Here is a 116,993-nt window from a genome sequence, read left to right on the forward strand (position 1 = left end):
GAGTCAATGCAGAATGAGAAGAGAAGTGACAGAGTTTAGAGAATACAAGGATGGGACAAAGATACCCATGCTGATAAGGTCGTATGTAACTGAATAAGGGTTGAAACCCACTGCGTATAAAGTGGTCATAATGTACCAAAAGAGCAAGGATGAATTGTGAGAAACCGAGGAGTTTTCCCAATTGGAAGAATTCTTTTCACACTTTACAGTTCTAGTTTTCAATAAAAACATCAAATTCGTGATTCAAATTGGTTTCATAAAATGTTAGTGCTTTCATTGAGACTCGTGGAAGAGCACAACAAGAGAGCAAAGAAGCCATTATCAATCTACAAATGTTTCCAGGAGAAGTAATCAACATTTGGTTACTGAATAGCTATCGGAACTACATAGCAGTAAAAGTATAAACTAAATGGTGCAGGGGTAGCATCAATTTAGGAGTCCCTGAAGAATCTTTTAAAGACCTAAGCTAACAATGATAATCATTCAACAAGCAACAATTTTCATAACAGCAACTCAATATGACCATTCACTGTTGGGGAGGCAAACAAGAACAAAGGTTTGAGAATAATCCCCACAGTTAAGTAATTCTCCATTACAGCTAGCTATTTCACTCCTTTCCCTTCCATTATCTTTCATCCCAACCTAGTATGGTAAGTAATATAAATTTTACATGGACCATGACAACAACAACAAAAAATCACTTTTTTAGGCTAAATTGAAAGAAAAAAAAATCAATAAAACTCATTGATAAGTGTTTTCTGCACAAGAACCAAAGTTCTGAGGATGCAAATTCCATTAGAGCCAGCCCATCAACTGCAAATTCCATGATTGAAGAGTGAATATCAGGATAGAATCAACTTTTATCTGAAAAAATAGGCATGAATTAAAACTAGGGACTTGGCATCAGCTAATTAGACAAGCATCAAGTGCTATAAAATTACAACACAAAACCCAATCTTAAGTCTTAACCTAGCGCTTGCATATTTATTTGAAATGTGGAAAAGCAGTTAGCAATGGTTTATCTTCCTTTACCATTTACACAAGTTTCTATACTCATCTAATAGATCAAAACATCTGACAGAACGTCCACATCCACACATCATAAACTTACCACATTGCATCTAATCTCATTTGCTTAAAATTAAAACCATTATCCCCGGTGCACTAACTATTCTTTGTGTTGTTCTAAGTGGACCGTTATGTTGACCACCTAGGTCTCAAACATCCAGCCGGGTTTTAAGCGGATGACCAAGCACGTATCAACCTTAGTCAGCCACCCAAGAATAGAAGCATCCAAGTTCATCCTTCAGGCATGCCAGTAATTGTCATTAAGTATGATTGCCCAATTCCCTCTCCCCACTAATGTAATTCATAGGATCCCTTGATCCTCTCATTTTCCTTATGTATTTCCCCAATCACCTCCATGATTGTAATATTGATCGAAGTAGACTCGGACTATATAGGAGGCTCATCCATGCTTAATGAGATCATGTTCATTTGCTGAGAAATCCCAAGGCATAACCATGTGTTTTGACCTACCTATCTTACTCTTAAGGTTTTATCATGAACACTTAGCAACAATGAAAGGCTCAAACAATAACCGACCATAATGGAAGCATTCATTGCAGATGAATCAGCTCCTACGCCAAGCTAATGAAGTTGAAACAGAGTTCTGAGATTGTAATATATCTTATTGAATCCCTTGTGCATTAGAATCAGAACCAACAATTCAAAAACTTGCCTAAATCAAAATCACAGGAAAATATGGAAGAAGCAATCTAACCTAAATCAAGCAAATTCAAAGGTGGATAATTCACAAATCAAATCAATCAAAATAGAAATGATGCTAGCATACAGTTACATAAATACAATATAATTAATTAAGGAATATGTAGAATCACATGTTCATGACAGAGCTATGAAGAAATTGAAAATCGAAATCGGAGGAAAAGGGAAAAAGGTCTATACAGCGCATTGTTGACGACGTCGTGTTTATGTCAAACGGGGAGATTGGCGACGTCGTTTGTGGTGACGGAGGGGTTGTTGTCGTTGGTGGTGGTGGAGACGGAGTAATCGTCGTCATCTTCATCGTCGGGATCAGAGGTGGTGACGTTGACGCAAGAGAAGCGTTCCAAGGAGGAGAAGAAAGCAGAAGAGACGGTGGAGCCGAGCCACGTGGCCATCTGATCTATCTTCTCCCTCGAGATGATGCTGCCGTTGTTCTCCATCGCCGTCGTCGCCAACCGATTAGATCCGAAACGGTTATTCTCTTCTTCTTCTTCAAACGGTAAAAATGGTCTTGGTCTTTGTCTTTGTTTGGGAATTGAGGTTACGACAGGGAGGAGGAGGAGGAGAAATGAGTTGCAGAATTACCACCTTGCCCCCCTCTTTCTGTTTTTCTAATTTTAAATCATTGGCCCACGGCCCATAATTTCTGACTCTTCACCAAAAAATATTGTCATTGTAAGTTTGTGACTTTTCTTGAGAAAAAAGAGCTACAAGAGACAAAAAAAAAATTGACAAAAAAATAAAAAAAATCATTTCATGAATGCAATTTTTGGTTATTTTATTGTTTTTGCAATTTTGACATCATTTTGACTTATGAGCGATAAAGTTTTACCTATCAAGTATTTAGTGCAACTGTGTGCTTAAGTAAGAACTTGAATCCGAGACTTCTGCTTAAGCTAGAATAATCTTATATCTATTTGGTGGTTTGATGAATCTATTTGGTAAACATCCTTATCCATTTGCCTATTAATTTTTTTTACATAGAGCAATTTCATTTGACTATTTATTTTATGATAATTGGTAGATAGTAGAAGTTGAGGTCAAGCTCTTTTTTGTGGATCTATACCTAGCGAACCAATTGTCACTACACTATGATTATAAATTGGATTGATTAATGCTAGTGTAAATGAATATTTTAAGACAAAAAAAAATGAATGAATATTTCTTAGCGAAAGTTCGCTTATGTTGTCCAAACACTCATTATATCTTCCTTTACCATGCATGACATATCTAACACTCGAAGAACACCAACATCACCATTAGTTTCTCTCCTTTCCTATAAGCACAATCACTACTATAATGAATCATAATCAGAGCTCATCACTGATATTATCTTTTTCACTTTTTACTGCAAGTAGAATCATTTTTTTCTTGGAGGAAAGGGGGGTTGAAATTGAAATCCTAACATGATATTTATTTACTATGTACAAATGACATAATATTATGATACATGAAACCTTAGTATAAGACATCTTATTTAGACCTGTAATTTCTGTTCAACATGGCAATACAATCCTGAAAAACAGTTCAAAGAAGCCACAAATAAACCAGAGCTTCAGGCCTATGTCCAGATCACATCAAGCCATCATCACATTTTGTGCAATGTGCAGTAGTCCATCCAAAAATGGACTAGAGCCATTCACTGAATTACATTACAAATATACCTATATAATTGCATGTTTGAAAACCCTTTTATAATTAATTCTGAAGCCCTAATAAACTCTGGGGAGAAGCTTATTCAGTATTGATTCTAAGGAAAGAGAGGTTGATCCAAACATGCAGTAAATATCAAGAAGTCTATTTTGCAAGCTTATCAAGGTGTGAATCCATGATTTGGGAGATGGATTCAAGAAATGCTGATTCCTCCATGCCAGGAAGCAAGGAATCTTGAGCTTCACTAATGATCTCCTCAATTTCAGATTCCTTGTTCAAATTTTCGCGGCACATGATGGTTCCAATTGCATAAGGACTGAGACCTCTCGCCACCCCTTTCTTCAGCAACATTGTGGAAACACGGAGTGTTCGTGCACACTGAAGTGGAATATCCCATCCATAGTATTTCAAGAGTTCTATGTCTTTTTCAGCATCCAGAGAATTGATGTAATCAACCGTCTCAGGAGAGTAAGGCTCACATGCTTGTGGCCAGTAAAGCCAATCAAATGTGCAATCTTCAAACTGCAGAGAAGACAACGTATACTGATATGAGATGAATCTTTTAATTTTGAGCAGGACATATAAACTGATATGTATCAATTCAACACCCAAATTCCTAGTACCTATGAAGTCTATCTGCCAATATACATCAATTATCCACATACATTGTCTGCATAAGAAAATTAAGTTTCATCCATCTTTACCATTTTGCAAATTTGATCAGATCAGGAAATGCAAATAATTTCTCTGTAAAATGACTTAGGTTGCGTTCAGGTATCTTAAGTGTTTATCACATAAGTTTTTATTCATAAACTAATTTAGAAGTTCATTGAAATAAGCTCAACATAGCTTTATAGCTTATAGGTAGATAACGCTTATAATTAGCTAATATGAGTCATTTATGAAAATAAGCTCAAAATAGCTTATAGGTAGACCATAAGCTATTATCATAAACTTACCCAAACACACTACAAGGCCTAATGCTCAAATAATTACGCTTAAAAATGACTTAGGTTGCGTTTGGGTATCATAAGCGCTTAATCTCATAAATTAATTTAAGTTTATTGAAACAAGCTCTATAGTTAGCTATAAACGCCTATTCATAAGTTAATTTGACTCATTTAAGAAAATAAGCTCAGAACAACTTATAGGCTTATCCAAACATTGATATAGGCCCAGTTTGGAAGAGCTTATTTGAGCTTATCTGACAGCATAAGCTCTTATGCCAGTGTTTGGGAGAGCTTATGCAAACAGCTTATGACCCGTCATAAGCTATTTTCAGCTTATTTTCATAAGCTACTTAGGATAGCTTATGAAAAACAGCTTATGCTTATATACAGCTTATTTTTAATTTATTTCAATAAATTTTCAAAAATAGCTTATGAATAAGCGCTTATGTCATAAGCGCTTATGACCATAAGTGCTTAATTAAGCTGCTTTTCCAAACGGGGCCATAAGCGCTTAAGCTCAAATAAGCTCTTCCTACAGAGACCGTAATATAATTGAAAATAACTTACATAACCTAAACCAACCGACTAGAACAACACATTCTCGCGCTTATGACCATAAGTGCTTAATTAAGCTGCTTTTCCAAACGGGGCCATAAGCGCTTAAGCTCAAATAAGCTCTTCCTACAGAGACCGTAATATAATTGAAAATAACTTACATAACCTAAACCAACCGACTAGAACAACACATTCTCACATTCACTCTACTCTAAAGATACCAAACAATGAAAAAAAGATAATGCATAGAAAAAAAGGATGTAAGGAGAGAAGAATGGAAATGCTCACTTTAGTAGGGAGACAATAGCCATGATCAATAGGAATGAGCTTAATATTGCCATCTGCTTCCTTTCTAATCAATATATTTCCAGAATGTCTGTCAGCATTAGCCATTCTTATATCAAGCACAGTAATCTTATGCACCTCCTCCACTGGAAAGGCCCCGGGTCCAATGTCCTCGCAGTTGCCATCATTATTCATGAACTTCTGCAATGACCCTATCTTGACATGTTTTGATGAACCATTTGGGTGGTAAAACTCTTGGTGCAAGCACTGCACCATAACAGTAGGGGGAACACCAGAAAACCCCATTTCTTCACCCGAGACCAAACGTGGCCCATTCCTTGGATGATCTAACACATAAGCTGCAACTTCCCTCAAAGCTCCTTCTCCCACCCTTGTGCCTCTTTTCAAACCTTCGCCATCAGCTGAACTTGGCAAGCCTCGCGGGTTGTTCACAGCCATTGGTTCCTCATCCATGGGCTTAAAAACTGAAACATGCTCCTGACCTGTTGAATCCTGCATGAAGTAAGTCCCTCCTGTGCCTTCCGAGGACCTAATAGGACGATTTCCTCTCTTCAAACCCTCATATGTGGAGTTGATCATGTCCCTAAGGAAAGGAAAAAAATTGATCTTGGGATTCACTAAAATTGGTTCCAACCAGAAACCTACACCAGGTGGAATCACTATCTTTGAAACTATTTTAATTTGTTTGGTCCTATTCTCTCCCAGTTTCACTCTTTGATCAGTGCTCTCACTCTCACCTGGTATGCAAGGTGCCTCAACCGAAAGCTTCAAATCCCTGTGAATGGGTGTGGTCCTAACCTTAGCTGATTTTCTAATAATCAAATGAATCACACCATCATCACCCTTGCAAATGTCATGGAAGAGACTCTGGTCATCAAGCTTCTCATCATTGCAGAAAAGCTCTTGATCCTCAAGATCAATAAAACCTTCCCCTTTTTTTCGAATACGCTGCTTAAGATACCCCACATTTCTATGCCGATCAATGTGAAACTCAAATTCCTTACCGCAAACGGTCCTCACAACGATGGACAAAAGATCCGAGAGCCGGAGAACCAGATGAAGAACATTCCCATCAGTGACACCATAGTCTTTAATGAGTGTTCCATTGCGAGCAAGCTCTCTGCCACTAAAAACCAGCTTCTGCTTCTTCACCACAAAGCCTTTGCATTGCTGAATCCTCAGTTTCACAGAGGCAATGGAATCAGACTCCAACACACGCATTGGTGTCACAGCACCCCCCACAGTAAGGTAAATCAGGATTGGCTCATCAGAGCAATGCCCTGATTGACCTTCCCAACACACCGTCTCTTTGCAAACCGAACTCAAAGCATAATCAGCAACTGACATTTTTCAATGTTCAATCACCAATTTTCTTTTTCTTTTTCTTTAACAAAATCAAAATGGCCTACTTGAGATAAATAAACAATGGCTTTGAAACAAAGGGGTATTAGAAAAACACCCAAATAAATAAAAAGATATGATTTTTACAACAATCTGAGATACCCAGATGGAGATTTTTTTCGCAATTTGAATGAATCGATAATCTGGTGCGGAAATTTTTGGGTCTGAAATGATAATGTTGCAATTATGAATGTGTCTCTCGAAAGAATAGTAGAACGAATGGAAGCGAGCGAGAGCGGATTCTTACCGAAAGGAAAGAACCAAAGGGAAATGAGGGAGTGAGAAGAGGTTAAATTGCGATGAATTGATGTTGATGAGTTGAGATCGTAGCATTTTCCTCCGATATTGATGTCGTCATTACGCTACAGAGGGGGCGAAATTTTCTCAGAGAAGAGTGTGTTGTGTTGTGTCATGTGTGTGTGAAAGAAAGAGATCATTGAATTGAATGCAAAGAGTAAAGAAAAAGAGAGAGAGATAGAACGACATTGTAGCCGTTGCCTTTTGATAAAGTTTTGACACAACTCCTATAACGGGAACATTTTTTGGAATTTTATTTTTATAGATACAATTGATGATTTAATTACTAAACGTGTTCCGGTAGGAGTGGTAAAAAATAGTTATTTGAACTTTTAAGTCCAGAGGTCAATTTTAACACCTTAACTTTAAACTTATACTCATTGAAATATGATAAGATGGTAAACATGTATTTAGATGTTTGTGTAAAATCTATGTTAGTGTATAATTGTTAAGTTCTTCTGAAATATTTGTAATAAATTAATTTTAGAAAAATTAACAACAAATTACAATTTATATTTAAGGAAACTTTTAACCCGACCCTTGAGTTTTTTTTTTGGAATTGTAACTACATAAAACTAAAAATAAATCGACAAATACACTAAACTCTCAAATGAGTATCAACGACGACGACATAGTGAAGATGTCACAACGAATATGGTGGTGATTTGAATCGATGAGGATGATAGACTTAATCGTACTATATGCTCGGAGGTGGTGAAAGAAGCAAATGTTCGATTTTGGGGAAGAAATAAGAGAGGAAGAGGAAGGAGGAATGAGACTTGTGCATGGATTCTTTGAGGAACAGTTTTTTTAAGTTTGAAGAGGAAGCAAGGAGAGAAAGCGAGGAGGAAAGAAAGGGATTTGGGGTTCTTGGGAAGATGGGAGATGAAGAAGGAAGTAGACGACCCATTTTCCGGGTAGATTTAGGAATTTTTAATTTTAGAAATTAATTTAGTTAGTTTTAATTTTTTATTTTAGACTTAAAAATGCATGAAATTCCTGAGTTTGTAAGAAAAATTAAATTGAGTCTCTAATTTTTATTTTCCAAAATGTCATCTATGATAAGAGAGGGATCAGATATATAATATTAAGGAAAGAGATGAGATAAGAAATATAATTGTAATTAAAAAGAGAATTGAGTTCCATTTGGTAGGCGTCTTGGCCTTCTTGAGAGAGTTAGTCTCAAGAATTTTAAAATTAATTTAACTTTTTGCCATTTGCAAAAAAAAGAAAGAGAGATATAAATAAAAAGAAAATGAAAATAAAAAATAAATGTGAATAGACTGAATTATTTCTTAGTGGACTCTAACAACCAAATTATGGAGGAACATGGGGTTTTATGCCAAGGATTTACTATTTCCACAAAGCCATAATTAGAGATTACTTTTATGATCAAGAAAATTAATAATTAGAGACTAAAAAAATTTATTCAATAATGTATACTAAATAATTATTTTCTTATATATTGGTAAATTTGTTTTAAAACACATTATGCAGTTTCATTTATTATTTATTATTTTTATTCTTAAATTGTGATTGATAACTAATACTTAAAATAATTTTTATATTTAGTTTCTTTATTATTATTATTTTTGAAATGTAGTTTCTTTATCGATGTGTGACAAATTATTTAATTAATAGTTAATAGTTTTTTGGTACATATTAATGGGTTCATTTACCGTACACAATGATTTTTTTGTGTATGGTTGCACAAACCTAATTTGACATGTTATTGTAGGTTCAACAGGTCATTCTTATTTTTACACTTTTGGCCCAAATTTGATATAAATTCTACTTTGATCCATATCTATTATAATTTCTATAATAACCCGATAATCATTTTTCAACCGCAAATTCATCCCATCCCCAGAAGGATATTCATCCCTTCCCAAATTTTTTTCTCCAGAAAATCATTCAAACCTCAAAATCACATTTCAGCCAGAAATTCATCCCTTTTTTTTCAGAAATGTACTGCACCACTATACAACAAAAAGGAAAATTCTTCCAGCTATAATTACATTGCTAAACATATGCAGTCTTCTCTCTCAAATTAATGGTAGCATTTATTATTTATTGTATGGCCATTATGACTACAGAAACAGAACGAACAAAATGAAAAAATGAAAAAACTGAGGAAGTAGTCATCAACAGGCATATGATATCATTTAAAATTGCCCTCCCAATTACTTGATCTCTTTGAACTTATGCTTTTCGTGCCTTTCTAACATCTGTATCATTTGCATTTTTTGTCACAGCTGGTGCATAGGGCTTAAACCTTCATTTAGGAGCACCTCAAACAGGGTAAAAGTAGTTATCAACAGCTTCACCTTCCCCAGAAATGCATCCAAACTCAACCCCAACCCTAACCCAGAAATACTTCCATGAAATACCCATCATGCTCAATCACCAAATAGAATGAACGATTTTTGCTTGTGGTGCGAGGGAAGCCAAATCGAAAACTTAAAGAAGCCAAATCAGAAAAGATTTTTGCTTGATGATTCAGAAGCCGACCGAAAGAACGACATCGACAGCAAAGGACCAGAACCTCAAACCCATAGAACACCAGATCTGGTCGATTGTTGCTTGTGGAGCGAGGGAGATGGTGGCAGCCGATCCGGAGGATGAAGATGCAGCACTTATCCTTGCCGTGCGGGAAATTGACGAAGCAACAAGCTCCGAGAGATCCTCAGCCTCACGCGGTGGTGAGGGAAGCAACCCGAGAAGTAGAGGGGGGATTTGAGCTTACTCTTGAGAGAGTGTGGGGATCTGAGATTGAGTTTTTCTTCCACCATTATCGTAAATACAAGATGGTTTTGGAGAGAGGGAGAGAGAGAGGGGTAAATAGATGAAGATGAGAGGTAATGGGATGAAGGTTTGGATAATACCCAGATGATGTTTTAAAAGTTAAAGCTGGAAAACTTCAGGATCAACTTCAAATTATGTGAAATAATTATTGGGATCATACTAGAATTTATTGTAAATATGGGCCAAAAGTGTGAAAAAAGAATGACCTGCTGAAAACCTACACTAACAGGTAAAACTAGGTTTGTGCAACCTTACACAAGGAAATCCTTGTGTACAGTAAATGAACCCCATATTAATAGTTTTTTTTGTTTTTGTAGATAAGCATACATTGACAGTTAAAAAATAGTTAATATTTCCTCTTGTAACAAAAAAAAAAATAGTTAATATAGTTAAAAGAGACAAACATTTGGACATAAAACGACGATGTCAAAAAAAGAAAAGACATAAAACGACATAACTTTGACCGAAATCGCGTGGCGTGAAAAGTAAGCTACTCGTAGTACTATAAATCACTGTCTTGTTACATTTCCTACCAAAATCTCTTCCTCTGTTAACCAAACGCCTCACTGCTTCTCCGACGACCACCACCGTCGTCGAGAATGCTTCCGCCGGTGGTATCTCATCGTCTTTCTCACCTTGCGGGTTGATTGTTGATGATGCTTCCGCGTTCTTCTTGGTTCATTATCAATGCCGACGCTGCTTTTACTCACTCGTCTCTCCGTTGATAATGCCGGTGAAACCCTATCACCAGCGTTCTTGTTCTGCAACATGCAGTGATGGGTTTCTTGATTCAGTTCCAATGTGGGGTTTTGCAAGGGGTTTTCGTTCATCTTCTAGGAAAATATCTCACGGGTATGAAGATGGGTTTCTTGGTTAGTTCAGTTGGCCCTCACACACCCAGGTCAACAAAGTTCTGATTTTTCTTATTTTTACTCTCTGTCTTTATCATGTGGATGGTAAAAAATCAATCTTTGATTCTGGTATGTAGTTTTATATTCAAGTTTTTATGGTTTCTCTTACTTTGCATCTTTTCGTTCCAGAAAGGGTTCTGCTTGGACCAACACCGTCAGATTAGGGTTCTTGAACAGTTCTTGCAGGAAGGATAAAAATATTGCATTTTTCTTTCATCTCACAAGGGTATATATTCCACCTCTTCACTTTTTGACATTATTTATTTCATTACTTTAAGCTTCATCTCCTGTTTCTTGTCCCTCAAGGTATCCTGAGAGGGAATCTGAAAGTTGCAGAGGAGCAAGTGCCACGGTTGGAGCTCATAGTCAATTTGTCAAAAAGGTATTGTGTTTTTCATATTTGTTTTGCTTGCCTTGCCTTCATTTCTACTTGATTGTATGAGACATAGTAGATATTGGACCAGAAGTAAGATTTTAAAGTTAGCAGCAATTTCTTTCAAGTACTATGATTCACTGTTTCACAAATTTACTTTACATATTCATGGGTCGGTCTCTCAGATTCTGTCACCACTTGTCTTTTTATTCATTTGATTTGCCGATGTGTATGCCTGATATGTTGTCCATCATATTGTGTATAGTTCCTCTGCAGCTTTGTGTATTTTGGTCTCTAAATTGTGTATATTTCCATTAAGTTCTCTTGATTCGCTGTATTTTTGGCTTTTTTTTTCCTTAGCCAACTTTTTAGCCATTTTGTATGAAATGGAAGTATGTCCCACAGAGTGTTTTATAGTTTACCAGGTTTTAAATTTGAGGCTTTGTCCTCTTGCCATTTCACTAATCTTATTGGATAGTTCTCTGTTTATCAAATCACTTCACTTTAGTTTCATTAAGTTCCGATTGTATATTTTTTTCTCAGTATCTTCTGAATGAGGTGGCGGACAACTCTTTTCGGGTAGCCAAAGATAAGGCTGGATGTTGAGTGCTGCAGCAGTACATTATCCTTGCAATGGGAGAAACCAAAATGCGGTTGATTGCTGATATCACAGTAAATGCTGCCCTTCTAGCTGAGGATGCTACCAAAGGTCCTTAACTCTCTCAAATTACTAGAATATAGCTTACACCTTTCTTGTGCTTAGCTTATACCCTTTTCTTGTGCTGTCTAGGGATGCCTATATGTGAAGCATTAACTTAGATAGAGCAGCAGCTTATCATATTCGACGTGGTGCATGTGAAGTACTATGCCGAGGTTCGTAACATATGATTATGACTTCATTTCTTATCTCTTCTTTCGTCTATGCTCGTTAACTCACAAATACTGCTAGCTGTTTGTTCTATATAATTCTTGAGTTCACTGTTGTTTATTGAGAGATTGATTTATATTTACTCTATTTTCTTATAGCTTGTGCGTTTTCAAGAACCCCTGAAGCTGGATAATGGTATTAGCATTTCAGATCATGACTCGGCTTTCGTCTTCGTTTTGATCTGGTATCAGGTGGTGTCTTTTATTCTCCCCTCATTTTGCTGCCAGTAATGATATATTCTCCAGTGTGTATGTGTTTGTGCAAAGTACAAAGAAAGAAAGCATGATATTTTTATTATGTCTTAGATAGGAAGCAAAGCGTTTGATAATTATTTTATTGGTGCCATCTCTATTGCTTTGAATTACATCAATTTCTGCATGCTTAGCAGATTTGTATTCTGGAGCAGTTAAGACTCACCTAGATGTTTTTAGTTCAAAAACACTTAAAATAACAGTAGGATGAAGTCTGGGTTTGAAAATACAAGCTTTAGATCTGGGTACCATATCTTTTGTTGGCTGAATGTTAGACAAAGAAGGATGAGCAAAAAGTCTAGGTCGAACAAAATTAGAAAGTGAAATAGTATATAGAATAGATTAGATTAGATGGGGAGGAAGATGAAGATAGAGAAGTTGGTGTATGTGAATGAGGAGAAAGTGAAATATGGAATAGAGAAGGAAAGGGTGAATATTCAAGTGAACCATTAGGAATTGAAGGAGCGAGGATGAAGGGGTGATATAAGGAATTTTGGACTCATGAAACTTAACATCGCTAGAGAATTAGAAGGTAAAACAGGAGATGGATTAGATGGGGAGGAATAACAAGTTGGTGAAGGTTAATACGGAGAAAGAATTGAAACATGGGAATGAGAAGAAGATGGTGAAAGATAAGTATAAGGATGGTTAGTAGAAGGAAAGGAGGAATCACACCAAATTGAGTGATAGTTGGAGAATAAGTGATTTTTTGAGGAGGTGAAGTGGTGAAAGAAGGAAATTTGGACTCACGAACTTTCACATCTCTAGAGAATTAGAAAGTGGAATAAGAGATGTATTAGATTAGATGGGGAGGGAGAAGAAGGAGAAGTTGATGTAGGTGAATGAGTAGAAGAAAGTGATACATGGGAAGGAGGAGGAAAGGGTGAAGATTCAAGCGAACCATTAAGATTTGGTGAATCACTCCAAGGTGTGTAATAGTTGGAGAAGAAGAAGTGATTTTTGAAGGACATGAAGTGGTGAAAGAAGGAAATTTGGACTCAAGACTTTTAACATCTGTAGAGAATTAGAAAGTGAAATAAGATATGAATTAGAGATATGGAGGAAGAGGACGGAGAAGTTGATGAAGGTGAGTGAAGAGATGGAAGTGAAACATGAGAATGAGGAGGAGATGATTGGGATTCAAGTGGACCATTAAGAAATGAAGTAGCAGTATAAGGATGCACTGTAGGAGGACAGGAGGGTTCACTCTAAGGTGAATAATAGTTGGCGAAGAAGAAATGATTTTTGAACGAGGTGAAGTGGTGAAAGAAAATAATTTGGACTCATGAAATTTATTATTCTCTACGGATGGAATATGAGACAAATTAGATGGGGACAAAGAACAAGAAGGAGAAGTTGTGAAAGTGAATGGGTAGAAAGAAGTGAAACATGGAATGTGGAGGAGAAGTTATGATACATGAATGTGGAGAAGTGAAACATGGGAATGAGGAGGAGAAGTTATGAACGTGAATGTGTAGGAATGGTTGACAATTCAAGTGGACTGTTAAGAATTGATGAAGCAAAATATAAGGATGAAAAGTAGGAGAAGAAGAGGAATCACTCCAAGGTGAGTAATAGTTGGAGAAGAAGTTATTTTTTAAGGAGATGAGTTAGTGAAATAATGGAATATGGACTCATGAAATTGAACATCTCTAGAGAATTAGAAAGTAGAGTAGGAAATGAATTACATGGGGGGAGGAATAAGAAGAAAAAGAAGTTGGTGAAATTGAATGAGGCGAATGAAGTGAAACTTTGGATGGAGGAGGATAAGGTGAAGATTCAAGTTAACCATTAAGAATTAAAAGAGCATTATGAGGATGAGCGTTGTTAGAGTATATGCTAGGGTTATCCATTGCATGTGCTTTGCACATGCATCTCTGTTATTTCTGTTAACAGTTAGTTATAGTTCAGTTATGACTGTTAGTAGTTAGCTACAGTCAATTACATACTGACACATGAGTATAAATACTAAGTGTAAACAGAATCTCATTACCAAGAAATTTTATAACTGATTCTCTGTTTTCAATCTCTCTCTCTCTCTCTCTCTCTCTCTAGATTCTCAATAAGCGCGTAAGAGATGAGGAATCACTCCAAGGTAATTAATGGAGAAGTGATTTTTAAAGGACGTGAAGTGGTGTAACAAAATTTGGACGCATGAAATATAACATCTCTAGAAAATTAAATAGTGGAATAAGATATGAATTACATAAGGAGGATGAAAAATGAGGAGTTTGGTGAAGGTGAATGAGGACAAGGAAGTGAAACATGGGAAAGAGGAAGAGGTTGAAGATTCAAGTGAACCATTAAGAATTGTTGGAGCAGTATAAGAATGAGCAGTAGGAGGAGAGAAGGAATCACTCCAAAACGAGTCACATATTTGGGGAAGAAAAAATGATTTTTTAAGGAGATGTAGTGGTGAAAGAAGGAAATCTGGACTCATGAAACTTGACATCTGTAGGGAATTAGAAAGTGGAATAGTAGTTGGATTAGATTAGATGAGGAGGAAGAAGAGGATGGAGAAGGTGGTGTAGGTGAATGAGGAGAAGGAAGTGAAACATGAGAATGAGGAGGAATGAGTGAATATTCACGTGAACTATTAAGAGTTGAATGGGACGTATAAGGATGAATAGTAGGAGGAGAAGAGGAGTAACTTTGAATTATAGTGGAAAAAGTGATTTTTGAAGGAGGTGAAGTGATGAAAGAAGGAAATTTGGATTCATGAATTTTATGATCTCTACAGATGGAATAGGAGACAATTAAATGAAGACGAAGAAGAAGAAAGTGAAGTTGTGAAGGTGAATGGATTGTTTAGGTGATTGGGTAAAAAGATGTTAAACATGAGAAAGAAGAGAAGATGGCGAAGATTCAAGTGAACCATAAAGAATTGTTGGAGCAGTATAAGGATGAGCAGTGTGAGGAGAGCAGGAATCTCTCCAAGGCGAGTCATAATTGGAGAAGAAACAATATTTTAAGAAGGTAAAGTGGTGAAAGAATAAATTTGGACTCATGAAATTTAAAATCTCTAGAGAATTAGACGTGAAATAGGAGATCATTTGGATTAGATGCTTAGCAAAGACGAAGGGATATCTGAAGGGGGTGATATAGGGAAAGAAGTAAATTTAGACTCACTAAATTTAGCATATCTATAGAATTAGAAATTGGAACAGTAGTTGATTAGATCAGATGTGGAGGAAGGAGAAGAAAGAAAACTTGGTGTAGATGAATGAGGAGAATGAAGTGAAATATGGGAAGGAGGAGAGGATGAAGATTCAAGTGATCCATTAAGAATAGAAGGAGCAGTATAAGGATATGCAATTGACGGGAGGGTGGAATCACTCCAAAGTGAGTAATTGTTGGAAAATATGTGGTTTTTGAAGGAGTTGAAGTGGTGAAAGAAGATAACATGGACTCATAAAATTTAACATCTCTAAAGAGTTAGAAATTGGAATAAGGGATGGATTAGATGGAGAGGAAGAATGAGAAGGAGAAGTTGGTAAAGGAGGAAGAGTGGGTAATGATTCTAGTGAACCGTCAAGAACCGATGTAGCAGTATAAGTATGCGCAGTAGGAGGAGAGGAGGAATAAAGCCAAGGTGAGTTATTGCTGGAGAAGAAGAAGTGATTTTTGAAGGTCGTGAAGTGGTGAAAGAAGAAAATTTGGACTCATGAAATTTAACATCTCTAAAGAATTAGAAAGTGAAATAAGATATGGATTTGATTGGGAGTAAGAAGAAGAATGAGAAGTTGGTGAAGGTGAAATGAGGAGTAGAATGTGAAACATGGGAAGGAGGAGGAGAGGGTGGATGTTAAGCTCCATTAATATGAATTGAAGAGCTTGATAAGGCTTAGTAGTAGGAGTGGAGGAATCACTCCACGGTGAGTTATTGCTTAAGAAGAAAATGTGATTTTTAAAGGAGGTGAAGTGGAATGAAGGAAGTTTGGACTGATGAAATTTTACATCTCTAGAGAATTTGAAAGCTGAATAGAAGGTGAATTAGATTAGATAGGGAGGAAGAAGAAGGAGATGTTGGTGTATGTGAATGAGAAGAGTGAAGTGAAACATGGGAATGAGAAGGAAAAAGTGAAGATTCAAGTGAATCATTAACAATTGAAGGAGCGGTATAAGTATGAGCTGTAGGAGGAGAGAAGGAATCACTCCGAAGTTAGTAAAAGTTGGAGAAGAAGTGATTATTGAAGGAGTTGATGTGGTGAACATAAGGAATTTAGACTCATGAAGTTTAAAACCTCTAGAGTGTTATGGAATATGAGACATCATATCCTGAAAATTTCGATAATGATAGACATTTTTTTATTTTTGTTGCTGCATATGCACTGTTTAAGCCAATATATCCTGTAGTTTTCGGTGAGGATTAAGGCATTTACACTCTGTTCTACAGACTGCTGTCAAGATAGGGTAGGTATATCATATTGAAATTGGAAGTTCTTGAGTTTTCTATGTTAACTTTGTTACGTTTCATTATGAAAGTGAAATTGCTATTGTAGTGTATTGATAAAGATCACACCAGTTACGTGTCGTATTTCTCCATATGATATCCTCTGGTATGACGGTTTGTGTGTGGTCCTGGACCTGAATGGATGAGGCTTCGGCGCTTCTCGATTAGCTCCTGGAAGCACTTACATGGAAGAGGTTCATGTTAAGGTTTGGCTTCTTTGCTTTATTAATATGACATCTTTTGTTTATTTCTTTTTGGTGAAACTGTCTGTCCAGTTTGACTAGGTGGCTGAAACATTGGTGTCTTTTACAGTTCTTTCTCTGTTATATAGCTGGGGAAGAATTGTACTTTACAGTTGGCTCTCAGCACATACCTTTTGCTTCATCCCCTCGGGTAAGCTTTATGTTACATACACCATGAACTGTTTGAGCTATATGTTTAACAATTTATATTCTTGTTTTTTTGTTTTTTTCTTTGTCATCTTCTACTTGATTTTTATTCTTTATCTGAAGCAAAGTTTGTATCATGCTTCTTGTGTTTTGCAGGATGTGTGGACTGAGCTAGGACGTCCCTACAGTATTGAGTGATGGGTTTCTTGATTCTGTACCAATGTCGGGCTTTGCAGTGGGTTTTATTTCATCTTCTTGGCCTGCTCGGGTATGTATATATGCTGCCTCTTCACTTTTCAAACGTTCTTTGTTTCACTACTTTAAGCTTCATCTCTTGTTTCTTGTCCCTGACAGGAAATTATGGTATTTCGTTCTTTTTTATGGGTCTTGGCGCTGCTACGGCTTCCACCCTCAGCAAAGCTTCAATCTCAACCCTAGCATTAGTTTTCTTGGTCCCATTCCCACTTAATATTCAGTGATGGGTTTCTTGATTTGATACGGATGTCAGATTTTTCATGGAAGGATGAAAAGATTGTGAGCCGAACATTTTTCTTTCCTCTAGGAGCAGAACATGTCTCAGACCACACACGGGTATATATGCAGCCTCTTCACTTTTCGACATTCTTTATTTTATAACTTTAAGCTTCATCTCTTGTTTCTTGTCCCTGACAGGGAATCGGAAAGTTTCAGAGGAGCAAGTGCCACGGTTGGTGCTCATAGTCATAGGCAAACTAATTCTTGGGCTTTGGTTGATGTGTTGCATCAATTTGTCAAAAAGGTATTGTGTTTTTCATCTTTTCTTTGCTTGCCTTGCCTTCATTTCTGCTTGATTTTATGAAACATAGTAGATGTTGGACCAAGAGTATTATTTTAGAGTTGGCAGCAATTTCTTTCCAGTACTTGTCTCTTTCATTCACTTGCTAAGACTTAAGCGTCTCCGTCATTTGTATTCTTTCCAATGCAATTTCCAACACACTCTCTTGTTTAAAATTGACTTTTTCAGCCTGTCCTTATCTGTTAACAAAAAATGAGAACCTAATGTTGATTTAGTGAACCCACCTTCCTATTTTTCTCTTGAGTAACATCTTTTATTTGACCCAATAGATAGGGATCCAGAAAATTTTCCAGATTAACGATGACATGAAAAAGGGGAAGAAAAAATTATATGGGGGAAACATATGAAAGGTCTGATGTATGTAGCCTTATCCCGCTTGAGTTGATGAATTTGAAAACAGAGAAAGGGGACTCAGTATTTTAGAGTGATTTTTTTTTTTGCTTTTTAGTATTCATGATTTTCATGTTTTGTTCAAGCCACTCTGTAATTTACTATAAGGCCATACTTATTAATACTGTTTATGTGGAGAGTTGGAGAGCGCTTGGATCCTGGTTAACTTGGTCTATGCTTAATTTTATTCTTGGCTTTTTGTTTCCTTGGCCAACTTTTTAGCCATTTTGTATAAAATGGAAGTATGTCCCACACAGTGTTTTATAGTTTGCCAGGTTTTAAATTTGAGGCTTTGTCCTCTTGCCATTCACTAATCTTATTGGATAGTTCTCTGTTTATCAAATTAGTTTATGTTATAATCATTAAGTTCTGATTGTATGTTTCTTTCGCAGTATCTTCTGAATGGGGTGGCGGACAACTCTTTTGGGATGGCCAAGTATAAGACTGGATGTTGTGTACTGCAGCAGTGCATTATCCATGCTAAGGTAGAAACCAAAATGCGGTTGATTGCTGGTATCAAAGTAAATACTTCTCTCCTAGCAGAGGATGCTACCAAAGGTCCTTAACTCTCTCAAATGACTAGATACCTTTCCTTCTCAACCCTCATTCCTATATATAGCTTACACCTTTCTTGTGCTTAGCTTATACCCTTTTCTTGTGCTGTCTAGGGATGCCTATATGTGAAGCATTAACTCAGATAGATCAGCAACTTATCATATTTGACATGGTGCATCTGAAGTACTATGCTGAGGTTCGTAACATATGATTATGACTTCCTTTCTTATCTCTTCTTTCGTCTATGCTCGTTAACTCACAAATACTGCTAGCTGTTTGTTCTATATAATTATTGAGTTTCACTGTCTATTTTGTTTATTGAGAGATTGATTTATATTTACTTTATTTTCTTATAGCTTGTGCGTTTTCAAGAACCCCTGAAGTTGGATATTGATATTAGCTTTTCAGATCACGACTCGGCTTTCATCTTCGTTTTGACCTGGTATCAAGTTCGTGTCTTTTATTCTCCCCTCATTTTGCTGCCAGTAATGATATATTCTCAAGTGTGTATGTATTTGTGTAGAGTACAAAGCAAGAAAACATGAGATTTTTATTGTGACTTAGATAGAAAGCAAAGCGTTTGATAATTATTTTATTGGTGCCATTGATAATTATTTTATTGGTGCCATCTCTATTGCTTCGAAGTACATCAATTTCTGACTGCTTAGCTGGTTTCTATTCTGGAGCAGTCAAGGCTCACCTAGATGTTTTTAGTTCAAAAACACTTAACAAAACAGTAGGATGAAGTCTGGGTTTGAAAATACAAGCTTTAGATTTGGGTACCATATGTTGTGTAGGCTGAATGTCAGACAAAGAAGGATGATTACAAAGTCTAGGTCGAACGAAATTAACAAGTGAAATAGGATATAGATTAGATTAGATGGGGAGGAAGATGAAGAAAGAGAAGTTGGTGTATGTGAATGAGAAGAAAGTGAAATATGAAATAGAGGAAGAAACGGTGAAGATTCAAGTGGACCATTAGGAATTGAAGGAGCGAGGATGAAGTGGTGAAATAAGGAAATTTGGATTCATGAAATTTAACATTGCTAGAGAATTAGAAAGTAAAACAGAAGATGGATTAGATGGGGAGGAATAAGAAGTGGGTGAAGGTTAATAAGGAGAAAGAAGTGAAACATGGGAATGAGAGGAAGATGGTGAAAGATAAGTATAAGGATTGGTAGTAGAAGGAAAGGAGAAACCACACCAAATTGAGTGATAGTTGGAAAATAGGTGATTTTTTAAGGAGGTGAAGTGGGGAAAGAAGGAAATTTGGACTCACGAAATTTCACATCTCTAGAGAATTAGAAAGTGGAATAAGAGATGTATTAGATTAGATGGGGAGGGAGAAGAAGGAGAAGTTGATGTAGGTGAATGAGTAGAAGGGAGTGATACATGGGAAGGAGAAGGAAAGGGTGAAGATTCAAGCGAACCATTAAGATTTGGTGAATCACTCCAAGGTGTGTAATAGTTGGAGAAGAAGAAGTGATTTTTGAAGGACATGAAGTGGTGAAAGAAGGAAATTTGGACTCAAGACTTTTAACATCTGTAGAGAATTAGAAAGTGAAATAAGATATGAATTAGAGATATGGAGGAAGAGGACGGAGAAGTTGATGAAGGTGAGTGAAGAGATGGAAGTGAAACATGAGAATGAGGAGGAGATGATTGGGATTCAAGTGAACCATTAAGAAATGAAGTAGCAGTATAAGGATGCACTGTAGGAGGATAGGAGGGTTCACTCTAAGGTGAGTAATAGTTGGGGAAGAAGAAATGATTTTTGAACGAGGTGAAGTGGTGAAAGAAAATAATTTGGACTCATGAAATTTATTATTCTCTACGGATGGAATATGAGACAAATTAGATGGGGACAAAGAACAAGAAGGAGAAGTTGTGAAAGTGAATGGGTAGAAAGAAGTGAAACATGAGAATTGGGAGGAGCAGTTATAAGGATGAGCAAAAGGAGAAGACTAATCACGCCAAGGTGAGTAATAGTTGGAGAACAAGCGATTTTTGAAGGAGGTGAAGTGGTGAAAGAAGGAAATTTGGACTCATGAAATTTTACATCTCTAGAGAATTAGGAAGTGGAATTGGAGATGAATTAAACTAGGAGGAGAGAAAGAAAAAGAAGGAGAAGTTGATGAAGGTGAATGTGGAGAAGAAAGTGAAACATGGGAACGAGCAGGAGAGGTTAAATGTTAAGGTCCACTATTATGAATTGAAGGAGCATGATATGGTTGAGTAGTAGGAGGAGAGGGGCAATCACTTTACGGTGAGTTATTGTTGTAGAATAAAATGTGATTTCTAAAGGAGGTGAAGTGGTGAATGAAGGAAATTTGGACTTATGAAATTTTTCATCTATAGAGAATATGAAAACTGAATAGGAGAAGAGTTAGTTTAAATAGGGAGGAAGAAGAAGAAGAAGTTGGTGTATGTGAATGAGAAGAGTGAAGTGAAACTTGGGAATGAGAAGGAAAGAGTGAAGATTCAAGTGAATCATTAAGAATTGAAGGAGCAGTATAAGCAGGAGCAGTATAAGTGGGACCTGTAGGAGAGAGAAGAAATCCCTCCTAAGTGAGTAATAGATTGAGAAGAAGTGATTATTGAAGGTGGTGATGTGGTGACAGTAAGAAATTTGGACTCATGAAATTTATTACCTCCATATGGAATACAAGACGAATTAGATGGGGACGAAGAAAAGTGATACATGGGAAAGAGGAGGAATGGTTGACTATTCAAGTAGACTGTTAAGAATTGATGAAGCAAAATATAAGGATGAAAAGTAGAAGAGGAGGAATCACTACAAGGTGAGTAATAGTAGGAGAAGATGAAGTTATTTTTTAAGGAGATGAGGTGGTGAAATAATGGAATTTGGACTCATGAAATTGAACATCTCTAGAGAATTAGAAAGTAGAGTAGGAAATGAATTACATGGGGGAGGAATAAGAAGAAAAAGAAGTTGGTGAAATTGAATGAGGCGAATGAAGTGAAACTTTTGATGGAGGAGGATAAGGTGAAGATTCAAGTTAACCATTAAGAATTAAAAGAGCATTATGAGGATGAGCGTTGTTAGAGTATATGCTAGGGTTATCCAATGCATGTGCTGTGCACATGCATTTGTTATTTCTGTTAACAGTTAGTTATAGTTCTGCTATGACTGTTAGTAGTTAGTTACAGTCAGTTACATACTGACATATTAGTATAAATACTCAGTGTAAACAGATTCTCATTACACAGAAATATTACAACTGATTCTCTGTTTTCAATCTCTCTCTCTCTCTCTCTCTCTTCCCTCTCTCTCTCTCTAGATTCTCAAAAAGCGTAAGAGATGAGGAATCACTCCAAGGTAATTAATGGAGAAGTGATATTTAATGGACGTGAAGTGGTGAAAGAAAATTTGGAGACGCATGAAATATAACATCTCTAGAGAATTAAATAGTGGAGTAAGATATGAATTACATAAGGAGGATGAAAAATGAGATGTTGGTGAAGGTGAATTAGGACAAGGAAGTGAAACATGGGAAAGAGGAGGAGAGGGTGAAGATTGAAGTGAACCATTAAGAATTGTAGGTGTAGTATAAGGATGAACAGTAGGAGAGGAGGATTCACTCCATAATGAGTCACATATTTGGAAAAGGAAAAATGATTTTTGAAGGACATGTAGTGGTGAAAGAAGGAAATCTGGACTCGTGAAACTTGGCATCTGTAGAGAATTCGAAAGTGTAATAGGAGATGGATTAGATTAGATGAGGAGGAAGAAGAGGATGAAGAAGATGTTGTAGGTGAATGAGGAGAAGGAAGTGAAACATGAGAATGAGGAGGAATGAGTGAATATTCAAGTGAACTATTAAGTGTTGAATGGGAAGTGTAAGGGTGAAATAGTAGGAGGAGAAGAGAAGTAACTTTGAATTATAGTGGACGAAGTGATTTTTGAAGGAGGTGAAGTGATGCCAGAAGGAAATTTGGACTCATGAATTTTATGATCTCTACAGATGGAATAGGAGACAATTAAATGATGACAAAGGAAAAGAAAGTGAAGTTGTGAAGGTGAATGGGTTGTTTAGGTGAATGGGTAAAAAGATGTTAAACATGAGAAAGAAGAGAAGATGGCGGAGATTCAAGTGAACCATTAAGAGTTGTTGGAGCAGTATAAGGATGAGCAGTGTGAGGAGAGCAGGAATCTCTCCAAGGCGTGTAATAATAGGAGAAGAAGCAATATATTAAGGAGATAAAGTGGTGAAAGAAGAAATTTGAACTCATGAAATTTAAAATCTCTAGAGAAGTTGACGTGAAATAGGAGATGAATTAGATTAGATGGGGAGGAAGAAGAAGAAAGAGAAGTTGGTGTAAGGATGAGCAGTAGGAGTGGAGGATGAATCACTACAAAGTGAGTAATTGTTGGAGAAGACGTGAATTTGTAAGGAGGTCAAGTGATGAAAGAAGGATATATGGAATCATGAAATTTAAAATGTCTGGAGAATTAGAAAGTGGAATATGAGATGGATTAGACGGGGAGGACGAAAAAAGGAGAAGTTAGTGAAGGTGAATAAGGAGAATGATGGGAAACTTGGGAAGGAGGAGGAGAAGGTGAAGATTGAAGTGATCCATTAAGAATTGAAGGAGCAGTATAAGGATGAGTAGTAGGTGTTGGGGAATTACTCCAAGGCGATTAATGGTTTGCAAAGAAGAAGTGATTTCTGAAGCGGGCACGGAGAAAGAAGTAAATTTAGACTCACCAAATTTAGCATATCTATAGAATTAGAAATTGGAACAGGAGATTGATTAGATCAGATGGGGAGGAAGAAGAAAAAAGAAAAGTTGGTGTATATGAATGAGGAGAATTAAGTGGAATATGTGAAGGAGGAGGAGAGGATGAAGATTCAAATGATCCATTAAGAATAGAAGGAGCAGTATAAGGATAAGCAATTGGAGGAAAGGAGGAATCACTCCAAGGTGAGTTATTGTTGGTAAATAATTGCTTTTTGAAGGAGCTGAACTGCTGAAGTGGTGAAAGAAGATTACATGGACTCATCAAATTTAACATCTCTAAAGAGTTAGAAATTGGAATAAGGGATGGATTAGATGGAGAGGAAGAATAAGAAGTAGAAGTTGGTTAAGGAGGAGGAGAGGGTGATGATTCGAGTGAACTGTCAAGAACTGATGGAGCAGTATAAGTATGAGCAGTAGGAGGAAAGGAGGAATATATCCAAAGGTGAGTTATTGTTGGAGAAGAAGTGATTTTTGAAGGACGTGAAGTGGTGAAAGAAGAAAATTTGGACTAATGAAATTTAACATCTCTAAAGAATTAGAAATTTGAATAAGAGATGGATTAGATGTGGAATAAGAAGAAGAATGAGAAGTTGGTGAAGGTGAATGAGGAGTAGAAAGTGAAACATGGGAAGGAGGAGGAGAGGTTAAATGTTAAGCTCCACTTTTATGAATTGAAGGAGTTTGATAAGGCTGAGTAGTAAGAGGAGAGGAGGAATCTCTCCACGATGAATTATTGCTGAAGAAGAAAATGTGATTCTTTAAGTAGGTGAAGTGGTAAATGAAGGAAATTTGGATGGATGAAATTTTACATCTCTAGAGAATTTGAAAGCTGAAGAGAAGTTGAATTAGAATAAATAGGGAGGAAGAAGTAGGAGAAGTTGGTGTATGTGAATAAGAAGATTGAAGTGAAACATGGGAATGAGAAGGAAACCACCAAAGATTCAAGTGAATCATTAAGAATTTAAGGAGCAGGATAAGAATGAGCAGTAAGAGAAGTGAAGGAATCACTCCGAAATTAGTAATGGTTGGAGAAGAAGTGATTATTGAAGGATTTGATGTGGTGAAAATAAGAAATTTAGACTGATGAAGTTTAAAATCTCTAGAGAGTCGTGAAATATGAGACAACATATCTTGGAAATTCGATAATAGTAGGGGCATTTTTGGATTTTTGTTGTTTGAGCCAATATATCCTGGATTTTCGGTAAGGATAGAGGCATTTACACTCTGTTCTACAGACTGCTGTCAAGATAGGGTAGGTATATCATAATGAAATTGAAAGTTGTTGAGTTTTCTATGTTAACTTTGTTACTTCTCATTATGAAAGTGACATTGCCATTGTAGTGTCTTGATAAAGATCACACCAGTTACGTGTCGTATTTCTACATATGATATCCTCTGGTATGAAGGTTTGTGTGTGATCCTGGACCTGAATGGATGAGGCTTCGGCTCCTCGATTAGCTCCTGGAAGCATTTACAAGGAAGAGGTTCATGTTAAGGTTTGGCTTCTTTGCTTTATTAATATGACATCTTTTGTTCATTTCTTCTTGGTGAAACTGTCTGTCCAGTTTGACTAGGTGGCTTAAACATTGGTGCCTTATACAGTTCTTTCTCTGTTATGTAGCTGGGGAAGAATTGTACTTTACAGTTGGCTCTCAGCACATACCTTTTGCTTCATCCCCTCGGGTAAGCTTTATGTTACATACACCATGAACTGTTTGAGCTATATGTTTAACAATTTATATTCTTGTTTTTTTGTTTTTTTCTTTGTCATCTTCTACTTGATTTTTATTCTTTATCTGAAGCAAAGTTTGTATCATGCTTCTTGTGTTTTGCAGGATGTGTGGACTGAGCTAGGACGTCCCTACAGTATTGAGTGATGGGTTTCTTGATTCAGTATCAATGTCAGGTCTTGCAGGGGGTTTTGTTTCATCTTCTTGGCCTGCACGGGTATGTATATATGCTGCCTCTTCACTTTTCAAACGTTCTGTGTTTCAAGACTTTATGCTTCATCTCTTGTTTCTTGTCCCTGACAGGAAATTATGGGTCTTGGCGCCGCCACGGCTTCCACCCTCAACGAAGCAGTGAAGGGTTATATAGCTCTGTGTACCTAAGCTAATTAACTCTAACAACAACTGAATCTGTTAGAGCGATCTAACAGGTTCAGTTGTTACTAACTTGTAGGGTTATAAATCTTAGTAACTATTGTTTTCCTTATAACATGATATCTTATGATCCCTTCAATTAAAAACTTTTCACGTTTCCCTTCAAAATTTAACAAAATTCAACTATTTTATTATAACATGACTAGTATGTTTTACCCGTGCGTTGCACGGAGGGATTATTTTTAATTTTGTATTGTGTTTTTAAAGATTTTTTTAAAAATTATTTATTTGTATGAAAAATGAGTATAAACAATATTTTTTTGATAATTAGATGTTTTTTATCGAAGTGTTAATTTATGTTTTTGATTGTATATTTTTTGTCGTAGATTTTTTATGAGTGTATTTTTTTGTGCCATTTGTCCTTGTTTATATATATTTTTTTGATAAGCAATGTCCTTGTTTATATAATTGATGTTTTTGATTTATTCTTTTGATATAACAATTTATTGTACTTTATAGATAGAAGTGATTTTTTTTTAAAGATCTTATTTAATATTAAGTTTGTATTTTTAAGCTCCATAACTCATAAAATAAATAATATTAAATTTATTTAAAATAATGTTGTAGTTTTTTTTTTGAAATTAATGTTGTAGTTAATAGTATAAGTTCATATAGTGACATTGATGAAGGAAGATCAAGAGAAAGGGTTAGGGAGTTTTTTTGTTGAATGATATTTAACTTTTATGGTTTTTTTATTAATATTAATTATTAGTTGATTAATATTTCAACAAATCTAAATCAAAACTAATAAAATATGTCTTATGGAATTCATGACTAATATCATATTTAATATTAATTTTGACCTATGACATTCCATAACTCATATAAATTAAATAATAATAAATTCATTTAAAATAATTTTGAGCTTAATAGTAGAAAGTTATATACTAACATTGATGGATGAAGTTCAAGGGGAATATCGAACGATTGAGATTAAAAGTCTGATAATTATCGAACAGTTCTGAAAAAATCACATTTAAAATAATATGTATAATTACTTAAAAGTCCATAGGTAAGAAAAATATATATGAAACATTGTTTATTGATAGACTATTTTACTCTCGAGGTTGCTAAACTTTATATTTTATATAGATATAGATATACAGATAAATATAGATAAACATATAGATATTAGATAGATGGATAGATATAGATATATATTTTAAATAGGTTAGTTAATATTTATCTTGAAGACTTATTTTCGTAATATTATAATCAATTTTCCTTTTTTAATTTTAAAATTACATGCTTATTTTAAAATTGCATTTTTTTAATTTACAAAGAAAGTGAAGTACCAAGTTAAAAATGCATATTTTGTATCCTCTTATTCTCTTAAGCTTTGATCTCAAAGCTGTGATTAATACATTTTTTTCCTTTCTAAAAAATAAAAGGATAGTAATTTTATTTTATAACTTCTATATAATAGTAACCATGTCCACATCTGATTGAGATTGTAGAAATGAAAAGACTTTTGTCCCATAATTAGAAACTTTGAAGTGTGATTTAAATTAAATCTTTAAGGTTTTTAATATTTTAACTTATGTATAACTAATTAAAACGATTTCATGTATAATATATAAAAAATAATTTCATGTTTATATTTTTATTTTTAAATATGTTAATTAATGGATATATAGCTGATATGAAGTTTTAAAACTTATTTTATTTTATTTTCTATTTTATTTTTATTTTAATTTTAAATTTATATTCTTTATTTTTGGGTTAAATATGGGTTTTGTCCCTCTAAAATAGAGAATTATTAATTTTTGTCCCTTCATCCATTTTTTATACAAAAGTGCCTTCATGATATATAGGTCTCTCTTCTTCGCCCGTGACATTGTCGATCTTTGATCATGCTAGTGGAGGATGTTACTTCACGCGATCGAAAAAGACGTGGCTTGTTGGCAAAGTCTTGGGGTTAGAGTTTGAGGGAAATGATATTGATGCTATTCGGGGTTTGGAAAAGGTGTATGAGAAACATTTTAAGACTTGATTTTCTGTTTGTTTCTCTCGGGCTTTGTTTTTGCTTTTGTTCGGGTTGGGAATTTTTCGGTTTAGAGGGGTTTCTTTTGTTCGTCGGGTGCCTCTTTTTATTGGGGTCTCATGCGCCCCCTAAGAGCATGTCCTTAGGGGTTTTTTGTGGATAATAATATATAATCATTTATTTAAAAAAAAAGATATATAGGCCTAAAATCTATATGAATTTTTTTTTCCGAAAGCAAATACTTTCATTTATTTAGAAGAAATAAGTTGAGAAACAATCATTCTCAATTGGACAAAGAATGTCAAAAATTGACATAAAACATATGGATGACACCCAAGGTAACAAAAAATCTTCACAATTGAACAAAGAAAGCAAAAAAAAAAAAGAAATGTATGCCACCTTACAAAAGATACATGTTAGAAATTATCCAATGACAATTCAGATGTTAAATGATGATATGAATGAATAATTGGGCCGCTAGAAACCAATTTGTCAGGTGTGGCCAACCCCTTGAGAATGTTTACAAAAGCTTCTCTTAGCCATATACTGAATTCTTCAAGAAAAATTAAGAGGAAATGAATATATCCGCACTAATGCATTATAGAGTGGATCCGCAACAACAATTGACCTCAAGCAAAAAGATACAATTTAAAGAAAAGAAAGACTCAAAATTTGATCACCCAATACATACCTCTTGAATTGTTTTGAACCAAGAAGAACATATATAAAAAAGTAAATCATATAAAAATGTAATTGATAAACATGAGTTTTCCTTATTTATAGGCTCAAAACATTAAAAATATCAAGGTTTCAACCAAATTCAAGTCGTTGTTCATGAAATCCTGACATCTTACATCCTTAGAAAAAATCTAAAGAAAAAAATAAAGAACAAAACAGAACATGAACATTAAGTGAAAACCTCTTTGATGTTTTGTGCAGGGATTTACAAAACTTGAAACCTAGTAGTTGAGTTCTGATATGCAGTCATTGCTGGAAGCCATATATACTTTAAACAACTCTAAAGCTCAAAATGTGGATGAGGTTGAAAGGATGCAGACAAATCAAACATATGAAGAGTATTTATACATGGAGAATAAACCATGAAGAATGTGAAAAGTTTCAACAATTCTCTTCCTCAATCCAATTATTGAGTATTTTTCATTTTAGAATAAATTGAAATTATGAAGAGGAGTTTTGGAAAATGAAAAGTCATAAAATCATTAAATTAGAAAAGTTGTAACAATTAGAATAGTGAAAGATCAATACATTGTTAAGTCATAAAGTGTTCCCAAGGCATAGAAGAAACTGACGGACGATGAGTGGTTGCAATGGAATGGATGGCTGTGATTGTATCTTAGAAAATAATGTGTATTTTTACTTAAATACCCATGTAAGAAATTAGATTATAGTGTAATAATTATTGAATGACAAAGTTGCCCTCAAGATTGCAAAAACTCTCCCTTTATATATAGTATAGATAGATAGATAGATATAGATATAGATAGATAGATATCACAAAATCCCTTCCAAATAAAAGTCTGGAAGTAAAAATATGGAGTCAAAAGCATGTCAAAATAGTAATTGCATCTCATATTTAGATAACTCTTTATTATTTCAACATTAAACACGTTAGAATTAATTATGAAAAAAATAGTTTATAATATTTTTATCATATTTAAACTATCTTAGAATATTTTGATCTTATTTTATAATATTTTGATCTTATCAAATAGAAATTTAGATTATATATTGTTTAGATTGGTTGTTCTTTATTCACTTAACGTGATCTCAGAATTTTAGAGGATTAATCTCATGATTATCGGTTGTGGGATACATTTCCTTATTCAATTGAAATTATAAGTATTATTATTATTATCACACTTTCAAAACAGAAATTATAAGTATTAATTAATCTTGCTTATTTAAATACGGTCTTCCAGCAATCCATTATTTATCTCCTTCTGTTCACCTAATTGTTTTTTTTCTTTCTCTTTATCACATCTCTTATATAAATGGCATACTTCTCCCCCTTTATGTACCAAAATACTTCTCCCCCTTTCATTCTTATCTCGGTGAAGGTGCAATGGGGCTAAAGAGATTATTTTCCTCATGCTTCAACAACCAAGTAGAAAAATCATCAACCAGTTGCAACAAGCAAACGGAGGTTGCACTGAGAATCGCAAACCATTTATTCTCAAAAGAGGAATATCATGACAAGAATCTTGTGTTTTCCCCCTTGTCGCTATACATGGTGCTTAGCATCATCGCTGCTGGTTCAAAAGGTGCCACACTCGACGAGCTTCTCACCTTCCTCCAATCCGACTCGGTTGACCATCTTAACTCCTTGGCCTCGCAGCTGGTCTCCGCCTTGCTATCCGACGGTGCTGCTCCCTTGTATTTCGTCAATGGAGCATGGGCTGATCAATCCCTTTCCCTTTCCTCTTCTTTCAAACAAGTTGTTACCACTGATTATAAAGCCAATGTGGCTTTACGTGATTTCAATCAGGTAACCTTCCCTCTTAATGATTTATTTTTACTTAAGAAAATACTAAAATTTATGATAAGAAACAGAACTATCCATGATGTTCAATTTTCCGTTACTTGATTTCAATAAGGTAACCTTTACTCTTGTTTTATTTTATGAAATAGTCACATATTTACTATAAATAATTGTTTATTTCAAAAGCTACTAGAAGTTTTTCCGATGTACCAACAAAAAAGGTACTAGAAGTTTGTAAAGAAATAATTAAATTTCTTTTTTCTTTAATTCTGCTTTTTTCCAAATGCATATACAAACAACTTAGTAATTGCATAAGTGATTACTTTTTAGAAAATAAGTGGTTATATCAAGAGATAAGCAATGATAAACGAGCTCTATTTCTTTAAGTTATTTCTAGTAGCTTTTGAAATAATTAGATTATTAACTTTCTAAGGTGAAAAGCAATTTTATATTTGTACAGAAACATAAATTGATAATTATTTTTAAAAAAATCTCTTAATTTTTTGTTGTTGTAACATTTAGAAAAACCAAACAAACAAGAAGCAAACTAGACTAACACATCTTGATATAACAACGTGATCACATTAGAACTTAGAAGGTGGAAATCTCCAATTTCGGGGAGGAGACCTGTCATTGTTGATTTTTTTTTTTCAACTTTACATTACTTTTTAAGCCTTTTATCACATCATCCTTTCTTACATTTATTGTAATTTTCCTTCGTAAACTATAGCATTATAATTTTTTTAATTACAAAATTCATCCAACAAATTTTTTTGTTGGATGAATTTTGTAATTAAAAAAAAATTGAAATCATTGTGAAAAAATATTAATTTTGATGTGGTTTTACAGTATGCTGAAGTGGCCAATGAAGTGAATTCATGGGTTGAAAAAAAGACAAACGGCCTTATTAAACAGCTTCTTCCTGATGATTCAGTTGACAAATACAGTAAGCTCATCTTTGTAAATGCCTTGTACTTCAAAGGAGTGTGGAAAAACAAGTTTGATGTTTCAGAAACAAAGAAGCATGATTTCCACCTCCTTAATAGAACCTCAGTCAAGGTTCCGTTCATGGTTGGCAAAAACAAGGAGCATTTTATCAGCGCTTTTAATGGGTTTAAAGTCATTCATCTTCCTTATAAACAAGGTGAAAATAAACAGTTCTCCATGTACATTTTTCTTCCAGATAAAAAAAACGGTTTGTCATCTTTAATTAAAAAGATAGTTTCAGAATCTGGATTCCTTGAACACAACCTCCCTTGGCAAAGAGTGGAAGTGCGTCTCTTAATGATTCCAAAATTCAAGATTTCTTTCGGTCTGGAAACTTCTAAGGTGTTGAAGGAGTTGGGAGTGAGTTTGCCTTTCTCTAACCAAGCAGATTTGACAAATATGGTGGACTTTGATGAGGATGATTTATATGTTGAAGCCATATTTCATAAGGCTTCCGTCGAGGTAAATGAAGAAGGAACTGATGCTGCGGCGGCCACTGGCGCAATTCTTGCGAAGGGTGGTTCTATTCCATCTAAAATAACAGACTTTGTAGCCGACCACCCTTTCATCTTCTTGATTAGGCAAGATTTTACTGAAACAATCTTTTTTATTGGGCAAGTGCTCAATCCTCTTGCTGATGATGCTAGCAGCAACGTCATAGAATATCAACACTACTAGCGAATCAATATTTGATTGAATTTAGCATATTGTTATTCCTTTTATATTTCCTTTTATAATATTTGATTGAAATGATACCTTTTCAATTATGTACTCAATTATGCCATGAGGAAGAACCGTCGGACTCTCTTAATAATGCCAGTATCATCTCTCTACTTCACTGGGTTGTAGGTAGCTACATAAAAAACACCTCTGTAACTTAATGCATGTTTGGTTTTACGATTTGCACAAAATATCCAATGTAAATTTAAGTAAAAGCTAAGATTTGTTGCTTCTAATCGAAAGTGATTCTCTAGAGCAATTCAGCGTGGAACCAAAACACCATTATTAAACACGACTGCGAAGAGAATTGAAGTCAAAACCCCATTTGTTTACCTCGTCAAGTTCAATCAAGCCTCTTTCCCTTAAATCATAGAGTCGAAATGCAACTTGACATATCAGATATCAACAAGGTTTTGATACAAACTTGGGAAGAACATGCAGACATACACACATAGTCTCTTCAGAGGAACACTTACATGCTGCTTTTTGTTCCTGAGGAGTTGCTGGATGGAAGACGCTCAGAGCTCGAACAAACTCTCCAAATTCTATCATTTTTGTAGCCAAATAAATGGAAAACGTAACCTGCAGAAAAATTTAGACAACTATAACACTTGATAGTGTCATTACAAAAGGAATGATCAATACCAAAAAGTACATGAGTAATACTATCAGCCTAAACTCTAGAGCTTGCTTATTACCCCATCTTCAACCATGGAGCTGCTTAATCTCTTGAACAGATCATACTACAATGCTTCAATTTCAGAAACATTAACTGAAGGAACACAGTCAGAGAAAGAAATCATTAAAATCTAAACATATATAACATTGCCCCATCAATGAAATCACAATAATACAAACTCCAGGATCTGATAACAATAGGTTTGAGCAGCAAGAACTGCTGGATCTTCATGCTTAAGTAGCTGTTTGGTGCAAGAACACCCCATCAAAATGTTAATTTATTAGACACTGGAGGAGAGCTTTTACAACTACACATTACTTATATTGTGCATAGAAATCTAAGACTTGGTATCTAGTTTTAGTTCTAGTTCTTATGCGCACCAAAAAAATCATTCACTCTGCACATGCAAAGAAAATGAATGCTAGTTGCTCTGATCGGTAAGGGGTTTTGAGTTCTTTAAGCAGGATTTCAGATTTGACTACTCTTGTGAAATATAGGAATACACTTTCAAACGTTGCACATGAAGCTTAACTTTTAGTGAAGAAATTGATACTCAGAGAATTCTTGTTACGTATCTTTCCATTTCAGCACCAACTTCCAAACATATTTTTCCATTATTTATGCAGTTTTTTTAGCATGTTTGGATTAGTTTCTCTTTTATCAGAATCAGTTCTGACACCAAAAAACTACTCACATAAGCTTCTCCTTAGAATTGATTCTAGCCTATTGAATCAATTGTCGAAAGATTTCCAAACATGCACAAAATCATCCATCGGTGTATCTATATCCTTTAAGATGACATTAGATAAACAATTACTGAAGCTAAACTAAGTTCAGTACATGGCACACAGTAAGTTTATTCATTGAAGTTAGGCAGGCAACCTATATTTATAATTGCCGCAGGGAGCACTACAGTGGTTAATGGTTCTTTCAACACATTGTACAAGGTATTAAGGTAGTAACTCTATCAGATCTATAGCTGCAATCTTTGAGGTGCCTCGATCTCCAAGTACTTGTCGCTAGTCTTCCACCTCGGTGTGCAAAACAAAGCTGGGAAAGGCCATGGTTATATCCCTGTCAAATAGAATCATTGGAGTTTGATTTTGTAAGTAGACTGGGACAAAATAATGGAAAGTAAAGTCTCTTTGTGAGATGATCTAGTATAGGCAAGTGAAAGTTTCATTGACTAGAGTCGAGACCTACTTTAGATATGGTAGGGTCATGATCTTCAAAAGAGAAGGATTTTTTGTTGCATACAATTTCCACTCTTCCTCATCAATCTTCCCATCTCCTTTTGTGTCGACCTCCTTCATTGACTGGTAAACATTCAGCCAAGAAAGTAAGAAATATGAATTAGATTGAGACAATAGAGAAATTGAAGGAGGACATGTGTATGGTGGCATGGTGAAGTACCTTCTCCACAATGGATTCAACATCATCATCTGGAACTGTAACATCTGACTCAGTCAAAATAGCCAAGACCATCTCCTTTAACTTCAAGTGTACCATTACACACCAAAAGGATCATAAGATACATAAAAAGGATTGAAAAGTGCGGGTTAATGAATTGGAATTCATTTATCAAAAGATGTTTTTCTTCCATATGAACCCATTTCAGTAATTCTAAAGCTTGTTTATAGCATTTGGTTTCATGATTTGTACATAAGCCAATACCAGTTAACTCAGAAGTAAAGACCTGTAGCTAACCAGAATTGATTCTAGAGCATGTCACCATGAAACAAACATGATATTAATTGGTGCGGTTGTTGTAGCTCGCCACCATTAAGAAATCTCGAGATCTAGTAATAAAATCCAGATTCAATTTTCTCAAAATGCATAAGGTAACTCTAGCTAGAAGTTATAACTACTAAGATGCATACTAGGAAGCATTCACATGAAAATGATTGTGAGTGACTCTAAGTGAAAGCTACATTTCCAACAATCCTAAAGAGAAATGTATACTTAGTCACTCTAACAATATACACACCTCAAAGACACCTTGTTTTTCTCTCTACATATCTCTTATTATCACATCACAACCACTACTTTTCTATCTTCTCTTCCTTTTTCACTCTGAATGTTTGTCGAGTGTTTACGCTGTGCATTTGTCCACGAATTATATATTAAGAAAATGAAGGATAGTGGAAGAGGGTACTCACTTCACTATACTCTATGTATCCAGTCTGCCGAAGGTCAAACAATTTAAATGCAACTGTAAGAAAAAATTGGCAAGTCCTCATCAAGTGATAGGTAGAATATAGGGGGCAGAGCAGCCAAAAAATCACAGAAATAAAATTAAGAACATTTAATTTTTCTCGTACACACAAATAATTTCATACATTCAATTTTCTTCTCTTCAGGTGTGTTTGGATGAAAGACGCTCAGTGAGCGAACAAATTCTCCAAAGTCAATTACTCCATTACACTTAATATCAAACATATCAAATACCTGCAATATCATCATGCATAGTGAAAGAAGATATTAACACAAAATTTATTAGAAGTCCACAATAAATATCATAACATGTTTTATCATATACTATGCAACTTTGATGAATAAATTAACTTTTCAGAGTTTTATTGATCATTACAGAAACTTGTTGATCATTTTATCCATCATTAGATAAGTGTTCATCAGCTGATTACCAGAGAAAAATAAATAAACTTTAGTACTTGATTACGCACCCTGCTTGCAAATAGATTATGCTTGCAACCATTTCTGAAAAGAGCAAGTTGGAACTCCTCCTGCATACAAAAATATTGAAGAATTCAGCACTTACAATTTATGTTTTATCAAAAGGCTACTAAACTGTGATGACATTCAGTTATATAAAAACTCATGGAAATGTGAAAAAAGGTAAGATCAATTCATTTAATAAGGAAAAAAAATATGGGACCTGTAGTACTACGACTAACTTATATGGAAATACCTTGTGAATTAAGCCATCATCGACAATTGAACTGCTTAGCTTCTTAAACAAGCGAAATAGAGCTTCAACCTCATTCACAGTAACTGTAAAATGGTAAAGGACATTTCAGAGTTAAATTAAAACCACACGAAATCTCACATGTATCCATAGTGTTCTAATCAGAAAATTTCAAGCATGACTAGGGAGTGCTGAGTGCAGAACACATCTGAGTGGAGTTCTATGGTTGAGATTGAACGAGTGGCAATTTGAAAAGACAAGAAAACTAAAGACTAACATCTAATAGCATGTTTGGTTCCACAGTGGATTGCTCTAAGAAACTACAAATCTTAGCTTTTGAATAAACATGTCATGGATTCTTTGCAAATCATGAAACCAAACATGCACTAATATGAAATCCTATGCTTAAAGCATGAGGTAACAAGGTGGCTGCGATGCTAACAGCACTGTAACTAACAACAAAGACCACTTTAGCATAGAGTGGCTAGTTAGGCAGGATAAATCTTGGATAGTTGAGCCACTTTGATTGACATGATGGGCTAATATCCCAAAGAGATCAGGATAATATTGAGGAACACAGCATAGAAGCTGGTGGAAGATAGAACTGGAAGCCCGATCTAGCCCGAGCCGGCGAGCCCCCAGGGAAATAAATGTACAACATGTTTGGTTTCACCATAAAATCCTCTGGAGTCACTTTTGGTTATAAGTGACAAGTCTTATAGCTTCTAACATTTGGCCCGGGCTGATTATGAAATTTCCAGTTCCTACAAATCACATGTGGTGTGCCAAAAACTACAAAACATTCAGGCAATAGCATGATTAATGATGACAAGAAAGTCAATGGTGCATATCATCAAACACTACGAAGTCAGATTTAAAACCAGTTCAAAATAACCAATAAGGTAGATCATAGATGTTGACTTATCTACACTTACAAGTTGTCTCCAGAGCAAGAAGAGCGGATTTTTCTGGTTTAGTCTTTGGTCTGAAGCAAAACCAATTCATTGAAATGGACGTGGTAAAGACTACAACCTAAAATAAACAATACTATGAAACAGTGGTTAGGTAATTTTTTTATACCAAATTCAGAAAGTGAAAAGAAAAAGAAAAGGAAAATTTGGCAGTTTTTGACTATTTGTCACAAAGTAATGATACAAAAAGCAATGAGTAACTAGAATCCCGTAGAAGAATGCTATATATGAATGCAGAGGATTGAAGATTGAATGGTAAAATAGCAGGGGGAAAAGTCAACTCATAGTCTCATAAAATTGAAACTTTGATATGATAAGGGAAGATTAAGATTATAAGATGAAACCGGTATTAGTTATAACTGTTTTCAGATTTGAAGAATAAATTGGGTAAACATGTTATTGTTAGTTAATAAAACATGGGTGTAAAACTAAAAGCTACTTACAGAAACCAGAAGAAGATGGTAGTGTTTCCTTCAAAGGTGCAGATCTATTCACAGAGAATTGTTCAGCTTCAATGTGTCATCATTATTCATTGAATGTACATTGGATTCAGACAGTCTTGGATTCATGTATTTTATGTCCTTTTATTTGTGACAATATTTTATGTTCCTAGATAGCTGCTCTAAGGAAACAAAATTTTCAATACAATGAAGTCACGTAAAATTTGAATGTCAGAAAGTAATCATTTTTTTAATAAAGCTGACCAAGGAAAACAGATTGGCCACGACATTGTAGCAAAAACTTTTTGTTCTTGTCTTTTTCCGTTTCGGGAGAACCTAATATGGACCATTTTTAGGTGGTGTAATTTTACACCACCTACTTTGACTGGGTATAGTAAGTCAACACATTATTTTTTTTAAGAAAAAATATCATTAAAAATTTGTCATATATTAAATTTCTTTAAAAAAATATATGTTGACCTGTTATAACAAGTTAAAAAAAGTGGTCTAAAATTAGGCCACTTTAAAAGTGGTCCACATTAGGGGTCACCGTCTTTTTCACTGAAAATTTTATCATTTTTATTGGTTGGACACTGATGACCAAAACCATCTTAAGTGGGAAAAAATTAAAAAATTGTGAAAGTAAAAGGCTTGCTCACCATCTCATTCTATTATAAGCGATACTAGCTTTAATCAAATAATATATGGCCCTTTTGACACTACTAAAATGGAGATCGGACAATAATGTTAGATTTTTTTATATGCAATTTGTGCGGGTTGAGTTGAAAACAATGATCTTACTAGTTTTGGGGCGCTAAAGTGACCCATAAAACTTGAGGATTTTACTAGTGGAGATTTAAAAAATTTGCTAAAAGATTTATTTTTTATATATTTTTATTTCGTGTTTAGGGGATATGTAAGTGTCACTTGTTGGAAAATCACGATAGAGAAAAATAATTAGAAACACAATCATAACGTAAGAGTATAATATGAAAATTTCAGAATCCAACAAAAACGTACGACCATTGTCCAAACTGACAATCAGATAATAAATACTATGTCAAAATTGTTATAACACATATTTCTCCACACACCTCACATCACAACCTACGCTACTATCTGAATTCTAAACAATACATTATAACAAAAGTATAAGAAGAAAATCAGATAGAAGGTTAAAGTGTTTTATGGAATTCATTTCAATTGCTTAGATGCATAAATGGTTGAACTGATGGCTATTTATTGGGAGGGTTTAGAGCTCTTGAATTAATTCCATGGTAGATTTGGTTGAGCTCCCAACCAATTAGGGGTGGAAATAAGCCAAGCCAAGCCAAGCTTTGCGTGGCTCAAGCCTGGCCTGCATTGTGTTTTCATGGCCTAAGTCTGGTTTGACTTATCATAAAGTCTGACTTGGCCTACAAGCCTACTTAAAAGCCTATTTATCTAAAACAGTGGTGGTCGTGACTCACGGTTGTGGAGAACAGGCGGACTTTGGGCGCCACAATGGTGGCTAATTGAGGTCGTCGGTATGGGTGCTTGCCTGCTGTTGTTGTGCATCATGTGCTATGCTAAAATTCTAAAAGGCTTCTAATCTAGGTTAGAGTTTTTCGTTTTATACAAAGTAAAGTAAACATCAGTTAAAAAAAACAATATACTATATTATTAATATTATATTTATTTATAATATTAATAAAAATAATAGATAAACAAGCCGCCCTATCAAGCTAAATAGGCTTTTATGATAGCTTGGACTTGACCTTTTTAGTTAATTAAACCTTTTAAAAAGCCTAAGCCCATCTTTTTTAATAAACGAGTCAAGTCAAGGCAAGTCTCTGACGAGCTAAACCACAAGCCTATGTTGGGCCGCTTGGCTTATTTCCACCCGTACAACCAATGCAACAAATGAGTGTGTAAATATTTAAAAAATGTCATTTCAAAAATATATATATATATGTATAAATGCAAAAAACAATTTCTATAAAAAAAATAGTTGCACCTGGAAAAATAAATCTGCATCACTATCAATTAGGCCTAATTGTTGAGTGGCCCAAAAATAGAAACCAGACCCATTACGTTTTTTTTGTTTTAAATCACAGGTAGGTAATTAATTGCTTAATTAATCAGTTAATAACTTAATTAGTAAATTGAAAACATTGCTAATATATGATTATCCTCATCATCATCATCATGATGTTCCTTTTCTTCTTAACCCTTCCCATTTCTTCCCGGTTTCATCAAAATTCTGTCACAGTTTTCACCAATTGAATTAGGATCGGTTCCAGAACTCGAATCGAAGCGTTGCTCGCAATTTCCCAAATTCGAATTTGCTTCTTCTTCTCCTTCTCAATGGAAGCTGATTTCTCGATGAATGATGAAACGGTTACACTCACACATGATCCATTTGATGCCAACCACGATAATGTAAGCTCATCACTCTCTCTGTTGCAACCCTACTATTATTATTGCTCATGGAATTCGCAGTTTTCACTTTTCATGTGGAATGAATGAATGAATGCTACTTAAACCCTCACTTATGCTTCTTCTTGCTCACTTTGTGTAAATTATCAGGTTAATGTAGATGTCGAAGCGGAACGATGTGGAATTTGCATGGACACTGTTGTTGACAGGGGAGTTCTCGATTGCTGTCAGCACTGGTATTCATTTTCTTCCTTTCTTCTTCAAGGCTTCAGATATCATGTTTCCAATGAATATGAGTTCAATTATTGATGAAATGAGCTGGAATCATCTAGTTGTCACATTGTAAAAGGCAATTGCAAGTCATTGTTGGACTTTGTTTTGATTAAATTGCGAAGCCGAAGTGAAATTTTATGTTACAACAACTACAACAGAAGTGGGTAGATTTGTATATTAAGAAAGAAAACAGGAAAGAATATTGATTATGAAGTGTGATGAAAGTAAAATGATGGGATATGAACTATGAAGGCACATCGAACTTGAACTTGTTGGATGTGTATGTGTGTGTTTTGGGGGATTTCGTTCATGCCTGTGTAAAAGAAGTTTGCATAGAGTTTGTTATATTGTTTTTTCGTTATTTACTCATACCTGTTTCTATTAAATATTGATATTTCTCCTTCATTTTTCTGTATGTATGTTGAAATATAATTCTGATATTCTGGAATTGGCTCATTTGTTTAACAGGTTCTGCTTTGTGTGCATTGACAACTGGGCTACCATCACTAATCTCTGCCCACTTTGCCAGAATGAGTTTCAGTTGATCACTTGTGTACCAGTGAGTGATATAAATTTGCGGAATGCTGCTTTATCTTCATTGATTTAGTTTAAATCTACAGGTTACAACTTACAATTAAATTTGCTCACCTTATTTATTCTATTTTGGACAATGCAATTTGTTGTTTTGATTAATATTATTTATGAAAAAAATTATGTGATTATGCAATTGATATCTTGAAAATACTATTCAAGTTTGGTGCATGACCTAGCATATGAAACTCATGATTGTGAAGGTATATGATACCATTGGAAGCAATAAAGTTGAAGATGACTCGCTCTACGGGTAAGTTTCCTTCCATTTTCTTTATATGATTGGAAACCTTATTTTCTGCGTTTATTTATATCCTGATACATTAAACTCTGGGTTTTCAGAATCAGTATTTAATTTGAAAGTCACGACTTTAAGAATTTTGTATAGTTCTTTTAGCCATGTACTTGCTCAATTTGAAGTATATAATTTAGAGTTTTATCACTCAACTTTGCGCGAATAATTTACAGTTTTCTTGCTAAGTTTTGAGTGAATACTTTACAGTTCTATCATTTTTCTTCTGTAAAATGAATTATTTAATCTTTTATCTGTTTCCTTCTTGATTGCAGAGAGGATGACTGGTCCATTGAAGGGACGAATAACACTCTGTCTTTCCCCTCCTACTACATTGATGAAAATGTAATTGTTTTCCATATAATAAGCTTTTAGCATTGCAGGCCAAAAATATTGACCTTTGGTTTGTTAGATTGATTTGATGGTAACCTTGCTTCTGGCATGTGTTGTGTTTATGAGCATGTAACTTGTATGCAAAAATTCATGATTCTTGTCATAAGTTGATCTATACTCTGTAGTCTTTCCTAAATGTCTGTTAGACCTGGTAATGTTAGGAAAGTAACTATTTGGGAAAATCTAGTCCTTGATTAATGGGCCAGATCAAAGGCCAGGATTTCGTGGAAGTTATATACCAAATGGTAAAAAACGGGGAGAGTCTAGAAAGACTTGCTGATCTGACAAGTTGGTTATGCTTATAGTGGTTGTCATATTTTGGGAGGACGGTTTTAGGATAAAGTGGTGGATGAAAATAATAGTTCTTGTGGAATCAGTTTTCAACTGTAAGCTTGGGTGAGACTTTTATCTTTGTGGAGTTATAGGCTCTGGGTAGTGAAGGAGAGCAGGAGGACCATATCTTTCTATAGTCCTTTCCTTTTTCTGGTTAATATTCAATATATTTTCATTGGTGTGGCTTTTTGGTTTCTACTCCGGAGTCATATACTGCACACACGCTCTGGCATTTAGATCCTTACTACTTATCACTGTTACCTGGTTGGTCACACATGTGGAGGAAGTCTATAGTTATGTGCAATATATACACTGTTGTCATAATTGATATGGTTTTATTTATGTTCATATATTTATTGTCCTTGTTCATTTGCATGGTTAGAGATAATGGGTAGACTGAAAGGGTTAAAGGTTGATAGAAAAGTAAAGAACACAAATATGCTAACTGAGTATGTTTAATTTTATAGTAAGGAACTGATGTTCCCGAAACCATTAATTGTATTGATATTATATACTACTTATTGATATGTACCCTTTACTTTGCCCGCACTACCAGCAACTATTGTCCAAATTCTATAACACAGTTACTTAATACTTTTCTAAATTCGCAGCACTTGACTTTGTTGAGGGGTTGATATAATCCTCAACATTCTTAATTGTCCTTTCGAAAATTAATGCTTAACGCTAATCCTAATGAAGTTCATCATTTTGTAGGCAGTTATTTGCTTGGATGGTGATGGCTGCAAAATTCGAAATGAGTTGTCAACTATTGAAGGAGATTCTGATCTTGATACATCAATCGCTTGTGATTTATGTGATAGATGGTAAGCTCAAATCAATGGATTAGGTTAATAAATTTCAGATACGCAGATTGAATTTTTTTTTCTTTTAAATTTCATTGACTGAGTATATTTCTGTAGTTACTTCTTTTCCTAGACTTAGAGCTCATATGCAAGAGCATTTTTGCAGAAAAGTTTTGCATTTCCCAGCATGTCCCAAAATTTGCAGATTACCTAGCTCATAAGTTTGCAACAAACACTAATAGACTGATAGTTAAGTCTAAATGGTGGATTAGTAGTATGATGGGAATTAAGGATACGGTCAGGCACTTACATGCTTTCAGAACTGTGGATTGCTTGTCTTACTATATTTACATGATTAAGCTGACCCTGTTAAAGCATGGTCTTCAATGATCAACCATTCTAAATGCATGGTAGATCTGAGGGTGTTAATTAATAAAATAGTATAAAAGAGTTTGTCCAATTATTTTTTTCACCCATGTTACGCGTGGCTAGGGAAATTAGCTAATGACTTTATCACTGTAAGGATTTTTTAAGAAGTACCTGCGATTGTTACTGGAATTGCACTCTGACAGGTATCATGCCTTTTGCGTGGGATTTGATACTGAAGGTACATCTGAGAGTACATGGTTATGCCCAAGGTAAATTGAATTGGTTATATTTTTAGCTTCCAATCACTTCTTTTTACTATTTATCTCTAATGTCAGAGCTCTATTTGCATCCTATCACCTATGCGTCAACTTGCATATTACATAGACTAGCATACAAAATGGAAATATAGCACCTGATAACTTCTAGCTGTTATTTGAAGTATTTTTCAGTTGGATTCCCTATGATCGATGACTTGGTTAGATAATTAATATTCTTAACAAGAAATTGGAAGCTATTTAAGATGTGGTTCACCATCAGAAGTAAACATTTGTTCTAAGTTCTAACACATAATATAACTATCAAAAGGATTTAGTCAATTTACAGAATCCTAGTTTTACTTATGTTTTTTATGTTATCTGAACTGTCATGCTAAACATATAGCTGAGCTTGTATCTAATTATTGTCTCTTAAAAATCCTGTGGTAATCTTGATTGTGCTTGAGCATAATGCTTGAAGCATAAGCATATGAATTATAAAATTGTCTGCTGACAGTATTTATTCTATTCCTTCCATCCTATATTGTTTTCTAAACTAGGGTTTTGTTTTAGATGTACGGCTGATGAAGTTTCTAAAGGAACAGATACCAATTCAACAGAGAGGGCAACCGTGGAATTTAATCCAGATAATAGCAAGGGAGAGTGTCATGCCGAGGATTCCTTTTCAGGAAAAGTGTCAGTGACTATTGCTGATACTGGAGACACAGATGTTGTTGTCTCAATGATTGGCGGAAATAAATGGGTTTCGGCATCAAGCGAGAAAGATATATTGCCTCTTGAAGTTGATGGGGATCCACTGCCTGAGTCATGTAATTTGATGTCTAACACAAACAATCAAAATCAGGGGACAGAGAAGACAACTATGTCACCAATTAGGGAGGGAGAAGAACTGGAGCTATCATTATCACACAATATGTCCTGCAACCAAACTTCTAAATCCTTGGTGCATGATGATTTAAAGGAAAACGTCAATGGAGCAAGGAGTAAACTGAGTAGCTTTGATGGAACCGAGATACTGGATGTGTCCCATGTTAAAACTAGTCCATCTAGAACTGAATCTGATATGGGTCTTCATCTTGGTTTGTCTGTGGGCTCTATTTTATCTGGTAAACTACAAATAACTTATTGCTAACTTTTGTTTGCACAAAAAATATATCATAAGATTTTGTTCATGTGCTCCCCAATTGGAAGGTAGCCTGAATGTCAGTCATTATCTTAAAGTACTTCTAATTGATAACGCCAACAAGTATGAAAAAAATGATCAAGTAACTGATGTTTTGCACTTCAATCCAGAAATTTATTTAGAAATGTATAAAGTATGATTCATCTTGCTTTCTAGATTTTACGCCACTTTTTACACTGTGGGAAACCACTTGTGTAAGTTATGCTTCATATTGGTGGCTTGAAAGCATCTGGACAAATTTTTAAACCATATAATGTCTTTTGATAAAATGTTCTCAGGAGATGAAACTGAAAACAATGCTTGTAAGGACAATGTCAGAGTCACTGGCGGAAAGAGGAAGCATGTTGATTACAGGTAATAGTTCATTTAAATCTATTTCATTCAAGATGAACAGTACTCCTTATCCTTGATTGTTGTGAATGTTGAAAGGGGAGAGAGAAAGAGAAATTGATAGGAACTGGGTATTTTATTACATGAAGTAAGGACAAACCCCAGTTACAGAAACCAAATCAGATCCTGACTTTCTTTTAATTGTCTTTTGCCTCAATTTCTTACTTGATTTTACAGTTATGAGCAAGTTCATAAAAAAGTTGATGATGGAGATGGCAAGCCTGAACTTTCAGTTGAAGTTTCTCAAAAGAAAATTAGAGTAACTGATGGTCAAATGACTAGTGCTAATGACTCAGCTGATGCTCTTCTTTCTGACAATGCAAGAAAAAAACCTTCTTTAAAACATCCTCCAACCCAGGAGGTTGTGACATCGGATATCATGAATATAGTTAAAGGGACAAACCGGAGGCTTTCCAAGGAACTAACTGGCACTTATGCTTGTGACAAGCTAGCTGAAAAGAAGGAAAGTATGGCTGGATTGAGGGTTAAAAAAATTATGAAGAGAGTTTCTGATGATGGAGAATCATCTTTGATGGTTCAAAATCTACGGAAGGAAATTAGAGAAGCTGTTCGTAACAAATCCTCTATAAAATTTGAGGAAAACCATTTTGATCCAAAGCTTCTTGAAGCATTTAGGGCTGCTATAACGGGGCCAAAAACTGAACTTGTAAATAAGTTATCCCCTTCAGCTCTAAAGGCAAAGAAGTCAATGTTGCAGAAAGGAAAAGTACGTGAAAATCTAACAAAGAAAATTTTTGGGACTTCCAATGGAAGAAGAAAGCGGGCATGGGATAGGGACTGTGAAATTGAGTTTTGGAAATATCGTTGCACGAGAGCTTCGAAGCCTGAAAAGATCGAAACTTTGAAGTCAGTTCTTGATCTACTAAGAGGAAGTTCAGAGAACCTAGAATCAAAGCAAACTTCTGAATTTGAGGCCAAGAATTCTATCCTTTCTAGATTGTATCTGGCAGATACATCTGTTTTCCCACGGAAAGAGGATGTGAAACCTCTCTCTGTGCATACAACTATTGCTAGTTCTGATCAGACTAAACAAAATAACCCACCAGGAAAAGGATCAAATCTATCTCTTGATAACAATTCTGTTAAAACAACAGAAGTAAATAATCTTGTATTGAAGGCCAAAGTCTGTTCATCTGGAAAAAAAGTGGATAAGAAGATTTTACATGGTCTAGTTGGTGATAAGTTAGCTTCTGGCAAAGTAAGTCGCTCTGAAGGGACATTGATTTCTTCTTCAACTGGTGCCAAAGTAGACACAAAGGAGTCAGGGCTTAAGTCTGATTCTATGAAGGGTGATAAAAGAAAATGGGCATTGGAGGTTCTTGCGAGGAAAACAGCTGCTGCAAGCAGGAACACAGCAAATGAAAGTCAGGAAGACAATGCAATGTTTAAAGGATATCCTTTGCTTGTATGTAATCAATCTGATTATATATTTTCACAATTGTTTTATTACCTTTGATGATGGTGTCACAAATCGTTTGACTGTTCACTGTTACTTCTTTCTGTTGTTGTGAGTAGGCCCAATTACCAGCTGATATGAGACCAGTGCTGGAAGCTTGTCGCCACAATAAAATCCCTATATCAGTGAGGCAGGTATGCTGTACCTTGGTTTCCACATTTTAAGTTACATTGTTAGCTTGCAGAAGAAAACTCTGCAGATGAAAAAAAAATAATGCACTTTAGTTTTGTACACTGGATGTATCTAATCAAGGCACCTGTGATGAACTATCGCTAAAGCATCATCTATTTGGTGTAGAGACATGAATGATTTTAAGTAATAGCCTTGAGGCGTGGATATTGTAAAGCCCCCCATACCTTGTGATGAATATCAACATTTTTATTATAATGTGAGGGTGTCAATGATCGATCTATAGATAAACCAAATATCCCAAAAGTTAAGTATTCGGTAAAGAGACATGAGTAGATTAACAATGATACAGTTTGATAAATATGTCTCAGTTTCTTACACTGGATCCGTAGGTCACATATCCCTTTCTGCTTGCTTTAGAACTAATTTAGCAATTATATTTCTGTTGTTTTCAAATGTTCAACAAATATCTGATTGCCACCAGATGTCCCATTCCAGTCATCATTCCAATTCCATCGTCAGTATCACGGTATCACCTGATGAGTGATGCTGGCTGAAGTTTTGCATGAAAAAAAGTGATGATCTTTCTGAAAAATTGGAATCCACCATAGGTGGATGTCATGTATTCACTAGTTCCAGATTTTAGCAATTGGATTTAATACTGGCCATGCAAATTTAGAATAAATTTAATTTGTTCTTTTTTCGACATGTGTTATCTCTAAGTTACTGATCAGTCAGACCGAGCAAATAATTGATTGAAGACACTTTCTTTCTCTATCAGTGATTGTATTTATTAGATTTCTACTTTCTTATAGATTGCTACTTCTAATATGTTATACAGACACAGCTTTACCGCCTGACAGAGCGCTTATTGAGGAACACAAACCTGCCAGTCATGTGCAGATCTGCAGATACAGAATTGGCTGTTGCAGATGCTATTAATATTGAAAAAGGGGTTGCTGACAGATCAAACAGCAAGCTCGTGTATCTGAACCTTTGCTCACAAGAACTCTTGCATTGCAAAAACAACACAAAATTGACTGCAACTACAGATGCAAATCCACCAGCCTCATCACCAGTGCATACTGATCAATCAGAACCGAGTACTGATGATCTTTTGACTGACCCAGAAGTTCAAATAGCCTTGAAAAATGCCGGTCTATTGGGTGATTCACCTCCTGGCAGTCCATGTAAGGACAAAGAAACGTGTAATGAAGATGGTGTGTCAGGGCCCGAAAATATACTTGAACTGGATTCTCATCCTGAGCTGGACATTTATGGTGATTTTGAGTATGACTTGGAGGATGAAGATTTCATCGGTTCTAGTGTCTCAAAGGTCTCCAACCTAAAGCAAGAGCAAAGTGAGTCAAAAGTGAAACTTGTTTTCTCCACCATGAACTTCAAAAACACAGATAATGTTTTGGATTGTACAGACTGTGAGAGGTCTGAAAACAAGGAAGTGCCAGGAGATGCTCCCTGCTCACCAAAATGTAGCAATGATGCAGTCCATAGCGAGTCTACAAATGAGGCGGGTATTGGCCAGCGTTCTGTTTCTTCTGAGCAACTACTATGTAAGGGTGATGTTGAGCCAGCTGATTCAGAATTCGAAGAGTTATATGGCCCCGACAAAGAACCACTTATAAAAAAATTCCCAGATGTTGAATCAAGATCCTTATGTGGAGAAGGAAAGACAGATACTTTGACTGAGGCCAATTATTGCCATAATGATGAAAAACATGTCTTAGACAAAACAGTTAATGCTTCCAAACTCAGCAATGACAAATCTGCTACTGTATCTGAGACTGGTGAAAAAATCCGAAAGGAGGAAGAGAAATCTGACATTGCTGCTAAGCAGTCTGATTCTGTAAATCATGTAGCAAGGAAGGTATTAGAGAATTTATTTTTTCTTGTCACTCATTTTTTCAATGTGCATTAGTTTACACTACCATTTTGTTCTTAATTCTATAGTTTCTTGTATAAATCCCGTATTCTTTAATGCTTTTCGATATTGTTACAGGTAGAAGCATACATCAAAGAGCATATTAGGCCACTGTGCAAGAGTGGTGTGATCACGGCTGAACAATACCGGTGGGCTGTTGCAAAAACAACTGAAAAGGTTATGAAGTATCATTCCAAATCAAAGAATGCTAATTTCCTCATTAAGGAAGGGGAGAAAGTAAAGAAACTTGCCGAGGAGTATGTTGAAGCAGCCCAACAGAAATAGAAAGAATTGATTCCGATAGCTCCTTACTCACCTTTTCTTGAGGATAAGTAGACATTGATTGATAATTGATATCAATTACAAAATCCAGTATGTCACTCTGTTATTTTATATTTTTTAGCTAGTTCTTAACACCTCTCAGTTGGTGACGCGGTGGGTGTCGGGCGATAGCAACAATGGAGTGCGCTGCGTGGCAGTGGTGGTATGGTTAACGGCGTCATTTGATATCACTGGTAGTGCTGGAGGTACATGGATAGCGTTGAACATGGTTGCCAATGCCATGGTGGGAAGTAGAAAGAAGAGACGTAAGAAAAGAGTGGGAATGAATATGTGACGAATTTCAAAAACTGAAAACTATAATGTAAAAAACCTCTTTTTTATTTGAAATTGGTCTAAAATCGTTTTAAATTTGAATTGAAGTTTATTTTAGTTTCATTTTTGTCAAACAATTTGTTTTGTCATCTGTATTTGAAACAAAAAAAAAACTCGCAGCCACTCTAAGGTTATGCTTGGACTAGTGAAACATAATGGAATTGTAATCCAATAGAGTTGAATGGAATGTAATTACATTTTAACCGATGGCTGTCTCTACCTGGTTCGCTGCTCGTCGGGGGTTTTGGGTTGGAAGGTTGAGGTGGCGATGGCCACACGATGCTGGTTGTGATGGTTCATGGTGTGGCTGTCCTGAGGTCTCCGGTGTGGAAAAGAGGTTGGGTACTCCGGTGTGGAAAAGAGGTTGGGTACCTGCTTTGGTTGGTTGAGATGGCTAGGAGAGAAGGGATGGGATGGAGGTGGTCGTTGTCGTGAAATGTGGTTACTACGACTAAATACATGCTTCTAGTGTTTTAGAAGAGAGGATGATGTTTACGTTTTTACCCTTTTATGACTAAATGAATTCTAATCACTCATCTTAAAGAATACTCTTAGATTCAAGATCCAATAATGTTTAAACCTGGGGATATCGATAGACTAAAATATATCAAATTATAAATGGTCAACCCTAGTGGGCACCATAACTAAATGACATTATTAACTGTGTGAAAATGTACGGACGTACGATAACTCTTCTTCTACCCAGTTTAATTGAAAAATGAGTTATGGATAATTTGAAAACATCAATATCAATGATTTTTGGCTATTTAGATAGGCAAAGCTGAAAGCATAAATTTAATGCTAAACTAACCGTGCGTATCCATTAAACTCATACCTAAAATATTTTAAAAAAATTAACAAAATTAAATATATTGATTATTTCAAAAAAAAAAAAGATTATTTAGAAGAGAATGCACTTGGAGTAAATTTTATGAAAAGAAAAACATTTTAAAAAATATTAAAAGTGGATAAATATAATATGAGTTCCCGCACCCGACCCGGGTAGAAAGACGATGCAAGCTTTATCGGATTGGATGGAAATGGATGCAGTTGCAGATTAGCATCTTCAATTCCATTTTCTACTCTCCCCTGCATTTGCTTAAACCCTAATGCCATAAACCCTCTCTGTGCCAAATCTTCTTTCATCCACTTATGAATTTTGCACAACAATGAACATTCTCTCTTCGCCGCAGTTTCACCACATCACCAAGTCCTTCCACACCCACCGCCGTGAGCAACCGCATTCCAATCGGAACAGAAACTCTCCGGCGCAAGTTCTTCTTCTCCGGAGGCCATTCACAGTGTTCTGCAAATCCTCTTCCTCGAGTAGTGACCCCACCTCTGATGATTATGTGAGCCGGGTTTTGGAGGAGAATCCAAGCCAAGTGCAACCCAAGTTTCTAATCGGCGAAAAGTTCTATAATTTGAAAGAAAAACAGAATTTGGGTCAAAAATCAAATGTGGGTATTTTTGATGCGTTGACGAAGCGGTTGAGCTTGAAGAAGAACCAGAGTAAGAGTGAGGATGAGGTTTCGGCTGAGAGAGATTCTGTGTACTTGAAGGACTTGCTTAAGGAGTACAAAGGGAAGCTTTATGTTCCTGAGCAAATTTTTGGTAGAGAATTGTCGGAAGAGGAAGAGTTCGATAGGGACTTGAAATCGTTACCGAAAATGAGCATTGAGGAGTTCAGGAAAGCTATGAGTAAAGACAAGATCAAGCTGATAACTTCAAAGGGGGATGGAGGTCTTTTTAATGGCAGTGGTTATCGGGATTTTATCGTCGAGTTGAAGGATATCCCTGGTGATAAAAGCTTGCACACAACCAAATGGTAACAAAAGAATGAAATTCAAGTTCAGTTATCTGGTTTTCTACACCTTGTTTTCGGTGCATTGCGGTCTCGTGATAGATTATGTATGTAATTTTGTAGGGCTCTTAGAGTGGATAATAGTGAAGCTCAAGAAATTTTGGAGGGCTATACTGGACTACGATATGAGATAGAGAGAGGACATACTATGGTAGTTAATCTTTATCTCTGTTATACTTGAATAATTTTAGTTAAATACTTATAACTTATAATAGGCATTTTTAGAGCTACTAGGGGAAAATCAATTAGCTTTGCTCTTTTAAAGTTTGTTTTCTCTTTTTAAGTAATGAGATTGAAACTCTCTTATATGGTTTGTTGTTAGAGACTATGAGTTTAAGTCATTCAGCATATTGAATGGATGAGATGATTGAGATGCTTATGTGGATGATCATAATGTCAATGTTCTTTTAACTCTGAACTTATTATGTTGCAGTCTTGGGTAGGAAAAATGCCAGAGTACCCTCATCCAGTTGCATCTTCCATTTCTAGCAGAGTGATGGTTGAGCTTGGGGTGGTGACAGCATTTGTGGGTTTAGCAGCACTTCTAGTTGGTGGCTTCCTTGCAGCAGCAGTATTTGCTGCCACAAGTTTTATATTTGTGACAACTGTCTATGTTGCGTGGCCTATAGTCAAACCATTCCTCAAGCTTTCTCTTGGAATTGTTTTAGCGATTCTGGAGAGGGTTTGGGATAATATTGTTGATATTTTCAGTGATGGTGGCATTTTCTCCAAGCTTTATGAGTTTTACACTTTTGGTGGTGTGTCATCCAGCATTGAGGCATTGAAACCTATTATGCTTGTAGTTTTAACTATGGTCCTTCTTGTTCGCTTCACTCTTTCGAGAAGACCTAAAAACTTCAGGAAGTGGGTAAGTGACCCGGTGATTCAGTCATTGGGTATCATGATTTATTAAGCCAGTTATGTTCTATGGATCTGCATAAGATTTATACTCTAAGAGATGTTTCTTTAATGTGCAGGATCTTTGGCAGGGAATAGACTTCTCACGATCCAAAGCTGAAGCTCGAGTTGATGTGTGTTAACACCTATCTTTACATTAGATTCTATTCTTCAATTTTTGTAGTGTTATTCTTCGTTTTCTATTCTTAAAATCTTTTAATATTATCCTTAGTTTTTATTTTTTATTTTTTTTTGGAATAACTTTCTTTCAGGGTTCAACTGGAGTTATGTTTTCTGATGTGGCTGGAATCGACCAGGCAGTTGAGGAACTTCAAGAGGTAATTCTTTTATACATCGCTTATTCTAATTATGAGTGTGCCATCTGCCTACTAGTTTCATGTCTTCTGGTGTCATATGCCCCTTTAAAAAAGGGCAGAACGTGAGGCCATATGCTGTGACTCAACAACAGAAGAGGAAAAAAAATTGAGGAAACTTTTGTAGCCCCCCCCCCCCCCTGATATCTCTGTGATAAACACCTTTTATCACTCTCGGCACTTGTTTTGAGTTGAAGCCATTTTCCATGAAATAAACGATTTTCAACCTCTTGACCTTCATCACTTGTAGGCTGCGTCTTTTTGTCAAACTTTTCTGGACATTCTTCAGTTAAAGTATTCCAAAAATTTTGAACACTTTTATTGACAATGTCTAGTACCTTTGTTCTTTTAAGGGAGTGATTCTTGAAAGTTGTTGCTTACTCAGTGTGCATGCTACTCTCTTCTGCTCAAATTACTTCCTTTGCCAGATGGATACATGGGGAGGTCCACGGGGCTCTGGTCTCCCCTCATTTAAAATACTTTTCTATGCTTTTATGTATTGCTTCATTCCCAATGTTTGAAAGCTATTTTAATGATTTAATGTATACGACCACATCTGCTTTCAACTCGGGGTTCACTATTTTATTTTGGGCTCAATCATGTAGAGGCTTGAACAGCAGGCCATTCCCCTTCTACTCCCACCCCATTAACTCATTTAACTCTTCTAGACCTATGAAACATCTCATTTTACCTTTCCGGCTGCCAGCAGCCAATAAATCTGAAGATGATAGAACCCTTAGTGAAAGTTGGGCCTAGACTCATGAGCTGCAGCCCAACTTTCACTAAGGGATTTGATGAGAACCAGAATACAGAAATAGAGTACAAGGTATGAGAATAAGAAAAATACTTTGATTAATACTGAAATAGAAGAAACAGAAATACAATAGCTACTGCTATTGTCCCAGAGTAAGACTCCTGTAGAAGAAGAGACTCTCTTCACTCTACTCTTAACAACCTATTTCTCATCATACCCCAACCCTCATCCTAACAGAAACTTATATAGGAAACCTTCTCTCACTCTTTTGCACCTTCCTACCCGCAAAAGGCGTAACTAACTGTGCCAGCTCACTCCTCAAAAGATTCCCCTCCTCTCTTATTCTTTCTAACATAAACTTTCCATATTTTGGGCCTAGACTCATGAGCTGCAGCCCAACTTTCACTAAGGGTTCTATCAATGCCACCCGCTGGAGAAGCAACCTTGTCCTCAAGGTTGAAAGCGGGAAATTGATTTAAAATGGTTGACTCCTCTTCCCAAGTGGCTTCATCTGCTGACTTGTCAGTCCACTGAATAAGAAATTGTTTCACGGGTGCTCCGTGTTGGTGGATCATGCGAGTAGCTAACACTGTACTTGGTTGTACTGATGGAGGAAGCTCCCCTGCAAGTCCCTCTGGCAATTCCTTCTCTACTTGGTAATTCCCGACTGCCTTCTTCAAGAGTGAAACATGGAAGACGGGATGGATGCGAGAAGTGTCGGGAAGACGAAGTTTATACGCCACTGCGCCTATACGTTCCAGCACTTCAAAAGGACCATAAAATCGTGGAGAAAGCTTTGGGTTGATCCTTTGTGCCACTGATTGCTGGCGGTGGGGACGGAGTTTCACAAAAACCCATTCACCTACCTCAAAATGCTTATCCTTGCGCTTCTTATCTGCCTGCGATTTCATGTAACCCTGAGCACGAAGGAGATGGCTTCGTAGCTGTCGCAACGCTTCATCTCTGTCTATCAACTCACGAGCTACAGCTTCAACCTTTGTCTCTCCAACAGTGAAACGAAGCAAGGTAGGAGGAACGCGACCGTAGACCACCTCAAAAGGCGTGACTCCTGTGGAAGAGTGATAGGTAGTGTTGTACCAGTACTCCGCCCAAGGAAGCCAATGGAGCCATGTGCGTGGCTGGTCCGCGATAAAACAACGCAGATATGTTTCCAAACATCGATTAATGACTTCAGTTTGGCCATCCGTTTCAGGATGATATGCCGTGCTCATGGTCAGATGTGTCCCTTGGAGCTTAAAGAGTTCCACCCAGAAATTGCTCACAAATATAGGATCTCGATCACTGACTATGGAGCGTGGAACTCCATGCAAACGCACTATTTCTTTAGCAAAAGCTTCAGCTACTCCTCTGGCAGAGAAAGGATGACGTAAGGGAATGAAATGCGCGTATTTGGACAACCGATCCACCACCACAAAAACAGTATCAGTGCCTTTTACCTTGGGCAACCCAGTTATGAAATCCATGGAAAGCTCATCCCAAATTTTGTCTGGAATTGGCAATGGTTGGAGCAAGCCCCCTGGCGACGTTGCCAAGTATTTCTGCCTTTGACACACATCACAGGATTGCACGAATTGTTGAACCCGTCCCTTCATTCCGATCCAGTACACGTTCGCAGCAAGTCTTCGATATGTGCGATAAAATCCCGAGTGTCCACCCTGTGGGGTTGCATGAAACTCCTTGAGGAGCTGAGGAATCCAGCGAGATGAAGCAGAAATCACTATACGTTGTGCATAGTACAACACACCTTGTTCATAGGTGAACCCTGGTTTACTGGATGGATCTTTTTGTAGTGCTGCAATAATTGCAGCCAGCTTCTCATCCTGATGAGCTTCTTGAACCAACTCTTTCCCTTCCGACCAATGAGGATAAGAAATTATGGATTGGAACTCACCCTCCTCAAATCGCCGAGACAAGGCATCAGCCCCTTTGTTAGTTGGGCCAGGCTTGTATATGATATCAAAGCGATATCCCAGGAGTTTGGCAGCCCAATTTTGCTGGTCCACCGTTGTAATGCGTTGATGGAGTAATTGACGCAAACTTTTCTGGTCAGTATACACAGTAAATTCCCTTCCGAGCAAGTAAGGGCGCCAATGTTGCACAGCCAACACTATGGCCATTAGTTCCTTCTCATATGCAGACTTAGACAAATTCCTGGGACTCAAAGCTTTACTGAAATAAGCTATGGGTCTGCCCTGCTGGAGTAATATGGCTCCAACTCCATTTCCAGAAGCATCACTTTCTATGGAGAAAGGTTTAGAAAAGTCAGGCAACGCGAGCACTGGTTCTGTTACCATGTATGCTTTGAGGGTCTCGAAGGCTTGCTGGGCTTGGGGAGTCCATTTGAAACCCTCTTTCTTGGTAAGGTCAGTCAAAGGACGAGCAATCTTGCCATAGTCCTGTACAAATTTGCGATAGTACCCAGTTAATCCAAGAAAACCACGAACTCCCTTAGTGTTCTTCGGTACAGGCCATGAAGTAATGCTCTGAATTTTGCTTGGATCCATGGCTACCCCCTTCTGTGAAACTACATGACCCAAATACTCCACAGAATTCTGAGCAAAATTACACTTCTTACGGTTGGCAACCAAGCTTTGTGCTCGCAATCTCTCAAAAACTGTGGTCAGATGCTGCAAATGCAATTCCCAATTTGAGCTGTACACCAAGATGTCGTCGAAGAAAACTAGCACACTTCGACGCAAGAGATCTCGGAAAACTTCATTCATTAAGGCCTGGAAAGTGGAGGGAGCATTCATCAAACTGAAAGGCATTACGAGGTATTCATAATGCCCCTCATGAGTGCGAAATGCAGTTTTATGCACATCTTCCTCTTTCACCAATACTTGATGATATCCCGATTTGAGATCGAGTTTGGAGAAATATCTAGCTCCATGTAACTCATCCAATAGCTCATCAATCACTGGAATTGGGAACTTGTCGGGAATCGTCGCCTTGTTAAGTTCACGATAATCCACACACATCCGCCATGTCCCATCCTTCTTTTTCACCAGGATCACGGGACTGGAAAAAGCGCTTTGACTATGTCGAATAATCCCTGATTTCAACATTTCCATAACTTGCTTCTCGATCTCATCCTTGTGGTGATGAGAGTACCTGTAAGGTCTCACATTCACCGGTCCTTGACCTGCTATGAGATTAATTTGATGGTCTTTCTGTCTCTTTGGAGGTAACCCGCTCTTTTCAGTGAAAATGTCTCCAAATTGCTTGAGGAGAGATTCCAATTGATGTTGCTGTCCCATTGAGAGCTCTGAGACTTCATGGGGTTTCTGTGTAGAATATTCTTCCAGTGATCCTCTACACCCCCCTTCATGTTCCTCGTTCAGATCAACCAACCTCTGCAAAGCCCACTGGTCAAGCTGCATTCCCTTCTGTCCCTGCAAGAAGAAACTCTTGTCTGCGAGTTGGAACCGCATAGTTTGTTTTTCCCAATTGACTAACATATCTCCCAGAGTCATTAACCAGGCTATGCCCAGAACCAGATCAATTCCATCCAAATCAAACAGGATTGTATCCACAGAAGCAGTATAATCACCAATTTCAATTCCAACCTGTTCCACCTTACCCATGGCCATCACCTTGCTCCCATCTCCCAAGAGGATTCGCATTTCTGGGGTGTTCTGTACCTCCCATCCCATAGCTGTCGCCACACGTTTGGACAAGAAGTTATGCGTAGCCCCGCTATCGACTAGAATCAAGATCGGCACGCCCTGAATTTTCCCTTGTAGCTTCATCGTGTGGGCTTGGATGGGCTCAACTCCTAGTTTCATAATACTTAATTCTCCATCAATTTCGGCTGCTTCTTCTTCTCCAACTTCCAGTAGAGAACTTCCTTCCTCGCCGTCGCCGCCCTCGTCAATCAACATGAAGCGGAGCTGTCTATCGGGACATTGGTGGAGGGGGTGGTATTTGCCACCACACTTGAAACAGAGCCCCTTCTGCCGCCGGTCAAGGAGCTCTTGGTAGGGCAAGTGTCTGATTCCTCTATCGCGATGGTTGGAACGCGTAGGGCCTGTGTCGTCGCGTTTTTCCTTTTTGTCATCGCCGTTTTTCACCATGACCCAGCCTTGGGTGGACTCACGACCCGTTGGGACTGGGACAGGAGCCGTTTGGTGGGCGGGTCGGGTAAAGGACCCGGTTCCTGGCCCAAATCGATTTCCGCCGGTTTTTTACCCGAAAGAGCGTCGACCCGGCCCATGAAGCTCCGTCTCTATTGCCCGAGCCAGAGGAATCAATCGCGAACGTGGTAGTGTTGTCAACGCTCGCATACTGCGAACGCGTGCTCGTATATCTTCACGCAATCCATGGATGAAGTATCCAAAGAATTGCTCATCAGGCAGATTCGGAGCCTGTGATAACAATCGTTCGAATTCCACCACGTATTCGTCAATGGTTCCCTGTTGCTGTAGATCTGAAAGCTGTTCGAAAACATCCCCTTTGCTAGCGGTACCGTACCGTTCCAGAAGCTCGTTGGTGAGGCGTTCCCAGGTTAAACCTGGATCCAGATGCAGAAGTGAGTTGAAGTAGTGGATCGTTGATCCCTCCATGCATAGGTGAGCCAAGTTAACCTTGACCTCTGGGCTTGTACCCATGACATGGAAATAGACCTCTGCGCGAGCTATCCATCCCGCTGGGTCTTCTCCATTGAAAAGTGGCAGCTCCACCTTCTTGGCAGATTTTCGAAACTCATCCAGGTGGCCTCCATCGAGTCTTGTCCAGCCAGAAGCTCCGGATGTAACTCCTCTCTCTGCTCCAGAAGTACCAGGTGTACCTCCTTTCTCTGCTTCAGATCGTGCAGGTGTACTCTGATGAAGAGCACTTCCCGAATCATCTGCTTCCTGGGTCGGCTTGGATAATTTCTGGGTTAGAAGGTCAATCAAGCGTGCCTGATTGCTTTCTGCTTGTTCTTGCATCGTGACAAGCGTTGATCGGAGATTCGCGACTTCCGTTTCCAGTGCTGCTACCTTCGCTTCCATCTTCTTCTTCGGTGGCATACGTTGTCAAAGCAAACGATTATGAACGCTGGTTTCCGTCACGCGAGTATCCGGCAGGTCGGACCAATTTGATGAGAACCAGAATACAGAAATAGAGTACAAGGTATGAGAATAAGAAAAATACTTTGATTAATACTGAAATAGAAGAAACAGAAATACAATAGCTACTGCTATTGTCCCAGAGTAAGACTCCTGTAGAAGAAGAGACTCTCTTCACTCTACTCTTAACAACCTATTTCTCATCATACCCCAACCCTCATCCTAACAGAAACTTATATAGGAAACCTTCTCTCACTCTTTTGCACCTTCCTACCCGCAAAAGGCGTAACTAACTGTGCCAGCTCACTCCTCAAAAGATTCCCCTCCTCTCTTATTCTTTCTAACATAAACTTTCCATATTTTGGGCCTAGACTCATGAGCTGCAGCCCAACTTTCACTAAGGGTTCTATCAGAAGATTTCAACATGATATGTGGCTGTGCACAATTAGAAACAGTCCATAACACATTAATACATAAGCAACTGTCGTAAAGAGGACAAAGGAGAACCAATTAGATCTGTAATTCTTATTAACATCTAAACAATTTCAATTTCATCATTTTGAATGTTAATACTTTGGCTCCATCAGAAGTGAGTTCCTGGATTTTTCCGTGCCATTGTTTGCTCTTTTATTTCTCCATTATTGATTTTTTAATTTTTTTCTATGTTCTGTTTTTATGGCTTGCTTCAGTTGTCTCTGCTTATTGTTTATTGTAATGGATGAAACTTATGAAGGTTATTTATGATTCTGTTTAGTTGGTGAAGTACCTAAAAAATCCCGAGCTATTTGATAAAATGGGGATCAAACCTCCGCATGGTGTTCTTTTGGAGGGCCCTCCTGGATGTGGCAAGGTCAGTTAACTGTTCTCCAGTTATGCTATACGTGAAAATCTATAATGTCTAGTGCATGTTTAAGTTTAGTCATGCCTTTGCAGACCTTGGTAGCCAAGGCTATAGCTGGTGAAGCTGGTGTTCCATTTTACCAAATGGCTGGATCAGAATTTGTGGAAGTTTTAGTTGGAGTTGGTTCTGCACGTATTAGAGATCTATTTAAAAGAGCCAAGGTGATTCTACTTCTATTCTTTCTGGTTTTGTTGGCTGCTAAAGTGCCAATGTGACCAGGTTCTTGAATCTTACATTCATATTCCTCTACTTGATGTACAGCTAACATAGAAAGCATTGCATGATACTGATTGTTCTGATCACATAGTCCTTCAGTTTCTATTAAGGGTGAGAGTGACCACTTAAGGGTATTGATCACTGAAGTTAGTGTATATCTAAGCTTTTTCCATTGTTTAGTCCAATTTATTCAACATTTTTAATAGAAGTTAGTCCGCTTTTATGCATCTCAGTTCCTCACTCTCTAGATGTAGAAATGATGTAAAGAAGGATTGTCATTAAGTTTGCTTGTTGTTGTAATATTAGGATATTCTTTGTTTTTAGGAGATTTGTTTATTATTAGGAGATTAGGAGAGAGATATTGTTAAGATTACTTATTTCCTTAATTAGGTAGTGTAGCCTCAATAAATTGTAATTACCTAGTGTATTTCTATTCAAGCAATAATATTATAACTTTTCCTACTTTCAAGTCTTTCTCCCTCTCCCTCCTCGTCCTCCTCCTCCCCCTCCTCTTCTTCTTTTTAATAAATTAAATACCTCTTCTTTGGTTTGTGTCGTGAGGAAGCAAGGTATTTTTCAATACGATATATCCTAGGGTGTATAGATTATTCTCCCATTAGAATTTTTTTTAAATGGTCTAGATCGTTGTAAAGTTCCAGATTTTTATGCCTTGAAGAGCCAGTGATCGGTGGGTAATCAAATATTCAAATGTTTGTTTCTCTTTGCAGGTGAACAGACCATCAGTTATATTCATAGATGAAATTGATGCATTGGCAACGAGGTATGCATGTATGAGTCTATGTTATGACTTATGACGGATGGTGAGAAGTTGTGACTTATTTTTGTGTCCATGGCATGTTGACATTTTAATATAGAGAAAAATTTATTATGTCCACATTATTCAACCTTCAGCCTAATGAAGTGACTATGAGTAATTTAGCGAGCCTGCAATCTTTTTTTTTTGGTTGCACGAGCCTACAATCTTAGTGGAAGATCTAACTTTATGTTAACCCACTAGTCATAAAAAGCTTCCTGAATCCTGATATGTATGCTTATAAAGTACTGTAAATGCCACTGCATTGCTTGCATTCTTGATCAATTGATTGGTCTAATCTTAGTTTTCTTTCTCCCATATGCTGTTTTTTACCAATGAGAATTGATAAAGCTATGTGACATTAAGTTTGTTTTGTAGAAATATTTTTGTCCAACCTTACAGACATAACCACATTTCACATTGATAAGCATAGGATACTTTTGGGTGGTTTGCTTAAATGGAATCTCATTATGTCGAATTAAAATGATAAGAATTATTGCCAAGCTAGTGATGTTGCATACTTGCATGGTTGTTAGATCTGCTGTCAATTGACTTGCTAAGCCCCTAAGCATTCACACTGCCTGATTGTGAACTTTGTGGGTGATCAGGCGTCAAGGTATTTTCAAGGAGTCCACAGATGACCTGTATAACGCAGCCACCCAGGAAAGAGAAACTACATTGAATCAATTGTTGATAGAGCTTGATGGTTTTGATACTGGAAAGGGTGTTATATTTCTAGCTGCCACAAATCGTAGGGATTTGTTGGATCCTGCACTTCTTCGTCCAGGTCGTTTTGATCGAAAGGTTTCTTTCTGTGGCTGAGTTAGTGAATTTCTTTCTCACTTTTGTTTTTGTTATGGTAAAGTATTTTTTTGTTAATATCATAATGACAAATGAACATAGAAAAATCTGTTCTTTGGTTTTCCTAATAAATGCAAACAGTGTCTTACCTATCCACCATAGCCATTAGTTTGCTTGATAAGTTCGATGTATTTTATGTAGTTTTTCTTTTACTTATTTAATGGTATGCCTTTAGTTGTCATTAAATTTTTCTCCTGTAGATCAGGATTCTCCCTCCAAATGCTAAAGGAAGACTTGATATTTTGAAAATTCATGCTGGCACAGTAAAAATGTCAGACTCTGTTGATTTATCCAGCTATGCACAGAACCTACCTGGTATGGGCTCCTTTTTTTGCTTATAAATTTTTTCAGTTTAATCACTGAACAAACATCTTACTTTCAGGATGGAGTGGAGCAAGATTGGCACAATTGGTCCAAGAGGCTGCGCTTGTGGCTGTCAGAAAACAACATAACTCAATTCTTCAGTCAGATATGGATGACGCAGTTGACAGACTTACCGTAGGACCTAAACGTATTGGAACAGAATTAGGTTATCAGGGACAGTGTCGTAGAGCTACTACTGAAGTGGGGGTTGCATTAACTTCTCATCTGCTCCAGCGATATGAGAATGCAATAGTTGAATGCTGTGATCGCATCTCAATCGTACCTCGTGGTCAGGTCCTTGTTCAGCCTCCTTCACTATATTACTATCTTCTAGAAGTATTTCTGAATTAGAAAAGGAGATAAAAAGGCTATGTGTTTGTTTCTATACCTATAACTTTTACTCACTAAAAACACTTCCATCTGGCAGACATTGTCTCAATTGGTATTCCATCGACTTGATGATGAATCATATATGTTCGAACGTCGGCCTCAGTTGCTGCATCGCCTTCAGGCATGTAAATTCACTCTTGAAAAATGCAGTTGTTCCTTTTTTTTCTGGTTAAATTATTTGTTTCAGTATGAGACTGTCTGGCTATACAGGTTCTGCTCGGAGGTAGAGCTGCTGAGGAAGTTATCTATGGACGTGACACATCAAAAGCCTCAGTTGACTACCTTGCAGATGCATCCTGGCTTGCTCGCAAAATATTAACCATGTTGGCATAATGATTTGCATTTTTGTGTTTGAGCTTCTGCTTTATTTTCTTGTGCCGTATAAGCTCATTTTCCCCTTCTACTTGCAGATGGAATTTGGAGAATCCGATGGTCATACATGGAGAACCACCACCTTGGAGGAAGTCGGTTAAATTTGTGGGACCAAGGCTGGATTTCGAAGGATCTCTTTATGATGACTACAACTTGATTGAGCCACCATTAAATTTTAAGCTAGATGATCAAGTTGCACAAAGAACTGAAGAGTTGATTTGCGACATGTATGGAAAGACGGTGTCTCTCCTTAGGAGGCACCATGCAGCTTTGCTCAAAGCTGTAAAGGTAATTTAAAATGAATTCTGAGCATGAAAGTTACATTAAATTGTTATGAATTATTAATACTTATAAGTGAGTTCTCTAACCAATATGTCTTCAGTATAACATCTTCAAGCATTTCAGTGATAGCAGAGATTATGCAAACTTAACACCATTACAATTAGAAATCTGTGCTCCTTTTTTTCTTTTATAAGTTCTGTGGTGAGTGATCACTTTAACAGCTTATAAATTGGCAATGCAGGTTCTTCTCAATCAGAAGGAAATCAGTGGTGAAGAACTAGAGTTCATTTTGAACAAATACCCTCCGCAAACACCTTTGCATCTTTTGGAGGAGGAAGAAGATCCTGGCAATCTTCTTTTTAGCGAAGAACAAGAGCGCGATTTGGTGTATGCATTAGAAACTCACTCAAAGGAAGAAGAAACCATATGAGTTCTTTCTCAGTCCTTCTTTGAAACCAAGTATTTGTTACTGGATTCCTGGCCAGTCAGTGTTTCAGATTTGGAAATTGCACTTGGGACAGACTCCTCAGAGGACATGTCTGCACGAAGGGCTACATTCGAAGCTTCTATTTTCAGATAGATATATGTATTTTATTAGAGCTAGAAATTTTGTTCATGCAATTTGTATTGAGTGTGTTGTTTAGTAACATGTTTATCGGCATAGGAGTGCTTTATTTTAAGCAAATTAGCATAGTTTACCATATGCTTTCAAGGTGTGTTTGCTTAGAGGAGTGTCTGTGTGGAGGTAAGTGAAGGATTAAATTTTCATTTTTAAATTTAAAAATAGCCAGGGCCAAATTGTTTTTCAAATAATTTAAGTCTGAAAAGAATGTTTTTAAAAGTTTGTAATATATATATATAATTTTGTGAAGAACAAAAACTAGTTTAAAAAAAGCTTTTACGCTTTTTTGCATCAATTAACCTTTAAATTTGTTATTTTATTAAAGTAAATATTATTCATTTCCTTGTTTCGTGCAATTAATTTTAAAAATTTCCAATCAATCCATACTAAAATTGAATTTTAAAAATATGGTGAAATTAAAGTACCAATATTTGTGTATTGCATATGACATTTTTTTAGTACTAATATTTTTTGAGATCACCTTTTTCTTGAAGCAAATGTTTCAAACGGCAGCATCAGCTAAATTTCAAAGATATAAAGGAATCATTTATGACATTGTACGAGGAAGAAGTGACAATAATGAAAAATTGAAAATAACTACTTTGCCAAACGCCTCCTCTGATACTAAAGAGGACCCAATTCAAGGACAAAGTTCTCATGATCAATACGGATGTGCATGTGCTAATAAATCAATATCTTTTTTAAGGTTAAATTGCATTAAAGAAGAAGCATGCCAAAGAGGCTAATACATCATGGTACAGAAGAAAATCAAACCCTGTAGAGAGGAACCTTTCAATCCAGACTAAGTTCTAAAAAAAAATGCTTTTTTAGCCAATAAATTTGAAGCGCTATTGTTGCTTTTAGGAACAAAAGAAAGCTCTATAGAATCAAATTACAAGCAATCAAACAAACAATCATAGATATAATTCAATATCACATACTTACATCTTACTACATTATAATGTAGTACTATGCAATAAATAAAGTTATCATGCAAACTTTATAATCTTACTAAGTAAGCACGGTCAAATATAATTTTGTATCATCATTTTGCAATATTAAATTAAATAATGATTTAATTTTTTGGTGTTTCAGAGTATCTCTCTTCCGATATGTAAAAGACTAATTTCTCGGAATACTGTTAGACACAAAGTGTGAACCATTCCTAACCATTCTTTTTTTATACACATAAATCCAAAGATCGAACACAAGATCACATCCTTAAGAGACTTGAATTTCTTTCGCTCGAACCACACTACATTATTGATAATAATGAATTAATTTAATGGATTATTTAATCTCATTATTTTATTTTAATTTAATGAAAATTCATTTTCGAGTGACAAGTGACAACCATTTAATGCGTGTGTAATTTTTTTACACACTCAACTTAATAAATAATTAGTAAACCAATAGAATATTCGTGTCGAAATTGAGAATATTATACCATGCTAATATTTGACCCACTAGGCACTAGGCCTAGGGAGTAGGGAGAGAGCACAGCACAGGTTTTTCAGTGAGTGAGCAAAACCACGCTCCTCACTCACGTTTTTCATTTCTTCAACTTCCAAATTCATTCATTCAACCCTTTTCTTTTTCTTTTTCTTTTTCTTTTTCTTTTCCCCTTTCAAATCCTCTTCACAAAAATACAAAAATTAAATTAGGGTTTCTAATTGGGAGCAAAAGTGTTGAACTCACTCACTCACTTCGCGGGAACAAGGTCAAGAAGAAGAAGAAACTGCATTGAATTAGGGTTTTTCATGTTCTGCGAATGCCGAGTTTTGATGTCTGATGAATGGAGATTTTCTCTGCCTTATCGGAACCCTTCCTCGTCGCCGTTATCGTAACCGCTCTCTGCTTCTTCCTCGCACTCTTCTCTCTTCTCCGCCCATTCTCCTTCCCCTCTTCTCTCAGGAAGAAATCCACTCCGCCCAGAAAACACTGCGATTGCGCCCTTTCCGATTCCGCTGCTGCCGTGCCCTACTTGAACGGCGGTTCCGCTGAAATGCTGGAGGCGAGCCACGCTCCGGTGGCGCCTGTCGTGTTGGCTGAGCGACGGACGGGGTCGTCGATGATGGAGGAATTGGTTCCGGAGATTACGACGCATGCGTTGAGTTACTTGGATTATCCCAGCTTGTGTCGGCTTTCGATGACCAATTCGTTGATGCGGAAGGCTGCTAATGATGATAATGCCTGGAAGGCCCTTTATCACAAGGTGAATTCAATTCTCATGCCCTTTTTCTTTCTTCTTTTGAATTGATTCAAAGGTTTATTATCATGCTAGGTTTTTCCAATTTTTTATGCCCTCTTTGTAGACTAGTTATAGTGCTACTGAGTTTCCACCATGGATGTTGATTACCTACTGTCTGGCCATGACTGCATGTTTTCTGTTTGTATCATATAGCATGTTTAGAGACAAGTTTGAATCATTTAGTGAGTTTTCTTTTCAATGACATTTAATTCAAAACTTCGCATGCAATTTTTCTTTTTATTGTTTGGATTTTGGAATTTGGCTGGTTTTACTATGCCACCCTAGGGCTTTGAATTAGAAAGCAAGAAACAGTATTAAGGTTCCGCTAGTCACTTCTATTTGGAACAATTGCTGGACAGTATGTTCGAAAGTATGAAGAAATAGAGGCATTACCTGTATTGGCAAACACCTTATATGAGGGGGTGAAGGGGATTGGCTCGTTGAGGCTTCAACTTACGTCGCTTCTCCTCATATGTTGTTAATTTTTTTTTTTTTTGCAAGTATGCCATTTGTACAAGTAATAAACTGTGAGTGAGAGTATCGTCCAACTAGGAATTCTGAACCAATTAGCGAATCATATAGGGAAAATTATTGGCACAAGTCAAATGTTGAACATTACAACCTGCTAAAAATATGGATTGAGTTGTGGCTGCTTACTGAGCAAAGCCTGTTTTGATGTTACGCCTTTCTCTGTGTAAACTCCTTCAAACATCCTGTTTCTTCTCTTCATTGATCTACAAGTTTAAAAGTGTAGTAGTAGACTGATAAAATTATATAGGGGAAGTCATTATGTAGCATGATAAAAGCATAAAGCAAATTGACATGAGCCTTATATATACTCTTGAGAATGTGGGTGATTACAGATTAACTACATTGGATTCTTTAGATGAGTTTTATCATTCTCATTTTGCCCTATGTATCTTCAGTAATAATGCTTTGAAATTCTGTTTTTAGGACTTCACCTGGGAACAAGATAGTATTACTCCAGTGAATGGGTGGAAGGCATACTATGCTGCAACAAGAGCAATTGTGAATATTAATACAGAATTCTTCAACATCATCAGAGATAAGTCTATTCCAGCAATGAGTCGTTTTTGGCTAAATGCGGATTACGTAAAGTGCATTCATGCCTCGGGAGAACTCTTTTCAGGGTATGAGTTTGTATCTTGAGTAATTGGTCTACTTTTCTGTCATAAATTGTCCATTTTGCATAGAAAGGACCTGCGTGATATATGCTGTGTGATAGGCACCGGAGGAGATTGAGCGAAAGAGAGATAGAAGAACTGAGTAGGTAAACTGTATTATTGTGTAACTGAGACTTTACAAGGTAACACTGGCTTTCCAGAGGCCAGACTCCAACAATAGTGATTCTACCGAATGTCCAATTAACTAACCTCCCTTCCCCTTTTAAGGGAAGATCTGGTATTGATAGCTAACCACCGAGAATATCTCTAACTAACTCTATATCCCACATGACCTATAGGTCAATACACAAGAGTTCTAAGCTCTCCCCCTCCTCTGATATACTTTCCTAATAATAGGCCTAGCCCTATCTTTATCACTGTGGTACTTGAAGAGATTATTTATTAGGTTCCGGACATATCGAATTGGGAAAAGTTCTTGGATGCATTTAGGTGACTTAGGTCAGTGATTTTTTTTTTTTTTGCATTAGTAAAATAGACCTGGACTGGTCTCCTATTTAAATCAGAAAGAAGAGGATGCTTTGATACCTTAGTAAAGTTTCAGTCCTTATTGCAGATGTTTTTGACTTTTTGGAGATAAGAAACCATCTCATCATTTGGTTCCCAGTAGGTATCTGCTCCCTCTTTTCCTCCCCTTTTTATACTATTAAGGTAGGGTGTGTTCTTGTTCTTCCTAGTGATGTAGCAATCTCATATGGTGTTCAAAACTCCTATTCTTTTAGCATAGATATTTTGACTGAACCCTCTAGTATACTAGTTTAAGGTTCATATTACTTCTTTTTGGTTGTTTTCGAGCTTGATACTCCCGAGATGCAAGCCGTTTGAACATAGGATATAATGTATATTTCTTTCCTGGAAAAAGATCCTATGTTTTGAAATTCTTGCAAGCTTGTGAAATTATATAGAATTATAGGCATATTTTAATTTTATTTTACTTTAATACAATTTCTGCCATACTTGTGAGTAAAAATAGTGCTGTAATCTGATCATCCTTGTTACAGGTATAACGCGGTAATGCAGAGTTGGCAGCTTGTATTCAACTGGGAGCAAGGATTGAACTTTCAGGTTCGGGATGTACGTGCTCGAGTGTTGACTGACATGGCTTGGGTTACTATGAAAACATTTGTTGACATGGACACAGGGCCATTCAACGTAACCAATGTCTTTGAGTTCCATAATGGACGGTGGTATATGGTTCATCATCACAGCTCTGTGATGAATGGGGAGGTGGATCAATAATAGATTGTGCATGGATAATAGTGAGAGATGATACATTGTTATGTCTGATACTGGTTTCAAAAAGGTGGTTTTATTTGCAGATGCAAGATGCTTGAAATTTTAGTAATTACTTTAGAAGATCCTTTTTCTTTTGTTTCCAATCTCAGTTTCTTTTTTACTGTATATAAGACAGGAAGTGGCAAGAGCGCCAGAAAAGAGTTATTTAGTACAGTAATTGGATTAAGGTAAACACAAGATTGGTGGAAAGGATTGCCATGAATCGTTGGGTCCAGACTTGTGAAAACCAAGGCTGAGCAGTCCCGGGAGCAGATGCACAAGCATTCTCCGTTTTTGTAGTGCATCCTAGTAGGGTGCATTTTTTACTGAGTTGAACTTTGAAACTTTGCTAACCAATGATGATTTTATTGTAAAGCATGATTCCTTTAGGGGTTTAAAATTCGTGATCTGAGAAGCTTTGCTTTTACATAATCCTCCAACAAGGCGATGAAAATCACGTGATATCAGAGATTGGATATGAAGTGGACAATGGAAAACCACGATGTGTTAAAATTCATGATGAATAAAAACAACTTCCACTAGCTTTTGTGGTCGTCCACCCACTGTAATCTTTGCCTTCAATGTGGTTTTTAATCGTATAACCAAACATGCACGAAAATGGGGAGGAAATCATGTATTGTTTGAGAATGCACCAAAACTTTCCAAAGCAATTTTATCAAATTGTTCACACCAAACCGAAGCAATATAATCCTAGGTAGATATAGAAACATTGATGGAATGCTAATTAGTCAAATGCATCATCTAATTCTTGGTCTTGTTAGAAGAATAATCAATGGGCAATTCAATTACCTAATTAAATTAACTATAAATCTTGATGAAGATCCATGTTTTTCCAAAATAAAATTATTTCTGTGACTTCCAAAATATAGACTTTCCTGCCAAACAGTGCTTAGTGAGTGCAGCCTCATATTCCGATAGAAGGCTTTGTAGAGGAGGTTAAATAAAAAGAGTGGTGGACGTTATCCATTCCTGGGGAGGGGATAGCTCAAGCTCAAGGGGTAGGGAGGAGAGAGAAAGAATGTCAATAGCTTTCCTCTCTGTTCCGACGCCTCATCAGGCTCACTTGTTCAAGTTCAAAAACTCATCTCCAACTTCCCCTTACCCTTCAAAGTTACTTCTTCCTCTGTGCTCTCCTTCTTCTACCTCAACTCCTGTCATAGAAGAGGACCCTTCTTCTTCTTCAGCTGATGAACTTCCTATTCCTGATCAATCAAGTTACACAACCAAACAGAGGTACCATCATTAAAATTCCATTAATACTGAACTTGTTCAATTATTAACTTCCTCTTCTGATAAGCATGTTTTGTTTGGCAGCAGTGGTTGTAAGGCGTGTGGAAGAGAAGAAATTGAGAGAGGATGCAATGGTGAAGGAAGGATACAGGGTGGGATTGCAACTGTGCCTGGATTTGGCTGGTGGCCTATAAAGGCTTACAGGCCCTGCCCTGAGTTTCTGGCGTCTGGTGGAAGGTATAGGAGACAGGGTCAGAGCATGGACGAGGTTGCCTTCGGTCGTGGCCCAACATCCTCTGTTGCCGGTGATTCGAAGAAGCCGAGGTACATGTCATGTTCTTCTTCTCATAAGCTTCTTATTGCCTATTGTGTGATGCATGTTTGCAAACACGGTCAATCTTAGATTCTCTCTTAGTAGTGGTTTTTTAATATTCCTTCATATTTGATGGACTGTTTCCTTATGTAATCAGAATTAGGACTCTTGTAACTAGTATTAGTATGAATAAGGGTTGGTTCTTAGTCTTTCAAAACAAAGCCATAATCACAAATACATTGCAAACCATCTTAGGCATAACTCTGCAATTATTTACTCTATTGATGTTGATGCCACTCACTTTTTCTCAAATACATTCATTCTTGATCTTTACATTTTGAGGTGTGAACACTCACTCATCCATGACCAAAACATTTTTATCTTTGAAACCTGTACCTTATGCTCCCTTTGGCCTTTATCACCTAATGTTCGGTACCATAAGTCATGTTTGTATGATAGATCCAATATATCTAAACTGTGGGTGACTTATGGTATGATCTCTAATTTTCATCTCCAAATCGGTTCTAGCGCACATATTACTGGACTTGAATTCCAATTTCCATTTTACTTAAATGCAAATTAAGTTATTTCAAAGCTTTTCACCAAACTTTTCACAATATCTCTAGTTTATGATTCCATGTCTTGACTTCTGCACTAGAATTGTATCATCTACAAAAAAATACATACATGCATTGAAGAACTAGCTCCTAGATACATTGAGTGTGAATGTCCAGTTTCTAGGTAAAAGCAAGGATGACCCTTTTGAGAAGTATCTGTTGAAGAAAACACAAGCAAGTTTTGATGCAGGCTTGATTCTTAGTTCAACTATTGAACGCCTTAATGCATGTGTGTTAGACCTTTATACTGGTTTGATTTTGGGGAAAAGCACATAATCTAAATCCGTGCCCGTTTAAAACTTAAGTAAAACCATAATTTTCTGGTTGATTTCACATTCTTTGAAGCTTATGCAGATAACTAAAAAGCTTGCATAAATGAACTATTTCTGAGTGTCCTTGCTTTGTTTCCATTTTCTGGACCAAGATACTTTTCAAACTCATTGTGTATTAATCTTTATAAAGTTTAGTTGAGGTGACATTCTGCTTGTCTGAGCATCTGAGTTCTATTTATCACAATTTACTGATCTCTCATGTGCCCTCATTTAGCTTCTAAAGTATATCATGGTGCCAAATTTTGCAGTAAGAAAAAGGAAGGATCAAAGAAATAAGAGGTAATGTTTGGAAAGTATATCGGTCATTGCTTTGTTTTGAGGACTTGAGGTGGCATAAAACCAAGGCCATTGTGGAGTAAGGAAAATGTGGTTGATTTCTGGTCTATATTCTGTGAGGATTCTGGACATATCTACATCCTATCAGTTCTTTTGGAAATAGGGCGATGTAATGTAATCATGTAAACGAAAGTATTCGAATCTCAACACCTCTTTTTTTATATATGAAAATATAATCACCAGTTCCTAGCCATCAGTACTTCATATGCAGATCGCGTTCTTCATTTGCAGTTATAATATATCAGGGAAAACAGCTCTTTAATAAGCATATGCAATGTCTACACAAGTTGATTTAATAAGCCTGTTGAACTAAGTTCAACGTAGGTGATAAATTATTTATGATGTTTCATTAAACACTTGTTTTTAAGTGTTAGTGTTGTGGAATAAAGTCAAATAAGCGTTAGAAAATCTCTTGCAACAAGTTATACATTGTTATTTTTAGGATAAGGGAATTCTTATGTTATTGATAAAATATTACTAGGGCTAGAAATACCAATGTACTGTAATTTTGAAGTTAAAGCTATCAGACGATTGTGGTATGATTTGATTTTTACACTTGTATGGTGAAATTGTTGATTTTGTTCTGGTCGGCCCAAATGGTCATCAGATTTAATATAGTTTTAGATGGCCTAAAGGACTCTCAACTAAGTGAATGTCGTGTTAGCCGGTTCACAATGACCAAAAGTGAGATTTATCTCAACCAACATTTAGCCGACCGAAAAAAAACTGACACAATCATTAAGTATTGAAAGATTGCTCGAGCGTAGCTTTCATCTTAAAAGTCTTCCTCAAAGGCTTCACCAAGATTAAGTGTCTCGTGCTCTATAAATACATTTTTGGTCGTTTGATTACACAAGCATTGCTCATTTTATTAACTCGTCATTCTTTTAAGACTAAGTTTTTCTCTTTTTGCTTAAACACCAATTTGATCAGCGGAATACCTTGTGATATCTCAGTCGTCGTGTCTTACATTGCTCCACCAAGCATCACTATCAAAAATTGAGAGAATTCTCCTACTCGAATTGGGGAAAAATGGATTCCAAGTTACTATAAACTAGGTTTTTTTTATACGCTAATGTTAATGTTAGTAAAAATATAAAATATTTTCACAAGAAAACATTGAACATTGCTTGGTCTATTAACCTAACCTAGGCCTGGGAAATCGCATTATTTATTACATACTACACGCTTCTTTTGGTTCCTCTTCTTCTGCTCTGCATTATTCACAGTCACTGTCTGAAATCTCTATTAAGCCAAACAAGACATTCCCACCCATAGATTGTGTTTGAGAAATCGGTGCGAGCGAAAATGGAGAATGATCCCGAAACCAAAGCAAGAATCGAGGAAGCTGTTCGGAAGATTCTCGAAGAATCAAACATGGACGAGGTCACCGAGTCCAAGATTCGCAAGCAAGCCTCCACTGAACTCGGCCTCGACCTCTCTGTTCCACCCTTCAAAGCCTTCGTCAAGCAGGTCGTGCAAGCTTTTCTCGAAGAGAAGCAACAGCAGCTGGAAGAACAACAACAAGAGGAAGGAGGAGGAGTTACCCAGGACAAGGAGTTCGATGATGATGGCGATCTCATCATCTGCAAGGTCTGTTTCATCTTTTGCTCATGCTTCCCTTTACCCACTTCACTCACTGGTTATTATTGAAGCAATGGTTGCTTAGGTTGATTTTTTTTGTGGGGTGTTTCAGCTTTCGGAGAAGAGGAAGGTGACGATTCAGGATTTCAGAGGGAAAACACTGGTCTCCATTCGGGAGTATTACAGAAAGGATGGGAAGGACTTACCTACTTCAAAAGGTGCTTGTCTTATGCTTTTTTTCCTTTAAGTTTTTTTGTCAATTCTGCTCTTTGCATGTGTAGAGGAAAATCAGTTTTGGATTGTGGGGGTGTGAAACTTTCAATCTTTTCTTTCTTTGTTGAAATAGGGGTAGGTTGGGAGTTTGTGTTAAGTTTTAGAGATATGCTGATCCTTGTCATTAAATTTGAACTGATTGGAGGAATGGGGGACAAGAAAAAATGTTACTCCCTCCGGTCCTATTTATAAGCATCAAAAAAAAAATTCACATAGTTTAAGAAATGTAGTTAAACTAGATAAAATGCATTAAATATGTCTTGAATCAAAATAAACTTCCAAAATTACCCTTTATTATTAGTGTTGGAAAGTGAAAAAGAGAGAGAATAATTAATGAGACACATTTTACAAGTTAGAATTAATAAGGGCATCATTGGAAAAAAATCATTAATATAGCTCAAACTTTCATTTGGTTCTTATAAAAAGGACCAAGATTTTTCTTCTCTTTCATGCTTATAAATAGGACCGGAGGGAGTACTTTCTGATGTTGAGTGTTTTCTGAACTCATTCTTTCAGTGAGGATCAAGGTGTTGGTATTTAGAAAACTGCTGACATTTTAATTTTGTGATATGTCAATGCATTTCATGGGACTGTTTATATTATGTTGATTTTTTGTTCTGTAATGTTTTATCCATGCCTTTGGTAAACATAATGCATTCAAAATCAATGCTATTAGCCAGGGCTATTGCTGCATTTCTGTTTCAAATGCTTTAAGTTTCACTTCAAATTCAACATTTCTCATGGATGGTCTTGTTGAACACATCAAAATCACACAAGTTTTGAGATTTAATGATGGATTGAGCTTGGCTACTTTAGTATAGCACTTGTCTAGTTTCGAGATTTAGTTATGGATTGAGGTTAGCTACTTTAGTTTGCACTTGTCGAGTTTGGAGATTTAGTTATGGAGATTGAGCTTAGCTACTTTAGTATATAGCACTTGTCCTGAGCTTAGTTACTTTAGTATAGCACTTGTCCTGCTCCATTTGGTATCTTAGAAACAGTTGGATTTCTTGGTTATATATGTCAGTAGCACTGATCCATGCCGTGTTGTCAATTTGACTAGCTAGAAACCCTCGCTGTTGGCATTGCAAACTCCCAGTTGAGAACTTCCTTTGTAGCTTGGCATGAAAATGTTTGTGCACCTTTGAGCGTATCTAGGGTTGTATTCCTGTGTAATTTGAAGCCTTTCCCCTATAATAGTGTTATCAATACTGTTGTGCAATCTGCATATTTTTGTCAAATTCATGCTCACTGGTTGTCTTGCTCATATGTGATTCAATAGCAGGTCTTTTCACTAAGAAACACAGAAGCTTCTCTTTTATAAAGGGAATAATATATCTGTCTATGTGCTTGCATGAGCATATGCTCTTTGGTACTATGAAGTATTTATTTCTTATCTAATCTAGTACTAGAACTATAAAAGAAAATAGTTTGCTGTTACTGCTCTAGACAAGTGAGGCTGATGATGGCTGTTTGACCTTGTGTGCATCTCAACTGAATCTATTTTTTAATATTTTTGTTTCCTTATGCAACATATGATGCTGTTTGATAATTGAGGATTATCTCCCAATTCTAACTTTGTTGTGTTTCAGGAATAAGTTTGACAGAGGAGCAGTGGTCTACATTCAAGAAAAATGTGCCTGCCGTAGAAAAAGCCATTGAGAAAATGGAGTCACGCATATAAGGACGTGAGGATGTTCATCTGAAGATTAAAGTATTAACATCTTTCTCTAATGATCAGTCAAAACAAACTTCTCTAGTTCTTTTGGAGATGCCAAGTTGATGTTTAAACTCTCAAGTGATATGGCTGTGCTGTTTTTGATGTGAATATCCGACTAGACCATTTTGTTGAGAACTTGAAAACTGGATCCGGATCCTTTACTGTGTTAAGTTCTTATAATCGGTGAATGTAAAAAAGCTATTTTGTGAAAACTTTGGAGCTAGGAATGAATGCTAGTGACTTAAAACTGAATTTAGTAATCTGTCATTTCCTTCATATCTTTCTATGCTTCTCTTCTTAACTCAGGGTTTGTTTGCTGTGGTTTTGTGTTTATTTTGATAATATATTAATGATGGCTGCTTAAGCTTAGAACTAAGAAGTAAAAGGATCAATTTTTATTCTCCCGAATGTTAACAACTTAAAATATCCCAGAATTATAGGAATTCTCTGATGCCCTGTACTGTTCTTAGTTGAAGTATTGGGTTTCTACCGCGTTTGCTCCGTTGAAATTTGTGTTTTTTCATTGAAGTTGTCTTGTAATGCATGTGAAAAGATAATCAAACACATTTTTACTTTCAAAAAAACATACGTTTATGGCTATTGCAATGTAAACAAAAACAGGAACTAGGTGGATCAGATGGTTCATAGCATGTTTGTATTCTCGTTGCAATCAATCTAAGGAATGTCTAGCTAAAAGAAAAAAAGTTTTTACTTTGGGAGAATGAAACTTGTCCATTTTCTTATGACACTACATTATTACTGCGTAGGTCTTTGTTTTATTGGCATAGATTGTTCATAGCATGTTTGTATTCTCGTTGCACCTTTACCCTAATCATCAACTTTAGATCGACTCAGTCTCACACAATCAAAGCCTGAATTCATTTCTCTTGTAAACTTTCAAAGTGTTGATAATTAGTCATTATAGTTTATTCTTATGAACTCTTCCTATGGCAAATAAGAAACAGAAAATAAAATCTAGAAATACCACCAACACTTGAAAAGTGTTTACTAATCCTTACATTACATCCAGAGCATATATTGATATTTAGACTAGTCGTCCAAACATATTCACAGATGAAAGCCTAAAGTAGTAGCAGTTAGCTTAGATGTATCTAGAATTCCTAAACAATATTTGATAACAGTCAAGTTCATACACCATGTTGCTAGGGAAACCTAACATACTCATGGTCATCGAGTCATTCTCCATAGGTAGAAACACTCTCCTTAACAAGAACCCAAATCCAAATTTGATCCTGCAGCAGTAATGCTCTTACAAGATTTTCCATTGAAGAGTGTTGGCTTCCACCCCACTTTCCAAATGCTCATGGTTCTGCTGCTCCTGGCAGGGCTAGTAGCAGAGCATGTAGTTGCAGCCATTCTCATCTTCTCAATCAAAGCTTCAGTATTCACCTGCTCTGACAAAATCTCCTCAAGTTGCCTTGTATCAATCACCAACTTCACTCTCCACACCCCATTCTGAGCTGATGGAAGCACTTCAAGAGCTGAACCATTTGACAAATTCTCAACATAATCAGACACTGAAACTCCATCACTGCAGCTACTTTTTTGTTCCACCTGCACCTTCTTCAGTGGAAGAAGATAGTAGAGAAGACCATAGCTTAAGCTCTCATGCTCCAGCAAAGGTGATGAGGCATGACCCTGGAGGAAAACACCATAACCAGGGTACTGTTGGAGCACTTGGCCAACTGTTTTAGGATCTTTGAATTGTAGAATGACACCACTGTCACTGAGAACTCGGATAGAGTGGTGACATTCTCCAGTGGTACCACCCTTGATAGAGCAATTCCCCATTTTTCAATGATGGTTCACTTCACTTCAATGTTTTCAATTGAGAGCTCTGGTTCCAAGCTTTATATATTTGATATTTCAAGTTTGAAATCCCTTGTGCTTACCAAAAATTTGTCCTCATTGTGTGTCATGGCACGTTACTGTCTCCTACTTGGACTAGTTTGTTTATTTGTATCCATGTTTTTTATCCTAGCGGCGCCCATGTGAAATTGGACCGTTGGGGAATTGTTTTGTTGGAACTGTGAGGAGGAGTGATCCTGAGTGAAAACAACAGAATAAAACAGAATAAGAGGTAGATTCTCAGATTTAATATTCAGAAACAAACATTGTAGAAGCAGGCAGGGTTTCAAATATCCGTGTCAATTATCTTCACGGGAGACAATATTGTTCGAGTCACTGAACACTTATATCCAAGTATGAGTCTCCGAACAAGAATTTTTTTCCCAGACTCGAACCGTAAATTTTTTTAAAGATATACATGTACCACTTGAATTAACCTTTCATTAGTTTCATGTGAGGTAAACTACTTCCACCTACTCTCAGTTGGTCGTTGTACATATTTCAAATAAAAGCATCTAATCCGTGACTCTCCCAATCTCTCTCCATGTCCAATATGCATGAATTTTCAACCATGTTAATGGCAGTGGGGTCATAACACTTTGAAACGAAAGGGGAAAATGCAAGCATGGACCCCTGAGCTAAAGGATAGTGTTTAGGGATGATAATAGGTATTGGAATCAATGGTTTATCCGAAAATTCCATATATGGAGATGGTACCTCTTAAATTTATGGGTGTGATAAATGCATGTGAGTACAAGAAGATTAATTCAACCATAGCTTTCATTTATTGAAACAAATATGTCACGGGACGAAAGTGCCAAAATAAAATCACGATAAGTAATTTCAAGTGCATTTTTATATCTATGGGTTTTTTTTGTCAGAATATCTATGGGTTTTGAGTTGGGTTGCAAGCAGAGTCATGTGTATATATGGATGTGGGCCGTGACTGGCCCATTTAACCCGGGAGTCGTTCAAGTGAGGACCAACTCAATGGTTGAAGAGGTAATGACCAAAAAAAAAAGGAGGCTGAAATAATATTGACCAAAAAAAAGAGGCTGAGATAATGAGGTAGACATCTTTCAAATTACCCATAGAGGTTGAACCTACAAGGTTCAAATTAGAAACATTATTAGAAGGTCCTCCGACCTAAGAAAATATCACATATACCTTTTACAAAAATCTTCAGTCTCTATCCAAACGTCTTCGGACAAGTTCTGTAGAGAATCAAACTTGGAAAAAATAAATGGAAGGTTTTCTACAATTTAAAGAGAAGAATGATAGATATTTATAGCCTGCTCGGAATTCCTATGATGATTAGGCCATGATGATGGAGATGTACGGAAAGGATTTTCACCGAACCATCATTATCATTGCTTTCACTAAACGAGAAACTTAAGAAACTCTAAATAATTGGAGTGAATAGAGATATAAAAGTCTCAATAAACGAGAAACTTAAGAAATAAAAAACTCAATATTGTCACCTATTGTGTAAAAAATGATGAGATATGAGTAACTCTATTTATAAAATGTGTTTGGGAAAGCAATAAGGTTCTAGAAGGAGGGTCGGCCCGGCATGTCATTGTAGTTCGATAGTAGTTCCTGCCCCAACTTAACCAATGGAGTCCGGTAGTTAGGGGTAAGAATGAACAGAATGTGACTCAGCGTCTCAGCTATAACTATTGCTGCTTGAATAAAAGAAGATATACTGTTTTTTTCAACTCCTTTGAAGGCAGAACATGTGCTATCTAAGGCCTACTGTCGCTACTCCTTCTCCGCCGTTGACTGATTTGATGATTGCTACTTTTAGAAAGACTGATAGAATCATTCCCACTGTCCTTCTTCCTATTTCTTTAGGGGATTACTCTTTTCTTCTGCTTATTTAGTAAGTATTTTTGACAATCCAAAAAACGAATCTCTAACTGCCTAGGTCCGATTGAGAAAGATACTTTTTAATTTTAGAATTCTTTGGTAAAAAACATGTTTGCAAACGGTTAACCGCTTATACCATTGATCAAATGAGCAACTTATACAAGTTTGATCACATTGTAAGTTAGCCACAACTCATTTTACTCTCTTACTGCTCTTTTAGATTGAAACTCTCTCTAATTTTGAACAAACTTAATTATTAGAGTGTCTTTTACATATATTTTCCCCTAATGTAGTTATTTCTTCCTACACCAATGAGCTCATCTGGAAGAACAGTGTTCATATTCTAACTTGATCTCCTAGTATTTGCGTAAAGAAAAACAAATATAGATATATTGGGATATATTTAAAAATGAGAGACTCGAGTGAACCTAAATGTCTTGGCCCAAAATGACAAGCATCCAAAGGTTCCCGCATAACCACGAATGTCACTAGCAGTAGCAGAGGCAGACAACCATTTCCAAGAACACAAGAATAAGAATTGACACACTGTCTGTGTCTGTGTAGGACCTAACTTAACAAAATTTCATTCACTAATCACTCGAGGTGGCAAAGCCTTGCTGGTCCACGTAAACAACACAAGCGCCAGCCATTCATTTTAAGGCCTCCACCTCTCCCACCCTCACTCCAATACAAATTAATCCAGATGGATAATCTAATCCCTTTACCAATGCCACATAAATATTCTCTATCAAACAAGCACCACGCATTCTTACGTATTGCATTAGAACTATCATCATCATTAAATTACCTTGCCAACAAGTCAAACTACATTTAGTAGATATAACTCAGTTATTTAAGTATTTAATTGAAAATGTAATCTCTTTTTTTAATCTCTGAATAGTATGGAACTATGGATAGAAAATGATTTATTGAGATAAACAAATTGATTTAATGTAATTTCGAAATCTCAAGCGAATTAATGTTATGATTGCCGACTATGAAATGCTTAGTGCGCACACACAAAAATCATCAAATTAGCTTGCTTGCTCCTATCCTACCACATGCACATGCATGGTTGTCCCTGGATTACATCTTTAACTAACTAGTATGCTAAATATGTCTAAAATTAAACATAGCATGATAAATATCAGTGACTAGACAAATGTTCCCTGGCCACAACAATTAGTTATATCTACACATCATTCTTAATTTCTAATCTTATTTTCAGCCCATATAATAGAACAAACATGCATGCATTTCTTCAAACTGTTCTATAAGATAAGATAAGCAACTAACCTTAGCATTCGAAAAATGGGGTGTGCCTCCTCCAAGGGTATCGACGCCACAGCAGCGGTGTACCGCCCACCTCCGACGAGCTTCGCGGTGTTCGACATCAACTCCATCGAGGAGCCATGGCTGAAACACCTCAACAACACCGCCACCGACCCACTTCACACCCAAGACACAAAACAACCCTCACTCCCTGCCCCTATCCTCCACCTCCTGGAAAAAGCCACCGAAGCCCCTCAATCCTGGGACGAAGTTAGCAAGGTCCTCCATGACCTCAAACCCATCGTTGAACAACCACCACAACCACCGCAATCGCAACCACAACCACCCTCCACACCACCACCACAGAACCAATCTCAACCCTTACGCAAGAATGCCTCCTTCCACACACTGGAAGAGTTAGACGCGAAATCAACCCCGAACGCTAAACCAGAGTTGAAGAAATCACCAATTGAGACAAGCAAGAAGAACAGTGAGGTTGAAGAAGAGAATCGAATCAAATTGATCAAAACCTCGAGCAAATTGAAGGACAACATCTTCATAAAGAGAGACATGGAAGAGCGGAAGAAGGAAGAGAGCGAATCGGTTTACGAGAGGCTTCGGCGGGACCCGCTGAGCCAGTTCCCGGAGAAATCCCCGCCGGGAGGCGCCGACGCGGTGGTGATTTACACGACGTCGTTGCGTGGAGTGAGGAAGACGTTCGAGGATTGCAACCGGGCGAGGGAGGTGCTGGAGGGGCATAGAGTGGTGGTGGACGAGCGTGACGTGGCGCTCCACTCCGGGTTTCTGAAAGAGGTGAAGGAGCTGCTGGCGGAGGAGGTGGTGGTGGCGGTGGCGCCGCTGCCGAGGGTGTTTGTGAAGGGGAGGTATTTGGGCGGGTTGGAGGAGTTGGTGGAGCTGAATGAGTCGGGTCGGTTGGGTCGGATCTTGAATGCGACACGTGTGGAGAGAGGGGTAGGGAGATATGGTTGTGATGGGTGTGGTGGGGCCAGGTTTGTGCCTTGTTTGGATTGTGGTGGAAGTTGCAAGTTGGTGTTGAGTGATGTGAATCAGATTGAGAGGTGTCCTAAGTGTAATGAGAATGGGTTAGTGCATTGCCCTGCTTGTGCTTAAGTTTGATATTTCAATCAATCAAATTGTGTGTTACATCTCCATAGACCATAGTATAGTGCTTTTTTGTTAAAAAAATTGTAATATGAACTCATAGTTGTTTATTATCTACTTCTGTATAATAAGGTCCTGAAATTGTATTTAATTAAGGATTATGGATTATTCACTCATCACTCTTGCCTCCATCATAGTCTTCCCTTATCTCCAATACCTTGGTTGATGTAGAAATTAAGTGTGAGAATCATATTCGTATACTTGTGAGTATAAGGCTAATAGAAGAGTGATTAGTGATGTGGTGAGAAAAAATGGAAAATATGAATAGATTTGGTTCAACATAAGATTGAATAGAAAGTGATTTTTTTCCCCGAGTGTAGAAAGTGAATATGAAATATAGTATCACTTTTGTTAATTGTGAATCACTTGTGCATATCGTTAGGTTAGGAATTTGATTTATAGTACTTTTTTTCATTTAAAGATTAACAAGGGTAAGTACGTGGGAAATTGATTTCATTTTGGAGGAAAAACAAACAAAAAGAGCATTAAAATAGAGGGCCCAACCGGGTTCGAACCGGTGACCTCTTGATCTGCAGTCAAATGCTCTACCACTGAGCTATGGACCCAATTGATGACACTGTCGCGTTAATATTATACTTACTAGTTTAAACAAGTCAATAGTATTAATCATTGAATAACACTTTCATCAAAATGCATTCCAACTCTGTTCAAATTATAATCTTCTCATTCTTTTATTTTTGTATCATTATATTGCTCTTTACTATGACAGTAGGTTTCAATACTTCCACTATCAAATTCCTAATCAATATCTTCCATCTCTAAAAAATCACAATTAAATAAAATTCTAAATAGTTACCCATTCTTATGTTAACTTACATTTATACATTTATTTTATAAAAGGTGAAGAAAAATACACGAAGAGATAAGAATTTGATTGTGCAATTTATTAAGTTGGAAGCTAACATATTAGTACTAATTCTTTTAAGAAAGTATTTGGAAATTTTTTCAATTCTAACTAAATGATGGATTTTTTTTGGAATGGACTGAGGAAGTATTTTTAGTTGACTATGTACATGCACAATATATATGTGGCAAAGTAATAGCTGTGGCCAGCTAATCTTGTGAGTTGTGACATTCCAATTTACCAGCTTATAAAATGACGAATAAATCAAATATAAGCCAAAGAAAAACATAAATGTCAATTAATGGAAAGAATGCTTCTCGTTTTGACTCAGTCCATTTAATTTATCACAACTTTGGTCCATTAGTATGATCATTGAAGTTTCTGGCCTTCCACTAGAATTTTGGTACAATGTGGATATGGTAGTAAGGAAAAAAAGGTCCAAAATTGAATTGGAAGAATCAACTACTTTACTCTATTATTTATGGATCGTACCTTCTAAGTTTATCAACATCTACAATCAATCACCAACCACACAAACAAGTAGTTACTTTTTTATATTCATGCTGGTTGGGAATTCGGGTTACCAAACCCTTGAAACAATGGTACTCCTCAAGTCCATGACATGCTGAAAATGTGTTAAGAATGAAGAACTGAAGCGTACAGTCATTCATATATACTCATAAGTCATAATGTCCCAACTTATTCTTGAAATAGATGACTTAATTCTCTTATTACAACGATTCACTTACATTATTCCTGCTTGAGTTTCCGTCAGTAATACTTAAAATTACTTATTAGTTATTACCAAACTCGCACAACATGTTTGGTTGTTAAAAACCACATTTTGTGCATTAAAATTTAAAAATGCGCATTTTATAATACGTGAAAGAAACATTTGACCTCTTTAAGGATTTAACGTAAAACTAAATATGCATGAAAGTCTCCTAGCTAGGTTTAAGAGAGCTCCTCACTTTTACAATCTAGAATTGAATTAGAGAAACTTAAACCTAACTTAGTCTCCTAGGTTAACTAAGTGCAGAGAGCTCCGCACTTTCATTAGAGGACACTTTAACCTAGCTTAGTATCCTAGGTTCACAAGGTGAACAGAGCTCGACCACGCTATCCTAGTAGATTGTTCTTCTTTTTTTCCAAAGATTGTTCTACTTGTTTCTAGAATTGGCTTCCCAGTGTGAATCCAATGATAATAGATGGGGGGAAAAATACTAGTGAGCTAGTATATACGAACTATGTATTATGAGTTGAGATAAGATTTCCCAAGAAGTTGAAAGCATTTTAACTCTTCATTTACTGAACCATCATGGTCACTGCTTCACCCTCTTCCAATACTCATACTTGAGTTCCTCCTCAACATAAACACTAGCTATACTAACCTGCAAGTTGCAGTACATTCCATTCAACCTCAATTGCTAGTTTTGTACAAAAAACCATAACCATAATAATATTTATTCTTTCTTATTGTGTTTTTCTTGATGTATATGATGATAGTATATACCAATACAAGAAAAGACAACCATTAATGGCAAAGTCTATACAAAAACAATAGAACACATATAGGCTCAATATCCAAGCGTCCTAAGCTATACATATCCATTGTGTTATGTTATATCTTGGGACTCTCTTAATTTGCAAGGTCCATAACCATAACATTCAAACCAAACCAACTCTATATTTATGTATTTGCCTCTGTGAGTGCTGTTCTTGTAATTCTGCTACTTCTATCCTTTTATGCTGTAAATTCCTTGAAAGTGTCATTGAAAGTATCTTGTTCTGCAAAAATGTCCAGAAGAGACAATGCCTACAAACAAAGAATGGGACAGAGTTTAGATGAACAGCAATAAAAACTGAATCAATATTCAACAAAGTTAAGGTTAAGTGCATATATTGGAAATCTTTCTATGAAAGAGTGAAAGAAATTTTTGTGTAGCTTTTGAGTTTCAGAATTGATAATGAAGAAAAAGAAATTGATCCAAACAGGCTATAAGTACCTCGGGCACGTTCAGCTCAAGACGGAACTTGGGGCCATCATAGTGGTGAAGGATGGGCCTGAAGGAATCCTCCTCAAGTGGCTCACAAACTTTCCTAGTAAGCACTTGTACCTGTAATCATCATTTAAGAATTATGAACTGTTGTAACTTGTAATCTTCAATAAAGCCAGAGTCAATTCTGAATGAAGCTATTCAAAATTAATTCTGATGAAATAGAATCTGATACAAAGTACAAAAATGCTAGTAGTTGGATTTGAGATGTTACCTGAGCAGGGAAACGAGATTCACCAGGGCACTTCTTGTCTTCCCAGGCAGATGGATCAATGTTAGTTCCTCCAAAACTTGCAGCCTGCATAAATTAAAGGTTAATTTGATGGCCTAATCCATAATTTAAAGCCAATTGGGCTACAAAAAAATATTTACACACCTCAAAGATTCCATGGAGTTGGTGAGTGGAATAGTTGTAAAGAAATAGGGGCAACCCTGGAGTAATGGCCCGAACTGAATCCCTGTACCTTGGAGGAAGACCTGAAGAAACACAAATTTACAGAGAAAACGAATTCAATAAGCATGTCGCTAATAGACAAGTGTGCAATTGGTTACATATACCACAGGGATAAAATGATGAGTTTGAGATTATTGATACTGATGTTGTTGATAATTCAACCCCTTAAGGGTTCAGAAAACTATGTTAGTCCCTCACAACAGAACAGATGATTTTATAGTCCCTTATAGTCCCTCTTTCACATGATTTTCTTGAAATTCGAACTTATACTATCACCCTTACGAGGATCTAGCTTACCTACACCAATAACTTTTTTCCCTTATATGACTATGGCAATCAAACACCCAAAACTATGATAAAATTGTTAAGCAACATGGCTGAGACTACAATTAATGCAAAATCTCAGCGTCTTCATAAATATATAACTAAAAACAAGCTACCTAAGCAGTAATTGAAATCACCCAAACATGGTAATCCAAATAAAGCTAAAGATAAAGAGAATCAGGGAACATACAATTATAAAGTAAAAAAAAGTATGATAATAATAACAATTGCATATATAATTGAGAAACAGGGTGTGCCTCTTTTGTTTCTTGCTTTGCCTTTGTTTCTTTTGTACTGACAATCTCTTGTTTTTTATATATGTTATTCTATTGTTTCGAAAAAAATAATTGAGAAACAGGGAAGGGATAGATGAAATGAAGAAACATACCAAATAGTTGCCTTTTGAGGTTCTCTGCCATGGTATCATTGTTGCAAACAAAGATGTAGCCTCCAATTGTTTCATTCCTAGGCAGAGACTCTGATGCTGGCAGGGTTTTAAACTTCTTGGCATCCTTGCTCTTGTTGTTGCTATCATTGTTGTTGTTGTTGTTGTTGCTTTCCCCTTGCTTCTTGTTAGGGTTGGTGTTCTTCTTGAAATTTTTATGTGGGTGAGAAAACAGAAACTCATCTTCACCACCAACCTTGTTGTTCCCTTTGAGATTGATGTTGTTCAAGTTGTTGTTGTTAGCAATAGCATACATAGGCTTGGAATCATAAATCCCCTTGTTGAACCCTCCATTAAGACCTGCTCCACCACCACCAATTAGAGGGTTGTAATTGTAGAGAGAACCATTAGGGGTGCTATTCATCATTTGCTTCCAGCCATCATTGAAATCAGAAGCAGGCTCTTTTGAATTGATATCACCACCGACCCTGATGTCAAAGTTCCTCCTTTCACTCTTGGTGGGCATGAAATTGTTGTTCATGTTGCTGCTGCTGTTGCTCCAAATGGAATCATTCAGAGAAAGGTTGGCCAGATTGGAAGTTTGTTGCACACGGAGCTGATCACTGAATTGCCAAAAGGATTGCTGATTGTTGTTCTCCATCTTGTTCACACAAAAACAGATTCTTCTTCTATGATCTTCACAAAAAACCAAACACTTGAAAGCTAAAAAAATATCTAATATCTATGATATGACTATGACTATGTTTGTGTATGTGAATGTGTTTATATAATGAAATGAAAAGTTGTGTTGGCAATGAACAAGAAAAAGCAGAGAGATGCAGAGTAATATATTATAGAGAGGAAAGTGTGGATTTGACAAGGAGGAAGACAAGTGTTGAGATATATAAGATGGGAAAAGGGTGGATTTTGTTTCTATTTTAGCGAAAAATAAGGACTAAAATATAGTATTTTCAGTCGGTAAAGGTGATTAATAAAGATATTTTATTTAAAAATGAGATAAAATGAAGTTACGTGGAAGGTTGAGATGAGGGGTTTGCGTGTGTGTGTAATTGTCAAATGTTGAAATGAAAATTATATATTTTTGGAATTAAATGAAATTAGGTGGGGTGGAGATGAGTGATGATGATGATGATGCAAAAACCGCGTAGAAGTGATGATGTGTCGTGGCGGAGAGTGGAAGGGAGCAGTTTGATTTCGTGTACTGCTTTCTAGAACCTCCTTCCTGACTCAGTTGTCACTCCACTGTTGAATGATAGATTGAGTTCACACACACACACACACACGAAGAGTTGTTTTTTAACTTTATATACATATAGTTATAATTATAATGTATATAGAGAGAATAATGTTACGAATATTCATTGAATTGAAGTTCCTTAGTTGGTAAGGTATGGAAATTTGGACGCGTAAACAGAGTGAAAGTGATGCTCGCGTGTGTGACACTACACTACAGTAACAGAGTTACAGTATGTGTGTGGTTTAAGAGTTTGGATAAATGAATGTGGTCCGTGAGCAACGGGCACGTTGGTTTATGTTTAATTAACTTTCCCGTGATTAGTGCCTTAATTACCCTCCCCTATAAGTTAATCTATCATCACCTTCCCCAGTTACTCCACTAATAATATCTCAAAACGAGGTAAAATCTTTCTTTTTGTCACTCAGCTATGTCCGCAAGCTTTACCTAGAATTAGGGCTTTCAAATGGATAGATTGGATGGACTTGATATGTCATGAATGATGAATGGTTCCAAAGAACAATTCAAAATTTTTTTTATTGGGAGAAAAATTCATCAATGTCCACCCATTAATTTAATTTTTTTTTATAGATGGTAGTTTTTGTATTTCATCTATCTTAGGAAAATCGTAGCTTGGTATTTGCTTAGATTATGGATGATAACGGGTCGGGTCGGACCGGGCTTTGCCTTTCTCATACCTAAATTCGTCGGTTTCGGGTTACTCAAATCCGTTGTAACCTCAAACCTAAATTCTAACTTAATTTTATGCGTAGACTTTTTTGCAAAACAAAACGCAATTTATATTATTTTGTTGTGAAAAGAACATTTTATATATTTTTGTAAAAAATATGGTATCTTGTTGTTTAAATATGACCAAATTTTTAATAGATGAAGTTGTTAACTTGGTATATTTAAGAGTAGTTTATACATTGTTTGTGTTCGGGTGCGGCTTTCACAAATACCAAACCTAAATCAATCATATCGCGTTTCGCCCCTGTCAAATTGAGTCGGGTTCGGGTTCTATTGTCATCCCTAGCTTAGATGAAGATCTAATTGGGACAAGTGGTTCGAGCTTTTTTTTTTGGTACACGGTTCGAGCTTTGAAAAATGATACTTTAGTGTTTTTAATTATAAAATCTTATTGAAATAATTACATTTATTAAGAAAATATGTAATTATATTAATTAATGTATTGATTTTAAAAAAGAATATATGCAATATTCCACATCTATTTTTAATTAGTGTAGATAGTGTTTAAGAGATAATCATAATTTTAAAATTACAAAAGTTTAATAAATGTAAGGTATATATGAATAGATGAATAAATATTTTTAAAATATAATATGGGGTCTTATATAAGTTAATTCGAGAAATTTATCAGGGTAGAATACATTACAAAATTTATAATTGAGTTAAATAAAGTTTTGGTGCTTATATAACATGCTTAGTTTGAAAATATTTCTTTTCGGAGTAAAGTTTGAATATGGTCCCAACTCCTATGTCTCCAAGCCTTGCCATTGAAATTCTGACTCACTATATATAGCAAATGGGTCACGAAGGGAATGTAGCAACACATTTCTTTTGAGTGATCCTGGCCATAGGATTGTGGACGTTTCTCTCCCGGAATTAGAGGTCCTCTTGTTGAGGGATCCTTCCGGGTTGGGTGGTGTGATTTTCTTTATGTTTATTGTCCGATTTATCAAAAAATAATTCCAACTAAGCTTCATTAAATACCGGTGAAGACATGTGGCAAGGTCACCAGACACCACCCTGATAGTGACAAAAACCAAGTAGTTTCTGGAATAATAGAGACTATCTTCAAACTTTGTTAGGGGAAGGAAACATTTTCAAACTAAGTGTATTATACAATAATCAAAACCTTTATATAAACACCTATTAAGCTTAACCAACACACATTTGTTCACTCGGTATTTGTTAAAAATGAATCACTTCATCTTAAAAAAATTGTGTATGAATTCGTTGCTGATGTTAGAGTCTGTTGGCGAGTGACTTATGACCTCAAATACATATCTGCAGTGTCGGTCTTGGGCCTGTGCAGGCAGGCCCACAACCCAGGGCCTCCAAAAAGAAGGGACCCAAAAAAAATTTTCGTTATTTGATAACTTATATTTTTTTCATTGCAATGGGTCATTTATTGAGCCTGTTTTTTTTTGCTGGTGAGACTTGAACACATAACTTCATGGAACCAGACAACAAGCTTTACCACTGAACCACCAGTTGGTTTGGTTATTAGAACCGTTTTTTAATTATTATATGTTAACTTTATATAGCATTTAATTTTAATTACAATTTAAATAGATAATGTTCTTTAAGAAAAAATTATTAGGGGTCCATTTTTATTATTTGCCCATGGCCTCCAAAATGTCGGGACCGGCCCCGCATATCTGACTCATGGTGGTAACCGAAGTCGGATTCATCTCAACTTTTTCTTCATAAAAAAATCAAACACCTATTAAGTGTTTCTTGCAAGAGAGTGTCTTATTCAAAGAAACTAAGGTAGCGTTTGGTAGACAGGTAAGAAGGGAACTGAACGGGACACATGAGTTCCGTTCTGTGTTTGTCATGTTTTTAAGATGGAACGGAACGGGACAAAAGACTCCAAGAACGGGACACTTTGGTTCCCTGGAAAAGGGTGGAACGGAAGGGAACGCAACAGAACACTCTCCTAAAACTTTTGCAAGTTCAAAAATACCCCTAATTTATATTTGAAATTTTATGTATCTAAACAGTTTAAAATCACTTCTAAAATTGAAAACACTTATTATATTTGTAGACAAAGTTAAATGAAAATCTACTTTCTCAAAAAAAATCACTTTAAAATAAAATCAATTATTTTTTCAAAAGTGAAATCACTTTTTGTAAGCAATGATAAACGAGCCAATTAGAGTGCGTTTGATTCAACTAATTTTGAAAAAAAATCACTTTTTAATCAAAAAGCACTTTTAAAATTAAAAAATCACTTTTTAAATCAAAATATCATTTTTTGTGTTTGTTTTAGCTGAAGTTGAAAACAGATTATTTGAAACAGTTACTTTACCTCATCATGAAAATCTATGATGATAGATGAGAGGAGATATAAAAAAAAGTGATTTTAATTAGAATAGTCAAACACGAAGCAACTTAATTAAAATAAAATCAATTATTTTTTCAAAAGCAAAATCAGTTTTTGTAAGTAATTATAAACGAGCCAATTAGAGTGCGTTTGATTCAACTTATTTTGAAAAAATCAAATAAAAAATCAAACACGAATTAACTTATGCTTTTCTCAAAATCTCTAAAAAAAAATTATAGTAAAAATTAATATTTTTTAATCTAAACAAACACACTTAAAATAGCTTAAATAAATAATTAGGTTTCTACTTTTTTCAATAGCATACTGAAACAACTTAAATAATATATAGGTGATTATTTTAAAGAAATAAGTGATTATTTCATGAAGTAAGCAATAACAAACAGTTTCTATGCAAAATGTTCAATTAAGTTCAATTTGTTTTCATCAATCAAATATTAAACATGCAGGGTTATATATGTAATTAAAATCATGGTTCTGTTCTATTGACTTCAAGTTACCAAACACAACACACAGAACATTATTGTCCTGTTCCATCTTGTTCTGTCCCGTTCCGTTTTGTTCTGTCATGTTCCGTTCAGAGATATGTTGGATTTATCAAAAAAAAAAAAAAAAAAAAGGAGTATAATGTTAGGGTTGAACCAAACCGGAGCCGCATGAGTAGTTTGGAGTTTGGACAATAATCAATTCATGATCCAACAACAAATGTGCCATCGACCACGACTCTTCTTTATTGCAGGTTGGCATGGGTTGTTTAGGTAGTTCAGCGATTAAGAGAAGAAACCCAAATGCAAATGCAAAGTTTGACCAAAAAAAAAAAACCAGAACTAACTGTGTTTTCTTCGCCAAAAAAACAGTGACGGACATTCCAATCTAAACAAACCTTGTTCTCTTGCATTGTTTTGTTCTTTCTCTTCCATTTCCTCATTCTCTTCCACTGACAATCCAAAGTTCCTTCCTCTGCTTTAAAATCAGCATCGAATCAGAGTGCCACAGACACATTGAACAATGGCAAGCATTGCTGGTTCATGTTCTTTAGGAGCATTGCTCGCACATAAAGTCTCAGAAGGCAATAATGGGGTGTCCCTGGTTCAGTATGATGGGCTTAGATTGGCGCAGAGGATGCAAATGCCTTCAGCTGCAAGCATGCCAAAAGGGTGCTTGTTGTCTTCAGGTAACAAAGAGAGCCCTGAAATCGAGACCCTGATGATTATTAGTTGCTGATGTATTTGAGCATGAATTATATTTACAAACTTAGATCACGAATCAGTTTCTTAACAAAATATACCCGTTTTCCCATTTTTTGGTTGCTGGATATGTTGACATAGTGGATCTTTGGTCATGGTTAATACTACCATCTAAGCTTGTATATAAGGTTTAGTGGTTTACCATTACTTTTATACTGATATTCTGTTTTGAATTTGAGATAGTCAAATCCTCTCATAAATCTCATCCTGCTACTAATAGGATTTAAATCTGAAATTTCTTGAAAAGTACTAGGTAATAAGCTGTAGTGACATCCCAGGTTATGTTAGCTTCCATGTTGTCAGTACATGTTCTGTCTCTGTATATACTTGGTCATGGTTGTTATATCAGTACCTGAAACATGTGGTATCTGATTTTTTTTGGATACTTCAAACATACTTTTAATGTTGAAGTTTTTTATTTTTCTTGTACCGATACAAGTAGCATAATTAGGTCAAATGATACTATTGTAAGTTTGTAACTCTTAGAACTAATTAACTTATAATATTATTAATGCCATTGATTTTATTTCAGTATCTTGTATTTTGAATCTTCTGACTTGCATTGCAGCCCCGAAATGCAGAACTATTAAGGCCACAGCTTCTCCAACTGCAGCAGCAGCTCCTAAAAGAGAACAAGATCCCAAAAAGCGAGTAGTAATAACAGGAATGGGGCTTGTTTCCGTCTTTGGCAGTGACATTGATACATTTTACAACAAGCTTCTTGCGGGAGAAAGTGGGATAAGTGTAATAGATAGGTTTGACCCCTCAAAATTCTCTGTCCGTTTTGGTGGCCAGATACGTGATTTCTCTTCAGAAGGTTACATTGATGGCAAGAATGACCGGCGCCTCGATGATTGCTGGAGGTATTGCTTAGTTGCAGGCAAGAGGGCTCTTGATGATGCCAACCTTGGACAGGAAGCGCTTAAGAATGTAAGTTTCAGTGTTTTTTTGAAATTACATTGCAATGACTAGTTGCCTAACTTATGAGTTATGATTGATACCAAGCCCTACAAATTTCATGAATCAACTATCCCAAAAGTTTAAACTGTTGGATGAAGGCACATGAATGATTCTATATTATACTTCTAACAGCCACTTGGGCAAGATCCCATTGAGCATGAAGCGTAGACACTGCCAATGCATAAGCTCACTTACCATGTGCTGAAATTTAACTTTTTATGAGAATGACAGGGGTATCAAACTATAGACTATGCAGTCATAAGTCATAACTTTGATATCATGTCATTAACCAATTTTCCTAAAAGCTTAAGTTATTGGGAGAAGATAGATGAATGATTTTATATTATAGTTCTAACAATAGATGCATTGTCTTTCTAACAGTTGGACAAAACAAGAATAGGATCTCTAGTTGGAACAGGAATGGGAGGTTTAACAGCTTTCAGCACTGGTGTGGGAGCTCTTATAGAGAAGGGATATAAGAAAATGTCTCCATTTTTCATTCCCTACTCCATCACCAACATGGGTTCTGCTTTGTTGGCTATAGACACTGGCCTAATGGGTCCCAATTATTCCATTTCCACTGCTTGTGCAACAGCAAATTACTGCTTTTATGCAGCTGCTAATCATATCAGAAGAGGTGAAGCAGATATCATGGTGGTTGGTGGGACTGAAGCTGCAATAATGCCTACTGGTGTTGGAGGCTTCATTGCTTGCAGGGCTTTGTCTCAGAGGAATGAGGACCCCAAGAAGGCTTCAAGACCATGGGACAAAGATCGTGATGGTTTTGTCATGGGTGAAGGCTCTGGCGTGCTGGTAGAACCTGAAACTGAAAATTTTCTTTATCTTTGATTTACCTAATGAATTTCCAATGCTGAGAACTTAATTTTCTTTCACTGAGTAAAGATAATGGAGAGCTTGGAGAGTGCAACAAAAAGGGGAGCCACGATAATAGCAGAATATCTGGGGGGTGCCATAACTTGTGATGCTCATCACATGACTGATCCAAGGTCGGATGGACTTGGAGTTTCATCTTGCATAAGGAAGAGTTTACAAGATGCTGGGGTTTCCCCTGAAGAGGTAAGAAATAGAGAGTAGTAGTACCATGTATCAGTATCAAAATTTCCAGTCCTCTAAAATCACTTCAGATTCGGATTTAGATTCCATGCAGCCAGGGGAATCCGCATTCCCGCAGTCAAACATTTTGAGTCATCGGAGGCTCACATTCCGAGTTACTATTTCACGTTATTTATTATAATTAAAACTGTGAAAAGCTGATTAATATCAAATGACTTCAGATATTTGACTGCGTGAATGTGGGATTTCCGTGAGAGGGAATCCAAATCCTTTAGATTCTCATGTTTTTGGCTAATTTCTTAATTGTATTTTGTACAGGTGAACTATATCAATGCTCATGCCACTTCAACACTGGCAGGTGACTTGGCTGAGGTTAATGCAATCAAACAAGTTTTTAAGGACACATCAGAATTGAAAATGAATGGCACTAAGGTAAGAAATTGATTTACTTTTGAATATTTCAGAACTTGACCTTGAAAATTGAATCTTGTTGTTACATTTTTGTCCTGATTTCAGTCAATGATTGGTCATGGTCTTGGGGCTTCTGGTGGTTTGGAAGCTATAGCAACTATCAAAGCGATAACAACTGGCTGGTTGCATCCAACCATTAACCAAGATGTACTTTCCTCAGCTATACATTCATCGTATTAATCAATTATGTTTTATTTTATTGATTCCTATTGTAACTCTAATTTTCTCATTTTTTCCTCAGAACATTGAGGAGGATGTTACAATTGACACTGTCCCTAATGTCAAGAAGCAGCATGAAGTTAATGTTGGTATGTACTATCTCTTTGAAGTTTGTGCAAATTGTGAGAACAATGTAAAAGCCCATGTTTCTGATCTTCACTTTCCTTTCTGCAGCTATCTCCAACTCATTTGGGTTCGGTGGACACAATTCAGTAGTTGTCTTTGCTCCATTCAGGCCCTAACTAGAATTCAAGCTGAAGCCATTTTTCTTTTTCTTTTTTGTCAATTTTCACATTCATTGATTTCGGGACATTAATTCATGTGGATTATATGCTGAAAATAGTTGTCTCATGTATTTGAAATGATAATAGAGGTAAATTATCATGTGCTCTAATGTAATGTACTCTGAAGTGAATAAAATACACATCTGATCTGCTTCTGTGTTTGGAATTGCCTTTGCCTAGTAGGCAGCTTAGTGTCAATGAAGTAAAAAAACACATTACTTTCAGCATATGAGCAGTAGTTTCTTTTCTTCAATTCTTCTTTTCTCATAATCAATTTTGTCACGCAGAAGCTAGCTACCCACATATGCTTTTTCACCTTAATTGATTTTAACTTTAAATTCACTTGTAGATGGATTTTGAAACATGTAAAAAATTATGTTAAGAATGAGTAGTGGACCAAATTAAAGACTTAAAATGAATTGAGTTTTGTCCAAAAAGTTTATGGCCTCACCCTCACTTAGTACCATTGGCCATGTGCAAGTGTAGCGATCCTGAAGCCCAGATGTCTGATATCTGATAATATCGCACAATGGCCAACCTCAATTCTGCAATTGGAGGCAGCTAATACTACTACAGTACTACTAGTTATTGACGGAGACAAGAAATTCTGAGGGCTATAAAAGTATAAATTACATACAAATGCAGGTAGACTATAAGTCTATAACCTACTTCAGTTATCTCATTGTTGCTGTGAGCCAATATTATCATTTATCAAGTGAGGGAGTTTATAAACATATTTGGATAAACAGCCTGTAATTAATTTTTTGTTCCTAAGACAAATATCATGCACAAGAGACAATCATGTTCGAACCGAAAACATTCACACCCTGATAGGGCTAGCTCTCCTATAAGTGTTTTATTTCATACACAAGGTTCAAACCCGGTCTGCCTTCATGTTTGTACAGATTGAACCCTCATGGTTGGAAGCTTGTTGTATGGTGGGCCACAAATGACATTTTTCCTTATTAATGAGGAATGAGTTTTTTTTTTATAAGCTATTAATGAGGAATGAGTAATTTTCAAAAAAAGAGTACCAAACCCGAAATCTTGCTTTAAGGGAAAAACTTATGTCACTAGCTTCCGCGCGTGCCAGAATTAATTTTAAGTAAGAAAAGTCAATCCAAACATGCTAATAAGAGGAAAGTGACTACTACCCATTTGCTGAAAGTAACAAGTTCTTTACTTCATTGATACTTAGCTGTCTACTAGACAAAGGCAATTCCAAACACAAATCGATAACATGTGAATTTTATTCACTTCAGGGTTCATTACATCAGGGCACCGAGTCTGGGTACTTGATCATTAACCTCGGTTATCATTTCAAACACATATAAAGCAGCTTGTGCTTGAATTCTAGTTAGGGCCTGAATGGAGCAAAGACAACAACTGAATTGTGTCCACCGAACCCAAATGAGTTGGAGATAGCTGCAGAAAGTGCACCAAAGATCAGAAACATTAATTGGTTTTTACATTGTTACCAGAATTTGCACAGAGATATAGTACATACCAACATTAACTTCATGCTGCTTCTTGACGTTAGGGACGGTGTCAATTGTAACATAATCCTCCAAGTTCTGAGGAAAAATGAGTAAATCAAGTGATAAAGGGAATCAATAAATAAAACGTAGTATTTGATTAATAGGATGAGTTTCTGGCTGAGGAAAGTACATCTTGGTTAATGGTTGGGTGCAACCAGCCAGTTGTTATTGCTTTGATAGTTGCTATAGCTTCCAAGCCACCAGAAGCCCCAAGACCATGACCAATCATTGACTGAAACAGGAAGAAAATGTCATGAAAAGATTCAAGGTAAAAAAGAGGATGCTGTTGAGGTTCTGAAATATTTAAAAAGTAAACAAATTTCTTACCTTAGTGGCATTCATTTTCAATTCTGATGTGTCCTTAAAAACTTGTTTGATTGCATTAACCTCAGCCAGGTCACCTGCTAGTGTTGATGTGGCATGAGCATTGATATAGGTCACCTGTACAAAGCAGGATTCATCAGCTTTACATGAACATGAGAATCTGAACTCGCTTTAGAGGAATGTGCCAATTTTGATCCTGGTTGCTTGTTATTACTTCCTCTGTTCTTATTTATAAGTTACATGTAACTAATTCGTACACATTTGTTAGTCTTAAATAAGAAAATGATATTTTTTTTAACTCTCTCCTATAAGAAAACTAAAAGAATTTAGTGATAAGCATTAGATTATTGAGTATGGAGCGTTAAATATTAAGGGTAAACTTAGAAAAAAGTGATTAATGCTACATAGATATTTTAAAGTGACCTATGCTAAGAGACGTGAAAAACTACAGAATTCTATTTCTTACCTCTTCAGGGGAAACCCCAGCATTTTCTAAACTCTTCCATATGCAAATTGAAACTCCTAGTCCATCAGGCCCTGGGTTTGTCATGTGATGAGCATCACATGTTATGGCACCCCCCAGATATTCTGCTATTATTGTGGCTCCTCTTTTTGTTGCACTCTCCAAGCTCTCCATTACCTTTTCTCAGTGATAGAGAATCCAGTTGTTACCATTGGAATTTCATTAGGTCAATCAAAGATATATATATATATACTACTAAAGAAAAAATTGGGTTTTAGGTTCTAGGTTCTACCAGCACACCAGAGCCTTCACCCAAGACAAAACCATCGCGATCTTTGTCCCATGGTCTTGAAGCCTTCTTGGGGTCTTCATTCCTCTGAGACAAAGCCCTGCAAGCAATGAAGCCTCCAACACTGGAAGGAACGATTGAAGCTTCAGTCCCACCAACCACCATAACATCTGCTTCCCCTCTTCTGATTTGATTAGCAGCTGCATAAAAGCAGTAATTTGCTGTTGCACAAGCAGTAGAAATGGAATAATATGGACCTGTTAGGCCAGTATCTATAGCCAACAAAGCAGAACCCATGTTGGTGATGAAGTAGGGAATGAAAAATGGACTAATTTTCTTATATCCCTTCTCTAGAAGAGCTTCCACACCAGTGTTGAAAGCTGTTACACCTCCCAATCCTGATCCAACTATAACTCCTATTCTTGTTTTGTTCATCTGCTATAAAGACAATGCATCTATTGTCAAAACTATAATATAAAATCATTCATCTATCTTCTCTCATTAACTTTTAAGATTTTGGAATAATTGGTTAACGACAAAGCATCAGAGTTATGAGTAAATGGTCTAGAGTTCGATCCCTCCATGATTCTAATAAAAAGTTTAATTTAAGAACGTTGTAGTGAGCTTGTGTATTGTTCATGCTTCAAGCTAAATGAACTTGCGAGAGCATGTTAGAAGTATAGTATAAAATCACTCGTGTGTTTTCACCTAATAGCTTAAACTTGCAGGATAGTTGGTTCATGATCATGACATCTATTGTGTATGTTATCAATCATAAGTTAGGAAACTAATCATTGCAATGTAATTTCAAAAATAACACTGAAACTTACATTCTTAAGGACTTCATGTCCAAGGTTGGCATCTTCAAGAGCCCTCTTGCCTGCAACTAAGCAATACCTCCAGCAATCATCGAGGCGCCGGTCATTCTTGCCATCAATGTAACCTTCTGAAGAGAAATCACGTATCTGGCCACCAAAACGGACAGGGAATTTTGAGGGGTCAAACCTATCTATTACACTTATCCCACTTTCTCCCGCAAGAAGCTTGTTGTAAAATGTATCAATGTCACTGCCAAAGATGGAAACAAGCCCCATTCCTGTTATTACTACTCGCTTTTTCGGATCTTGTTCTCTTTTAGGAGCTGCTTCAGTTGGAGAAGCTGTGGCCTTAATTGTTTTGCATTTGGAGGCTGCAATGCAAGTCAGAAGCTTCAAAATACAAGATATTGAAATAAATATTAACGGCGTTTATATATTATAAGTTTATTAGTTTTAAGGTATTTTTTTTGAACCACATATGTCCTCCACTAACCATTATAGGCGGTAAAACTCTCCCTATCAAGAATTTAACGTAGCTGCATTCAGAGACTCGAATTGAGGACCTCTACTTAAACAGTTTTAAGGGTTTGACTTATCCTATAAAGTAGTGTCGTTTTACCTAATTATGATATTTGTATCAGTAAAAGAATGAACTCTAAAATTAAGATTATCTCTGAAGTATCTAAAAATTATCAGATACCAAATGTTTCAAGTACTTATATAATAACAACCATTCCCAAGTATACACAGAGCCAGAACATGTTTTGTTTTTGTAAGAGGCAGAACATGTACTAACAATATGGGAAAGTAGCTAACATAACCTGGGATGTCACTATAGCTTACTGTTACCTAATGCTTTTTAAGAAATTTCAGATTTAAATCCTATCTGTAGTATGAGTAGGATGAGATTTGTGACTTCAGAACAGACAGAGAAAATGTATAAAAGTAATAGTAAACCTTATATACATGCTCATATAATAACTTCAATTCTGATCAAGATACACTATGTGACTATTTCAACCTTTTGAGATGCTTGCAGCTGAAGATAATTGCATTCTTTGCGCCAATCTAAGACCATCATACTGAACCAGAGACACCCCATTGCCTTTTGAGACTTTGTTTGTGAGCAATGCTTCTAAAGGACATGTACTTGCAATGCCTGCCATTTAATCTATCTTTACTTATGTGTCTGTGACACTCTGATTTGATGTTGATTCAAAGCAAGAGAGTGAACTTTGGATTGTCAGTGGAAGAGAATCAGCAAATAGAAAAGGTTGAAAGAGAAAAATACAAGAAAACAAGTTTTTTTTGGAATTTGGATTGGGAAGTCTGTTTTTTTTTCTTTCCCTTTTCTTATAAGTCGCTTAGTTTCCTCAACAAACTCTTCCAACCTTCAATAAAGAGAAATCTTCCATGGTACATTTGTTGTTGAATCATAATTATTGTCCAAACTGACACTCTCTTTGGTTAAGAAACTGTCCTGGGTTAGCTTGTTGCATTTCGAATGAATTTATCTTGAATGTCAAATGTCATATGGAAAGTGGTCGTTATTTATCTTGTATTATATAGGCTTAACTATGTTGGAGGTCCCTCTAAAATAGGGGTCCTTTGGTTAAGGCCCCTACAAAATTTTTTGGGTGGAATAAGCCCCTAATGTGAAAATAATATATAGTAAAAAGCCCCTACCGTCAGGTTCCGTTTAATTCTTGCTGATTGTACAAACGACACTGACGTGGATTTTCTTGTGTGCAAACGGCGCTGACGTGGATTTTCTTGTGCTGTCCCTCTCGCCGTCGCAAGCGCTCTTCCTCTAGCTCGTTTGCGTGTCGTGAAACTGGAATTGAGATTTTTGGGTTCAGTATATTTGGGAATTTTGGGTTTTTTACCTTTTTTTCAACCCTCATTTACTTACGTGGTACCCTCTTTAATTGAATTATTTACACGCAAGAAAATCTACGTCATCGCCGTTTGCACAATCAGCAAGAATTAAATGAAACTTGACGGTAGGGGCTTTTTACTATATATTATTTTCACATTAGGGGCTTATTCCACCCAAAAAATTTTGTAGGGGCCTTAACCAAAGGACCCCTATTTTAGAGGGACCTCCAACATATTTAAGCCTATTATATATGGTCATATGGAAAGTGGTTGATAAACATTCGCATTGCGCAGATACCAAGAGTGAGAAAGGTAGAGAGTTGAGAGAAGTAGTGAATATGATTTATGATGGATGTGACAAGGGAGAAAAATGAGGTGTTTGTAGGATAACTGTGCTGTTTGAGGGTTTAAGTATCATTAGTCATACTACATAATCATATGAACTGGTGTTTGGTTACACATTAAAAATAATTTATGATCTATGCACCCTATTAGGCTGTTCATAAAAGCTTCACACAGTCAATCATTTTGAAGTCTGATTTCCTTTTGGGTACATAAGTTTGAATTGAAGACTATAGCATTTATATTATTGTCCCTGTAGTGCAGATGACCATGATTAGCTAATAATAATATACAATCATCCAAGCCCCATCCCAATTTCAAAGGTGGAAGACAAGATTTCCTGTTTACAGGTAATTCAATACATGCATGATTGCAGATATGGTATTTTGCATCCACAAAAATGCCAAATATTCACAATATAGGGGGGAAAAGGACACATTTTATTTCATATATCATTGGTTCTGATTCATCTGAATTTACAGAACTACAGACTCATGAAGGCCAGCTGAATCGCCTCCCTTAAGTAAAAAAACTACAGGTATATCTGGATAATCATCGGTCACCTGTGCAAATTGACGTTAGCAGAGGTAAAAAGTGAGCAGACTTCTTATGGATTGAGACAGAAGTTTGTTTGCAATGCACTCAACTGGTATCAAAACACACACACTACACACTATGATCATCTAGTTGGTACATCATTCTCTTGAAAATTGTTAGTAATTGAGGAAGCACCAGCTTCACCTCCTAGTTGGGGTGTTGGTGATGATATGATGTGTGATGGAGAACCTGAAATAGCACCTTGATGAGGTGGGTCTTGCACAACAAGTGGTGGTGGATTGAGGAACTTTGATGTGGGGATGATGGAACATCTACAAAGTGGACATGTGGAGTTTGATTGCAACCAGTTATCTATGCACTCTATGTGAAACATGTGCTTGCAATAAGGAATCTGTAGCAGCTCTTCTTTCAGCTCAAATTCTCCAAGACAAACACAACATCTGTTTAACAAAATTTTAAGCAACCTTTTAGCTTCATTTCAAGCATAAGAAAATTTTGGTTTACAGATTGAAAGAAATTTATTGCAATTAATTTTAAGAGTATATTATAAATAACTTACATTCAATATTACCACCTTTTATAACAAGTAAAAATATAATTTATGTGTTTAACATAGTCCGCCATAAAATTGTCCCGCATTAATAGGTACTAGCCTACTAACCCAATCATCAAAATTTTGAAATATTGAAATCCAAGTAAGAGCTTTCAATGTGCAATCCTCACTTACCCAATAGAAATTCAATCATCTCCAATGCAAGGTTCTTAGTTCTTATTTTTGAGTTAAGAATTAAGAACTTGGTTCTTAACCATGGAGGAGATGACGTGGAGTTCTTAGTTCTTAAAAATAAGATCTAGGTTCTTATATAAGATGTTTTACTTTTTGAGTTCTTAGCATGAAAAGTTAATTTTTTTTTCTCTCATTCATCAATTGATTTAATTTAGGTATTGAATTAACATTAAATTTAAATCAAAGTTATATGAAAGTAAAAAAATTACTACTATAATGATATTGTGGGACCAAATGAATAGTGCTAAGAACTAAGAACTAAGAATTCATAGTTGGAGCAAAATTTTGCATAGAGTTGCTTAAGCACATGTGGCAGTACGAGCTCACATAAATAGTGCTAAGAACTAAGAAATAAGAACTAGCCTTGGAGATGCTTTAGGTCAATATTATTTGTATCTATCCTTGACATTTTGATTTCTTATTAGTTATTACAGTCCAATAGGATGACACGTGTCCATGTTATACTTTTTTTAATGACTTTATTCCTGGTGATTCACCTTCAAACGTGTCAGTTATGTATTGTTGAAAAGCCATCCTTTTATATATTCTTCATAGTTCATACATCTTCTTCTACTTCCTTTTCCCCTATCACTTTCTATGAAAATAATGGACACCATGAAAGGTTCTGAAAACTTTAGAATTCGAATATTCTGCTAAAAAAAATTCAACTTTTGAAGGACGACAATCATTGAGAATAATCTCAAGGATCATAAAGGCACGGTAAGGATGAAACTCCAATATAACAACATCATAGGTCCAAAGCACGTACTATAATATAAGCCTTGTGTAAAGACAGAGACTAAAGCACCTTAAGTCAAGTCCAAAAAGGAAAGAAAAAAATCAAGAACGATAATTTAGAGAAGCTACTTATAAAAAATAAAAAAAATATGACTAACTTCTAAAATAAAAATGTTTTTTCTAATTATAATCAAATGAAAACAAAAACCCTTCCATTTAAGCATCGAATGCTAGTTTAAGTAAAACATGTTTAATTTCTCCAAAACAATGTCTCTGCCTCAAGTCTTATGTATGGGGAAAAACTCCAAATATAAATGTTTTTTGTTTTAACAAGATTTTCTCCCATGAATAATACTTATATCAGAAAAATAAAATTCTATTTAGTAAAACTATTTTTTTAATATAACATTAATATCACCATTTTGAAGTTTGAACTAAAGTCTAACTCATTCAAGATAATATAGAAATGAAAAGACTAAGAGTGTATACATAAAGAAAATATAAAAGACTTACACTGAATCCCTTGTTCTCAAATCCTCATCAAATAAAACTCTTGGAAGTTTGTCCAGAATTTGCACCGCCAAATTTAAACGGCAAGGCTGTATTATAAAAAACAGAGAGACTAATATTAGCTATTTTATTCAATCATCTAGTATTACAGAAAAGAGAGGAAGAAGAAGAAGCAGACATATGAAAAGATGAAAGTGGTTCTTACTGATGAGGAACGATAGCGATATGAAGTTTGATGAGGATTTGCAGTTATGGGAAGTAGGTGAAGAGGAGGAGGGTATGAGAGAGAGGAAGCCCTTCTCTTGAGGTAGAACAAGTAAAACAGGAGTATGAGAATTATGGAAAAGAGTATAGGAATTGAGAATATGAAGGCTTGATAAAGTTTAAGCTGAAGTTCTTGTGGATACTTATGTGGAGGAGAAGGGTTTGGAGTTTGAGGAACACCCATCACCACCTTGATGAGTTAGTTCTCTCTAACATTCACAAAAACCTCTCCTACCACTATCATATATACCAATACAATAGAAAAATAGTTATTGATTAATTATTATATAGTTCATAAATTAAACAGTTCTAATATGTAGACCCTCACAAAATTCGACATTCAATTAACATCTACATATGTGATCCAAACAATCACAACTCACCAAGTTATTTAAAAAAAAAGTAAAAGTGTATGTCTTGAGTATGTTGACAATATTCTAAAGTCTATAAATCATTCCCGTGAATTAAAATTGTTTCTTTTACTAAATCATTTTTCTACATAAAGAACATATTGTACCTTTTAAAACTAATAAAAATATAGTTCATTTGTGAATAAGTGCATGATATATTATCTACTAACTTATTAAAGATTTCATCTACGTTAAAAAAGTTGTTTCACAACTTAAAAAAGTTTTCCTGGAGATCAATTTTAGTATATAACAAAAATATTATAAAAAGAATGCGCTAAATATTAATAATAAAAACAGGATTTATAAATTAATAAATTTTTAACGTGATCCATCATAAAATCGCCTAAAAAATAGAGTTTTTTTTTGCTAAATGAGATGAGACAGAGGGTTGAAAATGTTAAGCCAGGACCAGCAATATAGCTTTAGTTGAGCGAACATTACTTGTGATCGATGATTGATATACGGGTGAGATGGTGGGTTTCTATTCTAAGATAATCGTGTTTGTTTGGTTTTTTTCTATGTTCGGGTGGAAGAAGAGAAATATCCAAAAAAATGTTCGTTAAAATGGCGAAAAGGGAAAGACAGATAGATATGCATCAAAATATCTTAACATTGTTTATTTATATTCATAAATGAAGTGGGAGGTGTAGCAGTAGCAATAAGCAAATATATAACTATATACGTGATATGTATGATGATGAATTGATGATGATAAGGGCACCGGTATACATGTGTTTTCAAACGGTGGAATAAGGTCATGAACTTCCACTAGAATAATATTGGCCCAACGGACGCCAAGTAAACTTCAAGTTGAAAACATTCTTTGTGCATTTATACCTTCTAAGATAAAAGAAAAATAAATTACGCTTTTGAAAGAGACTATACACCAAGTATCTTTGAGGCGATAATAGTACCCTTTTTAGACTTTATTCATCAACTAGGGTGATGAATATGTCACATTTGCAGCTTCAAATCTTTTTGACAACCAATTCTTCAACTAGGGTGATGAATATGGACGAGGGAACAAATTCTTCCTTTCTCTCTATAACTCTTCTTTGGCCCAGGACTTGTTACTAGTAGCAGATGTGTGTTTAGATATTAGTGTAAGTGCTAATATCACATTGTATTATACTATATCCAAATATAACCTGGAATGACTGTCATATTCATGGTGGAATTTTTTTGCAATGAACAATATATGTTCTCTCTAAGCTACGGGGATCAGACTTAATAACAAGTGTGCAGTCTAACCCTCAGTATTAACGTTAGAGTGAAGATGTCGGATCCCTGCTTCCCTAGGTCTTTAATAGACTTAACACTGACTTTTGGATTTTTAAGTATTTCATATTTGTGCATGATTTATTAGGTTATTAAGTGATATAATGATTGATTAGTTCATTTTGAGGGGATTCCAGGCGGCTAATTAATTTGGGGTTACTGTCCTTTGACTTGTGGGCTTCAATGTGCATGCTTGGCTGAGTCGCTCTAATCTACCCGCCTTTAGGCCGGGCTACACCCCCCCCCCCCCCCGGTTTCCCGTTAATTACCAATGAATCAGGGAACTGAATAAACATTTTGGCCGTCAAGATCAGCATAAAATAAACCTTTCACACTTTCTGCACTAGAATGCTGTTAAAGTTGTTTTGTGCGACCGTTCCTACATAGGTACCTCATCACCCTGTGTGAAAATATAATGGCACTTCGATACTAAGCAGAGTTAGGATGGGAGATCCATGATTAATTAATTATGCACTGTCGCTGGTGGAACGTAATAACGATGACGTGAAGCAAAGCATTAAGCTCTTCCTCTCAAAGTGGGTTTGGGATCACATTTCAAACTGAATATTAAACTAGATTCTCTGCCTCAGTGGGTCACAAAGAAAGCAGCTACTTTATCGCTTTGCAGATTTGTTTAAATTTTTAAAACAAAGTGCTTTCAGAAATAGATTCCACCCTGTTAATTTTACAGTCTACATAGTCTACAAGTATGAATTTGTCTGAGAAATTTAATTTGTGAATAATGGGGAAAAACTATACCTTAGTTGCCAACACAGCAATTTGCAACAGAACATGATTACTCTGCAGACTACAACATCTCTCTTTTAATTAAATACAACCATGTTACAAAAATACTTGAATAACAACAAATGATAAATGCAACACTCTTTTCTTCTATGCATCATGTTTATCAGAATTACCTCAAAACAAACTAATACTTCCTTTTCTTGATTTTGAAGGTCGTTGATCGCAGAACATCATCGTCCGCCAAGAGTGTCTCCTCAAGAGCGACTATAGATTCGGGCTTAGTGAAGTAGGTGTATAGAAGGTAGATTCCATCCAAATATGTGTTGGTCTCTCCTGCCTTGTTTTTCTTCTTGATGCTATATGCTAGTGGAATAACTCCTCTGTTAAAAACCTCTACATACATGCCACCTCCAGCAACAAGCAGCTGCAAGAATGAAAATCAGAAGAATAGTACAGTTTTTTTAATGAGAATAGAATGGTGAAACAAAATTTAGTTCACATAAATCAATAGCACACCAAATTCATCAGCGCTACGATACATAATGCAGTTTGAGTCAGGTCTAAACCGAACTATTTTAAGTGTCACTTACAAAGTTATGAATTGCGAATTTTCCTTAACAATTGCAGCTGTGAGTGGTAAATCATAAGATTTAGAGACAATGAAAAATACCTTAACATTTATCATATAAATGATAACGAGTACTCAATGTAATAAGTCTCACAAAACAAAATCATAAGCCATAACTGAGTATTACTATCAACTACTAATATAAAAGCAAATAAATAAGAACCCATTAGACACAAGTAACCAAGTGAGTTCAGGCTTCATTCTCGAGTAAATGGTAGTTCATCCTAAGAGCTTATATTAAACACCACATTGTTTGTGGACATAACATCAATCTTTACCATCTTTGTCTTAGGAAACACAAAGTGATTGCATGAAACCTATATTTCAGAAGAACAAGACAATGCAATGACAATGATATACAGTCAAACAAAGCCGCATATAGTAAGTAATTGACTGTGTGAAGCCTCTATTAGCAACCAATTAGGGTGCATAGAGTGAAAAGTGACTCTGTGAAGCCCCTACTTGAGAAGAATGGAAAAAGAACAATGCAACAATCAAATACAGTGTCTTCAGCAGTGTTTTGAATCCTAAATTGTGTGATTCTACTAATTACGGCCACCTCTAATACCACATACAAAATACAACCTACTCATCAAGCTTCAAATTCATCATAGAATAGAACAGTCACTACTCACAACATTATCTAAATTAAGCACACACTGCAGTGCATCCTCTTGAACATAAAGCACAGAAACATCACCACATTCACAAATATATTCATAAAACACATTTACACCGCAAGATCGAACTGCGATTCAACCGCTGATTCACTGAAAAATTATCACTAACCAGCCAATACAGAGAGCATATTGCAGTTTTCTTTTCCAATGAAAATATAGAAAATCAGCACAATCATACTCATCAGCAGCACACAGCTATAATCATGTCAATGTAGTTTCCCAAGCATATACAGTAACAGAAACACTAGCTAAAGACTTAGTATAACATACAATTGAATTTGATTATCTTATGCATAAAAAACCAGCTAAAGACTTAGAATTCGACCTCCTCGTACTTCTGGGTGAGTGCGAGTCGCTCATCCTCAGACATATCAGGTCTCAAAACCGCCATTGTTTCGTACTGCCTAAGTCCGGGTGGGCATTGCGGTTCCTCCTTCTCCTCAGTAGCAGTAAGACCAGTTCCGGAAGAATTCAGGTCATCTTCCGACCCTAATCCACCTTCGAAGAATGAATCAGTGAAGTCTAGGGTTTGGGCTTTGACAGAGAAGACAGAATCGTTTTTCTTCTGGTAACAGTGGGATTTTGATTCAGCAAACAGAGGTTTGAATGCGCGGATTGGAGAAGAGAAGAAGGTAGAGGAGGGAATGGAGTAGCAATGAGGAATGTTAAGGGAAGAAGATGTAAGAGGGATTGAATTGAGGGAAGTTGATGCCATTTTTGCACCCTGCTTAGAAAGAGGGTTCTGGGAGTGGAAGAGTGAGAGATAGCACAGTCCCAGAAATGTAGAAATAGATAATGTTTACATAGCGCACAGCGGCGCACTTTAGCATGCTGTAACTTTTTTGTTTTTGTTTTTTTTTTAGGAATGCTAACGTAGAAATTTTCTACTATTTGCATTTTAAAGAGGTTAATTTGGATGTTGTAACTAGTAACAAATAATAATACCTACATTCTCTTCATAAAAGTAACTTATAACTGTGTAAAATATTAAATTTTATGTAAAACTGATTATAATAGAAGATTGAGACTCTGAAAAGACATATTTTATCTTATCTAAACGATTTGATCATCCAACTAGTCAATTAACCTAAGACAGAGTTATTCAATTGATCAAAGCTGAATCTGCTAGTTCACCACATGAACATAAACCATTACACTTATAAAAGTAATTACAAGATTATATGAAAATACAAATTATTTAAAGATATTTCTTAAAAATAAATTATACTTCATGTATAAAAAAGCCAATTCACGGCCCATTTTACCTTCTGACAAAAAAGTGCATATTTTTAATTTAATGTGCATGCATTGAAATTTAGGCAGCTAAAATTTAAGATTCAATTATACATTTTGGATCAAACTTTTTATACATTTACTAATTTCAAAAGCTAATAAATTCATTTTGATTTTTTTTTTCCGGATAAGCTTCAAGCAAATTGTTAATTTAAGGTTAAAAAGCATTTTTGGCCTCTGATGTTTCAAGTTTGTGCAAATTCTATTCCTACTCAATTTTTGTCGACGTTTCTACCCCTCATGTTTTCAAACAGTGCAGCGTCTACCCCTCCGTCAGTCAGGCTTTCTCATGAGAGGTTCCGGAGTGGATTTGAGAGATGAAGAGGAGTATATGAAGTTGATGATGATCAAAGAAATGATATAAATTAAATTTGCTTGATGTATATATCAATTATGTATGTAACTAAACTCGTTAAATGCATGTTTTGCTACTTACAGGTCTTGAGTTTGAATCTCTCATGCCTCCTTTTTTCAATTTCACTTGTAATTTTCACGTGACAGGTCCAAAAAATATAAAAGAAAAAAGCCAAATCAGTTTTTTCTGTTAGTTTTTTAACGTCTGACTGACGGAGGGGTAGACGGTGCACTGTTTGAAAACATGAAAGATAGAAACATCAACAAAAATAGAGTAGAGGCATAATTTGCACAAACTTGAAACATCAGGGCCCAAAAGTTCTTTTTAGCCTTAATTTAATTTCCACTACTAAAATAAGATTGTTCGATGCTGCATCTAACATAGCTCGTTGGTGCTGCTTGTTTGATAATGACGATCAAACAGTTTTTTGACATCTTTCCACTGTGAACTGAATAAAGTATTGGTCTGTCAAAATCTTATAAGGAAACGAACTTTACACTTTAAATTACATTTCGTATCAATTAATTTTAGATTACGAACTTACTCTTTTATAATCAGAATTTCTAATGCTATTGTAATATGTAGTCGTTCATATAATAAAACTGAACTTTTTTTTCTTTCAATTTCCAATAAAGAACAGTAGTAGAATAGATCATAGATATACCAAACATTGGCCTCCATGAAACAACATAGAACACATGCACGCATCGATCGGTTACTGCATTTGGAAAGGGCAGAAAATGTTTTTTCTATCGTTTCAATTTCAAATGATTGTTGTGTTGTGCAAGCTATGCCCATGTACCAAAAGGAATGACGAAATAACACAAGCATCATTTTAGGATCCATTACCTGTTAAAATCCAAGATCAAAGCTTGGGAATGCATCACTTTTACACGAGAACTCCTCATCACTCATCTCTTCATTAGAAATCAGGCAGTGAGAATGATCACCAGAACTTGATATGAGTAAATCAAAATCTGCCTCGCTTATATGTGTTTGAGCTTCCTTGTCTGAGTGGACCTACACAAACAATTTAAAAACCAAAGTTTAAAATTTGAGATAGCTGAAGGTTTCATCAACTTATAGAATACAAACAAAATTACTCGAACAAAAAACCTTCCCAGGTTTCAAACAATGCCTGAATAAAAGTTCTCAACTATATGATACTAATGCCTCAGGATGACATCACATGAATATGAGCTGCATTATAGCTGCAGGTATTATCTATGATATCTAATCCACAACAGTCAGCTCTCAAATATATGGCACTAATAAGAGAAAATGCAAGCAATGAGAGACCAGACCTGGTGAGACATATTGACATTCTCGGTGAACTGGAAACCACCACCACCACATGCTTCTGCAGAAATCACTTAAAGCTGGGTTAACAAAGAGTTACTAACATTTTAAAAGTCAAAACAAAGAAAAGCAACTAAGAAGTTTGACAGAAAATAAATATATATTCACAATTTCATATTGACTTGCCTTTGGAAGACATAATGTTGTGGGTTTCTACAGTCTCAGTTGATTCCCTAACCATACCACTTTCTCTTGACCCATTGGACGATTGGGCACCTATGAAAAATAAAATCCAACATAATCATGTTTTCAGGCCCTAAGTGAGCTTGATATAAGTTACATGCCTAACCTGTGCCATAACTTTCCTGATGCTTAGGATCTTGTAAAATCGATAATATTTGACTGGCTGCACAAATAACAGAAATCAGTCATGTGAAAATTCGTGAAGTAATAAATTAAGATCACAGGTTTTCATGACTGAGTCTCTTTGTCACAAAACGATCAGCCCTGTCCAATTTTACTTATGTCAACATCATATAAGCAGGTTATCATTTTCCTATATATTCACCCCATTATGCAATGTTAGAGATGATATGTAACATCAATCATGTTTCAAAGCAATAAGCTTGAGTTAGAATTCATGAATCAACTTAACTCAAGGTTGGATATTCATATTATGAAGAGAATTATAAATCGACAAAATGCATGTCGATTAAAAAATGTTTCACAGTGACTTCCAATTGAGGGAGGGAGGAAGAAGTAATGCAATCCAGAAGGGAGAGATGAGAATCGAGGCCACAGGCAATTACAATATACGAACCATCACGGAAAGGCTTGATTGGTGGGACTACCCCATTAGATTTTATCTCTTCTATCCTAGCAAAGAGAGAGTTCAACCCTGCATCTTGCCCGAGACAAGGTCTTTTCGCCGGTTGTCCTGCATAGTATAGGCATAAATATTTGAGATTGAAAATTTAAAATCTGCCAACATCCCATTCCAGACGCATTTCTATAGTCAATTTATATAATTTTCATTGTTATTTATGCACAATGAAGGGATATATTTAAGGAAGTTTCTTCCCTGCTTCCAAATCATTATTATTTTAATATTTATTTTGTGCAATCAATATATGAGATAAATGGATGTCATTAATCGGTAAAAATGAACACAGAAGCTTCAAAACCACATATAAACCGAACAAGAAAAATCTATATACAATGGAGTGGATGGACAAGATAAGCTAACTTAATGATACCAAGGGTGTAAAAAGCAATGGAAAATAACAATTCAAAACATCCAAATGACATGCAAATAACAATACAGCAATAGAAATGCAGTAACTACAGAGAAAAGAAAGAAGGAAAATAAACTTTTGAATAAGGACCAACCTTGAGTAACAGATGGATTGACATTGTGATATCCATTTTGTACTTGTCTTACTTGTCTCCTCTCAGAAACATTATTACCAATCTCACGGTCATTCAACTTCACTGGACATTGCTGACTTCCTTCAGGTTCTTCAATATTTATCACAGATGGATTAACAGCAAATGATGGATTGGCCTTGTGACAGCCATTTTGTACTTGTCTTAGTTGTCTCCTCTCAACAACATTATTACCAATCCCTCGGTCATTCAACTTCACTGGACATTGTTGACTTCCTTCAGGTTCTTCAATATTTATCACAGATGGATTAACAGCAAATGATGGATTGACCTTGTGACAGCCATTTTGTACTTGTCTTAGTTGTCTCCTCTCAACAACATTATTACCAATCCCTCGGTCATTCAACTTCACTGGACATTGTTGACTTCCTTCAGGTTCTTCAACATTCACTAAATGCCCACCAAAATGTACTGATTCACCAACTTTTATAACTTCATCTTTCTTTAGGAACCTGCGTTCTAAAGGCCTTTTACTGATATCACAAAGAACAACCTGAAAAGATAAAATAAGGGAGGACAACATAAATACTATGGCAAGCCTGTATATATAACCTACTGTTAAGAACAAAAACTGATAAAATCAGTTTCAAAATAAACATAAATTCAAACAAATTGAAGATGATAAAAGATACATACAGAGATATAGACAGGACAAAGAAAATTATAGCACAGCACAAACATTAACCTGCCTCCCGAGGGATCCACAAAGTTCTAGTTGTAAAAAGCCATCGTGATACTTCTTGGCTTTTTGGGTTAACTGTGTTGTGTATAGGACCCGCCACTCTATATTGAAAGGAGAAGAGATATAAGGGAACGCTAAATGAAGATGAAAAAGCTGAAGATAATCAAACCACGGAACAAATGCAACCTTAACAAAATGGACCGCAAAATATATTGATCATATACAAGCCTGATGATTCACTTATTGGACTCAGTTGATCAAGGATAAAATTAAAATGTAATCATTGCCAGGCAAATATGTGTTGATACTTGATAGCTGCTGAACATTAGAGCTGTAAGGGTTATGAATTCTTACAACTGGGTGTTCAATTTAAACTTTATTTTCTTGTAATTGGACTATTTGAAACACAAAATACGGCACTGCATTACTAAAAAAAGATTAGTCAGAAGATTATCACGCTTAAAATAACAAATCAGATCTAGTAAATTGACATAAGTGTTCTTTCAATTAAAGGCACAACTTTTGTATTTTGAACCCACCATATTAGATTACTGCCGTCGATTAAATTGGGTAGCTATGTTCATCATTGTGATTTGTTAAATACTTTTCAGCTCATTAAGCAAAGCATGTGAGCCTCTAGCATATGGTGACTCTACATTTTTTCCCTTTTCTTCTTTCTTTAATGTTAAAACAGCTATAAGAACAGAATTGAGCTACAAGAGAGAAAGTTATTGTCTGACCAAGAATTGATTGGAAATGTAAAATGTAAATGATGTCTATAAGCATCCCATTAAAAAAATTAGAAATGGAAAAAGAACTGATCAGACAAATAAAAGCCAGCCAAATATAACAACTTCTCAAATCAAAATAAAGGTCAACTTACCACTTTTCCCAACATTTACATGGGCATCAGTGTCAAGAGAAGTTTGTTTTCTTTCCATCTTCCCCACTCTCTCCGCATTACTACAGTTGACTCCTTGAACACAGGAATCTGGTGTATTACTTCCTTGATCCTCACCAATGTCAACCAAATGTGCATCAAATGCAATCGATTCACCAGATATTATTGTTTCATCTTTCTTAAGGAACCTACTATCTAAGAGATTCCTACTTGAATCAAACAGCTTAACCTGAAATATAGTCAGAAAAGGGGTGAATGAACATTTGTTGTGTGCCCTTCATCTCATCCTGACTGCAACTAACATGTGGCTACTCGTAAGGACATTTAGTGTTTGAATGGATTAGCATATTTAGTATTAAAAAAAGCTTGTAATTAAAATTTTACAAAAATGAAATATTAACATGTATCTATTAAAAATTAAAATGCATAAAAAAGAGGAAATATTTAAGCTAATACAATTGTACAAACATGCTTATTAATCACAGCAACGGAATAATAACAAATACATTGCGTTAAAGTGTATCTATTAGAATGACTTTATCAATCATATCCTGAAATTAGAAGAACACATTGATTTTTCCATAAAAGAAATACATGTTTGAAAGTCAACCTGTGCCCCCTGAGATCCACAAATAACTAGTCGTAAAAAACCGTCATGGTACTTCTTTGCCTTCTGAGTCATGTGTTTTGTGTATAGAACTTGCCACTCTAATAGGAAAAAGAAATATTTTGGATAGTTAGAAGATAAAAATTGGAGGAAGTAGAAGATTCTAAGTGTCATGCAATTAACTGTCAGTTTCATAATGCATCTCTGCGTTGAATGAGAATAACAAGGATTACTCTATTCTGCGCTCACATCTTTCGCACCAGGATAAAAAATTTAAAAAGAAAGCAAAGCAGGGTGAGACCAGCAACGAACTAACCTTTTGTACTAGGTTTAGGTGTATCCTGACTGACCTTCGGTGATACATACTTCAGCAGTTCCCTCTTCTTGAATTCTGCAATGTTTGCAGTTCATAACTATTACACATATACAACTATCCTCCAGAGAAAATTATGCCAGTAAGTAACTAGAGCTAATCAACAATCATCATTACTCTTAGCACTAGCAATGTACAAATAAGTTGATGAAAATTCAGAAACATCTATGACCAACAAATAGCAGCAATACACAAATATTTACAATGAATATTGCATCTAAGCCCCTCCAATCCCTTATTAAGTCATCATAGTTTGAATTCTTAAACACTTGGCAAGGATATTCTAAGAGCACAAACATACTATCACAAAGCTTTGGGAAACAAATTTTGAAAAAATAAAATAAAATGAAGCCAATGCCAACCTTTGATGATTTTTCGTGATGGACTGAGAGGCTTCTGCGCCCGTGCGATATTCTCCTTTCCATTCATTTTGATACCTACTGCATCATCGCATCAACCAGATAGACATAAGCAGTAAATCATGATTAAGGACTTGAAAAGCCAAAATTACAAGCAAAAGAATAAATAAATAAATACACATAAAGTTCATACCACAAGGTGTTTTGAATCTCGAAGCATTCTTGTGTTTTATATCAACATTCAAATCAGATCCAGTCTTGTAGTTACCTCCCTCAGGATCACCGATGTCAACAAGGTAACCATTGAACTCCATAGTCTCACCAGAGGTAACCGATTCGTCATTCTTCAAGAGCCTACACGTCAACAGCTTCTCGCACTCATCAAACAGCTTCACCTGCACAGCGATTGAACGAGAAAAACAAGCAACTGCGTCAGAAATCAACATCCATATCCGTACGCAGTGAGAATTCGTGATTGAGCGAAATCAAAATCGATTCCCGATCTGAAATCAACGGTTGATTGATTTCAAAAAAATTGAGAGAAAATCAAAATACCTTGGTGGTGGGAATGTGAAGCTCTAGAAATCCATCCTGGTAAACCTTGCGTTTCTGCTTGATTTGCTTCGTGTATGTCACCGTCCATCGTTTCGAATCCTCAACTTTCATTGTGAATCGGATCCAAACTGTGCAGAGGAAAATGATGAGTGCTCTTCGCGTTTCTCTCAGTTTCCTAACATTTTGAATCTTCCACCGCCAAAAATTGGTGAGAAAGCGGGAAATGGAGTATATATATCATCGTTCTGGTGGTAAATTATTTTTAATTAAATTTAAATTAAGATAAACATTAGTTTTTTTCTTTTTGGTGGAATGGGCCAAGACAAAAGCCCAAGCCCAAAGCCCACTGTTATTACCCCACTCAACATAAACAAACCATCCCTTTAAACCAAAAAAAAAAAAGAAACTGTCCCTGAGAATCTGAGATCCCCTGAGAACCAGAGCAACCACCACATAGCGAGAGACGGTGTCGTTTAGCGGTGGTCCGATCGGCGACTTGAACTTGCACCGCCGCATCGTAGCGAATTCCAATACAAGCAACCTCCATTACTTGATTATTCCACTTCCTACATACCACAGATATGGTATTACTTTTTTCCCTTTTCTACCTCGAATTGTTTGATTGCGTTTTGGTAACTCTGTGCTTTGTTCATTCGAATCCCTGTAGATATGAATAGTTTATGATTTTGATTTTTTTTTGGTTGGGATGAATTGCAGTCAGCTCTATTTAATTTCCACTCGTTTCTGACGGTTGTGCTGCTCGTGATTTGTACCTGCGCTTTTCTCAAGATGCAGTTCCCAGCCATCCTCGAACAGAAAACTGGGTATCTTTGTTGTTTTCATTGTTGATTGACATCAATGTTAAGCATGCTTGTGATTATTTTCATTAGTTATAATTTGGGATTAGAGGGTTCCAAATATTCTGATTAGTGGATATACTGAATGCATCTGATTGTTAAATTTGCATATCATCTTTACTTCTCATTGGAGATACTGTAGTCTACATGCTTGATTCATTTGTAAAGTCATAAGTTGTTACCTGTCTGCTGGAACTTGTCAAGGGTAAAATTATTACCAATAATTAGATTTTAAGAATTAAGCATATGGCCAAACTTCCAACAAGGACTGTATTTTAAGTACTTACTGAAATATGCAAGTGTTGTTGTTTTGATTCTGAAGCTTTGAAATGACGCTCGATGAGACTTCAAATATCTCTGTATTCTATGATGGAGCATTAGGTTTTATATCAGAGAAACAAGATAAATATGAATGTTTTTTGTATTATGTTTGTCTTTTCTCTGTTCTTGCATTGGTTTTTAACTTCAAATTACCAATCAGCTTTGCAGTGCCTTGTTTAGATTGGCCTTAAGTTAGTTAAGGAATCCAGTACATTTTTATGTGAGGACTTTTCACAAACACGCTTCTTTAAACATTCGATGCATCGCTGCAGTTTGACACTCAATTCATGTTACTTGAAGATTTGGCATTCATTATGGATCAGAGTGAGGGAGAGTAAACTAGGGGGGAGAATCAGGGAGCATAGAAACAAAATTAAAGCTCCAGTTTATGACCAGTACATTATTTGGCATTCATGTGTCTGCAGTTTTTTGGTCAAACTCAATGCCATAGTGTGATCCATGTAGCTGACCTCACTTAGTTGGATAAGGCTTTTGTTATTGTTGTTGTTGTTGCTGCTGCTGTTACCTTTCCTTCCAAAACGCTCAGTCCCCTGAACATAACTTTCAAGGATTTACTTTGATATGACCAGTCTCTCATCCTTGCTCTGTCCTATCTATAATTTGTGTATATGTGCACAAGTTACATTAAATAGGAATCGTTTCATCGCATAATTGTTTTTCTTGGTGCTTGGGCTTTGCTTGTTCAATTAATCCGCAATAACCTGTCTTTTCTTTCTGCTTCTATTTAAGTAATCATTGTAGCTTGTGCAAGATTTTTAGATACTTAGAAATTGTTTTACTGTAATCTTGCAGGTTTCGGGGATTCTTTTGGAAGGCTGCTAGAATAGGTTAGTCTTTTATACTGTTAAATTTTCTCCTAGATTCAACAGTTATCTTGTGCGCTGTTTGTACACGGTCTCAAAGTTGTTCAAAGCATGTTCTCTTGTGCTTCCTCATTAGTCAGAGAGCACATCCCAATAGAACTTCTGTTTCACAAAATATAATTTTAGTCTTCAAAAACTAAATGAGTAATGATTTTATAATTTGTCGCTGTTTTTTTCTATTTTAAGTAAGAAAAGGAAAGCTTGATTTTTCCTTGTATCTAGAAGGGTGAAAAGTTCAACTGATTGTTCTGTTCATTTTTATTGACATGATACTGCGCAGGGGAACGGTTAAGCCCTTGGGTGGCTGCAGGATGTTTTACAATGGGCGTGTCAACTCTATTCTTCTGATTGCAAAATATAAAGCAGTTCTGTATCTTTGTTTATCACATTGAGCTGCTGATAGGTCACAATTTATTTGTAATTGCATTTGTATTTGTGAACAGCTTATCAAATCGAGATATGTATCGTGTATCGCTAGACCCTAATATATGAATCGTATCGTATCGTATAATGTATCGTCAGATACGGACACAAAAATTAATTAAGTTATAAATTGAATAATATGTTGACACATCATACAAATATACTTCAAAATAATTAAAGATTCAAGCCATAAGAAGAAAAATAGTTGCACATAGTTCAAGACTTCAAGTGTTCAACCTAGTTCCAAGCTATAAGCAAAAAAAAACAATAAAATGACAAAAAACAAATTACTTTGCTAATACTTAGATCCTAGTAAATTATCAAAATATTATTCAAACTAGTTGAATCATAAAAAAATGAATCATATGCAGCACAACCTGACTAAAGTGCAACATGCTTGCAACTTTGAATCGTATCGTAAGATTCAGCTCTCGAATCGGGATACAAGATGTGATTCAAACACATTTAAATACGCACAGCGATACGTATCTCTGGCATAAGAATTTGTATCGTATCGAGATACGTATCGTAGTATCGTAAGATACTGATAACCATGTTTGCGAAGTCTCCCTAATTGATAATACGAAGATAAGAAAATATATGAGGACATTCGTGGGGGAAATTGTAATACCATATCAACGAAAATTATTGAATAAACACTTGCTATTGTAATACCATACATATACTACCATTGAACATGAAAATATGGTGGGGTCAAATGCCCCCACCTAGCTTAATGTGGATTCGTCAATGGTTCCACTTAAGCACAAATTGTATGCCTTTGTCTTTATTATCATCATCCCCTTCTTTACTATGCATTATTCCTTGAAAATTTAACTCAAGAAAAGTAAGGAGAAACCAAATACTTAAAGGAAGCCTACTCCTTTCGAACAACACTCATTCAAGCACATAAATGCAATAGCATGGTATGTGAAGGCCAAGGCTGATAATTGAGAGATAAATGGGGCAGAGAATTAAATGAGTTAAATAGGAAGTGTAACATCCATAGTAAGTATCAGATAGAGGCTAAAGAAAATTTATTTCTTGAAAGAAAAATGTCCAACAGCCCTGTAAGGACATTTCATACTTATGAACAATCATGTTGTCACTATTGAGGTACATAATCAGCTATTAAAAAGAGGAAAAGTTGGATAAATGTCCTAAAATCTGATCACATATCAGTTCATGCATTTATTTGAGAGCTCATCAAGATATACTCTTCAAAAATTCAACAGAAATATGAGGAAAACTAGCAAATTGCTATGATATTGATTTATATCCAAGATTAGATGAAAATTCGGAGCATTAGTCGTTCGGCTATTATACTGATTAGCTGGTAATGAAATTTAAAGAAGAGTCATCCAACAGTTTCGATGAGCAAGTAGTAAGCATTAATATTTCAATGAGAACACTTTAAGGTAAATCTTGTTAATCAGTTTTCCCAGGTTGTTTGCATAAAATTAGAACCAGGAACTGAAATGAACTAAGCATGGCAAGCAGTGCAAGCAACATTTCCTTTCTTTATCAATAGATCACTTCTTTTCTCTGAAAGAACAGATATAGTATCTAAGATTAATCACTAAAAAATATGAGCATGTTCAACTTTTCCCAACATACAACAGTAGCCACTTCACCCAACTCTACTTGTCTCCTAAGAGGAAAATTGATTTCAGCATGTCAAATTATTATTTTCTTTTACACATTTAAATTTTAGTCCCCTGCCTTGCAGAGGAAAATAAATAGACATAACAGATCCGAAGAATAACATAAGTTCAAAATTCCTAGGTAGTTTTCCCACAAGTCAACAAACATGCTTAAATATATTCCAGGATCTTATATTAGACAGCACAATATTTATTCTAGTAAATCAATCTCAGTTTTGGTATTCTAATTATAAATAGTCCCAACTTTTTCGTACCAAGCTAATCCATTTAATAAGCATGTAAAGATTCAAGTGTCACTTTGTAAAAGCACAATATAGAGGAGTAACATGAGTTCAAATTATGAACAAAAGCAGATGTAAGATTCTCTTATTAAGTACCATCTACATGCCATGTCAATATGAAAAAGAAAGGATGAGTAG

General features: G+C 36.0%; 18 protein-coding genes, 2 long non-coding RNA genes and 1 other non-coding gene across 27 annotated transcripts; 11 read left to right on the plus strand and 10 right to left on the minus strand.

Annotated features, from left to right (window-relative positions):
* Positions 1-482: 482 nt before the first annotated feature.
* On the minus strand, positions 483-2,360 carry LOC130714925 (uncharacterized). 2 transcript variants are annotated; one of them, XM_057564905.1, is made up of 2 exons: positions 1,969-2,360; positions 483-864 (listed from the first exon to the last, which is right to left on the minus strand). In XM_057564905.1, exon 1 carries the CDS (start codon positions 2,226-2,228, stop codon positions 1,998-2,000), a length of 231 nt encoding a protein of 76 aa, XP_057420888.1. In that variant the 5' UTR covers positions 2,229-2,360; the 3' UTR covers positions 483-864; positions 1,969-1,997. The 2 variants fall into 2 exon arrangements, with proteins under 2 accessions (XP_057420888.1, XP_057420889.1); XM_057564906.1 differs by having other exon boundaries at positions 483-813; positions 1,969-2,358.
* Positions 2,361-3,181: 821 nt separating this feature from the next.
* On the minus strand, positions 3,182-7,096 carry LOC130711942 (phosphatidylinositol 4-kinase gamma 4). The gene is made up of 2 exons (XM_057561736.1): positions 5,235-7,096; positions 3,182-3,963 (listed from the first exon to the last, which is right to left on the minus strand). Exons 1-2 carry the CDS (start codon positions 6,597-6,599, stop codon positions 3,586-3,588), a joined length of 1,743 nt encoding a protein of 580 aa, XP_057417719.1. The 5' UTR covers positions 6,600-7,096; the 3' UTR covers positions 3,182-3,585.
* A 3,110-nt stretch (positions 7,097-10,206) lies between these two features.
* LOC130710256 (uncharacterized) lies at positions 10,207-17,636 on the plus strand. The gene is made up of 10 exons (XR_009010337.1): positions 10,207-10,656; positions 10,796-10,892; positions 10,973-11,048; positions 11,583-11,748; positions 11,830-11,912; positions 12,066-12,158; positions 16,721-16,877; positions 16,984-17,064; positions 17,217-17,328; positions 17,415-17,636. It is a non-coding gene; the product is annotated as an uncharacterized LOC130710256 (long non-coding RNA).
* A 7,587-nt stretch (positions 17,637-25,223) lies between these two features.
* On the plus strand, positions 25,224-25,874 carry LOC130710257 (uncharacterized). The gene is made up of 3 exons (XR_009010338.1): positions 25,224-25,287; positions 25,440-25,551; positions 25,638-25,874. It is a non-coding gene; the product is annotated as an uncharacterized LOC130710257 (long non-coding RNA).
* Positions 25,875-29,784: 3,910 nt separating this feature from the next.
* LOC130713669 (serpin-ZX-like) lies at positions 29,785-33,352 on the plus strand. Its single transcript, XM_057563453.1, has 2 exons — positions 29,785-30,256; positions 31,100-33,352. The coding sequence occupies exons 1-2, from the start codon at positions 29,834-29,836 to the stop codon at positions 31,913-31,915; spliced, it is 1,239 nt and encodes a 412-aa protein (XP_057419436.1). The 5' UTR covers positions 29,785-29,833; the 3' UTR covers positions 31,916-33,352.
* Positions 33,353-33,392: 40 nt separating this feature from the next.
* LOC130713670 (calcineurin B-like protein 7) lies at positions 33,393-37,143 on the minus strand. 2 transcript variants are annotated; one of them, XM_057563454.1, is made up of 9 exons: positions 36,977-37,143; positions 36,498-36,609; positions 35,566-35,648; positions 35,321-35,380; positions 34,976-35,084; positions 34,796-34,848; positions 34,050-34,130; positions 33,840-33,952; positions 33,393-33,710 (listed from the first exon to the last, which is right to left on the minus strand). In XM_057563454.1, the coding sequence occupies exons 2-9, from the start codon at positions 36,565-36,567 to the stop codon at positions 33,656-33,658; spliced, it is 624 nt and encodes a 207-aa protein (XP_057419437.1). In that variant the 5' UTR covers positions 36,568-36,609; positions 36,977-37,143; the 3' UTR covers positions 33,393-33,655. The 2 variants fall into 2 exon arrangements, with proteins under 2 accessions (XP_057419437.1, XP_057419438.1); XM_057563455.1 differs by having other exon boundaries at positions 36,498-36,594; positions 36,977-37,133.
* A 1,998-nt stretch (positions 37,144-39,141) lies between these two features.
* On the plus strand, positions 39,142-48,534 carry LOC130710468 (uncharacterized protein At4g10930). Its single transcript, XM_057559749.1, has 13 exons — positions 39,142-39,394; positions 39,542-39,627; positions 40,133-40,223; positions 40,459-40,508; positions 40,823-40,892; positions 41,988-42,097; positions 42,649-42,714; positions 43,273-43,826; positions 44,182-44,257; positions 44,471-45,719; positions 45,830-45,904; positions 46,741-47,784; positions 47,917-48,534. Exons 1-13 carry the CDS (start codon positions 39,320-39,322, stop codon positions 48,121-48,123), a joined length of 3,753 nt encoding a protein of 1,250 aa, XP_057415732.1. The 5' UTR covers positions 39,142-39,319; the 3' UTR covers positions 48,124-48,534.
* Positions 48,535-49,484: 950 nt separating this feature from the next.
* On the plus strand, positions 49,485-62,462 carry LOC130710889 (probable inactive ATP-dependent zinc metalloprotease FTSHI 1, chloroplastic). The gene is made up of 15 exons (XM_057560273.1): positions 49,485-50,320; positions 50,420-50,507; positions 50,790-51,224; positions 51,334-51,387; positions 51,526-51,591; positions 58,205-58,300; positions 58,384-58,512; positions 59,296-59,348; positions 59,990-60,185; positions 60,443-60,557; positions 60,625-60,899; positions 61,033-61,116; positions 61,206-61,318; positions 61,406-61,655; positions 61,891-62,462. The coding sequence occupies exons 1-15, from the start codon at positions 49,662-49,664 to the stop codon at positions 62,077-62,079; spliced, it is 2,802 nt and encodes a 933-aa protein (XP_057416256.1). The 5' UTR covers positions 49,485-49,661; the 3' UTR covers positions 62,080-62,462.
* Positions 62,463-63,758: 1,296 nt separating this feature from the next.
* On the plus strand, positions 63,759-67,103 carry LOC130710200 (F-box protein SKIP8). Its single transcript, XM_057559382.1, has 3 exons — positions 63,759-64,486; positions 65,477-65,673; positions 66,726-67,103. Exons 1-3 carry the CDS (start codon positions 64,067-64,069, stop codon positions 66,961-66,963), a joined length of 855 nt encoding a protein of 284 aa, XP_057415365.1. The 5' UTR covers positions 63,759-64,066; the 3' UTR covers positions 66,964-67,103.
* Positions 67,104-67,918: 815 nt separating this feature from the next.
* Positions 67,919-70,041, plus strand: LOC130710202 (uncharacterized). 2 transcript variants are annotated; one of them, XM_057559385.1, is made up of 3 exons: positions 67,919-68,253; positions 68,335-68,574; positions 69,761-70,041. In XM_057559385.1, the coding sequence occupies exons 1-3, from the start codon at positions 68,039-68,041 to the stop codon at positions 69,786-69,788; spliced, it is 483 nt and encodes a 160-aa protein (XP_057415368.1). In that variant the 5' UTR covers positions 67,919-68,038; the 3' UTR covers positions 69,789-70,041. The 2 variants fall into 2 exon arrangements, with proteins under 2 accessions (XP_057415368.1, XP_057415369.1); XM_057559386.1 differs by having other exon boundaries at positions 67,931-68,253; positions 68,338-68,574.
* A 967-nt stretch (positions 70,042-71,008) lies between these two features.
* Positions 71,009-73,701, plus strand: LOC130710201 (RNA polymerase II transcriptional coactivator KELP). The gene is made up of 3 exons (XM_057559384.1): positions 71,009-71,441; positions 71,545-71,650; positions 73,298-73,701. The coding sequence occupies exons 1-3, from the start codon at positions 71,157-71,159 to the stop codon at positions 73,387-73,389; spliced, it is 483 nt and encodes a 160-aa protein (XP_057415367.1). The 5' UTR covers positions 71,009-71,156; the 3' UTR covers positions 73,390-73,701.
* Positions 73,702-74,380: 679 nt separating this feature from the next.
* Positions 74,381-78,599, minus strand: LOC130710989 (uncharacterized). Its single transcript, XM_057560409.1, has 2 exons — positions 78,460-78,599; positions 74,381-75,491 (listed from the first exon to the last, which is right to left on the minus strand). The coding sequence occupies exon 2, from the start codon at positions 75,235-75,237 to the stop codon at positions 74,650-74,652; it is 588 nt and encodes a 195-aa protein (XP_057416392.1). The 5' UTR covers positions 75,238-75,491; positions 78,460-78,599; the 3' UTR covers positions 74,381-74,649.
* LOC130710988 (uncharacterized) lies at positions 78,388-79,733 on the plus strand. The gene has a single exon (XM_057560408.1). It carries the CDS (start codon positions 78,475-78,477, stop codon positions 79,564-79,566), a length of 1,092 nt encoding a protein of 363 aa, XP_057416391.1. The 5' UTR covers positions 78,388-78,474; the 3' UTR covers positions 79,567-79,733.
* A 378-nt stretch (positions 79,734-80,111) lies between these two features.
* Positions 80,112-80,183, minus strand: TRNAC-GCA (transfer RNA cysteine (anticodon GCA)). Its single transcript has one exon. It is a non-coding gene; the product is annotated as a tRNA-Cys (tRNA).
* Positions 80,184-81,930: 1,747 nt separating this feature from the next.
* Positions 81,931-84,585, minus strand: LOC130711228 (DCD domain-containing protein NRP-B). Its single transcript, XM_057560754.1, has 5 exons — positions 83,706-84,585; positions 82,916-83,016; positions 82,754-82,837; positions 82,489-82,599; positions 81,931-82,298 (listed from the first exon to the last, which is right to left on the minus strand). Exons 1-5 carry the CDS (start codon positions 84,361-84,363, stop codon positions 82,227-82,229), a joined length of 1,026 nt encoding a protein of 341 aa, XP_057416737.1. The 5' UTR covers positions 84,364-84,585; the 3' UTR covers positions 81,931-82,226.
* A 4,242-nt stretch (positions 84,586-88,827) lies between these two features.
* On the plus strand, positions 88,828-92,469 carry LOC130710181 (3-oxoacyl-[acyl-carrier-protein] synthase I, chloroplastic-like). The gene is made up of 8 exons (XM_057559360.1): positions 88,828-89,222; positions 89,864-90,225; positions 90,637-91,068; positions 91,159-91,332; positions 91,648-91,761; positions 91,846-91,947; positions 92,042-92,108; positions 92,194-92,469. Exons 1-8 carry the CDS (start codon positions 89,057-89,059, stop codon positions 92,259-92,261), a joined length of 1,485 nt encoding a protein of 494 aa, XP_057415343.1. The 5' UTR covers positions 88,828-89,056; the 3' UTR covers positions 92,262-92,469.
* A 1,064-nt stretch (positions 92,470-93,533) lies between these two features.
* On the minus strand, positions 93,534-97,055 carry LOC130710182 (3-oxoacyl-[acyl-carrier-protein] synthase I, chloroplastic-like). 2 transcript variants are annotated; one of them, XM_057559363.1, is made up of 8 exons: positions 96,757-97,055; positions 95,748-96,106; positions 94,921-95,352; positions 94,632-94,805; positions 94,169-94,282; positions 93,972-94,073; positions 93,811-93,877; positions 93,534-93,728 (listed from the first exon to the last, which is right to left on the minus strand). In XM_057559363.1, the coding sequence occupies exons 1-8, from the start codon at positions 96,899-96,901 to the stop codon at positions 93,661-93,663; spliced, it is 1,461 nt and encodes a 486-aa protein (XP_057415346.1). In that variant the 5' UTR covers positions 96,902-97,055; the 3' UTR covers positions 93,534-93,660. The 2 variants fall into 2 exon arrangements, with proteins under 2 accessions (XP_057415346.1, XP_057415344.1); XM_057559361.1 differs by having other exon boundaries at positions 94,921-95,355.
* A 1,319-nt stretch (positions 97,056-98,374) lies between these two features.
* Positions 98,375-101,050, minus strand: LOC130710183 (probable E3 ubiquitin-protein ligase RHA4A). Its single transcript, XM_057559364.1, has 3 exons — positions 100,754-101,050; positions 100,552-100,637; positions 98,375-98,953 (listed from the first exon to the last, which is right to left on the minus strand). Exons 1-3 carry the CDS (start codon positions 100,994-100,996, stop codon positions 98,635-98,637), a joined length of 648 nt encoding a protein of 215 aa, XP_057415347.1. The 5' UTR covers positions 100,997-101,050; the 3' UTR covers positions 98,375-98,634.
* A 2,381-nt stretch (positions 101,051-103,431) lies between these two features.
* Positions 103,432-105,270, minus strand: LOC130713445 (30S ribosomal protein S6 alpha, chloroplastic). The gene is made up of 2 exons (XM_057563210.1): positions 104,881-105,270; positions 103,432-103,671 (listed from the first exon to the last, which is right to left on the minus strand). The coding sequence occupies exons 1-2, from the start codon at positions 105,268-105,270 to the stop codon at positions 103,432-103,434; spliced, it is 630 nt and encodes a 209-aa protein (XP_057419193.1).
* LOC130711909 (uncharacterized) lies at positions 103,534-112,619 on the minus strand. Of its 3 annotated transcripts, none has more exons than XM_057561686.1 (14): positions 112,426-112,619; positions 112,064-112,265; positions 111,874-111,951; positions 111,455-111,529; positions 111,142-111,239; positions 110,514-110,760; positions 109,634-109,731; positions 108,892-109,441; positions 108,323-108,439; positions 107,852-107,908; positions 107,689-107,778; positions 107,508-107,563; positions 107,053-107,223; positions 103,534-103,671 (listed from the first exon to the last, which is right to left on the minus strand). In XM_057561686.1, the coding sequence occupies exons 1-13, from the start codon at positions 112,534-112,536 to the stop codon at positions 107,056-107,058; spliced, it is 1,947 nt and encodes a 648-aa protein (XP_057417669.1). In that variant the 5' UTR covers positions 112,537-112,619; the 3' UTR covers positions 103,534-103,671; positions 107,053-107,055. The 3 variants fall into 3 exon arrangements, with proteins under 3 accessions (XP_057417669.1, XP_057417670.1, XP_057417668.1); XM_057561687.1 differs by lacking the exon at positions 103,534-103,671 and adding an exon at positions 105,296-106,921 and having other exon boundaries at positions 111,874-111,948; XM_057561685.1 differs by lacking the exon at positions 103,534-103,671 and adding an exon at positions 105,296-106,921.
* A 189-nt stretch (positions 112,620-112,808) lies between these two features.
* LOC130715403 (uncharacterized) lies at positions 112,809-115,008 on the plus strand. The gene is made up of 4 exons (XM_057565502.1): positions 112,809-113,009; positions 113,143-113,249; positions 114,417-114,451; positions 114,768-115,008. Exons 1-4 carry the CDS (start codon positions 113,007-113,009, stop codon positions 114,833-114,835), a joined length of 213 nt encoding a protein of 70 aa, XP_057421485.1. The 5' UTR covers positions 112,809-113,006; the 3' UTR covers positions 114,836-115,008.
* The last annotated feature ends 1,985 nt before the right edge of the window (positions 115,009-116,993 follow it).

The sequence above is a fragment of the Lotus japonicus genome, chromosome 4 (genome assembly GCF_012489685.1).
Source record: "Lotus japonicus ecotype B-129 chromosome 4, LjGifu_v1.2".
Taxonomy (NCBI): domain Eukaryota; kingdom Viridiplantae; phylum Streptophyta; class Magnoliopsida; order Fabales; family Fabaceae; genus Lotus; species Lotus japonicus.

What these genes read in the sequence shown, in the direction of transcription:
- LOC130710200 (XM_057559382.1), top strand. Translation starts at nt 64,067, where the DNA reads ATGGAGATTTTCTCTGCCTTATCGGAACCCTTCCTCGTCGCCGTTATC. An exon ending in GGAAGGCCCTTTATCACAAG is followed by an intron (nt 64,487 to 65,476) that starts GTGAATTCAATT and finishes TTCTGTTTTTAG; the next exon opens with GACTTCACCTGGGAACAAGA. An exon ending in TCGGGAGAACTCTTTTCAGG is followed by an intron (nt 65,674 to 66,725) that starts GTATGAGTTTGT and finishes TCCTTGTTACAG; the next exon opens with GTATAACGCGGTAATGCAGA.
- LOC130714925 (XM_057564905.1), bottom strand. Translation starts at nt 2,228, where the DNA reads ATGGAGAACAACGGCAGCATCATCTCGAGGGAGAAGATAGATCAGATG.
- LOC130710468 (XM_057559749.1), top strand. Translation starts at nt 39,320, where the DNA reads ATGGAAGCTGATTTCTCGATGAATGATGAAACGGTTACACTCACACAT. An exon ending in CCTACTACATTGATGAAAAT is followed by an intron (nt 40,893 to 41,987) that starts GTAATTGTTTTC and finishes ATCATTTTGTAG; the next exon opens with GCAGTTATTTGCTTGGATGG. An exon ending in TCCCTATATCAGTGAGGCAG is followed by an intron (nt 45,905 to 46,740) that starts GTATGCTGTACC and finishes TATGTTATACAG; the next exon opens with ACACAGCTTTACCGCCTGAC.
- LOC130713670 (XM_057563454.1), bottom strand. Translation starts at nt 36,567, where the DNA reads ATGAATTGGTTTTGCTTCAGACCAAAGACTAAACCAGAAAAATCCGCT. An exon ending in TCTTGCTCTGGAGACAACTT is followed by an intron (nt 35,649 to 36,497) that starts GTAAGTGTAGAT and finishes ACCATTTTACAG; the next exon opens with TTACTGTGAATGAGGTTGAA. An exon ending in TGAAGAGAAGAAAATTGAAT is followed by an intron (nt 34,849 to 34,975) that starts GTATGAAATTAT and finishes TTTTTCTTACAG; the next exon opens with TTGCATTTAAATTGTTTGAC.
- LOC130711909 (XM_057561686.1), bottom strand. Translation starts at nt 112,536, where the DNA reads ATGAAAGTTGAGGATTCGAAACGATGGACGGTGACATACACGAAGCAA. An exon ending in TGTAAATGTTGGGAAAAGTG is followed by an intron (nt 109,732 to 110,513) that starts GTAAGTTGACCT and finishes CTTTCAATATAG; the next exon opens with AGTGGCGGGTCCTATACACA. An exon ending in GTGGATCCCTCGGGAGGCAG is followed by an intron (nt 109,442 to 109,633) that starts GTTAATGTTTGT and finishes TTATCTTTTCAG; the next exon opens with GTTGTTCTTTGTGATATCAG.
- LOC130710181 (XM_057559360.1), top strand. Translation starts at nt 89,057, where the DNA reads ATGGCAAGCATTGCTGGTTCATGTTCTTTAGGAGCATTGCTCGCACAT. An exon ending in GACAGGAAGCGCTTAAGAAT is followed by an intron (nt 90,226 to 90,636) that starts GTAAGTTTCAGT and finishes TCTTTCTAACAG; the next exon opens with TTGGACAAAACAAGAATAGG. An exon ending in TGAAAATGAATGGCACTAAG is followed by an intron (nt 91,762 to 91,845) that starts GTAAGAAATTGA and finishes TCCTGATTTCAG; the next exon opens with TCAATGATTGGTCATGGTCT.
- LOC130710182 (XM_057559361.1), bottom strand. Translation starts at nt 96,901, where the DNA reads ATGGCAGGCATTGCAAGTACATGTCCTTTAGAAGCATTGCTCACAAAC. An exon ending in ACCCAACCATTAACCAAGAT is followed by an intron (nt 93,878 to 93,971) that starts GTACTTTCCTCA and finishes ATTTTTCCTCAG; the next exon opens with AACTTGGAGGATTATGTTAC. An exon ending in GCAGCATGAAGTTAATGTTG is followed by an intron (nt 93,729 to 93,810) that starts GTATGTACTATA and finishes CACTTTCTGCAG; the next exon opens with CTATCTCCAACTCATTTGGG.
- LOC130715403 (XM_057565502.1), top strand. An exon ending in ATCCTCGAACAGAAAACTGG is followed by an intron (nt 113,250 to 114,416) that starts GTATCTTTGTTG and finishes GTAATCTTGCAG; the next exon opens with GTTTCGGGGATTCTTTTGGA. An exon ending in TTGGAAGGCTGCTAGAATAG is followed by an intron (nt 114,452 to 114,767) that starts GTTAGTCTTTTA and finishes GATACTGCGCAG; the next exon opens with GGGAACGGTTAAGCCCTTGG.
- LOC130713445 (XM_057563210.1), bottom strand. Translation starts at nt 105,270, where the DNA reads ATGGCATCAACTTCCCTCAATTCAATCCCTCTTACATCTTCTTCCCTT. An exon ending in TCACCCAGAAGTACGAGGAG is followed by an intron (nt 103,672 to 104,880) that starts GTCGAATTCTAA and finishes TCATTCTTGCAG; the next exon opens with CTGCTTGTTGCTGGAGGTGG.
- LOC130710183 (XM_057559364.1), bottom strand. Translation starts at nt 100,996, where the DNA reads ATGGGTGTTCCTCAAACTCCAAACCCTTCTCCTCCACATAAGTATCCA. An exon ending in ATCGCTATCGTTCCTCATCA is followed by an intron (nt 100,638 to 100,753) that starts GTAAGAACCACT and finishes TTTATAATACAG; the next exon opens with CCTTGCCGTTTAAATTTGGC. An exon ending in TTGAGAACAAGGGATTCAGT is followed by an intron (nt 98,954 to 100,551) that starts GTAAGTCTTTTA and finishes TTTGTTAAACAG; the next exon opens with ATGTTGTGTTTGTCTTGGAG.
- LOC130710889 (XM_057560273.1), top strand. Translation starts at nt 49,662, where the DNA reads ATGAACATTCTCTCTTCGCCGCAGTTTCACCACATCACCAAGTCCTTC. An exon ending in TAGAGAGAGGACATACTATG is followed by an intron (nt 50,508 to 50,789) that starts GTAGTTAATCTT and finishes ATTATGTTGCAG; the next exon opens with TCTTGGGTAGGAAAAATGCC. An exon ending in CAGTTGAGGAACTTCAAGAG is followed by an intron (nt 51,592 to 58,204) that starts GTAATTCTTTTA and finishes GATTCTGTTTAG; the next exon opens with TTGGTGAAGTACCTAAAAAA.
- LOC130711228 (XM_057560754.1), bottom strand. Translation starts at nt 84,363, where the DNA reads ATGGAGAACAACAATCAGCAATCCTTTTGGCAATTCAGTGATCAGCTC. An exon ending in CCTCAAAAGGCAACTATTTG is followed by an intron (nt 83,017 to 83,705) that starts GTATGTTTCTTC and finishes GTGTTTCTTCAG; the next exon opens with GTCTTCCTCCAAGGTACAGG. An exon ending in AATCTCGTTTCCCTGCTCAG is followed by an intron (nt 82,600 to 82,753) that starts GTAACATCTCAA and finishes TGATGATTACAG; the next exon opens with GTACAAGTGCTTACTAGGAA.
- LOC130710989 (XM_057560409.1), bottom strand. Translation starts at nt 75,237, where the DNA reads ATGGGGAATTGCTCTATCAAGGGTGGTACCACTGGAGAATGTCACCAC.
- LOC130710201 (XM_057559384.1), top strand. Translation starts at nt 71,157, where the DNA reads ATGGAGAATGATCCCGAAACCAAAGCAAGAATCGAGGAAGCTGTTCGG. An exon ending in GCGATCTCATCATCTGCAAG is followed by an intron (nt 71,442 to 71,544) that starts GTCTGTTTCATC and finishes GGGGTGTTTCAG; the next exon opens with CTTTCGGAGAAGAGGAAGGT. An exon ending in GGACTTACCTACTTCAAAAG is followed by an intron (nt 71,651 to 73,297) that starts GTGCTTGTCTTA and finishes GTTGTGTTTCAG; the next exon opens with GAATAAGTTTGACAGAGGAG.
- LOC130710202 (XM_057559385.1), top strand. Translation starts at nt 68,039, where the DNA reads ATGTCAATAGCTTTCCTCTCTGTTCCGACGCCTCATCAGGCTCACTTG. An exon ending in AGTTACACAACCAAACAGAG is followed by an intron (nt 68,254 to 68,334) that starts GTACCATCATTA and finishes TTTGTTTGGCAG; the next exon opens with CAGTGGTTGTAAGGCGTGTG. An exon ending in GGTGATTCGAAGAAGCCGAG is followed by an intron (nt 68,575 to 69,760) that starts GTACATGTCATG and finishes CAAATTTTGCAG; the next exon opens with TAAGAAAAAGGAAGGATCAA.
- LOC130710988 (XM_057560408.1), top strand. Translation starts at nt 78,475, where the DNA reads ATGGGGTGTGCCTCCTCCAAGGGTATCGACGCCACAGCAGCGGTGTAC.
- LOC130713669 (XM_057563453.1), top strand. Translation starts at nt 29,834, where the DNA reads ATGGGGCTAAAGAGATTATTTTCCTCATGCTTCAACAACCAAGTAGAA. An exon ending in CTTTACGTGATTTCAATCAG is followed by an intron (nt 30,257 to 31,099) that starts GTAACCTTCCCT and finishes GTGGTTTTACAG; the next exon opens with TATGCTGAAGTGGCCAATGA.
- LOC130711942 (XM_057561736.1), bottom strand. Translation starts at nt 6,599, where the DNA reads ATGTCAGTTGCTGATTATGCTTTGAGTTCGGTTTGCAAAGAGACGGTG. An exon ending in GCTATTGTCTCCCTACTAAA is followed by an intron (nt 3,964 to 5,234) that starts GTGAGCATTTCC and finishes TCTTCTCTGCAG; the next exon opens with TTTGAAGATTGCACATTTGA.